This window comes from Eschrichtius robustus, chromosome 4 (genome assembly GCF_028021215.1).
Source record: "Eschrichtius robustus isolate mEscRob2 chromosome 4, mEscRob2.pri, whole genome shotgun sequence".
NCBI classification, from domain to species: Eukaryota; Metazoa; Chordata; class Mammalia; order Artiodactyla; family Eschrichtiidae; genus Eschrichtius; species Eschrichtius robustus.
The window spans coordinates 112,823,531-112,967,709 of record NC_090827.1 but is presented as its reverse complement, the minus strand read 5'-3'; positions in this window follow the sequence as shown (position 1 = coordinate 112,967,709).

The window sequence follows — 144,179 nt, the reverse complement described above, 5'->3', positions numbered from 1 at the left end:
AACAAAAACAAATGGGACCTAATTAAACTCAAAAGCTTTTACACAGCAAAGGAAACCATAAACATAACGAAAAGACAACCCACAGAATGGGAGAAAATATTTGCAAACAACTCGACTGATAAGGGATTAGTCTCAAAAATTTTCAAAAAGCTCATGTGGCTCAATATCAAAAAAACAAACAACCCAATCAAAAAATAGGCAGAAGATCTAAATAAACATTTCTCCAAAGAAGACATACAGATGGCCAAGAGGCACATGAAAAGCTGCTCAACATCACTAATTGTTAGAGAATTGCAAGTCAAAACTACATTGAGATATCACCTCACACCAATCAGAATGGCCATCATAAAAAACTCTGCAAACAATAAATGCTGGAGAGGGTGTGGAGTAAAGGGAAACCTCCTACACTATTGTTGGGAATGTAAATTGGTACAACCACTATGGAGAACATTAAGAAGATTCCTTAAAACATAGGCAGAACACTCTATGACATAAATCACAGCAAGATCCTTTTTGAACCACCTCCTAGAAAAATGGAAATAAAAACAAAAATAAACAAATGGGACCTAATGAAACTTAAAAGCTTTTGCACAGCAAAGGAAACCATAAGATGAAAGGACAACCCTCAGAATGGGAGAAAATATTTGCAAATGAAGCAACTGACAAAGGATTAATCTCCAAAATTTACAAGCAGCTCATGCAGCTCAATATCACAAAAACAAACAACCCAATCCAAAAATTAGCAGACCTAAATAGACATTTCTCCAAAGAAGATATACAGATTGCCAACAAACACATGAAAGGATGCTCAACATCACTAATCATTAGAGAAATGCAAATCAAAACTACAATGAGGTATCACCTCATACCAGTCACAATGGCCATCAGCAAAAAATCTACAAACAATAAATGCTGGAGAGGGTGTGGAGAAGAGGGAACCCTCTTCCACTGTTGGTGGGAATGTAAACTGATACAGTCACTATGGAGAACAGTATGGAGGTTCCTTAAGAAACTAAAAATAGAACTACCCTATGACCCAGCAATCCCACTACTGGGCATATACCCTGAGAAAACCATAATTCAAAAAGTCATGTACCACAATGTTCATTGCAGCTCTATTTACAATAGCCAGGATGTGGAAGCAAACTAAGTGTCCATCGACAGATGAATGGATAAAGAAGATGTGGCACATATATACAATGGAATATTACTCAGCCATAAAAAGAAACGAAATTGAGTTATCTGTACTTCATACAGAGTGAAGTAAGTCAGAAAGAGAAAAACAAATACCATATGGTAACACATATATATGGAATCTAAAAAAAAAACTGGTTCTGAAGAACCTAGGGGCAGGACAGGAATAAAGACGCAGACATAGAGAATGGACTTGAGGACACAGGGAGTGGGAAGGGACAAAGTGAGAGAGTGGCATGGACATATATACACTACCAAATGTAAAATAGATAGCTAGTGGGAAGCAGCTGCATAGTACAGGGAGATCAGCTTGGTGCTTTGTGACCACCTAGAGGGGTGGGATAGGGAGGGTAGGAGGGAGACTACAAGAGGGAGGAGATATGGGGATATATGTGTATGTATAGCTGATTCACTTTGTTATAAAGCAGAAACTAACACACTGTTGTAAAGCAATTATACTCCAATAGAGATGTTAAAAAAAAGATAGAAAAAAAAAAAAATAGAGCTACCATATGAGCCAGTAAGTACAAAGCTTAAAAAACAAACAAACAAAAACTAATTAGCCCCTGTCCTGGTTCCTATCTTTTTTCTCAGTTTGTTTATTTGGCACCTTGACTGGTCAGGGTCCTAGAAGAAAAGAAAAAAGGAATGATGGACTACAGAAAAAAGGATAACGAAGGGACTTTTTATAAATGTGTGGACAGGGTAAAGGAAATCAACAATGGATGATGGATTACCCTCAGGCTTTCCAATAGGAGGAAGCATTTATAGCTGCAGGGGCAAGGGGGTGGGTATTAGAAACCAGGAAGACTGTTGCATGTAGGAAAGGGTCATCCAACAAGAGCCTTTGAAAGAGGAATGCAGTTACCACCAAAGTGATTATCTTGCCCTCAATTGTATGGTTAAAATTCTTTGTAATGGCATCTAGGTCTAGTGTTTTATTTGTGGCAGAGGATTTAACTATTGACTCAGTTTTCTTTTTGGCTATTAAACTAGTCCATTTTTTAAAAATAGAAATAGTTGCAATAAGTTGAGTTTTCTATAAATATTATCTAGGTTTTTAATTGATTGGCATATAATTTTCATATTATCCCATTGATCACTAAAATATCTATAGTTTTATTTTTTTTATTAGTATTTTTATTTTACACCTTTCTATTTTTATTTATTACTCTTGACAGTGATTTACCATTTTTTTTGTTCTTTTTTAAGAACCAAATATTGGCTTTATCACCCTCTTTTGATTATTTACTGTTTTATTTCATTACTTTTAGCTTCTATGTTTGTTATTCTCTTCCTTGTTCTTGATTTAGTTTAATTCACTTTGGTTGTGTTTCACAAATTTTGCTCTCAAATATTTTCTTTATTATTCCATTATACATTTTCTAATTTCTTTTAAAATTGTGGTACACTAGCTGTTTAGAAGAATGTGGTATTGCTATTATTGGTCATCAGAAATCATAATGTGTGACAATCAGTTTTTTGTTGATGATTGCTTTATGACAAAGAAATCTAATCACATTTTGTTATTGTTTTATGGATGATTGAACATAATGTATCCATCAACTCTACCTTTGATAATTAGATCAAAATTATTAAATATCTTTTTAAAAATCTTTTGTTTTATTACTTTTTTCATTTTCTCTCAAATGAAATTGATTTCTCCTAAATTGATCCTTGCCTTTCAAAATAGCCTGAAACATAGTTTGATTAACTACATGGTAAAGAAGAAACACTTGAAATACTCATTTTGCTTGCTAATTTTAAATGAAATAGATTATGTGGAATGGGTCATGAGTTGATTAACTTTTTTAACAATTTTTCATTAAAAATAAATTTACAGATGACGTTGTAGAAAAATAAATTTAAAATCAGTATATCCTTAACCTTGATTTATATAGTGTTAATATTAAACATCTTTTTTTCAGAATAATTTGAAACAAAGTTTCAGACACTGTGATAGTTCACCCCTAAATAGCATTAACAGATCTAAGAAAATAACAATTGTATAATATCATTGAGTATACAGTAAGGTTGCCAGATAAAATACACAGCACTGAGTTAAATTTGAATTTCAGATAAATAACAAATAACTTTTTAGTATAAGTATATCCCAAATATTGAATGGCACACACTTATATTAAAATACAATACTAAACTACATTGTTTTATGTAACTCAGATTTAATTAGATGTCCTATATTTTTATTTGCTAACTCTAGTAACCCTAATATACAATTGATATTCAAATCGCCAGTTAACCATTTCTCTTACAGTTATTTTCATTTTTAAATTTCTGGATCCAATCAAGGTTCACATATTGCATGTGATTGTTATGTCTTTTTGGGTTCTTTTAATGTATAAACTAATTCTATAATTTAATCTAGATGTTTTGTATTGTTTTAATTTTACTGTTTCATAATGACTTTTTAGAAGACTCTAGGCCAGTTGACATGTAGACTATCCCACATTCTGAATTTTTCCAATTGTTTCCTTTTGATTATGTTAAACACTTTTTCAGGAATACTTCATAAGTGATTTTCTAAGAGGCAGAACATTCTGGTTACATGATACGTATAAAATACCTACTATAGATGGAGTCCTTAGCATGTTATCCTACTTAATTCTTAGAACAACTCTTTAAGATCAGATAGATAACTCCCACCATCTCAGATATTTGTGCCTTCATCTGTCTCCTTGGCCATTTAACTACTTGTTTCATCTCAGTTACTACTTAAACATCAAACTCTATGAGCTGAAATGCAGATTCCATGGACCCAACCCAAGAGGCCTCACCCTTTGCTGGTGTCACATGCCTCTTCCATGTTGTCACTGAGGTGTGACAGGCTCTGCTCTGTGCCCACACATGTGCAACCCATGAGTTAATGGCCTGCAGCATGAACTTGACCAGTGGGAAACTGGAGTCTGTGGATATTTCTTCTTCTATGACTAATGTCTTCTAGCTCTCTTCAGATGTACTGTTCTAAGAAAAGGCAGTTCATATGACCTCTTGGAAGGCGGCCCCACATGCAAGCAATTGGTTGATGTCGATAACACTCACTCCTTCCCTACCGCACTCTCTCTTTACTTGACATCTGTTTCCCTGATATTGCATGCCTTTATAAAATAATTGCTATCAACTTTTGCCTCAATTTTGATTTCTGGGTATCCTAAACTAAGATAAATGAGGAGAATTGTGCTCAAAAAATTAAGTAACATTCTAGGAATTAGTTTAAAAAAGTAGTAAAGCAGATTTTATTTACTTTTTTTTTAAATTCTAGGACTAATTTTTTCTAAAATTACAACTCTTTCTCCTGCATCATCGTCTTTGTGACTTTTAGAGAAAATGCAATTTTTCTAAATTCTTTAAGTTTGATTTTGAGATTTTATTTTTTCGTTTGTGTTTCCTTTTAAATATATTTCCTAATAGGAACATGGAACATGGTCAGATTTTGAAGTTCTTTCCATGTGCTTCATGCCGCTGGGTAAGAACAGCAGCTCCTTAAATCTTTGGGAGAGAGAAAACAATTAGGTTATCATCATAACCTCTTGGTGTCAAAGGAAAGTTTGATCCTATTGTTAAGTGCTGATGTCTCTGGTGTTAACTGCTAAACATTAAGGAGTTCTGTCCTCACTGCCAGAGGCTTATCCGTGTTAAATTCTTCTCAGCCTGCTTAATCATAATCAGCTTAAATGAAGGGGGGGGGTGGACCCTAGTGTTTTCAAATCTGAACCAAGTCTACTATTTAAAGTGAGAAGACGCAGTAGTGACACTTATCAAAGAGATGTTCTACCCAGCAGTGATATCATGCCCCAGATAATGAGTTTCAGCAATCACCTGGACCTTGATGAGTCATCTTCAAGAGAAAAAAACCAAAAACTTAAATTGTTGAAAAAAGCTATAGACAAAATGATAGGAGGTACATATTTTGGTTCTTCTACTCCTTAACTGAGCCCTTCTCTGTTCTCAATGAGGTCAGGCCAAGGAGCTACAACGAGTTGACTCCAAAGTCCTCATACAGAGGATGGATAGAAATACAGATGAGGCAAGATTTTTTATGAGATGATTATTACTGAATCTGGATGATAACTACATTTTTTATTACACTATTTTGTCTATTTTGGATATTTTTGAATGGTTTTAATTTAAAATGTTAAATGAAAAAAAAAACCCACAAACTCCTCATATATTCTGTTCTCACTATGCAAAGTAACCACTCTAAAGTCAAGTGGAGCTGTCATCAACAGCACGAATTGCATTCAATTTGATATGTGTGTGTGTGTATATATGTGTGTGTGTGTGTATATGCAATCATACACAATTAATTATAACATGTATAGTACAAATTTTGAAATAGACTAGCTTACTAATTGCTAAAGAGGTGATTGCTCTACCAGCAATTCACATTTTGATTTGGGGCAAGCAACATGCCTGGTTTATTCCTCAATTTTCTTATATGTAAAACAATGGCAGCTGGGACACATGACATCTGTGTTGTTTCTCAGTTCTTAAATTCATTTTATAACATGATTTGCAAAGTAAAGACATATATACTCAACAGGAGAAACACATTGATGCACTCTTCAGTACCCAGTGTGTAATTGATATTCTTTCATTGACATTCAACAAAATTAATCAAAGAATAGGATTTTATTAGCTTTATCACTAAGAAAGATGTGGTGGATCTCACCTCAGGCTTAGGTGGGTATGTAGATTCCAAGCTCTGCCTTCTCATAGCTCTGCCCTTTTTCTCTGTGCTGGGCTCTTACCCACCTGCTGCAGATTGATAATTTTTCACATGTTAGAGAATATGGCCAAATGCTTCCCCAGCTTCTCATCCCATGATCACCAACATAGGAGGCTTTTGGAACTGCTATTAGAACCATCCTAGGGTGAATTTGGATTGACCTGATTTAGGATACGTGTCAATCCCCAAAGCAATCACTTGGGTTGTGTTGACCGTATTCCATTATAGTCTAGATCAGGATGACCCATCCACCCTGTAGAAAAAAAAATGATAATGAAGCCAGACAAATCAGTCATTAACAGAGATTAACATAGATTTATTCTTAAAATAATAAATCTTCAAGTAAGTGAGCCATTATGGTTAATCAAATATAAATTGCACTACATTGCTTACAAATAAGAGCTATGATACAGTGTCTTGAGGTTTTATCTCCTACCACTTATACCTATCCTGTATCCTTCTCCACCCACATCACCAGACTTCCTCCATAAAAAAATTAAAACAACACATTAAAACCAAACAAAATATAATAACTAGCACATCTCTCTGGATATGTTATTTTCCCCAGTGCTGGAGTAGGAATAGAAAATTATCTTCTAAGTGCTCACACTACCCTAGAATTTCCTCTATTATTACACTTACCACACTGTGCAGTACATTTTCTTCCCTGAACCTATTAGACTCTTGAATAAATAAGGGATATTTTGATTGAGAGTGGCAGAAAGTGAACTTGAAGTATTTTATTAAAAAAGGCAAACATATTGGATTCCAAAGATTTTAAGAACTCGGGCTTCCCTGGTGGTGCAGTGGTTAAGAATCCACCTGCCAATGCAGGGGACATGGGTTCGAGCCCTGGTCCGGGAAGATCCCACATGCCACGGAGCAGCTAAGCCCGTGCGCCACAACTACTGAGCCTGCGCTCTAGAGCCCGTGAGCCACAACGACTGAGACCTGTGTGCCTAGAGCCCGTGCTCTGCAATGGGAGAGGCCGCCTCAGTGAGAAGCCCGCGCACCACAACAAAGAGTGGCCCCCACTCGCCACAAGTAGAGGAAGCCCATGCTCAGCACCAAAGACCCAACACAGCCAAAAATAAACTAATTAATTAATTTAAAAAAAAAGAACTACAGAGATCTCTCTGTGTATCTCTTGCATGTCTTTGCATGTCTGTTTCATGTTCTTTTTTTCCTGACACACTGAAACTTATGACTACTACTGACACCCAAGCCACTCGCCATGTAGCTGAAATTACTGAAAAGAGCTTCACTCTCTGTCTTTGGTTCCACTTTGAAAACCCCTGAGATATCTGTTGGGTCAGAAGATCAGATGTCCACCCCTGTGCCAACAAGTATGACCAGTGAAGTTTGGATCATAAAGAAAAGACATGGCTGTTGGGGGTTCTACACCGTGTATTTAAAACAGTAGCTGGCACATAATATATACTCAGTATAGAAAAGAATTCAAAAGAGACATTGTCACATTGATACTTTCTAGAGCATTAAACAGTGAAAAAAGTTCCCATTTCAGACACATAGAATAGTTCCCAGTTGGTGCAAACACTGGGTCCTCTCTCCTTTAAAGGATACTTAAGAACAATTGACTTTTGCAGACTTCAGCTCCTTGAACTTTTCTTCTATATAAAAAGTATTTATATATGTGGGCTAAAGGTCCAATCTCTGATTAATAGCCCAAATCTTTCTGCTGGGTTAATACTGTAACTATTAAACATTTTTTCTGATATTTTTCTCCATAGCCAAAATAAAGTTTAAGAAATTAAAGGCCAGCTTGGATGTGGAAACACAACTGTAACTACAGGGCGAAAACTAATTCTTGCCATAATATTCATGAACGATTATTAATAACAAAGACTTGGCAGTGCTTTGGTTTAAATTTTCAAGGCTATGGAATTAAAATTTACAGATTACTTTCCATTAACATTAAAATACTGTGAATAAAAGGCAAAGTTTGTACTAATTAGAACAGGCTTCTCATTTTTGCCCTGCACTCAACTTGTTACTTTTTCTTTTTCTTGTTGTTGAACCTCTGTGCTTTCACGTTCTTATTCATACTATGAGGGCTTTAATACTTTTCCTACATAAGTCAAAGGAATAATGGGACAGCAACTTATATTTTCTTCTGTTTTAATGTGTATATAAGCATAGTGCCAAGTCTTTTGTGTTAAAAGACATTTTTTTCCACCCTTAAGCAGCGGTGGAACCAAAATTTCTTTATTGGATCTAAGAGGAGGCGTATGGTAAGACCAAGATTTGGGGAACTTGTCTTGACTCTCTATTTGTATATCAAGCATATTGGTGTACCTCAGAGTGTGAGTTACAGATCAAAAACAACAACAACAATAAAAAACACAAAGTATTCAAATTATTTCTCTGTGAACTCCACTCATAATTAATAAATTGTTAGTTCTTCCTATCAGAGTATAAGTACACCACGGGGACTTTCTGGATGGGCTAAAGGACATTTGAGGGGAATGGAATGGCTAAAGCCCCAAAACCTTCCTCAGGACCACCATGAACTGTATATACCCCTGCAGCTACTGCTCCAAATTTCTGGGCTCCATCTAGAAGTTTTTTTTTTTTTTTTAAACTTCTAGAAAGAGTTGTTCTATCTCCGATCCTCATTTCTTTCTCATTTCAGAACAATGATGCTTTTTCCAGCTAAAGCATTGTGTTACCTTATCAGTTTCATTAAACAGATGACCTTTGAAATAGACCTTGAAGAACAGGTAAAATTTATTTTGGAAAAGAAGTGGGAGAGGACCACCAGAGAGTGTTTTTCATGAATCTATAAACAGGGAATCTGGATGTCACTGACAGGGATCAAGAACAAGGTAGATTTGGGTGTGGTATGAATTAATTCACTAACTCAATATACATGTATACAGATACCATGATTAGATACTAGAAATACAGCAAGGGATTTGACATGGTCTGCTCTCATGATATTTAGAGATGGTAATGGTCCTTGGGGTATGAATGCAGCAGACATCAATAGAAGATTAATTCATTATTGTGAAGAGTCTTCAGTGACACACAAAGGAGTTTGAGTTTTATCTTGTCACTACTAATAACAACACGTTTTTGAGACTAATCGCATGCCAGGCACTATTCTGAGAACTTTACATTTATTCACTGTTTGTTAATTATTGGAATAATCTTGCAATATAAAGAGATATTTGTTATCTCCATTTTACTGATGAGGAGACTGAGTCATGGAGTAGTCATTTAACTTGGCAAAGGATTCAGAGCTAATAAGAGGCAGGGTCAGGGTTTGAGCCCAGGCAGTCTGGCTTCAGAGTCTATAGTCTTATCATTTATGGTTACAAATATGTGGCTAACATAAGGCTTTTCATATATGAAAATAATAAAACAAGGTTCAAAGATGCTAGGAAACTCATTGGAAGATACAATAGTATGTATCAGAGCCTAGACTAGACTCCACAAGACTGCAGACCCATTGCTCCTTCTCCACATAGAAGGTGCATCAGTATGGTAATATACAAGAAGGTTTTGGGGACATACTTGGCTGAATTAAGAGAAATATGTTTACACTATAAGAGATGGTAATGCTGTTTCCTTTTGTACTGGTCAGACCAGCAGAGAGAAGTGAGACAGTTAACTGTCATTTGTCTCACTCTCCACATGCATCAGCCTGGGCCTGAAGTTAAGGTATTTAAAGGTAGAAGTAGTTTGTTACTGCTCCAAGTGACTTCAAATTTGGGCGAAAAGACATTGATTGATGAGGATGGCTCAGCTATCTTTATGTTCTTTTACTAAGCATGGTGTATGAGGTTGTACAGTCACAAAATATCTCACCATGAACTGCCTTAGGGAGACTGGCTTTACCTCCGCCAGGACTTGATCTATTGTGAAATTCATTCAGCGCTAAGAAGTATCAGTAAAACGGACTCAGGATTTATTTCTCACTAGAAGTCAGCTTGAGGTGATGTCACACATAGAAATTAGACCAATTCAGTTCCATTCTCAGCATTGTTTCCATTGAGCTTGACACAGAGACAATTAATGCTGACTCAGCGCTATTTCCAAATGGAAAGAGCTTTCTAAATGATCACATCCCACATAATCCTGGCCTAATCCCACTCCAGTCTGTCTCCTCATTGTCCCATCCATGGGGTGTACCCATTCCAGGTGACAAGACTCCACTTATTTTGGACCCTTTTCCTTTCCTGCAAGACCCTGAAATTCCCCCCACCCTCTGTCTATGTAGGCTGGCCCAGAAGAAACAATCCTTGAAAATAAACTAATCATTAGATGAAAGTAAAATATCATCTTTATTAGTGACACATCGTAATTTGGAGGATGTAATTCATTTGTCCTGGCAGGTAGACTCCCCAGGATTGGCCCCCTCCCCAAATTAGAAAGACTTACTGTTCCATGCACAGGTATCACTAGACCCCTACAAACCTCTGCTCCTGGGGAGAGAAAACTATGATACATGACTGAAAGGAACAGAAGAGAACTCAGACTCTTCCCAAAGGAAAAGGAGGAATGGTGCCAAGGATGTACAGCTTATTATTTCCCAAATTAATCCAAGATTAGTCAGTTTCTCCATAATGTAGTGAATAATGGAACAGAGAAAAGCTAGGAGTGTTTCACTAATTCATCTCGCTCCACAAGGAAGGAAATATGAGGAACAGGGGAGAAGTATCTCCCTTTTGCCTTCCTCTACATTTTGCTCTCTTAACACTGTTTTCCCTGACTGGGGAGGAGAGTGAAAGTTTAACAAGCCAGTTCTTTCCAGACCTGCGTGGGCCCCTCCGCCAATGCCGACACTACACCTTGGAGTAACATTCAGGAGGACTGTGATGAGAGCTGACTCCCCCCAACACCTCCTGCCCAGAGACTCTAAACTGGGTCAGAAGAGCACTTTACTTAAATCAACTACAAGGCTGAACATTCAACCTCTAGTTGATTTTCCAGTCTACATTTTTTCCCAACAACATTGCTCAACATAGTCTGTTATGAGATCTGTTTTGAGAGCATGCTTGATGACATAATTATACGCCAATAACAAAATTTCAATAAAGAGATTGCCCAAATTTGAATATAAACACTCTGCTAATATACTCTTACTGGGGAAATATTAAAAGAGGGAGATTAAATTCTTTTGCAAGTAAAAGTCCAAATAAATTAAATTTCCATAGAATTAAGAATTAAATTTCCATAAATTAATTAATTTTCCTTATGCTAGTGATTTAAAGTTCCAAAGATTATAAAGTACTTAATTTTTAGTCCATTCAGTCTCAGTTGGAAGAGTTCTCAGCATGTTGGTAGAAACAGTGTTCTTTTAATTTGAATATTGGCTTCTTTCTCACTAAAATATTATCTCCTCCTTCATGGCCTCAGAATTGTATTTGTTCAACACCGAGTCACTGGTGTTCCTCATTATTTTAAAGATTCCCAGGAGTTATTATGAAAAACAAGATTATCACAGCACTGGCATCATATCCCCAGAATTAGAAAAACAAAGTAACCCCTGCTCTTAAAAGAGTTATCTCAGACAAAATTGTTTTCAAGCCAATCTTTTGTGTTGCTAAAGACCATAGCAGAGACTTATGATTATCCTGAAAGAAGATGTATGTCTTGGTGGGGTCTTGCTGGGATACCAGGCAGTTTATGTCAATTTCCTGCTACCTAAGACTTGGAATTAAAACTCAGTTGAGCAACTCTCTCAGCAAGAGGTTAATTTTGGCACTATTTACTGTATCAATAAAATCCACTTATGAATACTGCCTGGTAGATCAGAAGAGTATTTACCTTGTTTTCCCATGTCTGCATGGAGTCTCCTGATTCAGGCAAATAGTGCTTAATTGAATCGGGGTTCTACAAAGTAATGTGGGATCTACCACCCACTGTTAGGAGAAGGCATTTTCAGTCCTCCAATACTAAGGCTGTTTCTCCTTCATTTATTTTTGGAAGTTTTAAGACTTAAAAAAATGTTACTTCTTAGAGAGGATTTCCTTCCATATAAGTAATTAAGCAATACAGTACTAGCTTGACACCAGATTATGGTGAGAACTGGAAGGGTTAAGTGGCTTGATGCTTGACCCTGTGGAGAAGCCTGAGCTGGTTCCAGCCCTGAAATTTCCCTCCTTGGCATTGAATCCTGATCGAAATTGGGGGAGACCAATGCAGTCTCCTACCTAGGGCTGGTGCTAACGATTTACAGCCAGAACATCCTTTGTGCTCTGTAACAATCCACAGTTCATTCATTTCAGACCCAACACAGCACATATTCTTCAGCTACTGATGCTGGAAAGTTCTATAGTGACAATCTGTTCTCTCCAATCAAATTCTTGCCTCTGCTTCCTTTTTATTACCAAAGCCTATGAGGGCAGCCCCTAGTAACCATGGTCCCCGCTCTTTACACACATAAACTAAGTAAAGGGCAAGGTTGAGGTGCTCTAACCTGCTTGCTGAGGCAGTCTACACATTTGTCGGGGTTTGAGAAGACCCTGCACATGAGTTGGGTCATTCTAGTCACTGCCTCCATTCGCTGCAGTAACCTGCTAAAGTCAAAATACAGCAAAGGTTCAATACCACATACCCAAGACACACATTCATAAAGCCAGTTCTACAACTGAAAAATCAGCTGTTGTGCAATGCTGGCTGCAAATCACTAGGATTTATGAAAAATCAACATGGTCTATGCTTAGGAAATTACTAACAAAGCTTATAGCCATCTGTTCAAACCATGCCCAAAGCCCAAATCATTCCATGCGTAATTTATTCTACAAAATTTTACACCTTGCTCATTTCTCAAGGTCCGTAAGGCACACATTAGACTGACTTGAAAAGAGCTAAATAAACAACATTCCTCTTTGCTATGCCTGGGTCATGAACTAACTGAGAAATAAATAGCAAATAGGAGCCAAAGTATTCCCTTCATTAATAATAAAGAGTCAGTGGGAGGACAAAATTTACATGTGTGAGAAATTGGATTTCCTAACACTAAACATCAGAATTAGCCACACTTACTGGTCACCCTACAAGGAAGCAGACTCTGTACAGTTACAGCATGGAGGAACAAGGAAAAATGTGTTCTTTGTAGGCAGCTCCTTCTCAAGAGGATAAGAAGAGGAACAAAGCCAAGCACGCCAAGTTTCAGTGAGAAAAGTTATTTCCTCAGCCCAAGTATAGAGAGAGTTTAAGGCAGGCATCTGAGTACATCTGTACAAGTTGTGTACTGAATTATTCCACTGGACCTATTTAAATAGAATACAGTGTGAATGGTATCCCTCGATATGTGCAGTGCACAAGATGAGCAACCACACTTAGTGCACTGGTAAAGAGGCTGAAAGAAGCCAGGACATTACATTATTTGAGCTTTCTTCAAAAGGAAGGAAATATCAGGAGTAGGGAAGAAATATTTTTGCCAACATAAAGTGCTTACGAAATTACTGAATACAAAATTCTCATTCTTGTTTCAGTATACAAACTTCCTTTATTCCTTCCCATGTATCTGTTCAAGACAAAAGTAGACTATATGTTGATTCACTTCTACTTAGTTTATTTCCTAATTTATTTGTGACTTTTCTTATTGTATTCTCATTATCATGAAGATGTTGGACTTTAGCCAAAATAACTCAATCGGACTATTTGGTTGAACTTTAGCTCTGTTCTTTGTCACCTCACTCTTATCATGAATGAAATTCAATATTAAGCAATCCCTGGTCATTATTTTTTCTGTTTCTTATAAATGTCTGTTGATCTATGTTCCCTAAGTTTGCAAACTTAACTGATTCTATATTTAACAAATATTACTGGTACATTTTCAGTCTCCAGTAACTCTTCCTGGTTTTCTCTCTCTCTCAACTTACTTTTCTCTTTCTCTCTCTCTTGATGATAGATAGATAGATAGATAGATAGATAGATAGATAGATAGATAGATATAGATATATCACAACAGTATGTCAGGAGAGACCTTCAAGATGGCGGAGGACTAAGACATGGAGATCACTTTCCTTCCCACAGATACATCACAGATATATCTACAAGTGGAACAACTCCTACAGAACACCTACTGAATGCTGGCAGAAGACCTCAGACTTCCCAAAAGGCAAGAAACTCCCCACATACCTGGGTAGGGCAAAAGAAAAAAGAAAAAAAGGAGACAAAAGAGTAGAGATGGGACCTGCACCACTAGGAGGGAGCTGTGAAGGAGGAAAAGTTTCCAAACACTAGGAAGCCCCTTCACTGGCGGAGATGGGGGGTGGCAATGGGGAAGCTTCAGAGCCACGGAGGAGAGCGCAGCAACAGGGGTGCGGAGGGCTAAGCAGAGAGATTCCCTCACAGAGGATCGGTGCCAACCAGCACTCACCAGCCTAAGAGGCTTGTCTGCTCATCCGCCGGGACGGGTGGGGGCTGGGAGCCGAAGCTCCGGCTTCGGAGGTCAGATCCCAGGGAGAGGGCTGGGGTTGGCTGCGTGAACACAGCCTGAGGGGGGACTAGTGCACCACAGCTAGCTGAGAGGGAGTCCGCAAAAAAGTCTGGAACTGCCTAAGAGGCAAGAGACCATTGTTTTGGGATGCGTGAGGAGAGGGGATTCAGGACACCACCTAAACAAGCTCCAGAGATGGGCGTGAGCCACGGCTATCAGCGTGGACACGAGAGACTGGCATGAAACGCTAAGGCTGCTGCTGCAGCCACCAAGAAGCCTGTGTGCAGACACAGGTCACTATCCACACCTCCCTTCCCCAGAGCCTGTGCAGCCTGCCACTGCCAGGGTCCTGTGATCCAGGGACAACTTCCCAGGGAGAACACACAGCACGCCTCAGGCTGGTGCAATGTCATGCCAGCCTCTGCCGCCGCAGGCTCACCCCACATTCCGTACCCCTCCCTTCCCCCGGCCTGAGTGAGCCAGAGCCCCCTAATCAGCTGCTACTTTAACCACGTCCTGACTAGGCGAAGAACAGACACCCTCAGGCAACCTACATGCAGAGGCGGGGCCAAATCCAAAACGGAACCACAGGAGCTGTGAACAAAGAAGAGAAAGGGAAATCTCTCCCAGCAGCCTCAGGAGCAGCAGATTAAATCTCCACAATCAACTTGATGTACTCTGCCTCTCTGGAATACCTGCATAGACAATGACGTGTGGCTGACAGGGTCTTGGTGCTCCAGCCGAGTGTCCGGCCTATGCCTCTGAGGTGGGAGAGCCGAGTTCAGGACATCGGTCCACCAGAGACCTCTTGGCTCCACGTAATATCAAACGGTGAAAGCTCTCCCAGAGATCTCCATCTCAATGCAAACACCCACCTCCACTCAACGACCAGCAAGCTACAGTGCTGGACACCCTACGCCAAACAACTAGCAAGACAGGAACACAACCACACCCATTAGCAGAGAGGCTGCCTAAAATCATAATAAGGTCACAGACACTCCAAAACATACCACCGGATGTGGTCCTGCCCAGCAGAAAGACAAGATCCAGCCTCATCCACAAGAACACAGGCACCAGTCTCCTCCACCAGGAAGGCTACACAACCCACTGAACCAAACTTAGCCACTGGGGGCAAACACCAAAAACAAAAGGAACTACGAACCTGTGAAAAGGAGACCCCAAACACAGTAAGTTAAGCAAAATGAGAAGACAGAGAAACACACAAGAGATGAAGGAGGAAGGTAAAACCCCACCAGACCAAACAAATGAAGAGGAAATAGGCAATCTACCTGAATAAGAATTCAGAGTAATGATAGTAAAGATGATCCAAAATCTTGGAAATAGAATGGAGAAAATACAAGAAACGTTTAACAAGGAATTAGAAGAACTAAAGAGCAAACAAACAATGATGAACAACACAATAAATGAAATTAAAATTCTCTATAAGGAATCAATAACAGCATAACTGAGGCAGAAGAACGGATAAGTGAGCTGGAAGATAAAATAGTGGAAATAACTACCACAGAGCTGAATAAAGAAAAAAGAATGAAAAGAATTGAGGACAGTCTCAGAGAACTCTGGGACAACATTAAATGCCTAAACATTCGAATTGTAGGGGTCCCAGAAGAAGAAGAGAAAAAGAAAGGGACTGAGAAAATATTTGAAGAGATTAAAGTGATGAAGGGGAAAAACCTACAACTAAGATTACTCTACCCAGCAAGGATCTGATTCAGATTTGACGGAGAAATCAAAACCTTTACAGAGAAGCAAAAGCTAAGAGAATTCAGCACCACCAAACCAGCTTTACAACAAACGCTAAAGGAATTTCTCTAGGCAGGAAACACAAGAGAAGGAAAAGACCTACAATAACAAACCCAAAACAATTAAGAAAATGGTAATAGGAACATACATATCGATAACTGCCTTAAATGTAAATGGATTAAATGCTCCAACCAAAAGAGATAGACTGGCTGAATGGATACAAAAACAAGACCCATGTATATGCTCTCTACAAGAGACCCACTTCAGACCTAGGGACACATACAGACTGAAAGTGAGGGGATGGAAAAAGATATTCCATGCAAATGGAAATCAAAAGAAAGCTGGAGTAACAATTCTCACATCAGACATAATACACTTTAAAATAAAGACTATTCCAAGAGACAAAGAAGGACACTACATAATGATCAAGGGATCAATCCAAGAAGAAGATATAACAATTGTAAATATTTATGCACCCAACATAGTAGCACCTCAGTATGTAAGGCAAATGCTAACAGCCATAAAAGGGGAAATCGACAGTAACACAATCATAGTAGGGGACTTTAATACCCTACTTTCACCAATGGACAGATCATCCAAAATGAAAATAAATAAGGAAACACAAGCTTTAAATGATACATTAAACAAGATGGACTTAATTGATATTTACAGGACATTCCATCCAAAAACAACAGAATACACTTTCTTCTCAAGTGCTCACGGAACATTCTCCAGGATAGATCATATCTTGGCTCAGAAATCAAGCCATGGTAAATTTAAGAAAATTGAATTGTATCAAGTATCTTTTCTGAACACAATGCTATGAGACTAGATATCAACTACAGGAAAAGATCTGTAAAAAATAGAAACACATGGAGCCTAAACAATACACTACTTAATAACCAAGAGATCACTGAAGAAATCAAAGAGGAAATCAAAAAATACCTAGAAACAAGTGACAATGAAAACATGACGACCCAAAACCTATGGAATGCAGCAAAAGCAGTTCTAAGAGGGAAGTTTATAGCAATAAAATCTTAACTCAAGAAACAAGAAACATCTCAAATAACCTAACCTTACACCTAAAGCAAATAGAGAAAGAAGAACAAAAAGCCCCAAAGTTAGCAGACAGAAAGAAATCATAAAGATCAAATCAGAAATAAATGAAAAAGAAATGAAGAAAACAATAGCAAAGTTCAGTAAAACTAAAAGCTGGTTCTTTGAGAGGATAAAATTGATAAACCATTAGCCAGACTCATCAAGGAAAAAAGGGAGAAGACTGAAATCAATAGAATTAGAAATGAGAAAGGAGAAGTAACAACTGACACTACGGAAATACAAAGGATCATGAGAGATTACTACAAGCAACTATATGCCAATAAAACTGACAACCTGGAAGAAATGGACAAATTCTTAGAAAAGCACAACCTTCTGAGACTGAAACAAGAAGAAATAGAAAACGTAAGCAGTCCAATCACAAGCACTGAAATTGAGACTGTGATTAAAAATCTTCCAACAAACAAAAGCCCAGGATCAGATGGCTTCACAGGCGAATTTTATCAAACATTTAGAGAAGAGCTAACACCTATCCTTCTCAAACTCTTCCAAAATATAGCAGAGGAAGGAATACTCCCCAACTCATTGTACAAGGCCACCATCACCCTGATACCAAAACCAGACAAAGATGTCACAAAGAACAAAAACTACAGGCCAATATCACTGATGAACAAAGAAGCAAAAATCCTCAAAAAAATACTAGCAAACAGAATCCAGCAGCATATTAAAAGGATCATACACCATGATCAAGTCAGTTTTATCCCAGGGATGCAAGGATTCTTCAATATACGCAAATCAATCATTGTGATACACCATATTAACAAATTGAAGAATAAAAACCATATGATAATCTCAATAGATGCAGAAAAAGCTTTTGACAAAATTCAACACACATTTATGATAAAAACCCTCCAGAAAGTAGGCATAGAGGGAACTTACCTCAACATAATAAAGGCCATATATGAGAAACCCACAGCCAACATTATTCTCAATGGTGAAAAACTGAAACCATTTCCTCTAAGATCAGGAAAAACAAGGTTGTCCACTCTCACCACTATTATTCAACGTAGTTTTGGAAGTTTTAGCCACAGCAATAAGAGAAGAAAAAGAAAGAAATGAATCCAAATTGGAAAAGAAGTAAAGCTGTCACTGTCTGCAGATGACATGATACTATACAGAAAGAATCCTAAAGATGCTACCATAAAACTACTAGAGCTAATCAATGTATTTGGTAAAGTAGCAGGATACAAAATTAATGCACAGAAATCTCTTGCATTCCTATACACTAATGATGAAAAATCTGAAAGAGAAATTAAGGAAACACTCCCATTTACCATTGCAACAAAAAGAATAAAATACCTAGGAATAAACCTACCTAGGGAGACAAAAGACCTGTATGCAGAAAGCTATAAGACACTGATGAAAGAAATTAAAGATGATACCAACAGATGGAGAGATATACCATGTTCTTGGATTGGAAGAATCCACATTGTGAAAATGACTATTCTACCCAAAGCAATCAACAGATTCACTGCAATCCCTATCAAACTACCAATGGCATTTTTCATGAAGCTAGTACAAAATATTGAACAATTTGTTTGGAAACACAAAAGACTCCCAATAGCCAAAGCAATCTTTTTTTTTTTTTTTTTTTCACACACACACGCTGTATTTTATTTTTACAAGAGATAAATAGAGTGACACCAAGCATTGTACATGGATGACCACAACAAAAGCAACAATGATTGCAATTACCAAACATGAAACACACTCATACTATGTCATAATATTGACATTTAGTCCAGTAATCCTCCACTGTAACAGCTCCTTTACTTTGCAGTGAAAATTGATTTGTATATTCTTTGCCTCTGAGTCCTTGTGGGATTTTTTTTTTTTTAATTCAGACAGAAAGTCACAAAAATTATACTCATCCTCATCAGTTCACTCAGTCCCATGTAATTAATTTTCTTTTTCACCTTGATCTTTTGTTAGCACTTTTATGAGTACATCAGTTTTTCATTAGAGTTCTGAAAATGCTTATTCATTCAGTTCAGCAGTACAGTCAGTTACCAGAAACCTGAACTTGTCAGTGTCTTTTCCATGAATTTCTTGAAGATGAAACCCTTTTATAGGAACATATTTGCAGAATCATCAGAGTACACCCAGAACTGTCTGTAAATGACAAAAGACTTAAAAATGACCACGGTTAAAGATTTGATGAAAGTTCATAATAATGCAGTTGACAAGAAAATTAGTTATTTCTGAGATATACATTTTAAAGTAATAACTAGGATTATTACTTATAACATTATACCAGAACATATAAGATTTTTAGAAATTTCATGTAATGTCTGAAACATTTATATTAACATATTTCCATACATATTTCCATACAAATACAAATGTAAGATTTTTAGAAATTTCATGTAATGTCTGAAACATTTATATTAACATATTTCCATACAAATAACCCAATGAAAGTTTAGTATTAGTTGTTTTGTTTGTTTTTTTATACTGCAGGTTCTTATTAGGCATCAATTTTATACACATCAGTGTATACATGTCAATCCCAATCGCCCAATTCAGCACACCACCATCCCCACCCCACCGCAGTTTTCCCCCCTTGGTGTCCATATGTCCATTCTCTACATCTGTGTCTCAACTTCTGCCCTGCAAACTGGCTCATCTGTACCATTTTTCTAGGTTCCAAATACATGCATTAATGTACGATATTTGTTTTTCTCTTTCTGACTTACTTCACTCTGTATGACAGTCTCTAGATCCATATACGTCTCAACAAACGACTTAATTTCATTCCTTTTTATGGCTGAGTAATATTCCATTGTATATATGTACCACAACTTCTTTATCCATTCGTCTGTTGATGGGCATTTAGGTTGCTTCCATGACCTGGCTATTGTAAATAGTGCTGCAATGAACATTCGGGTGCATGTGTCTTTTTGAATTACGGTTTTCTCTGGGTATATGCCCAGTAGTGGGATTGCTGGGTCATATGGTAATTCTATTTTTAGTTTTTTAAGGAACCTTCATATTGTTCTCCATAGTGGCTACACCAATTTACATTCCCACCAACAGTGCAAGAAGTTTCCCTTTTCTCCACACCCTCTCCAGCATTTGTTGTTTGTAGATTTTCTGATGATGCCCATTCTAACAGGAGTGAGGTGATACCTCTTTGTAGTTTTGATTTGCATTTCTCTAATAATTAGTGATGTTGAGCATCTGTTCATGTGCTTCGTGGCCATCTGTATGTCTTCTTTGGAGAAATGTATATTTAGGTCTTCTGCCCATTTTTGGATTGGGGTGTTTGTTTCTTTAATATTGAGCTGAATGAGCTGTTTATATATTTTGGGGATTAATCCTTTGTCCGTTGATTCATTTGCAAATATTTTCTCCCATTCTGAGGGTTGTCTTTTCGTCTTGTTTATGGTTTCCTTTGCTGTGCAAAAGCTTTGAAGTTTCATTAGGTCCCACTTGTTTATTTTTGTTTTTATTTCCATTACTCTAGGAGGTGGATCAAAAAGATCTTGCTGTGATTTATGTCAAAGAGTGTTCTTCCTATGTTTTCCTCTAAGAGTTGTATAGTGTCCAGTCTTACATTTAGGTCTCTAATCCATTTTGAGTTTATTTTTGTGTATGGTGTTAGGGAGTATTCTAATTTCATTCTTTTACATGTAGCTGTCCAGTTTTCCCAGCACCACTTATTGAAGAGACTGTCTTTTCTCCATTGTATATCTTTGGCTCCTTTGTCATAGATTAGTTGACCATAGGCGCGTGGGTAAATCTCTGGGCTTTCTATCTTGTTCCATTGATCTATGTTTCTGTTTTTGTGCCAGTACCATATTGTCTTGATTACTGTAGCTTTGTAGTATAGTCTGAAGTCAGGGAGTCTGATTCCTCCAGCTCCATTTTTTTCCCTCAAGACTGCTTTGGCTATTCGGGGTCTTTTGTGTCTCCATACAAATTTTAAGATGATTTGTTCTAGCTCTGTAAAAAATGCCATTGGTAATTTGATAGGGATTGCATTGAATCTGTAGATTGCTTTGGGTAGTATACTCATTTTCACAATGTTGATTCTTGCAATCCAAGAACATGGTATATCTCTCCATCTGTTGGTATCATCTTTAATTTCTTTCATCAGTGTCTTATAGTTTTCTGCATACAGGTCTTTTGTCTCCCTAGGTAGGTTTATTCCTAGGTATTTTATTCTTTTTGTTGCAATGGTAAATGGGAGTGTTTCCATAATTTCTCTTTCAGATTTTTCATCATTAGTGTATAGGAATGCAAGAGATTTCTGTGCATTAATTTTGTATCCTGCAACTTTACCATATTCATTAATTAGCTCTAGCAGTTTTCTGGTGGCAGTTTTAGGATTCTCTATGTATAGTATCATTTCATCCCCAAACAGTGACAGTTTTACTTCTTCTTTTCCAATTTGTATTCCTTTTATTTCTTTTTCTTCTCTGATTGCCGTGGCTAGGACTTCCAGAACTATGTTGAATAATAGTGGTGAGAGTGGACATCCTTGTCTCGTTCCTGATCTTAGAGGAAATGCTTTCAGTTTTTCACCATTGAGAATGATGTTTGCTGTGGGTTTGTCATATATGGCCTTTATTATGTTGAGGTAGGTTCCCTCTATGCCCACTTTCTGGAGAGTTTTTATCATAAATGAGTGTTGAATTTTGTCAAAAGCTTTTTCTGCATCTATTGAGATGATCATATGGTTTTTATTCTTCAATTTGTTAATATGGTGTATCACATTGATTGATTTGCGTATATTGAAGAATCCTTGCATCCCTGGGATAAATCCCACTTGATCGTGGTGTACGATCCTTTTAATGTGTTGTTGCATTCTGTTTGCTAGTATTTTGTTGAGGATTTTTGCATCTATATTCATCAGTGATATTGGTCTGTAATTTTCTTTTTTTGTAGTGTCTTTGTCTGGTTTTGGTATCAGGGTGATGGTGGCCTCATAGAATGAGTTTGGGAGTGTTCCTTCCTCTGCAATTTTTTGGAAGAGTTTGAGAAGGATGGGTGTTAGCTCTTTTCTAAATGTTTGATAGAATTCACCTGTGAAGCCATCTGGTCCTGGACTTTTGTTTGTTGGAAGATTTTTAATCACAGTTTCATTTTCATTACTTGTGATTGGTCTGTTCATATTTTCTGTTTCTTCCTGGTTCAGTCTTGGAAGGTTATACCTTTCTAAGAATTTGTCCATTTCTTCCAGGTTGTCCATTTTATTGGCATAAAGTTGCTTGTAGTAGTCTCTTAGGATGCTTTGTATTTCTGCGGTGTCTGTTGTAACTTCTCCTTTTTCATTTCTGATTTTATTGATTTGAGTCCTCTCCCTCTTTTTCTTGATGAGTCTGGCTAATGGCTTATCAATTTTGTTTATCTTCTCAACTTTTAGTTTTATTGATCTTTGCTATTGTTTTCTTTGTTTCTATTTCATTTATTTCTGCTCTGATCTTTATGATTTCTTTCCTTCTGCTAACTTTGGGTTTTGTTTGTTCTTCTTTCTCTAGTTTCTTTAGGTGTAAGGTTAGATTGTTTACTTGAGATTTTTCTTGTTTCTTTAGGTAGGCTTGTATAGCTATAAACTTCCCTCTTAGAACTGCTTTTGCTGCATCCCATAGGTTTTGGGTCGTCGTGTTTTCATTGTCCTTTGTCTCTAGGTATTTTTTTATTTCTTCTTTGATTTCTTCAGTGATCTCTTGGTTATTTAGTAACGTTTTGTTTAGCCTCCATGTGTTTGTCTTTTTTACGTTTTTTTCCCTGTAATTCATTTCTAATCTCATAGCGTTGTGGTCAGAAAAGATGCTTGATATGTTTTCAATTTTCTTAAATTTACTGAGGCTTGATTTGTGACCCAAGATGTGATCTATCCTGGAGAATGTTCCGTGCGCACTTGAGAAGAACGTGTAATCTGCTGTTTTTGGATGGAATGTCCTATATATATCAATTAAATCTATCTGGTCTATTGTGTCATTTAAAGCTTCTGTTTCCTTCTTTATTTTCATTTTGGATGATCTGTCCATTGGTGTAAGTGAGGTGTTAAAGTCCCCCACTATTATTGTGTTACTGTCGATTTCCTCTTTTATAGCTGTTAGCAGTTGCCTTATGTATTGAGGTGCTCCTATGTTGGGTGCATATATATTTATAATTGTTATATCTTCTTCTTGGATTGATCCCTGGATCATTATGTAGTGTCCTTCCTTGTCTCTTGTAACATTCTTTATTTTAAAGTCTATTTTATCTGATATGAGTATCACTACTCCAGCTTTCTTTTGATTTCCATTTGCATGGAATATCTTTTTCCATCCCCTCACTTTCAGTCTGTATGTGTCCCTAGGTTTAAAGTGGGTCTCTTGTAGACAGCATATATATGGGTCTTGTTTTTGTATCCATTCAGCCAGTGTATGTCTTTTGGTTGGGGCATTTAATCCATTCATGTTAAAGGTAATTATCGATATGTATGTTCCTATGACCATTTTCTTAATTGTTTTGGGTTTGTTGTTGTAGGTCCTTTTCTTCTCTTGTGTTTCCCACTTAGAGAAATTCCTTTAGCATTTGTTGTAGAGCTGGTTTGGTGGTGCTGAATTCTGTTAGCTTTTGCTTCTCTGTAAAGCTTTTGATTTCTCCATCAAATCTAAATGAGATCCTTGCCGGGTAGAGTAATCTTGGTTTTAGGTTCTTCCCTTTCATCACTTTAAGTATATCATACCACTCCCTTCTGGCTTGCAGAGTTTCTGCTGAGAAATCAGCTGTTAACCTTATGGGAGTTCCCTTGTATGTTATTTGTCGTTTTTCCCTTGCTGCTTTCAATAATTTTTCTTTGTCTTTAATTTTTGCCTCTTTGATTACTATGTGTCTTGGCGTGTTTCTCCTTGGGTTTATTCTGTATGGGATTCTCTGCGCTTCCTGGACTTGGGTGGCTATTTCCTTTCCCATGTTAGGGAAGTTTTCGACTATAATCTCTTCAAATATTTTCTCGGGTCCTTTCTCTCTCTCTTCTCCTTCTGGGACCCCTATAATGCGAATGTTGTTGTGTTTAATGTTGTCCCAGAGGTCTCTTAGGCTGTCTTCATTTCTTTTCATTCCTTTTTCTTTAGTCTGTTCTGCAGCAGTGAATTCCACCATTCTGTCTTCCAGGTCACTTATCCGTTCTTCTGCCTCAGTTATTCTGCTATTGATTCCTTCTAGTGTAGTTTTCATTTCAGTTATTGTATTGGTCATCTCTGTTTGTTTGTTCTTTAATTCTTCTAGGTCTTTGTTAATCATTTCTTGCATCTTCTCAATCTTTGCCTCCATTCTTATTCCAAGGTCCTGGATCATCTTCACTATCATTATTCTGAATTCTTTTTCTGGAAGGTTGCCTATCTCCACTTCAGTTAGTTGTTTTTCTGGGGTTTTTTCTTGTTCCTTCATCTGGTACATAGCCCTCTGCCTTTTCATCTTCTCTATCTTTCTGTAACTGTGGTTTTTGGTCCACAGGCTGCAGGATTGTAGTTTTTCTTGCTTCTGCTGTCTGCCCTCTGGTGGTTGAGGCTATCTAAGAGGCTTGATGGGAGGCTCTGGTGGTGGGTAGAGCTGACTGTTGCTGTGGCGGTCAGAGCTCAGTAAAACCTTAATCCACTTGACTGTTGATGGGTGGGGCTGGGTTCCCTCCCTGTTGGTTGTTTTGCCTGAGGCAACCCAACACTGGAGCCTACCCGTGCTCTTTGATGGGGTTAATGGCAGACTCTGGGAGGGCTCACACCAAGGAGAACTTCCCAGAACCTCTGCTGCCAGTGTCCTTATCCCCACGGTGAAACAGAGCCACCACCCACCTCTGCAGGAGACCCCCCAACACCAGCAGGTAGGTCTGGTTCAGTCTCCCCCAGGGTCACTGCTCCTTCCCCTGGGTCCCGATGCACACATTACTTTGTGTGTGCCCTCCAAGAGTGGGGTCTCTGTTTCCCCCAGTCCTGTCAAAGTCCTGCAATCAATTCCCACTAGGCTTCAAAGTCTGATTCTCTAGGAATTCCTCCTCCCGTTGCCGGACCCCCAAGTTGGGAAGCCTGACGTGGGGCTCAGAACCTTCACTCCAGTGGGTGGACTTCTGTGGTATAAGTGTTCGCCAGTCTGTGAGTCACCCACCCAGCAGTTATGGGATTTGATTTTACTCTGATTGCGCCCCTCCTACCGTCTCACTGTGGCTTCTCCTCTGTCCTTGGACGTGGGGTATCCTCCTTGGTGAAGTCCAGGGTCTTCCTGTCAATGATTGTCCAGCAGCCAGTTGCGATTCTGGTGCTCTCGCAAGAGGGAGTGAGAGCATGTCCTTCTACTCTGCCATCTTGGTTAATCCCCAGAATCTATCCAAAGCAATCTTGAGAAAGAAAAATGGAGCTGGAGGAATTAGGTTCCCAGACTTGACAGTAGTCAAGACAGTATGGAACTGGGACAATAACAGAAATATATATCAATGGAACAGGATAGAAAGCCCAGAGATAAACCCACGCACATATGGTCACCTTATCTTTGATAAAGAAGGCAAGAATATACAATGGAGAAAAGACAGCCTCTTCAGTAATTGATGCTGGGAGAACTGGACAGCTGCATGTTAAAGAATGAAATTAGAACACTCCCTAACAGCACCATATGCAAAAATAAACTCAAAATGAATTAAAGACCTAAATATAAGGCCAGACACTATTAAACTCTTAGAGGAAAACAGGCAGAACACTCTATGACATAAATCACAGCAAGATCCTTTTTGACCCACCTCCTATAGAAATGGAAATAAAAACAAAAATAAACAAATGGGACCTAAGGAAACCTAAAAGCTTTTGCACAGCAAAGGAATCCATAAACAAGACGAAAATACAACCCTCAGAATAGGAGAAAATATTTGCAAATGAAGCAACTGACAAAGGATTAATCTCCAAAATATACAAGCACCTCATGCAGCTCAATATAAAAACAAACAACCCAATCCAAAAATGGGCAGAAGACCCAAATAGACCTTTCTCCAAAGAAGATATACAAATTGCCAACAAACACATGAAAGAATGCTCAACATCATTAATCATTAGAGAAATGCAAATCAAAACTACAATGAGATATCATCTCACACCGGTCAGAATGGCCATCATCAAAAAATCTACAAACAATAAATGCTGGAGATGGTGTGGAGAAAAGGGAACCCTCTTGCACTGTTGGTTGGAATGTAAATTGATACAGTCACTATGGAGAACAGTATGGAGGTTCCTTAAAAAACTAAAAATAGAACTACCATACGACCCAGCAATCCCACTACTGGACATATACCCTGAGAAAACCATACTTCAAAAAGAGTCATTTACCACAATGTTCATTGCAGCTCTATTTACAATAGCCAGGACATGGAAGCAACGTTTAGTGTCCATCCACAGATGAATGGATAAAGATGTGGCACATATATACAATGGAATATTACTCAGCCATAAAAAGAAACAAAATTGAGTTATTTGTAGTGAGGTGGATGGACCTAGAGCCTGTCATACAGAGTGAAGTAAGTCAGAAAGAGAAAGACAAATACTGTATGCTAACACATATATATGGAATCTAAAAAACAAACAAAACAATGGTCATGAAGAACCTAGTGGCAAGACAGGAATAAAGATGCAGACCTACTAGAGAATGGACTTGAGGATACGGGGAGGGGGAAAGGTAAGCTGGGACAAAGTGAGAGAGTGGCATGGACATATATACACTACCAAATGTAAAATATATACCTAGTGGGAAGCAGCCACATAGCACAGGGAGATCAGCTCGGTGCTTTGTGACCACCTAGAGGGGTGGGATAGGGAGGGAGGGAGGGAGACGCCAGAGGGAGGAGATATGGGGATATATGTATATGCATTTATGATTCACTTTGTTATAAAGCAGAAACTAACACACCACTGTAAAGCAATTATACTCCAATAAAGATGTTAAAAATGAAATAGTATGTCAATAGTAATCAATAATTAATAGTAGTGATATTTTCTATTCATTTAGTGCTTTTTAAATCCTGCACATTAATGTATAATATTAATGATTTTTAATTTTTAACAAAGCCTTGCAAATTGGGATTATAAACCCTCTTTAAAGATGGAGAAAAACTGCCTCAGCAAAACTAAGTAGCTAGAGTCCATCCAGCTAATAAGCAGTGTGGATCTAAAGCACATATTCCTTCTACTCCACAGTGCTGCCTCAACATGGGTATAGTGTTAGGAAAAAAAACCCGGAGTATTATTTATGCCAATTGTCACAATTTATAGAGGGAAATTGAAGCCAATTATGTAAAGATCAAACATATGCTTAATATGTAATATATATCAACCTGCAAACTAGATAACACAGAAACTTTACATCAAATTCTTGAAAATTTAAAGAGAAACGCCTCTATCTGTGATCTCTGGTTGCAGCTGCTGGAACTTGTCAGAAAGTGCCTTAGAAGTAGTCTAATTTACTGCTATTCATTAAAGTTCTCATGCGTTGATTCATTCATTCAAAACTTGGACTCCTGGTAAGTATCAGGAATCTTTACTAAGTCTTGAGGACATACCAGTGATGGGATAAAGAACTCAGAATCTAGGTGAGACCTAGAATGATAGGGCTATCACTAAAAATGTATACATTTATCAGAACGAGCATGCTACTGGATGCACTTTCAAGGCCCACGGGCTGCACAGAGAGGAACACTTGTTCAGCTTCAGTTGGAGATTGTGAACCTGGATTCTCAGAGAGGGTAGAAGAGGGATCTTTACTTGAGTTGGATTCATAAGGTTTAGTAAGACCTTTCCAGGTTGGGAAATGAATGAATGGAGATCCTTAGTATTAAGGAACACACTCTGTAAATGCAAAGACATATGGTGTTTTTTGAGGAAGAATATAATTTGTTGTTATTGGAATATAAAGCATGGCAGGATAGATGGCTATGAGGTAAAAGAGATAAGCAGATATCAACTTAGGAAACTCATTTAGGAGGTAATTAGAAGATTTTGCAGGTTTTAAGCAGGAAAAATTTATTATCCCATGTGCCTTGCCATTTGTTGCTTGTGTATCTAATAGTTCTGGCAATGTAAATTACATTACCTTAAGCAAAATTAAAAATAATAAACATATCACTTTACTGAGGACTTACTGAGTACTGCGACCTGCACCCAGGCATTTGCACATGTTGCCTCTTTTAATCCTTAAGGCAACTCTCTGAGGGTGGGGCTGATGTCACCCACATGGTACGAAAAGTTACCTGGGTTCAGGGACATCAAGAACTTCATCTGAGGTCACACAATTAACAAATGATAGGGTCAAGTTCAAATTGAAGGTTTCCTTCTCCAAAGCCCAGGCTCTCACAAACTACATTCCACCTGAATTTATACATTCTGGACTCCCTTATTGTGCTGGAAAACATGAAGTTTTACATCAAGGGAGGAGGAGGAAGAAAGTCATTTGTAGTTGGAGAAGTCAGTTGGTGCCAGTGAGCAAGAAGCAGGCCCAGAGTTGAGGGTGAAATGGGTCCGATGTGAAGGAGCTTTAAGGAAGAAAATGAATAAGTTGAAGATGTCCTGGAACCAAAACCAAAGAACTGAGCAAGGAAGCATTGATCCGACAGCGAAATCCAGGTACAAGTGAGCATACAACTGAAGGCAGTTCTGGAGAACAGAGACCCTTCGGGAGGAAGGTGCCAGCCAGAGTGCTGGATAGGAAGACGGGAACCGAGGTCTAGTTCGAGACAATCTGCTTAAGGCTCAGGATAAGGTGAGATCAGATATGTGCAAAAACACCTAGGTATGGAGTAAGTTAATTGAATGGAGAGTGTGTGCCTATAATAAGTATTTATAATAATAACAATAATAGTGCTAATAATCTTATGGAACTAGTAGATTATAAACAAAGAATAGACCCTGGAGAGAGATCGTCTGGGTTCACATCTCAGCTTTGTCACTACTAGCTGTGTGACTTTGGGCTGGTTAATTAACCACTCTCTGTCCCAGTTTCTTGATGAATAAAATGGGGTTAATGATAATACTTATATTTACAGGTTCTGAGGATCAAAGAAGATAATACATATATGTATATATAAAACATTTATTACAGCAGCTGGCACATCCCATAATGCTTGCTGTCATCATTCTTGAAATGACTTTAATGTGAGAAAAATGAAGCACAGAGAGGCTGTGTTACTTTCCTGAGATTAAACAGCTAATACGTGGTAGAGGTAGGATTTGAACTGAGAGCCTGTGGTTCCGTAATCCATGCATTTAACCATTATTCAAGCCTTCTTCTTTCAATATAGTATGACTTGGGCTTCTTCCTTAATATGATGAAATCTTGCTTTATAAAACATAACAGTCTCAATTGTATTATCAAATAATATTAGCCAGCGGCTGAATTCTATTCACTTATCCAGTCATCCATCTCATAGTTTAAAGAACATTTCTTGTTTTAACTAATGACTGTGTTTAGATATATAGTAAAACATTTCATGCCTCTGGTTACTCATTGCTTTTAAAATGCTGTCAATCTCTGGTGATAAGTTGTATTAATTTTGTTATAAATTTGAAATCATGAAAAAGAAACACAGACATGAAGCTGTTCACTTTCTCAAGTGACCTGTCTCCATCTGTTGTGATCAGTCCATTCTAGCACCCCTCAGAATCTCTGCCAATAAATTAATGTCCTTTTGTAAAGGTGGCTTTTTTGTGGGTTCTGTCATGTGGCTTTCCCCATTACAGGTGAGGTTAGCAAATAGTCACAAAGCAGAGAATGTTCAAAATGTCCAAAGATGAAGCAGAGGGTGAAATTCAACTTTGCCAGTGTATCATCCTCAACACTGTAGGACTCTTTTTATTTTCTTGCTAGGAAGTCAGTGGCTCCTGTTAACCAACCACTTGCTACCCTCTGAGATCTGAACCCTGCTGAGAGCCCAGATTCATCTTGCCATGCGTATTCCCATTCTGTCCTCCAGTCAGATACACTTAGGGTTTTGTTTTGCTTTGTTTTATTGAAGTATAGTTGATTTACAATGTTGTCTTAGTTTCGGGTGTACAGTAAAGTAATTCAGTATATATATATTATATATATATATATATAATTCAATATATATATATATTCAATATATATATATATAATTCAATATATATATTCTTTTTCAGAATCTTTTCCATTATAGGTTATTACAAGATATTGAATATAGTTCCCTGTGCTATACAGTAGGTCCTTGTTGTTTATTTTATATATAGTAGTGTGTATCTGTTAATCCCAGACTCCTAATTTACCCCTCCCTCTCTGCCCTTCTCCCTTTGGTAACCATAAATTTGATTTCTATGTCTGTGAGCGTATTTCTTATTTTTTGTAATTAAGTTCATTTGTATCATTTTTTAGATTCCACATATAAGTGATATCATGTGATATTTGCCTTTCTCTGTCTTACTTCCCTTAGTATGATAATCTCTAGGTCCATCCATGTTGCTGTAAATGGAATTATTTCATTTTTTATGGCTGAGTAATATTCCATTATAGGTATCTATCTATCTATCTATCTATCTATCTATCTATCTATCTATCTATCTATATCTCACATCTTTTTTATCCATTCATCTGTCAATGGATATTTGGGTTGCTTTCATATATTGGCTATTGTAAATAGTGCTGCTGTGAACACTGGGGTGCATGTATCTTTTCAAGTAGAGTTTTTGTCTTTTCTGGATGTATGCCCAGGAGTGGGATTGCTGAGTCATATGGCAGTTCTATTTTTAATTTTTTAAGGAAACTCCACACTGTTCTCCATAGTGACTTCACCAGTTTATATTCCCACCGACAGTATAGGAGGGTTTCCTTTTCTCCATACCCTTGCCAGCATTTATTACTTGTAGACTTTTTGATGACAACCATTCTGACTCGTGTGAAGTGATACCTCATTGTGGTTTTGATTTGCATTTCACACTTTGAGTTTTTTAGTGTTCCCTGCTCTCTCTCATTGCCTGAATTTTGCATGTACTGTTCTCTCTGTTTGGAGACAGACACTATCATTTCCCCTAAATCTGCCTCCACTGATAATGTCAGAACCTGATAAAGTTAGGATACCCTTCACAGACACTTGCCCTCTGTATTGGTTTGCTAGGGCTGCTGTAACAAATTAACACAGACTGGGTGGCTTAAGCAACAGAAACTTATTGTCTCACAGTCCTATAAGCTAAAGGTAAAAAATCAGGGTATCAGTAGGTTTGGTCCCTTCTGAGGCTTCTTTCCTTGGGCTCTAGATGGCCTCTTCTCCCTGTGTCCTTACCTGGTCTTCCCTCTGTGTCCTAATCTCCTCTAAATTGTGCTGGATTAGAGCCACCCTAATAACCCCGTTTTACCTTAATTACCTCTTAAAAGACCCTATCTCAAACAGTCACATTCTGAGGCCCTGAGAATTAGGATTTCAACATATGGATTTGGGGAGGTTGACACAATTCAGTCCATAACACCCTCCAACCCTGGCGACCCTTCTGCTGAGATTCCCGGAAAGCAGAGTGCCTCCATCGGAGCTCAGTTTACCTGTCTTATGATTCTCTGTTCACTTGTTGTCTCTTAAAGACTGTGATCCCTCAAGTCATGGTTACCTCCTACTCATCTTCTCTCCTTAATTATGTAGCACACTTCCTAACAATATAGGTGGCTAATAAATATATGTTAAACTGGTCAATGATCCAGGAGAAAGGAATAAAATTAATTTAAATACATTCATTAAAGTATAAGTATAACTTTATATATCTATCTATGTATCTATCTATTGATCTTCCATGCACTAGTTACCTACTGTTATTTCATTAGGAGATTTGATATCTGTTGGTTCTTCTATACTTGAAAAATTATTAACTGACTTTGAGTTTTTTAATCAGCTTTCAAGATAACACTCAGCTTCTATTCTTGCTTAAGTATCACTTTCCCTTTCCTTCTATATTGCCACATATTTTAAAGAAGCTCCTATATTATGCAATTAGCAACAGTTAATATATGGCTATGAGACAGGGTGCCTGTGAGTGATTTTCCACATGAGGCATGATTTACTCTGGACTTTAAAGAGGGGGGAGTGTGGAAGTCAAACTAGAAAAACAGTAAATATCTGGTTTATGGAAAGCACAGTTTGATTTCTTAGTCAAGATTTGCTCTGGTCAAATACAGCTTTAGGAAAAAGGACCATCAGGTTACATGATTTCTAAACCTCTGTGTTGAACATTCTTATATTTATCTGACTTCATTAATCACAGGAGACCTTCTAAGAAGGTCAACACATCAACAGAAAAGAGATCTGGGATGAGAGTGGGGGTGGACAAGGAGAGACAAAGAAGATACTGATGGATCGCATCCCTGCTCCGTCTCTGTAAATCTCTTGTGCTCCCACCCATTGCCCTTCCGGCTCAGGGCAATGTTTGCTTCAGGTGTTTAATGAACTGCTGAGAGATCAATAGCCTATGGCAGATAACTTTGAAAAATTTCCCTTGATTCAGTCAAGTGTTCTAATTCCTCATTAATTCCGATGATGTAAACCTTTTGTGATTAGCTTGGTAGTTAAATATCCACTCATGAGTGATGATAAAGTATAAGAAATTCATCCTCTTAGACCTCTGAACCCTACTGGGTTTAGCACTTCATCGGTGCCTATAGCTGTGAAAAATTACCTTCCCAACTTCCCAACTGGTAAGGTCATGTCTTTAGCCAGTTCCAAAGTCAGACAGGATACTTCTTTTCAGTACCTCTCTCCCCCAAACACTACATTACATAACACACACACACACACACACACACACACACACAGCATTTATTTATTAAAAATGTATTCTGTGACCAGTATATATCCAACATTGAACTAATTTTTCAATACACAAAGATGAAAAATTAAGATCTGAATGAACTCAAATATGTGTAACTTGTTTTATTGTCCAACTGGGCTTGAGAAGGTATATAATAACTAGCTTTATTCTTTCTTCCGCTGTCCCCTCAATTCCCCTCTCTGGGATGGCACTTTCTCTATTTCTGTTTGAAATTTTAGAACTATTCCACAACTTTGCTGATGCTTCCCACCCTTCTACGCTTTTCTGACGTTAAAAATCTGCTCTGGTTGAATCATCAAATAACTCTGGTTTAGGCTAATGCAATAATAAACATTCAAAACTCTTAGCCAATTTAAAGCCCTAGATCTGATCTGATTTAGCCTTGGGAGTTTGCAGTGGGCAGTGGGTGAAAGTTGGCTTTTTTCTTTTTCTTCCACCTCATATTATTCAACTGCTATCCCTGACAGTTTCAGCAGAAAAGGTAATTTGAGGGAAATGGCTGTCAGTGTTGTGAGCCAGCATTAGTGCCCCTAAGGTATCAGATGTCATTTTGATGGTTCTTTCATTGAGTACTTTTGTGGATTTCTCAGAGATTCTCTGCTTAGGACCTCAACTTCAGTGTCCTTGATTTGGTCAATACTTCTTTTCTAACTAGCTCTTTATGCTGACAGCACATAGGGGAAGTATATCTTGATTGCATCATTCTACTTTTTGCTCTGATATCAGAAAAGGACAACTCCTGAGCTTTTGCTCACAGTTAGACTTTCTTAGCCAGAACCAAAGGGCAACTCTATGTTCTGCCAACTCCTGAGAACCTGTGTCAAGCTCTCTGGGAGTTCTCCTTATAACCTCCATTTCCCTTAGGTGAGATCCTTGCTGGACACATGTAACACCCATGATGTTCTCCAGAACAGTCCTCTCTTCTGAACCATTTCCACTTCAAGTATATCCTTGACAGGAGAGACCTTCTGTTTTGAGTAGGTGTTGATGAGAACTGATTCTTCTGTTTACAATTCAGTACATCTAATGATTAGAATAATTTTATAGAGATTAGATGTTTGTTCCTTACATGCTAAACTTTATTGCTCCTCCATTATTCACATGCTTCTGGCACTAGGCTTCAAAGGACATGTTTATGTTATTGTATGACCCCTGGTGCTGCACTTTTGTGTCATAATGTACACCAGACTTATTCCTGAAAGACCTTCCCATGCTGGAATAGCTAACAGTAACTAGTCTTGAAAGAGAGTCTAAATTTTAAAAATATAACTTTCTAAGATTATGTTTATGAAACGTCATGAATCCCTACTTTATCTTCCCCATGGCCAGATCCCTAAATACCTGTGACCTTGCCAGTGAATTCAGATGAAAGTTAGAGATATAGAGGGAAGAAATAGTGGTTAAAATATTCTACTTTTGCAAACTTACAAACATATAGGATCCTACCAACTCACTGCCAGTGTCCTTCCCAGAGCCTTATTAGTAGGGACCCCTGCCAGAGAAAGCTCCTGAAGCCTGAGATTCATTAGTTTACAGTTAATCTACTTCTGGATCCAATAAGCAGCCACAGTTGGACATTTTGGAGCAACTCAAACCTAACAAATTCTGTAGTGAACACTGTGTTGTGCTGCTCAGATTCTCCCTTTAGGACCAGGACACTCATCCCTCAGCACCTGATGGCTCTTGGCAGAATTCCTCTCTAGGAATGGCCCTAAATGAAGAGTTTCCTTACCGAAGATCCCTCTTTACTTAGCTAATATATATTGATCATTCAGGTATCAGGTTTAAAAATATTAAATCAGAGAGTCCATTTCAAAACTCTCCAGGTTAGTTATGGTTATTCATCAATGGTTATTGGTTATTTACGAGTAGCACCACTTAAAATCCTTTTTATGATATTCCCCATGCTTGTAGTTACAGGTGTGATGCCTGATACCCACTTACTCTGCAAAAAGGAGAGGAAAAGAAAAAAACCTGCATTGTTTATCACTGTAACCCCAGGATATAGTACCATGCTCAGTGTATATTTGAAATTTAGTAAATATTTGTTAAACAAAAGGAAACACAGAATTACTGTTGTGCTTTAATCTAGGATCTATTTACTTTGTTAGTCTGCAATCAGATGGAGGGCTTCATTCATTATTATCCCATACCAAGTTAAGTCAAAATTCTTTCCATAATTTTTACAGCTAGCCCTCTTAGAAATCATACTGAAAAACCAAATGAACAAAATAAAAAAAAATTTTTAAAAACCCCAATAAAAAAATCTCTTATTATCTATAATAGTGCCAACCAATGTAAATATAATGTGTGTTGCAAATACAAGCTACATGTGCATAGTTAAAGTCACATTAAAAAAAAAAAAAGCCAGGTAAAATTAATTTTACTAATATATATAATTTTATCCAATTAGTATTTCTACATGTAATCAATGCAAATATTATTAGATATTTTGCATTCTGTTTTTAAATAGAGTATTAAAAATCAGATGTGTATTTTACCCTTACAGCAAATCTCAATTGAACAAGTAACATTTCAAATCCTCAATAGCCACTGTTCCCAATAGCTAACCTATAAGACGGTACAGATCTATAGTACACTCCAACAGGGAATTCTAAGATATGTATATTTACTCAGATCACAAATAAATATTTGATTTGATTTGTTTGTTTTTATTTCATGTAATTCTAGCCTCCTGGCTGCCTGTACTATTTAGGTCTCAAATTTGTATTTGGCTGCTTTGAAGCAACCAAAATATTTTACCATGTGTATTAAAGAAAACTTCAGACAGCTTGGTTGTAAGTATGAGTCAAAGTTTTATTACAGTCTTGCGTGAGATACTTTTATAAAAGGCCGAATGGGCTAATTCAAGGATTTACTCTTAGTAGGTATTTTGTAGAACAAGAGAAAGAATAAGTAAACTTGTTGGATTATCTATTAATTACAGATAATCATGTTAGATACAGAAAGAAAAGAAAATCTCCTTAAAGGCCATTGGATTCTTGACTGACAATTAGCTGACCTTCAACTGGGAGGGTGAAGTTCCCAGAATAAGAATTAATCCTGTTTGAGTTCAGCAGAATATCACTTAGCATTTTGCCAGGAATACAAATTGCTCCTGAGAAGGAGGGTTCTATGAACTCTACCACTCTAGAAGATAATTTCTCTTCTCCAGCATGTGTTCTTTCTCTTCTAGAGAGATGGTGTCATGACCCACTCCTGTAAATCATTTCTATTCCAGGTTAAATTTGGGAAAATTTTTCTTCTGCAAACAGGTTTGTTGAAAAGTCTTAAAGGGAAAGGCAAGAAATGTGGGTGAGAAGTAGTTCGGGCCCACAAGTCACATATACAATCCTTAGGATTTTAGATTTTATGTGTAGACACTGAAGATCCACGCCTACATGCAAAGAAATTACTTACAGCTAATTAAACAAAATATCTCTAAAAATCCAGAGGGAAAATATTGAGATTGCTATCCAAGCAATCCCCAAGCCTTTAAGACTTTGGGTTTATGCTGAATGATGACATCTAAACAAAAATGAATTAAATGTTCATATACAAATTATGGACAACCTGGGTTATTCATCCACTTCCCAGTGTTTTGGGACATTCTTCCAGGAGCTTGTATTTCTCATAATCCCTTATTAATCTAATATTCTGTTTCCACTCAAATCTCCTATCTTGTTTCTTTTAGTTGTTCCCTTTTCTGTACCAAATAATAATGAGAACAAAACAAACACATAAACAGAAACCCTTGGCCTTTATTTCCTCAAAGCACTGCTCTGACACGGTCATTTTTCCAAGCAGAAATTAACTGAATTTGGAGGTTCATGCCAACAAAGAAATAGTAAAGAGCCAATCAACAAGTAATTTGTAATATTTTTTTTAACATCTTTATTGGAGTATAATTGCTTTACAATGTTGTGTTAGCTTCTGCTGTATAACAAAGTGAATCAGCTATACATATACATATATCCCCATATCCCCTCCCTCTTGTGTCTCCCTCCTACCCTCCCTATCTCACCCCTATAGATGGTCACAAAGCACCGAGGTGATCTCCCTGTGCTATGCAACTGCTTCCCACTAGCTATTTACATTTGGTAGTGTATATATGTCAGTGCTACTCTCTCACTTCATCCCAGCTTACCCTTCCCCCTCCCTGCATCCTCAAGTCCATTCTCTACATCTGTGTCTTTATTCCTGTCCTGCCCCTAGGTTCATCAGAACCTTTTTTTTTTTTTTTTTTAGATTCCATATATATGTGTTAGCATATAGTATTTATTTTTCTCTTTCTGACTTACTCACTCTGTATGACAGTCTCTAGGTCCATCCACCTCACTACAAATAACTCAATTTCGTTTCTTTTTATGGCTGAGTAATATTCCATTGTATATATGTGCCACATCTTCTTTATCCATTCATCTGTTGATGGACACTTAAGTTGCTTCCTTGTCCTGGCTATTGTAAATAGTGCTTCAATGAAAATTGTTGTAATTATTATTAAGTAGCTTTAAAGAAGTCAGCCCAAAGATCTATCTCTTGGATGCCTTATCTTCCAGAGCCCCTGCCTCTTATCTTAAACGTGGTCATTTCTTTCTATCACAAATTTTTGCATCTCTTTATTTCTGAGAATCTTTACCCTCTTCCTTCCTGTTCTGCCTATAGAAAACCTATGTTTTTATGCAAAGCAATTAAGTTTTCCTTACCTTAAGCCCAGACCATCGGGGTCTTAGCCTGAAGACACTCTTTCCACACCAAATGTTCATCAGGAGTTTTGCTGAGGCACCACTGTATTATCTCTGAGGTATTGTGCTGCAGTTGGCTCTTAACCCATCTCTCCCTCCCACATTTCACCCCCAGCAAACTTTTCAACTGTCTCAGAAATAATTCTAGGAACCATAATGTACAATGTCAACTAAGATAATGGGATAGACTTTTGCACCAAAATGGTAGGAGAGATGTGGCAGCTGGACACAGCAGGCACTCCTATCACACCTAAGAACAAGGATACAAAATTAAAAATAAACGGGAGAGGTCTTCTTTGCAGGAGCCTAATGAGGCCATTCTAAGCTCTCCCTGGAAATTCAAATCATAGTGTAAAACCATTGCATTTGCCGAGGAATTCTCGGAATGTTTTCTAGTTAATGACAGGTTCAAGTCCACTTTCTTCAAAAGACACCTCAAAACCACACCTCCCACTTAAAAAAAAGAAAAGAAAAGAAGAAAAGAACACTATATAATTAAATGATTCATTCAAGAGAGCTGCATCTCCAGAGGAGGGGTGTCATCTGTTATCTGTAGAATGGTCTGATTGGAGAATTTTTCCACGGCTATTATGGGTCCTGTGTGAGAAAATGCAGATTAGACTAGCAGGTTCATCCAAATGCTGTCATTCCACTTTTGTGTTCACAGTGTGTAGCCACTTCACAGTGTGGAGTGAACCCACGTTGCCTCTAAGTAGGGGACTGCTGAAGCAGGGGGCTCCTCAGGGCTGTAACCTTGGCTCAGGCACATGTTCATTTCAAACTCGGCATCATCAACATTTCAGCACCTTCCTTCACAGCTAAGCTTTCTGGGAGCCAAAAATAAATACTATTTGAAAAGCTTTTGCATATATTTCCATTCCAGTGTTTTTTGTTTTTTCCAAAATTAGAAAAGAAAAAAGAAAATAGATACTATCTCCTTGCAACCAATCAATCCAAAATATGTCTGTGTAAATGTGTGTTTGTCTAAAATGCCCCATCCTCTTCAGTGTTTTATCATCACCTACAGGAATTGCAAAATGATGAAAATGTGACAAAAATCGTTTGCCGCATAAAGTGAAATCATGCTGTGTTTGTCTTTCTCTGTCTCACTTACATGTGCAATCTAAAAAACAAAATGAACAAAGCAAGACAAAACCCAGACTCACAGATACAGAGAACAGATTGGTAGTTTCCAGAGAGGAGTGAGGTTGTTGGGGGAGGGAATGGGTGAAAGGGATCAAGAAGTACAAACTTGCAGTTATAAAATAAAAAAGTCATGGAAATGTCAAGTACAGCATGGAAATTTAGTCAATAATATTGTACTAACCGTGTATGGTGACAGGTGGCAGCTAGACTTACGCGGTGGTCATTTGGAAATGTACACCAATGTCGAATCACTACATTGTACATCTGAAACTAATATAATGTTTTATGTCAATTGTACTTCAATAAAAAGATGTTTTGCTTCAAGTTGAGATGTTTTGTTAGAATTCATCACACAAGACCAAAGAGTTTCCTGTACTGGAACAAAAGAGTGACATGTGTGGTATATGAATATCCCTAAAACTCATGGCATTTCTGCTTTGCTGGGTTGAAATTGGCTGCAATTATTTTGGGGGGGTGGGGTGGATTTTATAGCATTTATGATTTGCTGGATTAACGCATAATTTAACAAATTAGAATATCCCGAATATTTTATTAGTTGGGAAGAGAAGCGAAGAGTGAGAAAAAGATAATTAACATTTCTTGTACACCTATTTTGCCCAGATACCGTAATAGACTTTACATGCATTATTGTTTAGTCCTCACAAAACACTCATGACCTAAGAGTTGTGTGCCCACTTCACAGATAAGTTGAAGTCTTAAACCTGCAATTCTATGAAAGTATCATAGGAAGTTTAGACTACATTTTTCCAAGATGAGGGAATTATCATGTTCCATTGGTGTCAAATAGGGACTTCCCAGGAGAGGAATAAAAATAAGAAGAATGAATGTGCTGCCAATATTTATATATTATTTTGTGTAGCTCAAGTAAGCAATTAAGAATAGATTTCATATGCATTTGTTCAAAGCATGTTGTGAACTCTGCATTTGAGTCTGGTCTAGCTTAAGACACAGGTTAGAAGATACAGAGAAAATTACAGCCTCATTATGTCATGGTCACACTGAGTTATTGATTCCAAGCTGTGTCCTCACCTTCTCCACCAGCCATCTTCATTAGTCTTGGTTCCATATGCCTTTGGCAGTTTCGAGATATTAAGTCAATGACCAAGACTTTGCCAAGAGTCAACACTGGTTAGTACAGGGAAGAGTTAGCACCAGAGGCAATTTTCAAGAAGAACAGCTTCAGAAATGTTTTCAGCGATGGCTCCCCTGCTGGTAGGAATGCATAGCCCCTTATAGGGCAATTAAGAAACTAGTCACATCCTTTTGCATGTAGATGCTGAAAATATCACCTATATTACTTTCTTAAATCACATGTGCCTGTGTATGAATAAATGTGTCTATTATGTGTTTATTTCTGGAGCTTACATTTATGTCATTAAAATATAATTTAATATCAGGTGATAATATTCAGTGATAGGTCTATATCAATATTTTAAATTATATAAAAGTATCTTATAACATACCATGTGTTAGGCTGAAAACCTGAAGTGTGTGAGTGTGTGTATGTGTCTGTGTGTGTATTTAGAAGCCAAATGCATATAATTTCTATAATTTGAGCAATGGAGATATATTATACCTGATATCTATTAGTTTCGCACTGTAGCCCAAGGGAAAAAGATAAACAGAAGCCATAACTCTGGGGAAAAGTATTTTAAAACTCATATTTAAAATAGAAAAGTGAGATGATCAATTAAAGTGCCAGAAGTTCAAGAAGTTAATTGATATCCAGTCCACTAAGAGCACTCAATGTCAAGGTAGTATCTTAATTATAAGCCTAATGCAACTTTCATCTGTTTAACATTTGCTGCTAAGGACAAGATGCGTATAATTTTGTCCCATTAAAACATACCAGTTCTTCAGGCCCACCGGACCTACTGAATCACAATCTGCACTTTTACAATCTCCCCAGTGTACTTGTGTACCCATGAATAGTTGAAAGGTACATTTCTACCTCGACATGTTTTTTCTCTATGAGAAATACACACATTTTATCCAGTTTGATATAAATAAAACACTCAAAAATGCAAAAAAAAAAAAAAAATACCAGTTCAGGAATCAGAGGAGTAGGTTATAGCTCAAAGAAGATTGCTGCTTATGGACAGGACAAAATCTGGCTGTTTGGTTTATGTTTTGATAGCAATTTTATGGCAGTGTACTATGATTTTTTTCATTTATTTTCTTTATTTTACATTTAAATAGGTACTTGACATCAGTGAAGGAACAGCAAGTCACAGAGCAAAAATATGGAATTAGCAAGGGTGAAGATTTGTAAGTAAAACAATTCACTACTATCATCTCATCGGTTTTCTGTGTCTGATATAAACTACTACCAATATTTTTATTATGTTTGTTACAAGTGAATAAGTTGACTTTTTAAAAATTAACTTTATTGAGGTAAAATTTACATAAAATCAAATTCACTTATTTTAAATTTTCCATAAGTTTTGATAATGTATATACCTGTACAAACACTACTATAACCCTCACACTACATAAATACATATATACATATAAATATGCTCAGTACACACAAATTTATATACATATATATATATATATAAATTGTGCGTGTATTTGGTTATGTAATGAGTAGTGAAACTCTAGTTTACAAATGACATGGTGATGTAGTAAGAAACACATTCAACTGGAAATCAGGAAACCTGAAAATTGGTGTTTGAGGATGGTTGTTAAATAGATGCTTCTTGTATAACCAGGGTCTGAACCCACTGAGAAATAAGGTAAAATGATAAAGTTAATAGTAGAGAGTTCTGAGCAGAATCCATCTTGTGCAGGTTTACGAGTCGATTATATCCATGTCTTCCCAATTCCTCATTCAACTATGTTTAGTGTAGTAGCTTGAAATAAGCCCAGGTGTGGTTATGTATAGCACAGAACTTTGCAGATGCGACAGATCTGGGTTTGTTGTTTGTTTGTTTTTTTCCCTTGTATAGTTAGTTGTAGGACATTTACCAGCACACCCCTGTTCAGAGATCAAAATATTACTGTTATTACTAATAAAGACAGCATTGGTGAAATGGGCTACCTGATGCTTAACTTTGGATACAGACTTCCCATTCCCATCCAGACAACAATGGAGCTGTGAAGTCCATTTCCGCAGTGGCTGGGGTCTCTAAAGAACTCACTGCACAGACAAGGGCTGTCAACACTCATGCTCTACACAGGCAGGCCAGCTCCAGGGAAAAAGAAGAACATCTTTTCTATATATGCCTTGTTCTCGCTTCTGCATGCACCAAGCAGACAAGCAATCCATCTCCCAAGGAAGGAAGGTGAGGAGTCAAAGAGGGGACAGATGTTTTATGCTAATGGAGCCCTTCCACTTGAAAGAAAATAGCAAATGTGGGGGAGAATACTCTCATCCCTGCCATGCACCCCAAGACTGGATCTAAGCCTATTCTGTTTCACCAGTTCTTGAGCCCATTATCAGTGCTGTTATGAGTAGTTTCCACTTCTTTAAAATAATTTTTAAAAATTGCCTCAGATAATCTGAAAAAGCTCTCTGAGTGCCACATTTCTACTCTTTACAATTCTAAGTTTCTATATCTGTAGTTTGATACAACAAAAGCTTGAAGTTTATTTCAATACATTTATAAATTCTAAACAACTGAGCCGTTCCATTCAATAGCCCACCTTTCGGCAGGTCACTTTTGAAAACTTTTAATAGAGGGTAAATGGGAAGAGTGCCCTGACCTTCTTTTATATGGGACCAAATTCAGAATGAAGAAGTAAGTTGTTACATTAATATAAATATATATGTATATTCATAATATATTAATACATGTAATGTATCTGTTCTATCTTACCATTTAGCAACTGACGTAAATCTTTCTTTTCCCTCCTGAATTAATGGTCAGAAAGAATTGCCTTTCACGTGAAGAAATCTCTAGGTGCAGATTTCTGTTGATTTGATATTATTCAGTAATTTTTAAGAAGGTCAGAGGTCCTCAGGTACATGATTGTCCATCTTCTGTGCTTCTTCCACAGTTCCTATCATTCACTAATGTAACTTGTTTCTCATCAGCCCATTAGTTCCTTAAGGGCAGGGCTGTGTCTTTCATCTGTATCCTGAATGTCCAGTGGAGTACTTGGCATGGCACGGGTTTGCAGTGTTTACTAGGTGTCTCAGGGAGGGCATAGTGAGTAGAGACACTCTGAAGTCCTTGCTTACCATATGGTCTAAAGTACATATGCTTATCAGGACATCTAGCTTCCATGCCTTGATATCTAGGGGTTTCAGGAAAAAAATCCAACAACAGGAAAAAACAAAAAATCAATTATTGTGTGTTTTAACCCCTGATCCCAACTCAATTCCATATTCTACACCACCTTGTATATTATTAATGGAATTCCTCAAACCTTGAGAGAAAATGAGAACTCAAATGAGCATGATTGCAAGGACTGATGTGGAAATGTTTGATCTTCTAAAGTATGGGAAAACCTCTCTGCAGGAGGCAGGACATCTTTGCAGTGTGAAGACTGCTGATGTTTATAACTGCTATCAAGTGAGAGCAACCAGAGGCAGTGATTTTCAAAATCAAATTTTAATTATAAAGAGAAAGCCAAATAGAAAGACAAAGCAAATTTTCCAATTTAGCTCTTACTTAACTAGAAGTGGTACTAAGTAAAAAAATAAATTATTTGTAAAATTACTCAATGAATATTTGTGATTTCTCTGAAGTCCTTGGTTTTATTTGCACACACTTGGGGATACATTTGGTTTTAATAATCATCATTGGGCTTCCCTGGTGGCACAGTGGTTAAGAATCTGCCTGCTAATGCAGGGGACACGGGTTCGAGCCCTGGTCTGGGAAGATCCCACATGCCACGGAGCAGCTGGGCCCGTGAGCCACAACTACTGAGCCTGCGCGTCTGGAGCCTGTGCCCCGCAACGGGAGGGGCCGCGATAGTGAGAGGCCCACGCACCGCGATGAAGAGCGGTCCCCGCACCGCGATGAAGAGTGGCCCCCGCTTGCCGCAACTAGAGAAAGCCCTCGCACGAACCGAAGACCCAACACAGCCAAAAAAAAATAAAAATAATAAATAAATAAATAAAGTAGCTATAATAATCATCATTTTTTTTAACTGAGGTATAGTTGATTTACAGATTATATTAGTTTCAGGTATACAACATAATGATTCAAAATGTTTTAGCTTATACTCCATTTAAAGTTATGAAATAGTGTCTATATTCCCTGGGGTGTATAATATATTCTTGTAGTTTATATATTTTATACATAGTAGTTTGTACCTCTTGATCCCCTACCCCTATCTTGCCCCTCCTCCCTTCCCTTTCCCCATTGATAACCACTAGTTTGCTCTCTCTATCTGTGAGTCAGTTTCTGTTTTGTTATATTCATTCCTTCATCTATTTTTTAGATTCCATATATGTGTTAACATACAGTATTTGTCTTTCGCTGTCTGACTTGTTTCACTAAGCATAATTCTGTCCATCCATGTTCTTGCAAATGGCAAAATTTCATTTTTTTATGGCTGAGTAGTAGTACAGTGTGTATATATATACACATGTCACATCTTTATCCATTCATCTGTTGATGGACACTTAGGTTGCTTCCATATCTAGGCTACTGTAAATAATGCTGCTATGAACATTGGGGTGCATGTGTCTTTTCCAATTAATGTGTTCATTGTATTCCAATATATACCCAGAAGTGGAATTTCTGAATCATATGGTAGTTCTATTTTTAGTTTTTTAGGAACCTCCACACTGTTTTCCACAGTGGCTGCACAAATTTACATTCCCACCAACAGGGTTCCTTTGTCTCCATATCCACATGTGTTATTTTTGGTCTTATTGATAATAGTAATTCTGACAGGTGAGAGGTGATATCTCATTGTTGTTTCAATTTGTGTTTTCTCTGAAGATTAATGATGAGCATCTTTTCCTATGCCTTTTAGTCAGCTGTATGTCTTCTTTAGAAAAATGTCTATTCAGGTCTTCTACCCATTTTTTAATCAGGTTGTTTGTTTTTTTTGATATTGAATTATATGAGCGGTTTATGTTACATATATGAATATATTTTAAAATATATTTAGATATTAACCTCTTATCGGTCATATCATTCACAAATATTTTCTCCCATTCTGTAGGTTTTCTTTTTGTTTTGTCAATGGTTTCCTTTGCTGTGCCAAAGCTTTTAAGTTTACTTAGGTTCCATTTGTTTATTTTTGTTTTTATTTCCTTTGCCTTAGGAGACAAATCCAAAATAATTGTTATGATTTATGTCAAAAAGTGTTCTGCCTATGTTTTCTTCTAGGAGTTTTATGGTTTCTGGTCTTACATTTAGGTCTTCAGTCCACTTTGAGTTTATTTTGTATATGGTGTGGGAGAATGTTCTAATTTAATTCTTTTACATGTAGCTGCTCAGTTTTCCAGTACCACTTACTGAAGAGACTATGTTTTCCTCATTGTATATTTTTGCCTCCTTTGTTGTAGATTAATTGACCATAAGTGTGTGATTTATTTCTGGGCTTTCTATTCTATACCATTGATCTATGTGTCTGTTTCTGTGCCAGCACCATACCATTTTGATTACTGTAGCTTTGTAGTATAGTTAGAAATCAGTATATATCTGCTTCAGACACAGACCTCCTGCTAATTTTATCCTTTGAAAATAGCACTCTGGACTGTGTGTGATTCCACCATTCTCCTTCCCCTCAATAAAAGACAATCCTCGTGGTTTGGCCTGTGACATACTTCTTGGGTTTAGTACCTTGTTCCCATACTCACTCCCAGGCCTTCCTCTTGTCTTGTCTTGTCTTTTCCTATTGTGCTTGTCTTTTCCTGTTATTCAGGAACTAGTGTGATCTTCGCAGGATCCAGAGCTTTAATTAAACTCTCTACTGGGTTGCATTACATAAAAATATAGTAGATTCATTTACAAATTATTTATTAACCACCTGTTACATGCCAGGTACTGTACACTGCTCCAAAAAACAAACTTTCAGAGCATATTTTTTCAATTATATTTCTTGACAGTCTCAGATATATATTGATCATATTGTCTATTTACACAGGAATATTGACTGGTCCCTGTGTGCACTGAACTCTATCTTACCTCAATGTCTTTGCACATTCTAATTCATATGCTGAGAATATCATAACCTAGTTTCCATTTGGTGAACTCTTATTCATCTTTAAGGCCCAATTCATATATCAACTTTTCTTTATAACTGTATCTCACTACCTGTAAGCTTACTTAATGGTTATCTCTTCTGGGTTCCCTCAATCGTTATGCTAATCTCTATGATAGTACATGCCTGATTACATGAGAATTGCAGCAATAGACTAGTGTTTCTTTACAGTAGAGATTCTTATTTAATCGTATTTATAATTTCAGTATACTGTAGCATCCTGAAATTCACTTCTTTCATGTGTTTCTTCATGAAAGAAATATTTACCAAGTATGCCTGAGCAGACACTCAATCCATCTAATATTCCTTGAATATAGCACAAGAACAAAAAATTATAATACCCAGAACTCAATAAGGATAAACTTTGGGGTTAAAAGGATGAGTACAATTTTGACTACCATGTTCTAGCATCCTTTACTTTGGAGAACTTTCCTATGATTACATTATGTTTATTTGTTTGTTTGCTAAACAGTATAACCAATGTAAAACACATACCCTGTGACTGACACAGAATAAATACTTCAAAATTACTGATTATTGAATGAAAGATTTCATGAACTCTGGCTTACCAATTGCATGACTTATCATGATATCTTGATAAGCTCAGTCCGATGAGCCACATCCTCTTGTGTTAATCTCACATATTTACAAGGAAAGCAAAGTTGTATTACTGCATTGTTTTAGTTCCTTTCAGAAAAAAAAAAAGAAAAATAATAGAGACTAAATAAAAATTTAATGTAAATAAGTGCTGTTTTCCACTTAGAACAGGCAATGCCTTGAGTGAATGCAGATCAGTTATCTACTCCCAAATGTGGATGTTATCAATAATTCACTTAATCTTCTTTTTCTGTTCAGGTAGGAGACTGCTAATTAAAAACAAAACAAAAACAAAAACAAAAACAAAAATAACAGGTTATGCTGGCTTCCAAAGCCACTGATTTTGTGTGTGGCCCAATTTTCCCTTTGCTGAGTTTTTTGCTTTTTGTTTTGTTTTGTTCTGTTTGTCTCTTTTATCCTCAAAGGAAACAGATGTGAACTTTGAATCCACCTTCACTCCAGATAACCAAGTGTGGGTCTTACCTTGGGAGAAGAAACATAACAACCTCCTGGTTACACATCAAAATAATTATTGCTCTCTGACTGGGGTAAATGAGTGGTGGCTTTATCACCCTATTAGAGGTTTCCTATGACTCTGACCAAACAGGCTACTTCCAGTTTGAAAAGATCACTGTTTGATTTACTATACATTGAGGTCACCACAGTACATAACCCAGAATCACTGATTAAATATTTATTGAGTATCTTCTGTATTTTAAACACAATGTTGGGTGTGGCTGAAACAGCAACTGTTGGTACCAAATTTCTTATAGTCAAGAAATGATCAATCTTGTAGAAGAGACGCTACACATTTTCAGAAAACTGCAATCAAATTTAATATGTAATCTATGTACAATAAAAAATAGATAACATATTCTTTAGAAATTTAAAGAGGTTTTGATCACTTGGGTTGTGGTCCTCACTGATTACAGGACAGAGTATTTTAGTTGAGTACTAAACATTGACTTGCAATCTAATCAAGTCTGAGGATGCCACATATCATTTCTCCACAATTGAAATTTAAAAACAAAATCATACACTGCTGGGGCAAGATGGTGGAGTAGAAGGATGTGCTCTCACTCCCTCTTGCGAGAGTACCGGAATCACAACTAACTGCAAAACAATCATCAACAGGAAGACACTGGAACTCACCAAAACAGATACCCCACATCCAAAGACAAAGGAGAAGCCACAATGAGACGGTAGGAGGGGTGCAATCACAATAAAATCAAATCCCGTAACTGCTGGGTGGGTGACTCACAAACTAGAGAACACTTATACCACAGAAGTCCACCCACTGGAGTGAAGATTCTGAGACCCAAGTCAAGCTTCCCAACCTGGGGGTCTGGCAACGGTAGGAGGAATTCCTAGAGAATCAGACTTTGAAGGCTAGCAGGATTTGATTATAGGACTTCGACAAGACTGGGGGAAGCAGAGACTGTACTCTTGCCGAGCACACACAAAGTAGTGTGTGCATCGGGACCCGGGGAAGGAGAAGAGACACGATAGGAGACTGAACCAGACCTACCTACTAGTGTTAGAAGGTTTCCTGCAGAGGCAGGGCGTGGCTGTGTCTCACCATGAGGACAATGACACTGGCAGCAGAAGTTCTGGGAAGTACTCCTTGGCATGAGCCCTCTCAGAGTCAGCCATTAGCCCCACCAAAGAGCCCAGGTAGGCTCCAGTGTTGGGTCACCTCAGGCCAAACAACCAACAGGGAGGGAACCCAGCCCCACCCATCAGCAGACAAGTGGATTAAAGTTTTACTGAGCTCTGCCCACCAGAGCAACAGCCAGCTCTACCCATCATCAGTCCCTCCCATCAGGAAACTTGCACAGGCCTCTTAGATAGCCTCATCCACCAGAGGGCAGACAGCAGAGGCAAGAAGAACTACAATCCTGCAGCCTGTGGAACAAAAACCACATTCACAGAAAGATAGACAAGATGAAAAGGCAGGGTGCTATGTACCAGTTGAAGGAACAAGATAAAACCCCAGAAAAACAACTAAATAAAGTGGAGATAGGCAACCTTCCAGTAAAAGAATTCAGAATAATGATAGCGAAGGTGATACAGGACCTCGGAAAAAGAACGGAGGCAAAGATCGAAAAGATGCAAGAAATGTTTAACAAAGACCTTGAAGAATTAAAGAAGAAACAGAGATGAACAATACAATAACAGAAATGAAAACTACATTAGAAGGAATCAATAGCAGAATAACTGAGGCAAAAGAACGGATAAGTGACCTGGAAGACAGAATGGTGGAATTCACTGCTGCGGAACAGAATAAAGAAAAATGAATGAAAAGAAATGAAGACAGCCTAAGAGACCTCTGGGACAATATTAAATGCAACAACATTCGCATTATAGGGGTCCCAGAAGGAGAAGAGAGAGAAAAGGGACCTGAGAAAACACTTGAAGAGATTACAGTCATAAACTTCCCTAACATGGGAAAGGAAATAGCCACCCAAGTACAGGAAGTGCAGAGAGTTCATACAGGATAAACCCAAGGAGAAACACACCGAGACACATAGTAATCAAATTGACAAAAATTAAAGACAAAGAAAACTTATTGAAAGCAGCAAGGGAAAAATGACAAATAACACACAAGGGAACTCCCATAAGGTTAGCAGCTGATTCTCAGCAGAAACTCTAAGAGCCAGAAGGGAGTGGCATGACATATTTAAAGTGATGAAAGGGAAGAACCTACAACCAAGGTTACTCTACACAGCAAGGATCTCACTCAGATTTGATAGAGAAATCAAAAACTTTACAGACAAGCAAAAGCTAAGAGAATTCAGCACCACCAAACCAGCTCGATGATGAATGCTAAAGGAACTTCTCTAAGTGGGAAACACAAGAGAAGAAAAGGACCTGCAAAAACAAACCTGAAACAATTCAGAAAATGGTCATAGAAACATACATATCGATAATTACCTTAAACGTGAATGGATTAAATGCTCCAACCAAAAGACACAGGCTCGCTGAATGGATACAAAAACAAGACCCATATATATGCTGTTGATAAGACACCCCATCAGACCTAGGGACACAGACAAACTGAAAGTGAGGGGATGGAAAAAGATATTCCATGCAAATGGAAATCAAAAGAAAGCTGGAGTAGCAATACTCATATCAGATAAAATAGACTTTAAAATAAAGAATGTTACAAGAGATAAGCAAGGACACTACATAATGATCAAGGGATCAACCCAAGAAGAAGATATAACAATTATAAATATATATGCACCCAGCAGAGGAGTACCTCAATTCATAAGGCATTTGCTAACAGCTATAAAAGAGGACATCGACAGTAACACAGTAATAGTGGGGAAATTTAACACCTCACTTACACCAATGGACAGATCATCCAGACAGAAAATTAATAAGGAAGCACAAGCTTTAAATGACACAATAGACCAGATAGATTTAATTGATATTTGTAGGACATTCCATCCTAAAACAGCAGATTACACTTTCTTCTCAAGTGTGCACAGAACATTCTCCAGGGTAGATCACATCTTGGGTCACAAATCAAACCTCAGTAAATTTTTAAGAAAATTGAAATCACATCAAGCATCTTTTCTGACCACAATGCTATGAGATTAGAAATCAATTACAGGAAAAACAACGTACAAACAAAAACACATGGAGGCTAAACAATACGTTACTAAATAACCAGGAGATCACTGAAGAAATCAAAGAGGAAATCAAAAAATACCTAGAGACAAATGACACTGAAAACACAATGATCCAAAACCTATGGAATGCAGCAAAAGCAATTCTAAGAGGGAAGTTTATAGCAATGCAAGCCTACCTCAAGAAACAAGAAAAATCTCAAATAAACAATCTAACTTTACACCTAAAGGAACTAGAGAAAGAAGAACATACAAAACCCAAAGTTAGCAGAAGGAAAGAAATCATAAAGATCAGAGCAGAAATAAATGACATAGAAACAAAGAAAACAGTAGCAAAGAACAATAAAACTAAAGCTGGTTCTTTGAGAAGATAAACCAAGTTGATAAACCATTAACCAGACTCATCAAGAAAAAGAGGGAGAGGACTCAAATCAATAAGTTCAGAAATGAAAAAGGAGAAGTTACAACAGACACCACAGAAATACAAAGCATCCTAAGAGGCTACTACAAGCAACTCTATGCCAATAAAATGGACAACCTGGAAGAAATGGACAAATTCTTAGAAAGGTATAACCTTCCAAGACCGAACCAAGAAGTAATAGAAAATATGAAGAGACCAATCACAAGCAATGAAATTGAATCTGTGATTAAAAATCTTCCAACAAACAGAAGTCCAGCACCGGTTGGCTTCACATTTGAATTCTATCAAACATTTAGAGAAGAGCTAACACCCATCCTTCTCAAATACTTCCAAAAAATTTCAGAGGAAGGCACACTCCCAAACTCATTCTATGAGGCTACCATCACCCTGATACCAAAACCAGACAAAGATACTACAACAAAAGAAAATTACAGACCAATATCACTGTGGAATATAGATGCAAAAATCCTCAGCAAGATACTAGCAAACAGAATCCAACAACACATTTAAAGGATCATACACCATGATCAAGTGGGATTTATCCCAGGGATGCAAGGATTCTTCAATATACGCAAATCAATGTGATACAGCATATTAAAAAATTGAAGAATAAAAACCATATTATCATCTCAATAGATGCAGAAAAAGCTTTTGACAAAATTCAGGTCCCATTTATGATAGAAACTCTCCAGAAAGTGTGCATAGAGGGAACCTACCTCAACATAATAAAGGCCATATACGACAAACCCACAGACAACATCGTTCTCAATGGTGAAAAACTGAAACCATTTCCTCTAAGATCAGGAACAAGACAAGGATGTCCACTCTCACCACTATTATTCAACATAGTTTTGGAAGTCCTAGCCAAAGCAATCAGAGAATGAAAAGAAATAAAAGGAATACAAGTTGGAAAAGAAGAAGTAAAACTGTTACTGTTTGCAGATGACATGATACTATACATAGAGAATCCTAAAGATGCCACCAGAAAATTACTAGAGCTAATCAATGAATTTGGTAAAGTTGCAGGATACAAAATTAATGTGCAGATATCTCTTGCATTCCTGTACACTAATGATGAAAAACCTGAAAGAGAAATTAAGGAAGCACTCCCATTTACCACTGCAACAAAAAGAATAAAATGCCTAAGTATAAACCTACCTAGGGAGACGAAATACCTGTATGCAGAGAACTGTAATACACTGATGAAAGAAATTAAAGATGATACAAACAGATGGAGAGATATACCATGTTCTTGGATTGAAAGAATCAATATTGTGAAAATGACTATACTACCCAAAGCAATCTACAGATTCAATGCAATCCCTATCAAGTTAACAATGACATTTTTTACAGAACTAGAACAAAAAGTCTTAAAATTTGTATGGAGACACAGAAGACCCTGAATAGCCAAAGCAGTCTTGAGGGAAAAAAACGGAGCTGGAGGAATTATGTTCCCTGACTTCAGACTATACTGCAAAGCTACAGTAATCAAGACAATGTGGTACTGGAACAAAAACAGAAATATAGATCAATGGAACAGGATAGAAAGCCCAGAGATAAACCCATGCACATATGGTCAACTAATCTATGACAAAGGAGGCAAGGATATACAATGGAGAAAAGACAGTCTCTTCAATAAATGGTGCTGGGAAAACTGGACAGCTACATATATAAGAATGAAATTAGAACACTCCCTAACACCATACATAAAAATAAAGTCAAAATGGATTAGAGACTGGGCACTGTAAACTCTTCGAGGAAAACATAGGAAGAACACTCTTTGACATAAATCACAGCAAGATCTTTTTTGATCCACCTCCTAGAGTAATGGAAATAAAAACAAAAATAAAGAAATGGGGCCTAATGAAACTTAAAAGCTTTTGCACAGCAAAGGAAACCATAAACAAAATGAAAGGACAACCCTCAGAATAGGAGAAAATATTTGCAAACAAGTCAAAGGACAAAGGATTAATCTCCAAAATATATAAACAACTCATGAAGCTCAATATTAAAAAAAAAAAAAAAAAACCCAATTCAAAAATGGGCAGAAGACCTAAATAGACATTTCTCCAAAGAAGACATACAGATGGCCAAGAAGCACATGAAGAGCTGCTCAACATCACTAATTATTAGAGAAATGCAAATCAAAACTACAATGAGGTATCACCTCACACCAGTTAGAATGGGCATCATCAGAAAATCTACAAAGAACAAATGATGGAGGGGTGTGGAGAAAAGGGAACCCTCTTGCACTGTTGGTGGGAATGTAAATTGATACAGCCACTATGGAGAACAGTATGGAGGTTCCTTAAAAAACTAAAAATAGAATTAACGTATGACCCAGCAATCCCACTACTGGGCATATACCCAGAGAAAACCCTAATCCAAAAAGACACATGCACCCCAATGTTCATTGCAGCACTATTTACAATAGCCAGGTCATGGAAGCAACCTAAATGCCCATCGACAGATGAATAGATAAAGAATATATGGTACATATAAACAATGGAATATTACTCAGCCATAAAAAGGAATGAAATTGGGTTATTTGCAGAGATGTGGATGAATCTAGAGACTGTCATACAGAGTGAAGTAAGTCAGAAAGAGAATAACAAATATCGTATATTAACGCATATATGTGGAACCTAGAAAAATGGTACTGATGAACCAATTTGCAGGGCAGAAATTGAGACACAGATGTGGAGAACAGACATATGGACACCAAAGGGGGAAAGTGGCAGGGGGTGGTGGTGGTGGTGTGATGAATTGGGAGATTGGGATTGACATATATATACTAATGTGTACAAAGTGGATAACTAATAAGAACCTGCTGTATAAAAAAAATTAAAAATTAAAAATTAAAAAATAAAAATAAGTTAATAAATAAAATAAAATTCAAGAGCAAAGCTTAAAAAAAATCATACAAAAAGCAATTTAAGTTTAAAGGAAATATAAGAAATTGGAAAATTGAGCATAAACCAATAAAAGTGAAAGTAGGAAAACAATAGAGAAAATCAACATAATCAAAGCTCTTTCTTTGAAAAGATCAATAAAATTTATAAATTCTACTAAGGGTAACTGGGGGGAGAAAAAAAGAGGAGACACTAATTGCCTATATCAGAAGCAAAATAGGGGCTCATCACTACTCATCTAATAGACATTAAAAGAAAAGAATACTACAAACAACTCTATGTCCACAAGTGTGATAACTTACATGATATGGACCAATTCCTTAAGACACAAACTACCAAAATTCATACAATGGGATAGAGACTATCTGGAAAAGCCTACATATATTAATGAAATTAAGTCAGTAATAATAACCTTCAACAAAAAAAGCATCAGACTCCTATGATTTCATTAGTAAATTATACACAATATTTAAGGAAAATATTCTCCATTCTTTATTCCAGAGAATTAAGGGGGAACACTTTTGAATTCTTTGTATGAGACCCCTATTATATTCATATAAAGACAAGATAAAGATATTACAAGAAAGGAAAACTACGGAGCAGGCCAATATCTCTCATGAACAGATGCAAAAGTCCCCACACAATGTTAGCAAGTAGAATCCAAGAAAATAGAAAAGATAATTATATGCTATGACCAAGTCAGCTTTATTCCAGGTATGTGAAGTTGTTTCAACATTTGGAAATCAGTAAATTCAATTAACTACATCAACAGGCTAAAGAAGAACAATCAAATGGTCCTATCAATTGACATGGACACATCAAAAGCATTGACAAAATCCAGCACTCATTCATGGTTAAACAAAAAAACAAAACAAAACAAATTCCAGTAAACTAAGAATAGAGGGGAACTTCCTCAACTTGACTAAGAACATATACAAAAGTTCTACAGCTAATACCTTATTTAATGTTTGTAAATTAGATCCTTTCAAAGATTGGAAACCAGGTAAGGATAGCCTCTTTCATCACTTCTATTCTATGCTGGAAGTCCTTGCTAGTGAAATAAGATGAGAAAATAAAATATATAGACTTAAAAGGAAGAAGCAAAAAAATAAATTATTCACAGGTGACATGATTATCTATGTAGGAAATTCCAAGAAATGGACAAAACACTCCTAGAACTAGTAGGGGAATACAACAAGATTCAAAAATACACAATTAAAACCAGTTGATTGCCCATATACCAGCAAAGAGTGATTTTGAAATTAAATTAAATTTGAATTTGATTTTAAAAGAAATCAAGACTAATGCCCAAATGTGGAATAAATTGAGCAACAAAATAAAGTAACATTAAATTACTTCCCAAAGTATAAAATAAATATCTGCGAGTCCACACTGATGTAAATAAATGAACAATTATGTAAGGGAGATGAGACAAATCTCAATGCAGAAGAATTTCAGATAATTTATGGAGATATTCCACACTTTGGAGGTGGAGCATAACCCCCAACTCCTTAAGTGTGAGCTGCTCTAAGTGACTTCTTACTAAAGAGTACAGCGTGGAAAAGGGGGATAAATAAGTTTATACTGGATGAATCTCACAAATACTACTTCAGTTAGGTGGTCAAGGTCAACAGCAATAGTAGTAAGTCATGCTGAATTCTGAGAAAGTGTCACAACCAAAAGGAGCCTCAAGAGTCTAAATATAATATGGCATTATGGAACAGAAAAAGACATTAAGTGAAAAGTAAGAAAATCTGAATAAAATATGGATTTCAGCTAATAATAATGTATCAATATTGGCTCATTAATTATAACAAATTCCCATACTAATGTAAATATTAATAATAGGAAAACTATTTGGGGGGATATATGGATGTGCAGGAACCATTTGTATTATTGTCCCAATTTTTCTGTAAATTTTAAGCTGGTATAAATAGAAAGTCAAAAATTATCACATTTTCTAAGACATAATCAAGGCTTAATGCTGCAAATGAATCTCTGAAAGAATTTTGCACTTTGCAGTGAAAATATTAAGCTTCTTTTTTCCTTTTCTGTTCCTTAGAAACCTGATGATCTTGGAAAAGTCATTAAATATTTTTTTTTAACATCTTTATTGGAGTATAATTGCTTTACATTGTTGCGTTAGTTTCTGCTGTATAACAGAGTGAATCAGCTATACGTATACATATATCCCCATATCCCCTTCCTCTTGAATGTCCCTCCCACCCTCCCTATCCCACCCCTCTAGGTGGTCACAAAGCGCAGAGCTGATCTGGCTTTACTATGCCGCTGCTTCCCACTAGCTATCTATTTTAAATTTGGTAGTGCATATATGTCAATGCTAGTCTCTCACTTCGTCCCAGCTTACATTTCCCCCTCCCTGTGTCCTCAAGTCCATTCTCTACATCTGCATCTTTATTCCTGTCCTGCCCCTAGGTTCATCAGAACCATTTTTTTTTGTTTTTAGATTCCATATATATGTGTTGGCATACAGTATTTGTTTTTCCCTAACTGACTTACTTAACTCTGTATGACAGACTCTAGGTCCATCCACCTCACTACAAATAACTCAATTTCATTTCTTTTTATGGCTGAGTAATATTCCATTGTATATATGTGCCACATCTTCTTATCCATTCATCTATCACTGGACACTTAGGTTGCTTCCATGTCCTGGCTACTGTAAATAGAGCTGCAATGAACATTGTGGTACATGACTCTTTTTGAATTAGGCAGGTTCTGAATCTGTAAGTCGTAAGATTCAGTCCAATTCCCTTTCAAATTTTAGACTTCACATTCGAACCAGAGGGAAAAAACTGAGGAATAGACCCGTGGGTACAATGTGCAGAAAGATCATTAATTATTTCCTATGTCTCAAGTGAATTACCAAGCACAGTTTTTAACTATTATGGAAGAATTTATTTATTGCCAGGCAAGTTTGAAATGAAGTATTTTTGTGAGAACTTAAATATTATAGCTACTTTTCTTCTTTAGTGATAGTTTTACCTTCCAAAAAAGTCTTTTAGTGCCATAAGAATGCAAGGACAATATAAAACTAAGAGGAAAAATACAAATGATTTTTTTCCATGGGGCCCAGTGTAAGTAACAAATCAGTTTCAGAATGAGAACAGCATGTCATAATTTGTCTATTGTTATATGTGCTGCTGTGAAATCCTGCTTGTATAATTCAGGACATGTGCCACATAGTTGACAGAGAGATATAAAACAGTCTAATAACACGGGGAATCACTAACTATAGCAGGAAATATGGAAATCTCTCTCTCAACCCTGTCAAGGCCCTTCTTTACTTAGTGTTAAGAGAATCCCTCAGAGATAACACCAGCGACTTTTGAGGAAAACAAGCTTCAAATCATAAAGTAGTAAGTGGTATGTGATCTAATAAAGTGTGTGGAGTTATAAAAGAGAGAGGGAAAAAAGAGATTAAGCAAATTGTGGAAATTAGTTTTCTGGACATATCACATCTTCTCATTTTAAATGAAAAATAATTATTTGGGAAAATGTGTTTTTTTTAATATGAGATTTTGTTATTTTTCTTGTGTTTTTTATTTGTTTTGGCCGCACTGTGCAGCACGTGGGATCTTCGTTCCCAGACCAGGGATCGAACCCGCACCCCGCTGCAATGGGAGTGCAGAGTCTTAACCACTGGACTGCCAGAGAAGTCCCAGGGAGAATGTTATTGACTGTTATATTAGCTGCACAAGACAGAAAAATAAAGCAAGTCATATTTATTCCAAGAATATTTGACAGACCACCTGCTATGTGTCCGTATCTCTCTAGATCCTGATAATGCAGGGTCGAAAACAGTAAATAAAAATACAAGTGAATTAGAGATCATATGAAAGTACACTCAAGCAAAACACTCTAGTTACCTCTAGTTACCTCTTCCCCAATCCCTTTTTTTAAACCCTATGGGACATTCCAGGGAATTGAAAACAAACACTCAAACAAATAATTGTACACAAATTCTCACAGTAGCTCTATTCAAGATATTCAAAATGTAGAAACAAATCAAAGTCCATTGACAAATGAATGGATAAATAAAATGTATATCTATACAATGAAATATTTTTCATCTGTGATTAAGAATGAAGTACTAACATGTGCTACAACGTGGATGAAGTCTGACAACATTACAAGTGAAAGAAGCCAGGTACAAAAGACCGTGTATTGCATGATTTCATTCATATGAAACATCTAGAATAGGTAAATTCCTAAAAACAGAAAGCATAGTGATGATTGTCAGGACCTTGAGGTGGGAATGAGGACTGGAGAGGGTGGATAGGTTGTTTGTAATCAAGAAAAGATTCTGCAAATTGATAGAGGTAGTGGTTATACTACATGGTGAACATACTAAATGTAGCTGATTTGTACACTTTAAAATAGTTACTGTTGTGTTATGTGAATTTTACCTCAATAAAAGCATCTATTAAAACAATAATGTTATCCTAACGTCTGGATGAGCTGAGAATACAAATTGCTTTGCCAACTAAAGTAGATCATTGCACAATTGATTTGACTGAGACGACCATTAAGATGGCAGAAATCATTTAAATAGCTAAGGCTGGTTGTGTACCCATGTCTAGACATAGTCCCAGCCGGGGCTTTCTTTACTTCAAAATCATTACCAAGTAGGTTGTTTTAGGATTTGGGACCTGGCCCTTTGTTGACTAAATTTGCATGATGCGGAGAATGTTGTACAAGAGCCAGGAGATAGCAATTCAATTCTAATTTACTTGAAGACTTCAGCTGCTCTTACAGCTTGGAAGAAAAGTAGTGATTTCCAAGAAAGAAATAAGTTATAACATAATTCAGGAGGCCTTCAAATTTCTAGGTTGAAGTCAATAAACTATTCATCCTACACGCTAAAAATATGCATAAGAAATAAACAATCTTTAATTAGAAATTTAAAAGTCTCTGCTAAATCTGTCTTTAACCACATAAATCAGATCATCAACTGTTATTTCTTCTTAATGTGTAAACTCATAATGTCTGTAAAGTTGAGATAGTCACTTCCCCCACAGGCATCAGATGTACTGCATATTGGAAATGACTAAGTTCTTGGAAAGGACATATTTATTAAATCCATAAAATGATACATAAAATCTAGGTTTCTAGAGATTAAAAAAGAAGAAAGGGGAGAAACCATGGAAGTCAGACACAATTTGGGAAATAAAAGAGAAATAAGCCCCACCCTATTGATTTCTACATCTTATTTATATTTGTTTTATCATAATTAGATAAAAACTGTATCCAAAATCCATTTTTCCAAGAACCTAGGATCAAAATTTGAGCATCCTTCTTAATCTACTGTTTTGAATACCCTGTCCCACCATCCCATCAAATTAATTATTCCAAGGTCTGTATTTTTTAAATTGTTCTAAATGAATCTGCTATCTGCTCCTATCTCTTTAGTTTTATTATCATATTGGTAGGCATGTTAGTATTCTCCAGAGAAACAGATACAGATATGAGATATGATATATGGGTATAGATTATACCTCTATCTCTATCTCTATTTATCTATCTATCTATCTATCTATCTATCTATCTATCTATCTATCTATTTACCTGTCTATCTATCTATATCTATTGAGAAAGAGAAAGAGAAAGAGAAAAAGAGAGAAAGAAGATGAGAGAGAAGATTGATTATAAAAATTGGTTCATGTGATTATGGAAGCCAAGAAGTCCCATCTGTAAGCTGGAGAGCTCTGAGAGTCAGTGGTTTAATTCAGTTTGAGTCCAAGAGCTCAAGACCCAGGAGAGCTGGTGTCTGAGGGCAAGAGAAAATGGATGCCCCCTCTCAAGCAGAGAGAGTGAATTCATCCTTCCTTCACCTTTTTGTTCTATTTGGGCCCTCAGTGGATTGGATGATTCCCACCCACATTGGTGCAGGCATCAAACTTTACCCAGTCTACCAATTCAAATGCCAATGTCTTCCTGAAACACCCTCACAAACACATCCAAAAATAAAGTTTTACCAGCTATCAGGGCATTTCTTAGCCTAGTCAGGTTGACACGTAAAATTAACCATCAGAGTTGGTAAACAACCTTTATTTGAAAATTTAAAAAGTCAGTGCTAAAATATGTCATAATTCACATACATCACATTACTGCTATGTTTTATAACATGTTAATTTATTTTGTCTATAAACTGGTCTATAAACAAGGATTTTTTGTACATTACAATGATAAGTTCTTGGAAAATGACACATTATTAATTTTACTGCAATGCTACCAAAAAACTAGTTTGGTTTCTACAGTGGTATTGAATATTGTATAAGTTATCTATTTCTGTGTCATGAACTACCCCCAAACTCAACCACTGAAAACCATAAGTATTTATTTTTTCACAGTTCCTAAGGATCAGAAATTTGGGAGTGGCTTAGCTGGATGGTTTTGGCTCAGAATCTCTCATGAGTCGCCAATCAAGACAGCAGACTTGGCTATAGTCATCTCAAGCCTTGACTGGAGGAGGTTCTGTTTCTGTAACTACTGGCAGGCCTTGGAAGATCCTTACAGCTCACCCAGCTGGTAGAAAGCCTCAGAAGATCTTCTGAGTTGACTCATGTAAGCCTCTCTGCAGAGCTCTCTCATGACAGGGAAGCTGGCTTCCCCCAGAGCAAATGATCTAAAAGAGGGCATCCAATATAGAAGCCATCATCTTTCACAACATAACCTTTGGGGTGGGAATCCATCACTTTTGCCATTCTTTTCTTGAGGGATGAGTCACTAAGTCCAGCCCACACTTACTTACATGGGGGGATTACACAAGGGAGAGAATATCAGGAGACAAGCATCACTGGGACTTTCTTGAAGGCTTCCTACCACAAAGAGCAAATACATGCTATCAATCCTTATAGCTATTCATGAAAAATGTCTGGACTTTGAATCCAGATCTGGCCACAAAGTATCTTCTGAGAACTTGAGTCATTTTTTTAAACTCTTAGAATTTTGGTTTTCTTGTCTTGTAAAACAGTATAATCATACAAATCTCACAAGGTTTTTGGGAAAATCAAACAATGATCTTCAAGGTAGATGCTATGAAGTGATGGCAGAGGGCTGTCACAGGCAGTCACCAAGCAAAAGAGGGTCCTCTTCTTATTGAAATCTCTTAAGTGCTTCCAAAATGTACACACCAGCATCCTCAGGGGAAGGAGGACAAAAAGCTGTTTTGGCCATATGATATTGGTTTCTGAGTTATATAAGTCTTAAAATGCTTTATTCCTCATCATCTTCCTCAATCTTGTCTCAATGGCTACCCTCGATCTCCATACCCTTATCTCTATTAGCTGCTGAGGCATTTAAGATGGGTCACTGCTTGGTGGAAAGACACACCATACATACCCAAGTACTAATAAATTCCCCAATTTTAAAGCAAGTATACTGAAAACATAGGTGCTAATGGATTTTCTAATCATCCCTAAAGTTTGGAAAAACAACTGAATTTGTACTATACCATGTGTTTTTAAACTCAAAACTTGTACCACCATACCAGGAGACCTTACAATCTCATTATTTCTGTTAAGGAAATGTTTACTAGCTCTAAGTCTGTAAAGACATGTCATCCTCTAGGAGAAGACATGTTAGGGAAATGTGTGGAAGAAATCCAGTTTTTATGTAGCAATGAGGTAGATTTAACAATAGGTGTAATTTTCCTTGAAGAATATCTCTGCCTCTAACTAACTTTCCTCTATCATTGAAAGCACGGTGCTTTGCAGGCTTGAGGGAAAAAAGCAGAGCTGGAGGAATCAGGCTCCCTGACTTCAGACTATACTGCAAAGCTACAGTCATCAAGACAATATGGTTCTGGCACAAAAACAGAAATATATATCAATGGAACAAGATAGAAAGCCCAGAGATAAACCCATGCACCTATGGTCAACTAGTCTATGACAAAGGAGGCAAGGATATACAATGGAGAAAAGACAGTCTCTTCAATAAGTGGTGTTGGGAAAACTGGACAGCTACAAGTAAAAGAATGAAATTAGAACACTCCCTAACACCATACATAAAAATAAACTCAAAATGGATTAGAGACCTAAATGTAAGACTGGCCACTGTAAAACTCTTCGAGGAAAACATAGGAAGAACACTCTTTGACATAAATCACAGCAAGATCTTTTTTGATCCACCTCCTAGAGTAATGGAAATAAAAACAAAAATAAACAAATGGGACCTAATGAAACATAAAAGCTTTTGCACAGCAAAGGAAACCATAAACAAAATGAAAAGACAACCCTCAGAATGGGAGAAAATACTTGCAAACAAATCAACGGACAAAGGATTGATCTCCAAAATATATAAACAGCTCATGCAGCTCATTATTAAAAAAACAAACAACCCAATCCAAAAATGGGCAGAAGACCTAAATAGACATTTCTCCAAAGAAGACATACAGATGGCCAAGAAGCACATGAAGAGCTGCTCAACATCACTAATTATTAGAGAATAGCAAATCAAAACTACAGTGAGGTATCACCTCACACCAGTTAGAATGGGCATCATCAGAAAATCTACAAACAATAAATGCTGGAGAGGGTGTGGAGAAAAGGGAACCCTCTTGCACTGTTGGTGGGAATGTAAATTGTTACAGCCACTATGGAGAACAGTATGGAGGTTCCTTAAAAAACTAAAAATAGAACTACTGTATGACCAGCAATCCCACTACTGGGCATATATGCAGAGAAAACCCTAATCCAAAAAGACACATGCACCCCAATGTTCATTGCAGCACTATTTATAATAGCCAGGTCATGGAAGCAACCTAAATGCCCATCGACAGATGACTGGATAAAGAAGATGTGGTACATATATACAATGGAATATTACTCAGCCATAAAAAGGGATGAAATCGAGACATTTGTAGAGATGTGGATGGATCTAGAGACTGTCATACAGAGTGAAGTAAGTAAGAAAGAGAAAAACAAATATCGTATATTAACGCATATATGTGAAACCTAGAAAAATGGTACAGATGACTGGGCAGGGCAGAAATTGAGACACAGATGTAGAGAACAAACGTATGGACACCAAAGGGGGAAAGCGGCGGGTGGTGGGGATGGTGGTGTGATGAATTGGGTGACTGGGATTGACATGTATACACTGGTGTGTATAAAATGGATGACTAATAAGAACCTGCTGTATAAAAAAATAAAATTCAAAAGTTCAAAAATAAAATAAAAGCCATAAAGAAAAGGACAAATTACCACCAAAAGAATAGCTAAACCAACAGGTAACATTGACGCCAAAGGATGGGAAAAAAAGACAAGAAAAGAAAGCACAGTGCTTTGAATTCCTTTTTATTCCTATATTCTTATCCTGATTTGGTGTGATGAACTTATTTCCAAATAGCAGCCTTGCACTTTACTTAGATGCTGCTTTCAGGAACTATCTTTCTTTTCCATGAACTTCAAGGATTGTCATGAGGTGCCCAATCTATGTCTTGCCCAGACTTTTTCAAAAACACCTTACCCAGGTACACAGCAACTATTATCCTGGGGCTAAGAATCTCTGGGCCTGCATTTCCAGTGAATCTGCAGATGGGGCTTGAGTTAGGGAGATTTTTCTGCTCTTACTATTATATTGATCCAACTATACCCACAGGCAGAGGCAGTCTAAAGAATCATGGGTTATATTGTTTGTGTAGCTGTCTTTCCAGAATCCAAGTCTTCCTGCTTTAAAGTTTGTGCTAATTCATCTTTATATTCCCCATGCTGGGAATTTAAGAAACACTCAGTTGATGTTTCATTGAATGTAAATATGTATTGACTAAAAAATGGCAGATGAAGAAAAAATGTACATAGAGCATTATGAAATAAGGAAGACCACCTTAAAAACCATATGTAAAGCACATAAAGACTTCTGTGGGGTCCAAACAGAAAATAATGACCCCTGTCTGTCTACCACCAAATTTATTGATTTGTAAAAATCAATACAACAATGTGGGAATGAGTGATTCTAAGACTTAAAAATCAGCGTCATTACTTTTTATGAACATCAAAAATTCCCAGAGCTTCTCAACTTTAATTTCCCAGTGTACACACTGATAATAGCTAATATTAAGCCATGTTAAAAAGCTACATTGATTTTATTATTTGTTTCCCATTAATCAACACACAAATGTTTGTAAGCATATGCTTCTATATTCTCCTGGTAGAGTATTAGACAAAGTGTATACATATAATATAGTCTCTGTCTTCAAGAAACACTGACTTCATGGTGAGAAAGGGCCACAATTTTATCTCTACTTGATGAAACAATGACTACTACTTTTACTACTACTACTAATAATAATAATAAAAATAATGTAAAGAAGAAGGAGGAGGAGGAGGAGTGACAACAAAATTAGCAGTAACAAGCAATTACTTGCATATATTGAGCCCTGGGTTAAGTAATTTATGTGGATAAACTCACGGTTACCTTATAATGAAGATATTCTTTTTATCTCCGATTTACATTGGTGGTTAGCAAATTGAATTATCAGGTTAGCAAGTTTAAATAACTTGACCAAGGTCAGGGATGGAATCGGGATATCAGAATTTGATTCCATGCTTTCTGAATCTCAGAGCCTGGTTCAAGATTATGATCACTTTACAGATTACTCTTATTTTCATTGGATGGCTGAGGAAATTGAAGCTCAACAAAATTACCCCAGTTCAAAAGGACTGGGAAATAGAAGAGGCAACAATGGACATGGTTCCCTGGGACTCCCAAGATCTAGCCTCTTCCCTCCCTAGTGACACCTAGTCTTCTGCCAGGGTTGTTTTCATTTATTTTGCCAATGATCTGGTCATGGGTTTAGTGCTGACTACTACTTACTATCCCCTGGTGCCTCTATAGTTGATATGACTGCAGAACAAAAAAGTGAGTTCAATTTGGAGCTGTAGATGTATAGGCTTTGGAATAAAAATTTGCTTCAAATTTTGTCTAAACCTTTTAGTAGTTTTGCAACCTTGCGCACATTATTTATGTTTTCTGTGTTTCCACTTGCTCAGTTCATTCCTTCAACCATACTTATCTGGTAACAATTCTGTTCCAGCATCTTTCTAGACACCAGAGAGCTGACAGTATACATAACCATGCCCTACCCTCAGGGAACACAACTTAAAAAATACATTGAAAATATAAAGAACATATAATAATAAAGCAGGGCAGAGAGTAAGTGAGGGGAGGAATGCAACTTAAAAACAAGGTGATCATAAACAGCGGTAATTCAAGTATTATTATTTCAACTTGTGTTGAAATGTAATGTCAATAAACCATAGATTATGCATTTTAGAGATCTGTTTCCAGATTTGGAGGTCACCCTGTAGAGTGGTCAGCTAAAGTCTTTCTGGAAAGATGACAGCTGAGAGCCTTGAAGAAGAGAGACTGTGAACCATGTGATTATAGTAGGGGGAAGAGAAGAGCAGGACATGCAGAGGAAACAGTAAATGCATAGACACTAGAGTTTTTGCAAAAAGACATGAGATCCCATTGCTGGAATGGGTTGGGGGGTGCTGGGGAGTGGGGAGAGGAGTGGGGCAGGAAGTCAGGCAGGTGTGCAGGCCCCAGTTGGCCATGGTTAAGGCTTGGGGTTTTAGTCTGTGCATGAGGGGAAGCCACCTAACAGTTTTGAACAGGAGAATGTCATGCTCTTATTTTCTTTTTAAAATGGGACATTTTATATGGAGATGATTGTTACTTAATTTGTGAGCTGTGTGCAACCGTTATTTGAGATAAACAATAAAAAATGCACCCGACCCCATTCCTGACACAAAGATATTAGTTCTGGCCTGGCTCCTTCTCTTAATTAATACTTAGGCTTAGATTTCCGCAGACACGAAGAGGCATTCTTAGAAGGGGGACTGTCAGTGGTGCTGTTTCCTTGGAAAGTAGTTCACTCTCCTTTGTTCTTTGGCTGCCAGTTGGACCTGGGACTGAAAGAGTGGTCTTTAAACGCTGGCTCTTGCAAGGTCCCTTTGGAGGTTGGCAAATGCAGGGCCAGAATAAGAACGAAAGTTGAAGGGGGATTTGATCCAAGTGGGAGGCAGATAATGAGAGGATTAACTCAGGTCAGGCGAAGAAAAAAGTGAGAGAGAAAAATAGATGAAGTGGATGCATATTGGAATAACAGGTGACTGAATGTAACCTTTTCTGCCACAGATGGCACAGCCCGCTAGCAGGACATGCTGCAGCAGGCGAGAGATCTTCCTGGAACTGCAACTCTCTCAGGGGGAGGTGGGAGGGAGTGCCAATGCAGAGCACAGAGAGGTCAGCTCAGTCCTCCTGCAAACAGCTGATGAATGGCAAGACTTGCTTTCAGAGCTGATAAAAGCACCCTCGGGGGAGCTGGTGGCTTCTACAGTTGCTTCCAAAAGGAAATTCTTTCACTCCTATGATTGCAAACTGGGTCAAACTGAACTCCACAAGCATATTCTAAATATAAAGTATGTCAGATGGTTATAAATGCTGGGGAAAGCATAAAGGAGGTTAAGAGAATTAAAGGGTTCAAAGGGTAAGTGGAGAGGGTATGAAGGTAACAACTGAGACAGGCAGGGAGAGGGTTAACTGGTGCTTCTGGGGGAAAACATTTCCTGGACGAGGAAAGGACAGGAAAGGCCAGCATATCTGACCTGGGTGAACAAAGAAGGGAAGCCTAGCTGAGGTCAGAAAAGGGAAGCCAGGACTTCCCTGGTAGTCCAGTGGTTAAGACTCGTGCTTCCCCTGCAGGGGGCACGGATTCAATCCCTGGTCAGGGAAGTTCCAAATGCCGCATGGTGTGGCCAAAAAGGAAAAAAAAAGAGGGGGTTGGGTGGGCACAAGTCATGCCGGCCAGGTAGGCCATCGGACGGTGGTTGGTTTTTATATAAGTGGTGAGATGAGAATCCACGGGAAGACTGTGAGCAGAGAAGTGACCTGGTGTGATCTGAACCTGCTGTAAAGGATCCTTCTGGCTTCTGTGCTGAGAACAGTCTCCAGAGACTTTAGAACAGGTATAGGGAGGCCTCTACAGTGATCTGGTCTCCTGGTGGTGAGATGTGGACCCAGGATTGGTGGTGGTAGAGGCAGTAAAAAGGGGGAAGACTATGGGTCCATTTTAAATTTAGAGCCAAAGGGTAGGTTGATCTATTAGATTTTGTATAGGAAAAAGCAAGGAGTCATTAGAAGGACTTTGAAAATGTGGACGAAGAATGTTTCCCCGCCATATCGGTAAACAAAGGGTGTTGTGGCTATCAAAGCAGCAGCCCCTGCAGCCATCCTGACTGTGCACCCTGAGGGGATTCAGGCTGGAGAAAAACAGGATGCTGGCCCTAGATAGTTAAGATGCATATCAAAAGAATGATTTCAGTGAGCCCAGACTCTTGCATCTTCTAATATGTAGAAAAGCGCTTAATTCATTTAACTTGAGATGTCTGTTTTTTCTTAAAACAGTAGTCTTTTGATGTTCTGACTACCTGTTTTGGGGTTTTTTTTCCTGCAAAAATACCTATATATCCTGGCTTCTCTCACTTTTTCAAAGCAGTCCCTCAGAGCTGAGATGCTGTTTACCGGGTTTAAGTCCTCAGCAAGTCCACCAAATAAAACCTAATTCTCAACTTTTTTGGTTGTGAATTTTTTTTCAGTTGGCCAAAGCAAGTTGGGGTGCTAGGGTTGAGGGGAGATCAGGGGTTCATTTGGGGGTTTATTGCATTTAACACGTCTGTTAGCAGAATAGAGATCTTCTGAAGGCCGAGTGTCACTTGGGGAAGGTTTCTTCTCTCATGTTGACTCTGATAGGTAAGCAGGGGCTGATCAGAGTGCCATGGGGTACTGGGTTCCAGGAGACCCATCTGTAATAGAAAGACTTGATTGATTAGCAATGCTGACCATGGCTGCAACAATAGAGAATACTTGAAATCCACATCCCTATTTTAGATACTGGTAAGCCTTTTTTTACACTTTTTTCCATAGATTAGATGACTCTCATAAGGTAAATTTTATGTTTAAATTTGATCTCCAGAGGCTCCAGTTTAGACCACTTTTCCCAATCAGCTTCGATACCTCCCATAGCTGGATTTAAAGGAAGCCCACTGAGCTCAGGCTGGATCCAGGATGGATGATGAATGCAGGGAGCTCCTCTGAATCTTATCCAGCTGTGCCTCCCTCCCCTTCACGACACTGGGGACCTCACCATCCCACAGCACCTAGTAGCCCTTGCTGTGAAGGAAGCTATAATTAGAACTGATTACCTGCTTTTTCTTGGTAGAGAATTAGCACTAATCCCAACAAACGTATATCTTTACCTCCTAGTCTGCTAGTCACCTCTCATTGCTCACTGTCTCTCCTAAGGCTATGTACAGCTCCTGAGCAGATTCAACTCTTCCTAAATTCTTCATCATCTGATGAATTCTGAAAGTCATTACGTCTCACTAACAAACCTGAAACGAACTTTCTAATCTGCACATCCCCAAATTTACCCATCTGTCTGTATCTCCACCTTTATTGCCTTCTTCCTGCCTATTCTTACTTCCTTTCCTACTACAATAGATGAACCGTCCTCCCTCCTATAGAAGTCCAAATCCTGGATTTATGCATCAAATCCTACAAACAATTATTTACTCAAGTAAGCAATTACTTACTCTTCTGTGATTATCCCTTTCCCTCCTGACTTGAGGTTTTCTTTGTTGAATCATGTCTAATATTCCCTGTAGTGTAGTACAAAATATTCTGCAATAGCTCCCTTCATCTTCCGTCACTCTAGCTACTTCCCAGCTTCTCTAGTTCACTTAAAGAAAACACTTGGCTCCACTCACTGACTGCCCATCCTCACTTATCACATTTTCTTGAACTCATTCTTCTCTCTTTCCACCATATCACTGAAACTGCCTTGGTCCAAGTTACTAGTGACCTTAACACAGCTGACCCAGTGGTCAGTTCCAGTCCTCAATGTATTCGACTTGTTTGCAGTGTTGAGGAGAACTGAACCCTCCCCCAGATCCAAAATGTTTTATTCATTTAATATGTCCTAATTTCCCCTATATTTCACCAGCTGGACTTCCTCAGTCATCTTTGTTGGGTTTTCTATTTCTCATAGACACCTTGTTCTTATGAAAATTAAATAAGATGATGTCTCTAAACTACCTAAATGTACAACACTGTCAGTAGTTCTCTTCTTCCACCCCCCCTTCCCCTGTTTGTGTTTGTGAGACAGTGCGAGTGTGTGTGAACATGTGTGAGAGTGTGTGCAATATGTGTGTGAGCTGGTGTGTATGTGTGTGTGTTGGCTTTGTTTTGTTTTTTACTTTTCAGTGTGAGTTGATTTATTTAAAAGTACTCTAGTGAGCACTTTTGCAGTAGCTTGGAGCTCATGTTTTAAAATTGTTGTCTCTCCTGCTCCATTTCCTAGTTGATCTAACTGAGTTTCATGGCTTTCCAAAGCATCTGTATGCCAAACATTCACAAATTAAATTTCAACCCATCCTCTTTTACCTGAGTTCAACATCTAATGCATCACTAGCATGTTCAAGAAATATCTCACAATTAATATGTCCAAAAGAGAAGTCTCAATTAAAAACCTTCACACAACATCTTTTCCATCTCAGTAAATGGCATCATCATTGAATCAGCTTCTCAGGTCCAAAACCTAGTGGTCATCTTCAAATTCCTTCTTTCCTTCAAAATCTTTATGCAGTATACCACCATGTCCTGTTAGCTACACCTTCCTAAAGTAGACTGCATCCAACCATTTCTTATCATTTCCACTGTTGCCAGCATTATTTCAGCTGTGGGCTCTCACAACATTCTCCCTAGTGATCTTTCTACTTCCATTTTTGCCCTCTTGAAAATGTATACTATAACTCTTTTTTCCCTTTTTTTTTTTGGTCCTTTAAAAAAAAAACAAACAAACTAGAATGTAAGCTCCATTGATGAAAAGGACTTAACTGTTTTGTTTACCAGTATGTCCTCTGTACCTTGAACTATAGCCTGACACATAGTAATTACACAAAATATAATGCCGAATAGAATCACGGTAAGTGAATGAAAGCACATATTATGAAAACTTATCTGAAGAATAAAAACAGACAAAGTACCAAGGTAAATGTTATCGTTCTAACATTACTCACTTAATTTTACTCACCTTAGCTGTCGATACAGTAAACAAAGCCACCCAGGTATCTAGAAATTATAGTTTAGATACAAACTTGCTATAAAGTTGCAATTTGCTTACAGGCAAAGGTACTCATCTATCTGATACTCAATATGCCTTTCTATAAAATGAAGATGTTAGAATTAATTACTAAGTTCTTTCCCATGAATCCTAATTTCATATCTAATTTAAAGCACCAAAGCGTTGATTCTAAATAGTTCATATGTTTACAATTGTGCTTTAGTCTTAGGCCAAATAAATAATACAAATATCCTCTTATAGCATAGAAGAATCCTCACCATGCCCTTTTGTATAAGGAGGTGCAATTTTTCCTGCAAAAGTATCCCTATTGTTGGAGGTGATTTACTTAATAGATTTAATCAAATAACATATATATATTTAATATATTTATTAGAATATATATCCCCCCCCCTCCAAAGTTGCAGTGGTATACTGCAGCCAGCTTGTCCTAGGTCATGAGAGTTAATTGATAGCTATTCAGAAATTTTGGGAGGTGATTGTCAAATATAATAGCTTGAAACTTGCCAAGAAGGAAGCCACAGACATCAGCAAGTACTACAAATCAACTTTTTGTTTGTTTTGACATTTTTTTTTTTAAGGGTGCCTTAACTAGGTGCTTTGTAGACTCTACTTTTCTTGATTTTCATAAAAATATGGTCCATGTCATATTGTGTCCACTATATAAATGTCGAAACTAAAAGCAAGCGGCCTGCATCACTCCTCCATTGGGTATTCTCTATTTTTTTATTTTGCCTTTTCTTTCCTTTCCTTTGTTTTTTATTCTCTCTTCTCTTTCTTTTTTTCTTTCTTTCTTCTTTCCTTCTTTCTTTCTTTCTTACTCTCTTTTTTTCCCTGTTTCTCTCTTTCTTTCAAAGAAAAAACATTTTTTAAAGAGGAGATCCACTGTATTTTTGTGAGTATGATTTTCTATTAGTTTATAGAATTATAAATATAAAATTTTAAATATATGGAGCTACAGGTAGAGGTGATAAATGAGGCAAGGAGAAAGGAAGAGGAACTGTTAGAAATAAAGTATGTGGAACACAAAAATTAAGGTCCATGAGGGGAGAGGTGGAAAAGGAGGGAGGATAACCTCATTGATAAGCTGTGAATTAGGAAGAGGAGGAATGGGATAGTAAGGTGGGAACTTACTTACTTCATTCATTCATTCATTTATTTATTCAACAATGAAATATTGCATGTCAACAATTTATTCAACAATGAAATATTGCATGTCTCCATGTGATGAACAACATGGAGACCCTATGGGACATTTTGAGGCAAATTAGAATTACAACTTTTTAAAAATATTCATTTATATATCTAGATAATATATTCTAAATAAGCCAGGAAATATAAAGTTTAGAAATTCTGCATTGATCAAGGATAGTATAGTAATCAGTGTTCTCCCAAGAATAGAACCAATAGATTTATTATAAGATACTGGCTCACATGATTATGGAGACTGAAAAGTCCTACAGTCTACCCTCTGCAAGCTGGATACCCAGGAAAACCAATGGTAGAGATTCTAGTTCAGGTCTGAAGGCCTGAGAACCAGGACCACCAAGGGGAAAAGTTCTATGCCCCAGCTCAAAACAGTCAAGCAGAGTTAATTCAACCTTCCCCTGCCTTTTTTGTTCTATTCAGACCCTCAATAGAATTGGATGAAGCCCACCCACACTTACAGGGAGAAGGGGTCCATCTGATTTACTTCAGATTTACTCAGTCTACCAATTCAAATGCTAATCTCTTCCAGAAATAAACTTGTAGACACATCAAAAAATAATGTTTAACTAGCTTTCTGGGCAACACATGGCACAGTCAGATTGACACGTTAGAATTAACCATCACAGATGGGTAAGATTCTGGCATGAGAAAATAATATTAACCATGGTTTGCTTGGAAAGTATAGAATTTCCTAGAACTGGAAACTAGAGATCAAATCTCAGAACAAGGGAAATCCATTCTAGATTCAGAGAAGTACCTGCTATAAATCCAGCCAATCATATACAACTTCCCAAAAAGTACCATTTTAGAAGAATCAATTCCAGCCTCTATTCCAGGCTGTAGGAAATTCAAGTCAGCCTTCACTGGAAAAAAAAAAAAAAAGAGAGAGAAAGAGAGCTCAGATTTATTAGCCTTGACTGAGAAATTAAAGCTGCCTATATTTCTATTACAGAGTTTAGTCTCCTCAATTAAACTATTTAAAATAGGAAAGGAAGTAAGGGAAACAATAGATGACAAATGTGCATGAATAAGAGTAGAGTAATAGGATATTAGAAAGTCAGATTGGAACCAGTTCATAGAGGATCCAGCTTCTCCAGTTTAAGGAGTGTGATTTTGATCCTGACAGCTACAGAATTCCAGGTGTAAATAATTGTAGAGCTACTTTAGAAATAAGCAAACTGCCAGGAGATCTGCACTTTTCTTTAGAGTTCTACGATTATGTAACTAAGAAACTGAGGGCAAATAACTTTGTGATGTTTACATTGTCTCAATTGTAAAAGAAGGGATATTGTTATTATTTTAAAAAGGCATTATTAATACAGTCTCAATGTAAGTTGTTGAATGAATGAAAAAGTAAAGGATGAATGCCAAACAGTGTGAGGGATTGAAGGGGTAGGTGATGGAGGCAAGAGATAAATTAGGGATCTGTGTGTTATGGTGTAATTTGGAGGAAATAAGCCCCTACACCAGAAGGAGTGATAGCAAGGAAAGGGAAGGGTACTCGTAAAAGACTTTTCATGACAGTAGATGGGAATGTACACCATGACTTTGAGGTCTAAGTTTCGGGTACTTTTTTACATGACAATAGAAATTAAACAACTATGCTTGCCCATTGAAAGCATCTTGACTCTTACTCCTCCAGCCAGATTGCCTGTTGTTAGAGAGACCACTGAATTATATGGGGAAAAACACTTTACACGTTCTCAAACAGCCTAGTTTTAGGGAGCATGAATAACCACTCCAGATGGCTGTTTAAATCTGTTGGAATTGTTTCTACTGTACATTCATTGTTTAGAGACCCATTTTGTTAGATTTCTAAGATAAGTACAAAGTTGCAATAGTCGTCCTATTTAGCATTGATCTCTTTTGTAAGTTTTTAAAAAAACTTCCACCCATAGAAGATTAACAGAGATGCTGATGTGAAGATTTTTAATAAATCATGTTGGCAGTGGAGTCAGAGAGCTCCTTCCATAAGAAGACAGTTTGAACTTCCAATGGTTGCTCTGCGTGCCTCTGTGTGTGTGTGTGTGTGTGTGTGCGCGCGCGCGCATGCACACGCAGATATGTATCGTAACTCCTTGTTCATAACGTCTTAGTTCAACTCTTTATGAATGCAAAATGATTCAGGATAATTTTTTTAAATAAATTTATTTATTTTATTTATTTATTTTTGTCTGTGTTAGGTCTTAGTTGCTGTGCAGGCTTTCTGTAGTTGGGGTGAGCGGGTGCTACTCTTCGTTGCAGTGCACAGGCTTCTCTCATTGTGGAGCAGGGGCTCTAGGCGCGCGGGCTTCAGTAGTTGTGGCTCACAGGCTCTAGAGCGCCGGCTCAGCAGTTGTGGCTCACAGGCTCTAGAGCACCGGCTCAGCAGTTGTGGTGCACAGGCTTAGCTGCTCCGCGACATGTGGGATCTTCCTGGACCAGGGATCTAACCCGTGCCCCCTGCAATGGCAGGCAGATTCTCAACCACTGAGCCACCAGAGAAGCCCCTGATTTAGGATAATTTTATCAGCGTGATTCAATAGAGAGGCACTGACTTTTTTATTTTCTACAGCACATGAAAATATGATGTGTTTTTCTCTCTCTTTTTTCCTCCCTCCCTCCTTCCCTCCCTCCCTTCCTTCCTTCCTTCCTTCCTTTCTCTCTCTTTCTTTTGTTCATTGGTTCATGCATTTGTCCATTGATTTCTTCATTTTTTTAAACTTCTCTTTCCCATACACTCTGATTGGTAAGCTATAAATGAAAGCTCATTTGTGGTAAATTATCAAGTATAAAATAAGAAGCAGAGCAGGAAGAATAAGCAGTTATTTCCTCTAGCAGAGCAGATGCAGAGCCCGGTTATTATATTATAGGATGAATCTTGATACTAGACCTTCCTTTAAAGCATTGTTTCTCAAGCATGATCTACATGGATCCTCTAAGTTATCTCCACTCATATAATCACCTGCCCATTTGCCTGATGGTCAGACATCTGAGAAACATATTCACCAAGAGCACAGTAGCAAATAGCTTTCAAATGTTCATGCACTTGGTTCTACATCAAGGGGAAACGATCTTTACCTAGAGAAGTGTCTGAAAGTGTTTAGAAGCAACATAAAGAGGTCAAAATAGGATTGTGACAGATAATATTAGATGGATGAAAGAGAAAAAACTCTTAAAAGCAGGGAAGAAAAAAAAAAAACACAAGATTAGCAACTGGGAGACATTTAGTGAAAAAACAAAGAGCTCTACAGTCCTCAAAAAAACTGCAGATTTTAACAAATAGTGTTTATAATCAGAAACTTGAATCAGTAATAAAGTGTTTCCACATAATTCTGATCAGAAACAACTCTTTTAAAATTAGACAAAATAAGACTAAAATAACAAGATAAAGGAAGCCATCTATTACCTCTTTATTCAGAATTTTTTTACAAGAAATTTTAGGCAAATATGAAGAAAAATTAACATGCCATAATTATTGTAGGTAAAATATATAGTCTTTACCTTTTGGAAATAATCATATAAACACTTACCAGGAAAATACACTAGATTCCACTTAAAAAAACATTTGAGCTAATAAGTAATAATAGTGAAATGGTTAATTTTCAAGGCAAAAATTAATATTTTCTTTATTACATTATAACTACTTCAAAATAAAAGATTCTAGACATAGTGAAAACAAAAATGTAAATAACTAAGAATAAATTGATCAAGAAATCTTCAGCGACTATAAGATTATAGTTTTTAAAAATATGAAGAGACATTATATTAGGGACATTAAAGTTACGCTGAGATGTAGGTAGAATTCAGATTATGAACTTAAATGAGAAGAATTAAATTATGAAGTTTTCAATTCTATCCAAACTGATAACACTTTTTAAGAAACAGAATCTTAAATGTCAATGGGGTTTTGGGACGTGTTTGACAAAAATATTTTTTCAACTTTCTCCAGAAGACTAAACAGAACAGAAATGCACAGAAAAATTATAGAATGCCTTGTCTTACTATTATTAAAACACAAAACTAAAATAATTAAAATGCTATGATAACGATTCATAAATAAACAAGCAAAATGATTCAACAGAAAAGAAAACTCAGAGATTGAACCATGTTTGTAAATTAAGAATATGGTAAAGGTTAAAATTTAAATGATTGTGGAAGAATAGATTATTTAAAAAGCATATTGGAAGGTTCCTCTGGAAAAATAAGATTTGATCAGTATCTTACTATTTATACCAAGATAATTTACACATGTAATAATATGTTAATGAAAGATATAAGTATAACAATTCTAGACATGTATGGATATTTATTTGTAGGGAAGAACTTCACAAGTCGTCTCCAAAGTCAGAAAGAAAATAAATGAACATACTATTACATTTGACAATTAAAACTGTAAAAAAAAAAATTGTATCATAGAAATCATAATTAAAGTTATACAGCACATAATTATTTGGGGAATATTTTTTTAAATGTCAGGAAATGAGTTGCTCATATGCCAGAGAGTTCTTATAAGCAGGGGAAAGATGAACATTCAATAGAAAAATGGGCTACAGTTATTAAAAGGCAACTTATTCCAGAAGGAACAAAAATGGAACATTCAACTCTTTCAATCATTTAACACATGTGTTTTTATTAATTGCCTATGATGTGGTAGGAACAAACAAGATGCTAGGGATAATCAGAATGGAGAACACAGGCAAGGTCCCAGGCAACTGTTTACAAAAGAGAAACAAAAATACAAGATACTTTCAGATAATAGTAGATGCTATTAATGCAGCAAAAGAGGGTAATCTGACAGAGAGCCACGGGATTAGAGCAAGGGCCTCCTTGGTTAGAGTCCTCAGGGAAGACCTCTCTGGGTTGGTGATATGTGAGCTGAGTCCTGAATCAGGAGAAGGGGACAGTTATACAGCTGTTCCAGAGTGTTCCAAGCAAGGGAAGAGCAAGGTAATTCCTTAAGGAACAGAAGAGCAGTGTGGATAAAGCATAAGAAGGTGGGAATGGATTGGGGTGGGGAAAGCTGTGGGAAGGAGTTAATAAGCAGAGTATGAAATTAGATCAGGCAGGTAGGAAGGAACCCTATCTAATAGGATCAGTTAGATTTTACTCTAATAGTAAGAAGACCTTGAAGGATTTTAATTGGAGAAGGTGATAGGATGGGTTCACTTTATTAAGAAATCCATTAGCTGCTCTGTGGAGAAGAGATTGTCAATGATAAGAGCTGAAGCAAGAAAAAGAGGTAGGAGATAGAACCTTGGACCAGGCAAGTGATGACTGTGACAAAATAAAGCAACACTGACATATTTTCTATCTAGAATATTGACAAAGATTAAAATAATATTGTTAGTGTGAAAATGAACATTCATATATGTGTGTATATTTATATATGTATATATGTATTTATATGTATACATACACTATTGTCATATTTTTAGACTTATTTAATTACTTAGCAATATTTATCATAGCCCTACTAACTAGGTGCATATACTTTGACCAGAAATTTAACCTCATAAAGAATTATCCTAGTAAAATAATTGAATCAATTCCCAAAGGTTTCATACCATAATTTCATCTCAGAACTATTTATAATATGGAAAAGTAGAAGTGCCTGAACTAACCTTCAAGAGAGAATTGGTAAATAAATCATGCTTTGTTCATTTCATAGATTGATTACTCAGAAGTCATTAAAAATGACATTGCAAACCTCCACTTAATGAAGTGAAATAGCATGCAGTGATCAATTTTGTTAATACACATGTCTATACATACATATAAAAGCATGAAATATTGCAAACCAGAATATTAATTGTTATAATTTATGAGTGTGAGATTATTACCTAATTTTTGATATATTTGTATTTTGTTATGCTTCCATCATGTAATGAAATTTTTAAACTTATATTAACAAGTAAAAACACAAGCTGTATTTGTTATATTATTAAAACCATATGGCATTGCCATTAAAAGTATTTGTATTTTATAGATATTATAAACTTTTGTAATGGCCAGGCTTAATAAATAAACTTTTATTATTGAAAAACTGACTTCTATAGGGATATTGCTTTCATAGCTGAATAACCGTCAATGGTTTTCATATATCCCTCAGGTCTCCTTAATATTGGCCTATGTCAACCACTCCAACCTTATCTCTCAGTGCATAAGACATGACAACACCTCTGGGCTTAACTTGTAGTTTCCCTCAGAGACCAGGCTGAACCACTCAAGACTCCAATCTACTACCATCAACTGGTAAACTCTTCTGCTGTATTTTAGCTCAGTTCTAGGATTTCTTACTTCAGAAGGTTCTCTGATCCCACTAAGGAAGAGATAGGTGTTTCTCCTGAGTTCTCATAGTTCCAGTATTCCCGTCTATGTTCGTCCTCTCTCTATTAGACCGTGAACTCCTAGAAGGCAGTAAGGTGCCGACTGAATCACCTGTTTCCTTAGTGCTTGGTTCAGGCTCCAGGACACAATAGGTACTAAATATATTCTGGGGGAACTGAAGTATGGAGCATCCCCATAGTTCAACACACACACACACACACACACACACACACACACACACACACACACACACATACACACATATATGTATACATGTGACATTATTACGAGTAATTTATACATTACTGTGTAGAAACATCAAAAAATACTGATTTCATAGGTCACTAGGAAGTTGCAGATTAAAATAATGAGATGCCACTATACATATACTGGAATAGCTAATTAAAAAAAAACCCAAAAACTGACAATACGAAATGTTGGTGAGAATGTGGAGCAACAGGAATTCTCATCCACTGCTGGTGGGAATGCAAAATGGAACAGACGCTGTAGAAGACAGTTTGGCAGGCCCTTACAAAGCTAAGCATACTCTTACCATACAATCCGGGAATCATGCTCCTTGGCATTTATCCATATGTGTTAAAAATTGTGTGTCCGCGTAAACACTGCACGCAAATATTTATATCACCTTTATTGCTAATTGCAAAATCTGTAAGCAACTAAGATTAACTTCAAAAGAGGAATAGATAAACTGTGATACATCCATACACTGAAATAATTTCTCAGCGATAAAAAAGAAATGAGCCGTCAAGCCATGAAAAGGCATGGAGGGACTTTTAATGCATATTACTTAGTTAGAGAAGCCAGTCTGAAAAGGCTCTATACTGTATGATTCCATTTACATGGCATTCTGAAAAAGGCAAACTATATAAGCAGTAGCAAGATTAGAGGTTGCCAGGAATTCAGAGCAGGGGAGGAAGGGTATATAGATGGAGCACAATTTTAGGGCAGTGAACTATTCTGTATGATACTGTAATGCTGAATACATGACATTGTACATTTGTCCAGACCCATAGAACAGAACAAAGTTTGAACCTTAATGTAAACGATGAACTTTAATGAATAATAATGTATCAATATTGATTTATTAATTCTAACAAATGTACCACACTAATGCAAGATGTTAATAACAGGGAAAACATGTATGGGAGGGGAGGGAGTATATGAGAATTTTTTATACCACCTGCTCAATTCTGTAAATCTAAAACTGCTCAAAAACTAAAGTTTATTAATTAAAAGAAAATAAGTGGGTTCATTGTTTAGCTGAGGTTTGTTCTAAAGCTTTCTCGACCTTACCATTGATTCAAATAGAAACCTGAGTGATATTTTAATTGAATACAGGATTAGGTCTGAGGTGTTCTCTACAGTGCCCACACTAGAGTGCTCTGTAGCCTGAAATATTACGTGTCCTGGGATAGACTGTGTGCAATTAGGTGCTTAACAATCACAGTCTATTGCTCCTTTGTGTATATCCCTCCGATGGTTTCCAATTGCACTTAGAATAAAATCCAACTCCGGGGTCTGGCAGGAGCCGGCCACCTCTACCCTGCATTTGCTCAGTGCAACTACATCAGCCTCTTCCTGTCTTCCACTCCAAGCTCACGTGAACCTCACACTTGTAATTTCTACTTCTTAAAAACATCTTTCATCACTCCACTGGCTCCTTTTCAGAGTTATTATGAACGTGAACAGGAATGGCACATCCTTCCTTTTCTAGGCTACCAAAAACTACTGCTTCACCCCAGTCACTATCTCCAATGCTTGCATTTTCTTCATCGTGCTTATTTTTGGTCAAATGTATTTTGTTTCTGTCGGATGTTCACCACTAGAAGGTAAGCACCTTCAAAAGCAGGGATCTTGCTTAGCTTTTCACCACTGCTTCCCCACTGCCTTCCCCTATTGTCTGTCCTATAGTGGGTACTCCATACTTAATCATAGGGTAAAATGGAGGAATATGTGAAAATGAGATTAAGGTCATAGAGCACAAGAAGTCTGGTTAGGTGGTCCTGGGATCCAGTTTTGCCACACTTCACTTAAGAAGCTCATGCAACATAATTTACGTCACTGAGCCTTAGCTTCCTTTTGTATAAAATGAAACTTTCAGACTACGTGAGATCTCAAGTCTTTTTTTACCCTGAAATCCTGCATTCTTTATGGTTCAAAATGATTGAACTCCTACTAGGGAGCTGCTAATTCGACATATTCTATTAGCAGTGCAGTTCTGTGATGATCTATGTCAGTTCAGCATACTGGAACCACCTTTCAGAGTGACATTGTCACACATCTGGTCAAATCAATGAATGTTCCCATCTGGATTGACTCTTTTGGCAGGAACACCAAGTACGAATGCCACATGACCCCTCCTTAATAAAACAGAATATGCGTTATGATTTGCATCATCAGGCAATGAAACTGTTGGCTTTCCATTTTCCTGTTTTTTCATGGGGATTCATTCATTGACCTACACCTGGCACACCAGCCCATCATATAAAGGGACCCAAAGTCTCACATGTCTTCACGGGGCTGTGTGTGCCCTTTGTTCTATCCTGTTTCTGTGGAAAACATCAGCATATACTACATCAGTCATTATTTTAGGTAAACTATAGCGTCTGTGATTTGAAATATCAGTGGATATTCTTATTGGGGAGGACCCAGATCCTGAGAAGACCCCACATAATTCCAAGTTGATGCTCCAGGAGAAGGCAGCTTTCCTGCAGTGCTGTTTTCTGGTGTACACGCAGACTTTTCACCAGGAGGATTAGGGACTCCTTTTTCTTTCCCTCACAAAGGCACCTTCAGTTGGTAATGACAAGACAACTGATGTATCTGTCAATCTCCTGACTTGTATGTAACTGCTTCTTTCTTCAAAATTCAGCTTAGTTGGTCATGTTGGATTTGAGCCAGCGCTTATAACACTGTCACATCTCAAGGATTTTACCCTTTCCTCTCTTGCAGGAGGTAAAACAGATGAGTCACTGGTAACAAAGTAATGGGAGCTTTATGAAGAGAGTGCTGTCTGCCAAAAAGCGCTAGAAAGCCCACACACCAGAGTGATAAATGACATTTAGGGACACTTCTAACAATGCTGTGAGATCGTACTGTTCTTTCTCAACCAGATCCTAGCAAGGAAAACGTTAATGGTGAAAAAATGAGAAGACAAAATTGAAGAAAAAGGATTAGCTATTAACCCAACTCAACTTAAATGCCAAAAGAATCATTTATATTTTCCAAATATATATGAGGAATAGAAACTCCTGCTGGGAGGTAAATAATGTATTTTAAAATGCCTGACACATATATTTGTTTGGTAAACATTAGTTTTCTTTTCATTATAAAAAGAACTTCATATTCTATTTGCTTAACTCCTAGAGCAGCAGTGCTTTCGAGAACTTTCTATGTGCATAACACCTGGGAGAAACAGGGGTGAACGAGGCACCATCTCTCACTTCATCAAGCTTTCCCTCTACTGGGGGAGACAAAAATGCAAACATGCTTGAGGATGAAATAAGTTCCAAGGAGGGGCATGGCAGGACAGGGCTAGAAGCCTAGGTGTGTGTGATTAATTTGAGTCAGAAAATTGGAAAGGGACCATAGAAGAGATATACCAGCTGAGGTTTGCAGAATGCTTAGATTGTGAGGAGCAGAAAGATGGAGAGAAAACTATGATTTAAGACTTGATGGTGGAAAAAATCAGATTATTACATTTAAGGTACCTGGAGTAGAGAAGATGAGAAGCTGGTTGTAATACCTGACAAAAAAAAAGGAAGGAGAATATAGTATTAGATAAGCCCGGGAGGGTAGGGGAGAGGTAGGTCATGAAGGGCAATTAATGCTGAGCTATGAAGTTCCAGTTTTATTCTAAAACTAAGGGAGAATTAATGTAAAAAGTTTTTCTGTTTATTTGTTTTTGCTTACTGGCTTAATGAGGGAAGTGACTTCAGTCTGAGCGAGAAAACTTTGTATTCCAAAACTGATGGCCAAAAAACACATGCACACAGGTACACACACACACACACACACACATACACACACTACATCACAAACAGACACAGGAGCAAATTAGCCAGGTGTGTCTATTAAACTCATTCATGTGCTACTATATACTGCTAGTATAATGTGTGTTTACTGTCATAACCTGAGCTGCCCTAGCTACATATTTCCAAATTGAGACTTCTAATCAGTGGCACTGAGCTGTCATTGATTGAAGTTTGCTTTGTGAATTGAAGGATACAGCATGTGGTAGACACTACCTCTGTGGTGGGGAGAGCAAGTATAATGGAATGAATTGACAGAGCAAGCTCCAGTATTACCAGGAAGCCACCATGGGAAGTAGAAAGGAGGGCAAGGCCAGGGTTGGGTCATGGTGAGTGATCCCTGTGATGGGGCTAAGACAGAAAGGCGGCAGCCCAAAGGACACTTGGCGCCTAGAATCTTCTGCATGCTTCTCTTACTGGCCTGGGCGTGGACAACCCTAGTCTTCTCAGGCCATTCAGTAGGAGGAATGGGACTCCTCTGATTTTGCAAGGTGAGATTTTGGTGGCTCCAGGGACTGAATGGGGCTGAGAAATCTCATGAGAGCCATCTGTAGTCTATACAGGTGAGACAACACTGGAGGTGAGGGTAGAAATTTGGGTAACAAAGGAATACAGAGTATAGTACGTACCCTGTGAGCTCTTACCATCCAAATGAAGTATCAAGATATACTTGACAGTTGACATAAACTCTCTCTCTTACAAGCTCAAGACAACTTTTGTGTATACACAATTCAAAAATTTTCCCCTTCATTACCCTTTACTTGTTTCACATTCCCCATTCCCCCAACCGCTGTTCCACAGGATCCTACCATGTATTTACCATATACTCCATTTTCACATAATTAAAAAATAATAACGTAAGTGCAGGAAGATGGTGGTCCTATTTCTAGGGAACTTGTGGATGGTGTATGCAGTTTTGATAAAGTTACTTTGCTGATATTTTCTGATATATTTTGGTTTATCTCACTCATCGATTAAAAACCTTATTCTTTCTATGACTCCTTGTTCTGGTAGATAGATATAATTCTCCTGAATAAACCAATGTAATTCTTTTTATTTCCACTTGATAAATTTTGTTTTAACCTTTCCTTGGCCTCTCATTTTCATCGTGGAGAGTCATTTCTATTTATCTGTAAAATGATGTATACACGGGAACTAGTTATTTCATATGCATGTGTAGATTTCAAAGGTTAATGTATATGACATTAGTCTCAAAATTGAAAATCATTAAAATTGTTTATTTGAGACCAATGTGGTGTGACCTCTGTGTATTAGAAAGGGCATTTTTATTGGTTTTGTTATTTATGTCTAAAAAATTGACCACTATGTTAAAAATGCCATCATATTTAGTATACTAGATGCCAGTAAGGGTGCATTACAATAAAAATTAAATTTAATCGCTGGAAAATTGGTGCAAACTTTTGTTAGAAAAGTGGCAATGTGAAAACTTAATATCTTTGGATTTGTTAATTTGATTTCTATCAATTAATCCCTAAAATATTTATCCTCAAGAATAATAATCACATTACTTATTAACTCAACAAGTATTTATTGAGCAGCTATTATGAGCTGGACATCATTTTAGGATATGGAGACAAGCATCCATTCTTTCATAGACCTTGCATTCTCGCTAGGGAGCCTAACAGTGATTAGTGCTAACATACAGTCTTATGGAGAGAGTTATTTTAGGTATCTGGGGAGACTTTTCCAATGAGATGTCACTTGAGCAGAGATTGAATTAAATGAGGAAGTAAGCCTTGAGATATCTGGGGGCAAACATTTACAATTGCAAAATCTGTAAACTACTCTAATACAGAGCAATAGCGAGTGGTAAAATACTTAATATGGTCACATCATCTTGGGCTGCCCAGGAAAGTTGTGGTTTACACCTGTTGATCTAGAATAAATATAATAACATCCTACTTTCCTTTTATAAATGGCCTGGAATGAGCACTACATTTTATAAACATCCCTCATAGAATGAATTCATATGTAATAAGTCGAGAAGATCTCTTTTTTTTGTGACAAACCTTATTTTCTTAGCCAGGCGTCTTAGACTTCCACCTCCTTGGTATAAATGTAGGGTTTTATGAAAGGTCAAACTACATTTGATTTTGTTTTTCTATACTCTCTCCATGTATGACTTCATTTACTACTTTAGCTTGAAAACTAACACGTTATTCATAATCAAGCCACAGCAATTTTACTGAACACTCACTCACTCTGACAAGTGCTGAGGATACATAGGAGAAAACGTTAATGACCTCTGTTCTCACAAACCATACTGCGTAAAGGAGGAGATGGATGAAAAAATCAGATACTCATAATACAGTTTGGAAAAGATCTGTGATATGCAGAGGACTCCATGGAACCACAAGGCAAGCATTTCTAAATTGGTGTGGGAGCTCTGAAAGAAAGTCACTTCAAATATGGTAATATTTGCATTCGTTTTGGAGGACAAGTGCTGTTAACTAGGTGAAGAAGGAAGAGGGTAAACTATTCCAAGAAGCATGAGTTGAGGAGGTGTAAAGTGCAGAAGAGCTCATGGTGTAGAAAAGCAAAGACAAGTATTTTTTGTGATTCAGAAAGTGGTAAACAGAAATGACTGGAGATGAGCCTGGGGACTTAGGAAAAAGCCAGTTAATAAAGAACATATGTGTTGACCACATGTGTTTGAATTTTATCCTGTAGGTCCAAGGAGCTGTTACTTTAAACTGGTAAGTGACATAAAGGGAATTTGGTTTTGAAAAGATTATTTTTTAGCAGGCAGACACATAAATCATTAAGTTCTCTTTTATTGAGATATACGTCATATATCTTAAAATTTATCCCTTTAAAATCTATAATTCAGTGGGTTCTAGTATATCCATATACTAGATGTGCAACCATAACCACTATCACTAATTTCAGAATGTTTTCATCACAACAAAAAGAAATACCACACTCGTTTGCAGTCATTCTACATTACCCTTCCTCTCAGCCTGTGGCAACCTCTAATCTAATTTCTATCTCTATGGATTTGCCTATTCTTGATATTTAATATAAATGGAGTCATGCAATATGTGACATTTTGTGTCTATATTCTTTCACTCAGCATAATATTTTCAGTGTTCATCCCTGTTGTAGCATGTATCAGTAGTTCATTCATTTTTTATGGCCGCATAATATTCCATTGTGTGAATATACCATATGGTGTTTATCAGTTATCAGTCAATTGGTTGATGAAACTTTGACTTGTTTCCACTTTTTTGACTATGAATGTTGGTGCTGTGAACATTTGTGTGCACATTTTTGTGTGAATAAATGTTTTCAATTATTTTGAGTGTATACCTAAGAGTGGAATTGCTAAGTTATATGATGAGTTTATGTTTAATTTTTATATGACCTGCGTCTGAGTTGGGTCTCACTTACTCTTTAATTTTTCTATTGAGCATTTATTTGCACTTCAAGATAGAACAATACATCTATCCCAGTATTAAAGAAATTCCCTAATCATAACACTCTCTATCCCACTATTCTGTTTTAGCACTTGTAATTATCTAAAATTTTCATACTTACTTGTTTATGTTTGCACTTGTTTTCCTCGACTAGAATGTAAGATTCTGAAGGGAATTATTATTTATTATTTTTATTACTAGTCAACACTATGTTAAGAGTATCTATTTTAGTGCTTGACACATAACTACGTGTTGAATGAAAAACTTAAACATTATTATTGTTCATTTCATTAGTTTTACTCTGTCATTTTATCCATTACATGTATTTAAAAATTGTGACTTGTTATCCAAAATACTAGCACTTTTTCTAACAGATCTCCTATTAAGGGACATGGATAAGCCATCTCTTTAATCTTGACTCCCTTTCTTTGTCTACCTCACTGATGACTTGAAAAAGGGCAAAAGTCAGACATCAAGAGGGAGACGAGGCAGTGTAGGACTGAATAATTCACGGCATGGATATTCACTGCCTGAATAATGTAGAGTAACTGTGTGTAAACTCAAAGGAAAGGAGAAGGAGTTATTTATAATAGCCGTTTCTTTGAATGGATTTATTTTAAGCATCTCTGGTGTTGTTCTCTGGAGACCAGCTGATAGTATGGAGTTCTTGGAGATTAGGGGACATAATTCTTAGTAGGGTCAAGAGGCATGGTAGCCAACTGCAGATTTCTGTATCTCACCGGGCTCCGATATGGCTGAAATACAAATCATGACACAGGCATCTACTCTGCAACCAGACACACTGTTCAAAGTCCCAGAATCTTGTTGTTTCCGTAAAAGAAAGTTACCACTTTAAAAGTCTGAAAGAACTCAAAAATGAAGATAATACCTGAGTCCCTAAGTCTGGTTATCTTCTTTGTTTTTCCTACAAATTCTCTGTCATTTGTAGGAAAAACTCAGTGTTGTAAACGTCTGCTGGGCTACAACTCACCACCAATACACTGCTAGTCTGTATTACTTTAAAAACAAACAAACTTTTGGCTAATACCCTCATTTGGTTTGAGGGAAAAGGAAAACATATTAATTAGATCAAAAAGGAAACTAGGTCGTGCATCTCTCTATCCAGACGTATCTAAGTACACAGCTTAGGGTTCATGTTCAACCAGTGTTTGCTGCAGTGGGGGTAAGAAGTTGAGTTAAGTAGAAAATATAACTACTGGGAAAAGAAGGGGAGAGAATTTTTTTTTTTTTTTAATTTATTTATTTTTGGCTGTGTTGGGTCTTCGTTTCTGTGCGAGGGCTTCCTCTAGTTGCGGCAAGTGGGGGGCCACTCTTCATCACGGTGCGCGGGCCTCTCACTGTCGCGTTCTCTCTTGTTGCGGAGCACAGGCTCCAGACGCGCAGGCTCAGTGATTGTGGCTCACGGGCCCAGTTGCTCCGCGGCATGTGGGATCTTCCCAGACCAGGGCTTGAACCCGTGTCCCCTGCATTGGCAGGCGGATTCCCAACCACTGCGCCACCAGGGAAGCCCGAGAATTTTTTTTTTTTAAAAGAAAGAAAAACAGTAGCATTAGAGGGATTCGGAATAAAAGGAAAGTCCTCTCATTCGACCTTCATTTGGTAAATATGGACTGTGTCTATTATATATATGATGGTGTACAATGATGATACCTGCCCAAGGGAATGAAAGGGTTAAACAGCAAAATTTCAGCAAGGTAGAAAAGAAGGAGCTTTAATTCCTGCTGCTGAAATGGCAGTGAGAAACTGAAGGTTGTAGCATAAATAGCTGTAATTTGACTATAAGTAGTGGGGGAATTCCTTTTAGGGGGCATCACTGTGAAAAGGAGATGTCACCCCAAAATAGCTTAGTAAGAAAGAAGACCTTGGGGCAATTGTATTTGATTTTTTTTTTTTTTTTTTTGGTGAGGGGATGAGAGCAAAACTTGGAGAAATCCCTGTATTTCAGCAAAAACATTAAATCATGCATGAGAAAACAAATAACAAAAGCTGTGGGAATACAAGTAATGACAACTTTCCTTCCAAGCACAAGACTTGGGAAGAGGGGGAAATGGTTTCTTAATAAATGAAAGCAGAGGCAGTTTCACTACATGAACTTGGGTATGTTTCTCAGGTGCCTTAATAGGAACATTGATATTGTAGCAAAGCTACACTGCACTTCTATGTATGGAGTATTTGTTTGCAGTGTTTACCTCTAAAAGGAAAGGAGGGATGGATAAATGCATTGGGCTCAGAGAAGAGAGAAGGGGGCTTCTGAGACAGAGCTCCAAGTCTGAGATCTTGAGACAGGGTCTCTGTTGAGGACAATCTGACTGGCTAAAGTGTTTCTAGATTTGAGGAGAAAAAGGAATTGAGAAGTCAAATGTCAATATCTCAGAGGTCATAACATTTAGCTTTTGTGGAAAAATACTATGTTTGTTCAAGATTTTCATATTTTTTTATATGGCAGCTCAGATATTGACACCCTGAGGTGTCATGCCTTCTGGATGTTTACTTATCCAGAAAACATTTGCCCAGTATATACTATGCCTTTGGAACTTTTCTAAGGCATGGCAAATACAGTGAAGAAAGCCAAGTCCCTGCCATCATGGACTGACACCCCCATTATGAAGAGAGAACAATAAACAAAGAGGCAAATGCATTTAAATCAAATACTCAGTTACAGGTTCAGAAAAAGAAAAGAGTGAGTCAAGAGATGAATTAATGGACTCACTATTTTATGTAGGAACTGGCAAGATACTTTTCTGCTCCACCATCACCAAAGAGATGCTTTAAAAAAATTATTTAAGAGCCAGTTCAGAAATGATGTTCTGAGCAGAGAAACCCTGGCTAAAATTGATAATAAGTTGGATTGATCAGGCAGCCTTCTCATTCTGGAGGATGTAATAATTCATACATGTAATAATTCATGCATTTCTGTAATATTTTAAAGTCTGCCTTCCATATTCAACTGTAAGCTTTGTGGGAGCAGTGACTATGACTGTCCGTTAGCTGGAGGGATAAATGAATGAATGAATGAATGAATGTAGCAATCAGTATTACCAGCATTGGTCATTCTATGGTAGTCATGGTGCAACAGTGCCACATTTTTGAAAATTAAAAAAAAATTATAGAATTCAATTTGCTTGTCCCCAGTACCCAAGGATGAAAAGAAGTCTAAGATAAGACATGTTTAGGGCCTTCTCCCCATCCCTAGATTTACATGGTCCAGGAAAAGAAGAAGGACCACAGCTTGTACTGTGCTAATAGATTCCTTAGGGCTCAGGGGCTGGTATTTCCAAATCCATTTTCTATAGCTTGACCACAGGGGACTCTACTCAGGTTCTCATGGCCTCAGTGCTGGAGCCCAGTGTCCAGAATCATCCAGTGGTCACATCAGCCCCATCTGGATCTACTGCGTTTGACTGCAGTTAGCTCACTGTCATTCCTCAGGAACTCCCCAGGTATTCCCATATTTGAGCCAGTCCACTTTTAAAACTGCATGCATCTTCTCCTTTCTGAGACAACACAGTCTAATGCTATCAACAGCTCTACATGTTCAGAACATAAGACTACCCCACCAAATACATATTCTTACTCTGAAACAAACAAACAAAATTTTAAAATTAAGGAGAGGGACTAAACACAAAAAGTAGTGTTTTTCCCTTTGATGGTGAGTCCAGGCAGTGGATGGAGAAAAGGCATCACCACTGGCCGATTTGCAGCAGCCCTGCAACAGCTAACTGTAAGTTAATTTATACTCTGATAGCTAAACTTATTACAGAAAGGATGTATTACTTTTGTAATTCAAAGTAAATTTAATTAAAGTTGAGAGAAACAAGATAGTGCTAAAAAATCAATCTAATGTTATGGTAAATTATCACTCATTTTAAAAAGCATGGCATAAAGAAAAATTCAAATATGACTCTTACTTTGTCTAAATAAACAATTATAGTAAATTAGAAAATAATAGAATGATATGTTCAAGGTGAAGTAGGAAGGGATTTAGCTTGGTTCCCTTTTTTTGACAGGGAACAAACATATCACTTCAGCAAATGATGAGCACGTAATTTCAAATAGAAGAGGAAAATAAATCATTTGAAATGTGGTGTCCATTGCTTTGGCAAAGCTATTGCACTTTTAGAAACTTTTCCTAAGGCAATAATTTAGCAGTACTACAAAGATGAATGTACAAGGATATTCATCTCCATTTTGTTAATCAAAGCAATGGAAACAAGCTAAATGTACATCAATATTGGATAAGTTATATAAATGATGGTTATTCAAGTAATGGAATACTCTGCAGCCTGTACAAAATCTGATGCATATTTGTTTTTTACATTGACTTGGAAAAACCCCCATAACATATTTTTGAGTGGAAGAGCAATGGGATAATCTTTTTTATATAAAATTATCTGTGTATGTAAGAGAAAAAAAAAAAGTCAGAGGAACAAGAGCCAGTTCCAGAAGGAGAAATCAAGCAGATTCTGGAAGAGAACACTGGTGTTTGATGTCCCAGGTAGCTTGAAATATGTCATCTATGATTCTGTGGCTTTGAAGGAGTTTCTGCAATTAATAGTTACTGCTTATATATCCACCAAAATGTTAATATTTTTCTCATATTGTTATGGGCTGAATTGTGCTGCCCCTCCCCTCAAATGCATATGTTGAATCCCTAACCCTCCAATGTGATGGCATTTGGAAGTGGGGCCTTTGCGAGACAATTAGGTTCCGATGAGCTTATTGAGGGTGAAGCTCTAATGATGGAATTATTGTCTTTATAAGAAGAGCCACCAGAGAATATCTTGTCTCTTACTCTCTCTGCCATGTGAAGACACAGAAATGAGGTGGTTGTCTGCAAGCCAGGAAGAGAGCCCTCAATGGGGACCCAGATGCATTGGCACCTTGATCTTGGACTTATCCTCCAGAACTGTGAGAAATCAATTCTTATTGCTAAAGCCATCCAGCCTATGGTGTTTTGTGTGGCAGCCTGAGCTACGACACATTAAAAAATGTATTAGTCACATTTTTTAGTTGTTTATTGCCATATAATGAATTAATCCAAAACATTAGTGGCTTAAACAACAAACTGTTATTTTCTCAGTTTTTGCGGCTCAGGGATTCAGAGGCAGTTTAGCTGGGTGATTCTGGCTCAGATTGAATCTAGACATCAATTGGGCTGCAGTCATGTGAAGCCTTGACTGAGGCTGAAGGATTAATTTCTAAGGTCATTTTTGTAGCTGTTTGCCAGAATTCTCCATCCTTTCTGGCTGATTGCTGGGGGCCTCAGTTACTCACCAAATCATTTCCTCACACATGACAGTTTGCACCCTTCAGACGAAGTGATCCAAAAGAGAGAAACCTATGATATCATCACTTCTGCCCTATTCTATTTCTAATTAGACTGATATAACATGGGAGGGGACTACCCAAGGTCATAAATATCCGAAGTCAGGGATCATTGGGAGCCATCTTGGGACCCACCTCCTACAAAAAGTCACTGCTATATTTCACTTGTTTTCTGTATTGCATCTGTGTTATATTAGTGTTTACTATAAGAGAGTATATTATCTATACAAACAAGACATACCTTTTAGAATGATTTCAAAAAGAGTTAAGTATGTTAAAAATAAACCCAGAATTCCAAAGAATAATTTTAGTGTATCTGGTTACAATATAAGTTTAAAGTCTATTTTGTCTGATACGTGTTGCTTCCCCAGCTGTCTCTTCATTTCCCTTTGCATAGAACACCTTTTTCCATCCTCGCACTTTCAGTCTGTGTGTCTTTAGATCTGAAGTGTGTCTCTTGTAGGCAGTATATTTATGGCTCTTTGTTTTTGCATCCATCAGCTACTCTAGGTCTTTTGATTGGAACATTTAGTCCATTTACTTTTAAAGTAATTTTTGATAAGTAGACACTTCTTGTTAATTCTTTTCAGGTTGTTTTTGTAGTTCTTTTTTGTTCCCTTCTTGTTCTTTAGTTCTCTTCTCTTGTGATTTGATGACTACCTTTATTGTTATGTTTAGATTCCTTTTCTTTTTTCCTGTTGTGTACCTATTATATATTTTTTTAGTTTTTGATTACCCTGAGGTTTATATGTAGTGATTCATATATCTATGTGATTATTTTAACTTGCTGATCTCTTACATTCAAATGCATTTTAACAACCCTGCATAATTACTTACTCCCAACCTGTTTACTGTTTCTGATATCATAATGTACATCTTTTTGCTTTGTGTATCCCTTAACTCCTTATTGTAGATATTGCTGATTTTAATACTTTTGTCTTTTATCTATTCTACTAGCTTTATACATGGTTGATCTACTACCTTTACTGTATATATGCCTTTATTGTTGAGAGTTCTTCTTTCATAACTTTCATGTTTGTAGTTGTGGCCTTTTCTTTTTTCCTTAGAGAAGCCCTGTTAACATTTCTTGTAAAGCTGGTTTGGTAGTACTGAACTTTTTTAGCTTTTGCTTGTCTGTAAATTTTTTATCTCTCTATTAAATCTGAATGAATGTTTTCTGGGTAGGGTAGTCTTGGTTATAGGTTTTTGCTTTTCATCACTTTAAATATATTGTGCCACTCCCTGCAGAGTTTCTGCTGAAAAGTCGGCTTATAACCTTATGGGAGTTCCCTTGCACATAACTTGCTGCTTCTCCTTGCTGTTTTTAATATTCTATCTTTATCTTTATTTTTTTTTTCCATTTTAATTACAGTATGTCTTGGTGTGGTCCTCTTTGTGTTGATCCTTTTGGGGGCTCTGTGTGCTTCCTGGACCTGGATGTCTTTTTCCTTTGCCAAGATAGGGAAGTTTTCATCTATTATGTCTTCTAATATGTTCTCTACCTCTTTCTCTCTCTCTTCTCCTTCTGGGACCTCTATAATGTGAGTGCTAGTATGCATGATGTTGTCCTAGATGTCTCTTAACTGTCCTCATTTCTTTTTGTTCTTTTTTTCTTTTTTCCATTCAGCTTCAGTGATTTCCACTATTCTGTCTTCCCTCTGGCTGATCTGTTCTTCTCTAACATCTCTTGATTCCCTCTAGTGTATTTTTTTAATTTCTATTATTGTATTCTTCATCTCTCTTTGGTTCTTCTTTATATTTTCTAACTCTATGTTAAAATTTTCTAACTTCTCACTCTATTTATTTAATCTTCTCCTGAGTTCTTTAAACATCTTTATAATCATTACCTTGCATTCTTATCAGGTAGAGTGCCTATTGCCAGATCACTTCTTCTAGAGTTTTATCTTGTTCTTTCAACTTACTCTTCTGTTGCCTCATTTTGCCTAACTTGCTGTTTTTTATTTCTAGGTATGTAGTAGGGTGGTTATATTTCCCAATCTTAGAGAACTGGCCTTTTGTAGGAGATAGCCTATGCATTCCAGCAGCTCACTCCTCTCTGATATCCAGGCTATATGCTCTAGGATTGCACCCAATGTGGGCTGCATGGGTCCTTCTGTTGCTGCAGGCTGACTACTGTGCGCAGTGTGGTAGATGTGGCTGCCCTCACTCGGATTGGTTGCCAGGCCCTGCATTGTGTGGAGGCTGCTGGGCACTGGTGGGTGGGTCTGGTTCAGGAGGCTGATGGCTGTGAAGCCCTGTGGGGTCCTGGGGTTAATGCTGGCCCACTGGTACGTAGAGCTGGTTCTGGTGTGGGTGGCTGCAGGGCTGGTGGCACTGGATCTAGTGTCCACCTCTTGGTTGGCAGGTCTAGTTCCTGAAATACCTGGCTATGGAGTTTGTGAGTGGTCCCAAACCGGGTGTTTGCCCATTGGTGTTCATGACTAGATCCTGGGCTAGCTAGCTGAGGGGTCCAAGGTGTCTCAGGGCTAGTGTAGGCCCCCTGCTGGATGGGGCTGCTGCCCTGGGGGATCCTAGGTCTAGTGTTAGCTCACTGGTGGATGGAGCTGGGTCCCTGGGGTGTCTGGCTGCAGAGCCCTGGGGGTATTAGAGCTGGTGTTGGCCTACTAGTGGGCATGCTGGTTCTTGTCACAGCTGGCTGCAGGGTTCATGGTGTCCTGAAGCTGGTGTTAGCCTACTGGCGATTAGGGCTGGTACCTGGGGCAGCTGGCTGATGGTCCCAAAGTGTTCCAGAGCTTGTGCTGGACTCCTGGTGGCCTGGGCTGGGACCCAAGAGTTCCCAGGGCTGGTGCTGACATGCTGATGGATCGTCTGTGTCCTGTCATGGCAAGCTATGGGGCTGTGGTGGCCTCACACCTAATGTCAGCCCACTGGTGGTTGGTGTCAGGGCCCAGGGGTTTCTGAGGCTGGTGACCACCCACTGGTAGGTAAGACTGGTTGCAGGGTCACTGGCTGCAGGGTCCTGGTGGTCCTGGGGCTAGTGCAAGTGCACTGTTATGCAGGGCAAGGTCTTGGGCTCTCTGGTGGACAGGACTGGGTCAGGATAGGCTATGGGGTCAGGGGATCTTAAGGCAGCAGGCCTGCAGGTGAGTGGGGCTGTTATCTCCCCCCAGCTAGTTGCTTGACCTGAGGCATCCCAATAATGGTGCCAACAGGCTGGTAGGCAGAGCCAGGTCCTGATGCTAATAAGCTAGAGGGAAGATTCCAAAATGGTGCTTGTCAGAACCAGTGTCCTCATCATAGAAAGTGCTCCTAAAAATGGCTGCCACCAGTGTCTGCGTCCCCAGGGTGAGCTCCAGTTTCCTCTCACTTCTCTGGGAGGTCCTCTAAGATCAGCAAGTGGGTCTGACTCAGGCTCCTTTCAAATGACTGCTTCTGCTCCGTGTCTTGGAGTGTTTGAGATTTTATGTGCACCTTTTAAGAGTAGAGTCTTTATTTCCCCCCGCCCTCTGGCTCCCCCAAAAGTAAGCTCTTCTGGCCTTCAAATCGAAATATTCTAGAGGCTCATTTTTCCAGTGGAGGACCCCCAGGCTGGGTAACCTAAGGTGGGACTCAGACCCCTGGCTCCTGGGGTAGAACCTCTGCAATTGTAATTATCCTCCTTTTTGGGTCATCTGCCCAGGAGTATAATTCTTGACTATATTGCATCTCTGCCCCTCTTTCCCATCTTGTGTGGTTCCTTCTTTATATCTTTAGTGGTAGAGGATCTTTTCTGCTAGTCTTCTAGGTTTTATTATCAACAGTTGCTCTTTAAATACTTGTAATTTTGGTATGCCTGTGGAAGGAGGTGAGTCAGGGTCTTCCTACTTCACCGTCTCAGCCCCTCCCCCTTCTTTACTTTAACCTTTTACCGCAGCAACTGTTCCATATTTTGTATCTGTTAATTCCAGTTTCTGAATTCCTCAGGGAGGCTTAAATACTTTCCTTACTTCTTTTTTCTTATTGTCATTCATTATGAACACTTTCTTTACCTATTTGGCAATTATTAATTTTGATCTCTTATTTTGTGGAATGTATTCAGTAGGAAACAAATACAAATGTCTTAAGAATAGGAATTTAAGGTACGATACAAAATAGAAATTTAAGGATATCATATATAAATTGTGATTATTAATGTAACCAACATAAAAACCTTCCAAAATATCAGATAAACAATAAATGAAAAAGAAAAGATAAAAGAAAGGCCTCATAATGAAGTATTTTTTAAAGGTTATAAAAACAGAATAAACTGACAGATCTAAACCTTAGCATATATGTATATCCATAAATATAAATTAATTAAACTCAATTTTAAGAAAAAATAATATTTTATAATGAAGCAAACCCCAAATTTATGGTGATTATAATAGATACAAATTAATTATTTCTAAATTTTTGAAAATAAATGCATTAGTACTTTGATTTCTAAAAATATATTATGCTCTGTTCTCTGAAAAACTCTCCTTCTAAATATACCTAGTTCATGAAAAAATTATAAAATTGTAATTTCTAGGGTACTTCTGGCTCATTAGAAATTAAAGAAAATCTCTAAGGGTTAAAACAAAACAAACAAAAAAAACAAATAAATAACAAAGATGACAACAATCCAGGAAGCAAAACAGGGATGAGGAGAGATAAGTAAACATATAAGACAGGATCTTCTTGAATGCAAACACTGCTATGATCATCTGCTTTACCTTGGGCAGAGTAGGGAGATGAACTCGAGATTCCTCCCTTAAAGTAGGGACTCTCAAGAGGGATTAAATAGCCTCAGGTTGATGTCAGCATCTAAGACCCAACAGAAACAAGTCAAATCTTCTGGTCAAAGAAAAATAAAGACTAAATTAATCCTTTGGTGAGATTCAATAGAACGTCAGGCACAAATGAGCAACATTAGGAATAAAAAGGAAACCATAAGTAGAAATCAAATTAAACAAGAAAATATCTAAAATAATTTATGAATTACCATATACAATATGTTTAAAACTCGGAGGAAATTCTAGAAATTATAAATTACTGAAACTGACATAAGAAAAAAATAGAAAGCCTGAAAAACACTATAACCATTAAAGCAATCAAATTAATAGTTAACTAAAATTGCACAGGAAAGACAAATGGGCAATAAACATACACAGTAAAAAAAAAAAAAAAAAAAGCATATTAAATATGCTCCACTTCATTAGTAAGTAGGGAAATCTATATTAAGACCACAATTAGATATCATTTTACGCCATGAGATTGGCAAAAAAAATTAATGTCTAATCATATCAAATGTTAGTTGTAAATATTTATTAATGAACCCTGGCACAATGCTGGTGGGATTCTAAATTAATCCAAGCATTTTGACAAATAATTGGGAGTTATATTATAAACTTGAATGGGTGCATAGTACCAACCAGCAGTCCCATTTATAGAACTTTCTTGTAGAGAAACTCTTAAGTACCAGAAAACAAAGGCAAAAATATTTACCACAGTGCAGCTCATACTATCAAGAAACTGCTAAAAACCCAATGTGTGAAATATTGTACTACAATGAAAATGAGTCAATCACAAAAATATACAGCAACAAGAGTGAATTTATATTGAGCTAAAATACCATAGATGACCACAAACAGTATGATTCCATTCTCAGAGATTACAAAGCAAGAAAACAAAATGTTATAATGTTTAATGAGACATAAGTGTGATTCTTTGTTCTTGTTCTTAAATTATCTGTGGATTTCTTCTAGATCATCTAAATAGATAGATAGATAATTGATCAATAGATATACAAATAAGCTTCAGTACTATATAGGGACAAAAAAACATTTATTAAATAGCAAATAACCTGTGTTAAGATAAAAATTTCTTTTTAAGTGTTAAATGAAACTAAATGTCTCCTAACCCAACCATACAAAATTTTCTACTTGAGGCATAACTGTATTTAGAATTCCAAGGTAAGTGTTCCTACTGATTAAAACTAGCTATATCTTTAAAGCAGTGATAATTCCAAAGCTATTTGAATTGTTTTCAAGATTTGTGTGAGGTATATATAAATTGACACTGAAATTCAACAAAAGAGGTGAAACAGAAAAATCTCAGTTCATTGAATTAATAAATGTCAATATATTCTTGAGAAATCACTTAAATGACAGGCAGTTTTAGATGCTGAGGTTTTAATGAAAAAAAAAAAAAGATAAATTTTGTCCTTAAAGACCTTTATCGTAATGGGAGAAGATAACAAAAAAATAATGAAACAAAAATTTGATGCAAAAGTCATAAATTCAGTTTCAGCAAGTAGGTTTTAGAAGCATATTTGAAAAATTAGTAGACCATCATTATGTAAAACTCAGGAAGATAATGATTCAAAACTAAGAATGTTTTAATATAATTAATCATATTACTTGATCTCAGGGGAAAAAAGATTACATCTGTAGACATTAAAGTGGTCTTTGATAAAATTAAATATCTATTATTGATTTCAGAAAAAACAAATATAAGAATTTATAACATTAGTAAATATACTTTCACCTCAGTCTCAAAACCAACAGACATGAAAGGAAAACAAGAAAGGATTCTTAGCAAAGCCTAGGGCAAGGATACTGACTATTAATTATCATATTTCTAAATATAAGCAAACATAAATATATAAGAGAAATACATTATAAGTATAAAAATGGTAAAGTAGGAATTAAAATTATCACTACTGGCAGGTAAAATGATTATCTGGAAAATTAAAGATAATCAACTGAGAAATCATTGCATCCAATGCAAGCAGTAAGGTAGTGGGATACAGCATAGAAATACATAAATGAGTAAAACCAATAAGCAAGAACATGGAATAAAGTAGAATTACATGGGATAAAGGAGATCCTTTTATGTTCTGAAATACAAGAGATAAAGTACGTATAAATAAACTTTAAGACTTCAAACGTCTTTGAAGGAATACAAAAGAAAGCTTGAACAAATGGAATGTACATTATAATTTTGGATGGGGACTTTAAAACAGTAAATAAGTCAATTTGTCCACGTTAAACTATACATTTAATAATTTACCATTATACTCATAAAAATAACAATGCATTTTGTTTTTATTTGTCTTTTTTATTTCAATAGAAAAGATGATTCCAAACTTTTTTAGTGAAAAACAAATTAATCAAGAATAGAATGGAAAAATATGAATCAAAAATAGTAATGACTATTAAGGTGCAGAAAAAATACTGTCTGATTCCACTTATATGAGGTACCTAGAATAGCCAAATTCATAGAGTCAGAAAGTACATTGGTAGCTGCCAGGGGCCAGGGTGGGGGTCTGGGGAGGGGGAATGGGGAGTTAGTGTTTAATGGGGATAGAGTTACAGCTTAGGAAGGCGAAAAATTCAAGAGATAGATGATGTTGAGAGTTGCACAACAATGTGAAAATACTTAGTGCCACTGAACTCTACAGTTAAATATGGCTAAAATTGTATGTTTTATATTATGTGACTTTTACCACAATAAAAAAACATTTAAAGAAAAGAAAAAAATTGTTATGACTAGAGTCTACACCTACTGGATATTTAAGTAATTACAAAATTGTTAAATGGTATTGATATGTTACATGAACTGAAGACATTAAATTATTAGAATACACATCCTAGAAATAAACCCATATCCACACAGAAATTTAGTTATGACAGAAGTAAAGTCTAAAACACTTGGGAGAAATATTGGCTCTTTAAAAAACATCTTGGCATGAATACGTAGACATATGAAAAGAAATAAAAATGATTGTGCCTATACTTCAAATGTTAACCAGGAAAATTTCCAAATAATAAAAAAGGTTTAAATGTACAAAATACATCTAAAATGTAATGAAAGAAACAATGGAAGAATTACTGTATAACTTCTGAAATGGCAAGGTCCTTCATGATGTGTAAATAAATGCCATAAAGCATTCAACTTCTAAAATTACATCAAATTTTAAAAAATATATTATGGTAGTTTTGACATATTAAACATTGGCAATTCATATCACAGACACAAAGCCAATTTCCTTAATTTATAAAAGGCCCAACACATTGATGAGGAAAAGAATAACAACCCCCCAGGGCTTCTCTGATGGCGCCGTGGTTAAGAATCTGCTTGCCAATGCAGGGGACACGGGTTCAAGCCCTGGTCCGGGAAGATCCCACATGCCACAGAGCAACTAAGCCCGTGTGCCACAACTACTGAAGCCCGTGTGCCTAGAGCCCGTACTCTGCAACAAGGGAAGCCACTGAGTGAGAAGCCTGCACACGGCAAAAAGAGTAGCCCCCATTCGCCGCAACTAGAGAAAGCCCACGCACAGCAACGGAGACCCAGTGCAGCCAAAAATAAACAAATAAAAATAAATAAATTTATTAAAAAAAAAAACTCCCCAAAATTGTGCAAAGGATATGACTGGACTGTTCATTAATCAAAAACTACTAATAGATATTCAACGTATTAACAAAATTCTCAATTTCAGTCAAAAATAATCTAAATGCAAATTCGAACTAGACTGGCATGACAATCTAGTTTGACAAAAGTCAGACAAAACATTTGATACAACTCTGTTCACCCGCTACTGTGGGAGGAGATGAGGAATGGGAATTGGAATAGTCACTATGCGGAGCATATTGGAAGTTGCATCAAAGCAATGAATGAAGATGCATTTTAACCTAATAATTCTGCAGATATACTTGCATATTTGTGAATCTTTGTATGTATAAGTTTATTCATTGAAGCATTATTTAAGTTAAAAAAAAAAAGACTGGAAAGCACCTAAAGGTCTATATGTAAGATTTAATGTAAAAAACTATTCTGTATCCATACTATGTAGTATAAAGAAAAATAAGCTCTTATGTACTTAATGGAAAAATCTCCAACATAGGTAAGGAAACTAAAGTGCAGAGCAATGTCTATAGTAAGGTTACATTGATTAATTTATTATATTTTATATATATTTATTTCCTTATTTATAACTCGGACTTTTTGAAACTTGTAAATATATTACCTAAAATAATAAAATGAAATAAAGTAAAACTCCAGTGATTTTCCCAAGAAGCATAATAATAATAAATATAACCTTCGAAGAACATGAGAAAATTCAGGCTTAGCTAAGGGCCTGAATTGCCCATTATGTGTGCCCATCAAGATCCAACCAAGGTCTGTCTGATTTACAGAATATAAAGGTGTGCCTTTTATGACACTGCTGTTCCAGTGAGCATACCAAGGGCCCCTCAGACAGTGGGGATCCTGGGGCACTTCCCTATTCTCCCTTTCTATTAATTATGCTTTTGAAAGGGATTCTTAACTGAGCAGTAAGCTTCTTATTTAATAACTTATTTTTCTAGCAATACACTAAAATGACTTTTTAATAAGATAGTCTCCGTTGCCAGAAAATTAGTTATTTAAGGGATTTCTCAGAACATGCATTAGCTATAACTGATAAGAGTGGAGCAGCTCTTATAATATGTATTCTCTGTGCGGAAAAATGAGTGTTTACAAGCCCAGGATTGAAAATGGGTCTCAGGTACATATTATTCATGATAAAGTTCCCTCCCCACTCCCAAATCTGTCTGCAAAGTGGGGGGAACAGCTTTAACTGGGTCCACATTTAATTTGAGATCTGTGACATAAAAGTTTTTCCTCCTATAAAACATGTTTTACTTGCCAAATGTAGTGTGAAAAGTTAAAGCAGAAAGGTTTTTTTTTTTTTCTTTACTTTTTACAGAAAGACATTTCAATAATTGCTGTTAAGGATTTCCATGAATCAGGATCAAAAAACACATGAATCACCTTTTGTTTTATGAGAATTAAACAGCAAAGGAAACTGTACAGTAACTCCACTTGGAGGTGCAGGGGGTTTTAGACAGATGAGGGAAAGGAATATAGGGTGGTGAAACTATACAATTGGAAGAAAAGTATAACAATTTCTCCCTTTAGCCTTTTCCCATTTCAGGGGATACAAACAATCATTAATGCCAGGAAAGTCTCCAGGCTCAGGTGGATCAAAGTTCATATATCTGGTTTGAAATTAGTTTCTGCAGAAGTTTGATGTTCTTGGAAATTTGCAATCCATCAAATCAGGTTAAGAAGAAATATCCAAAGGTAATCTACACAACAGTGAGGCATACCTATATACAGGGTAATATTTTGATTCAGTCTTGGGACATGATCTAAAGACATATTTTGAATTTGAAAAGGATCCTAGAATTCACCTTATCAACCCTTCATGGACCACGATACTTAGATAGAGTGGTTGTGAAGACTGGCATATGCAAGAGACTCGAAACAGGATCGTCTCTGTCTTTCTCTTGTTATGTGTCAAAGATAAACAAAGCTGGACACTGATTAAAGCTGTAAGGATAGATTTTATTCACAATAACTATTGCAATGGGGAAGAAGAGGGTCCAGCATGAACTGAGCTCAACTTCACTGAAACAAAAGGCTGAAGACTTTTTCAAGATTGGGGGTGCTAAGGGAAAGGCCCCCACCCTATTCCAGATCCCTAGTGGGCACTGTGAGAGCTTAGGTAGAGGAGTGAACCCTGAAAGCACTATCCACTGGGTATCCCCAAGGCCTGTACCAGCTCATGAGAACACTTTACCACCATTGGTCCTATATTGATACACAGAGTTTTAAACATATGTAAAGTCTCATCAGCAAAACATGATTCAAGCTAAATGTCACTGTCCTCTTTTGTGGAACAGAAAAGCAGTGCTATTCCTAAACATTCTTTTTCAGGATTATAATTTGTGGGTCTTGTCTTTGTTCCAAGTGTGCAGGCAGCACCTGAGGCGGCAGGAAAGAAAGCTGGCTTGGGGTCACACAAACCTAGTTGCAAAATCTCAGCTTTATCAATTTCTTATTACTTGTGTGATTTTGGTTAAAACATTTAAACTTTGTGAACTTGTCTTTTTGTCTGTATTTATTGTATTTAATTCTCAAATACAAACAACAGTAGCTATTTCAAAGGGTCATTGTGAGAATTAAGAGATATGAGGTATGAATTTAGTGAGGATTTGGCAAATAATACATATTTGGTTTTTATTATTAATGTGCTGTTTAATTTATTAAGTAATTATTTAATGTTTTAATGAATTATATATTGTTATAAAATACATAATTATATAGTTCACCCACTTAAAGTGTACTATTCAATGTTTTTTATCCTTTAGCCAGATTTCGCCCTTCTAGCTCAAGGAGGTAAAAGAACTTTCATGACTATTCTTTTCATCCCCAACCATTGCCAAGCTCATTTTGCCAAAGGATCAGAAGAAAAGTTGTACAGTTACTTGTACAGCAGGATACCACTGAGAAGTAATAACCACCTTTTGTCCCTACTCCCTACTTCCTTTTACTGTATCCATTGTCTCAAGAATTGGTTCTCTAAGTACAAAATAGTTCAATTATTGGCTTTTGCATTCCTAAAGCAGGCATTCTGGCTTATACAATATAATTGGAATATTTCCTGAGCCAGTGTTTCTTTTCTTGCCCAAGAAAAAATAAAGCCTTTCCAGAAAAAAAGAGTATGGATACAGTCAGATCTAAGAGCTACAGGGTCAGATTTTCACGGGGAGGTTGCAGGTGGGTCCCGCGCTCCCTCCCATTCTACCCCCACCCCCAGTGCAGCTCCAAGGCTGGGAAAGGGTAATGGGTTGGGGATCTGGAAGCGGAAAGCACCAATACTAACTTGTCACCTGAGGTTCTTACAGAGGTCACCTTCCCATCATGGCCTCAGAGCAGACCAGGCTGAGGCAAAGAGGCAGCTCTACTCGGCATCCTGCCTCCCCAGCAAGTGCAAGACCACAGCTGGCCTTTCCAGGTCTTTGGGGAGGGTGCAGAGAGAGGAAGTCTGTGGACTTTCAGGGGCTTTGTGATCAGAACAAGGTGATCCCTGCTGAAGATATCAGCGTGCATCCTGGGACAGGAAAGCAGATGGGAGTACAGAAGTCTCAGGAGGTGCCTGAATGAACAGCTGAAGGAGAAAGAGCACCAGGCAGCCTGCTCACCTCTGCAGATGCCAGGTGCGGAAGAAGGACAGCCTCCAACCAGATGCATGCTCCTCCCCCATGCCATGGTGCTCCTTAGGAATTTAGATGCAATTCTAAGTAATCTCCTCCCTCTCATCACCTCGGTAATCGAGATGAAATCCTGGGTGCAACAGGGAAGCGAGAATACCCAGTATTGAATTTTTCTTGAAGTAAGTCTCTGAAAAAGAGAAGAAGCTGAAATTTTAAATATCAAAATTTTGACTCCACTAAGTTTGACAATTTTCGAACTTTTTACCTACTCTTTTATTTGGGATTTGGTGATGTGTTGGTTGTAACTGAGTCTGGAAGACCAGTTTAGCTTTTACCTGTACAGTCATTTGGAAGCCATGTCCTGCCAGTGTTTTTTTTCCAGTAATGACTTAGGGCTTTGAAATGTCAAAAAGCAGAGGCTGGTCTTTCACCTGTGTGCACCTGTATATAGGAACTGCACATCTGTTGTTTCAGTGATTCTCAGAGAGCATTTCCAGTCTCTCTTTTGGTGAGAATTTCCACTTGGCTCTAAAATTCAGATAATAGCTGGGATTGCCAAATAAATCAATTTTGTATGAAGACCTCTGGAAAGTACACCTAAAAAACAAACAAAAAACAAGGAAACAACACATAGACGCAAACCTGAAATCTAAGATTCTTAGAGCCAAACACAAACTTAGAGATCAATTCCAGTTTCCTCATTTTACAAAGAATGAAATCTTGATTCAATGAGGCATTTGAATTACTGAAGATACCAAGCAGATCTGTCCCAGGGCCTGACTCAAGTGTCGATCACTTGACCTGTTTGTGCACTTTCCCCTACAATGCGGGTGGCACTCAAAGGAGGCTCTAATTCAGGATCTTGGCAAAGAAGAGTGATTTTCCCTGTGACAGCAAGACAGACATGTGGGAGATAGCAGCCTCCTCAATATACTAGATACATTTAAAACACATTTGCATAAGCGTCAAAATGCTGTGGGTGTCTTGTGCTCTATATAAATTACAAACAGTAAATGAAGACTTCGGAAGAATGCCAGTGCATCAAAATCAGCACTCAGCCCATTAGAATCTATGCTCCGCCATACCTTTGCTTTTTTAAAAAACAAACTATAAACATTGCACGGTTCGTTTGTGGGTAACAATGAGCACGTCCATACACGGTCTCTTCCTTCCTGAGGATAAAGGAGCAATTACCATTCTCATTTTATACATGTAGAAACTGAGACTCAGTGAAATTGGCACAAGCTAAAAAGTGACCCAGCCAGGACTTGAATCTAAGTGTAAAGATTTTAACGGGATCATGGATCTTGACCCCCACAGCAGTTTTTTTCTGTCAGACAAGAATTATGCAGGATCTCGGGGAATCACCTGAATGTTACTAATTAGTTTGCTCTGGTAGAATTGCATAGGGTTTGGTTTCTGAAATCTTGGTTCTATCACTTACTGTCTTTGTGACCATGGCAAGATCCTTAACCTCCCAGAACTTAATTCACAGATTCATTAATTCACTGAGCTTTTATTATGTGCTTATTCTGTGCTAGACACCACCAGGTCCCAAATACATAGCCCCAGAAAGGAAAATAACAATACTGCCCGGGCTTCATAAAGTTCCTTGTTTTCTAATGGGTAGAATGTGACTTAGAATTGCTGTCATGCTTACCTCAGAGGTCTGTCTCATGAACTGAATGAGATATTATGAATGCTTCATAGAACATAACATAATATATAAATCTAAAGGGTTGTGATGAGTATACTTTACCCAAGGGCAGAAAGTAACAACCTGTATATTTTTCTTTATTTTCTAACCCTTGATTTTTTAATACTCCTGAGAAGGCCTTAGATTCTCCAGGCAAGTTAATAGGAACTGAATTGATTTTAAGAAAATGCAAAGTAGGTTGTTCCTTCTCAGTGTACTTAGGTATTAGCTTTCCTTTTGTTTGAAGGAAGCAAACAAAAAGGTATTGCATTTCCTTTTGTTTGAAATGCAATAAAGCATTGCTTTCCTTTTGTTTGAAGGAAACAAACAAAAAGGTATTTCATTTCCTTTTGTTTGAAATGCAATAAAGCATTGCCTCCAGAAGTTCTGGCAAAAATTTGATCTCTTACCTGGGAACGTATATGATTTCAGTGCAGGAAACAGAAAATACTAAAGTGTTTACCAGGAAAGGATTCTATATAGGGAATTAGGTGCTTACAAAACTGGGAAGGCTAAGTAAGCAAGTTTGGAGTGAGTTACAGAGCAATACCAGTCTCTTCCACTAGGGGAGCACCTGCCTCCGTGAGCTCCACCATCTATTCTGGAAGGAGGCTCACACGTGTAAATATGGTTGTTGGAACTGAATTCCTGGGATCAGGAAACTCCTATGGCTTCAGCTTCTCAACATTGAGAAATCTGGAGAATAAACACTGAAAAGCTGCTTTGAGAAGACCTCATGCATCCACTGTCTTGTTAGCACTAACAACCTGGGCCTTAGGACATGGCCTCTGACCCACTCCTATCTCCCAAATATCTCCTGTATTCACCTAGAATCCTAGCAGCAAAGGAAGCTGTCCAAATGAAGTTTATAGCTTTCCAACCTTTCCAGCTTGAAAGAAGATAAAATGAACGATGAATGAGCCAATCTTCAATTTTTCCTTTGCCAATTCCAGTTTCACCACTGAGAATGAATATATGAGGTTTTGGATAGAAACACAACCTCTATTTCTCTCCCTGTAAAAAGGAAAATATACACCTTTGTCATTTTACCAGATTGTTATATACAGTCTAAGAAATTAACAAATGTGAATACGCTTTGTAAAGGGCTACAGAAAAGAAAAGTTGCCAGAAAAGTGGCCTTTTCTTTATTTTGTGTATATGTTATTTTTTTCTACTTACATGTATGTGAGTGCATGTATCTTTCTTTCTTTTTCTCTTTATTCTATGCAAATTGGAAAAGAGCTCAAAGATCAAAAGCTACCTGAGGAGAATTGGTAAGGAGGAATGGGGAATCTCACATTAATGAATAGAAAAACTTCTTAAACTTTATAAAGGAAGACTGCCTGCCCAGCTTTGTGTGTACTGTGACACCTAGCACAGTCCCTGGAAGGCAAAGACGATTGTAGAGCCATTTTGGTATAGTGGCTGCTGTTCGAAATCAGGATGAGAAAATTCAAACCCCGGTATCACCTCTCCTTAGTGGTTGGTTATGCAATTAACTTCCACAATAAGAGTCAGGTTTCTTATTTACATACAGGGTAGCAATGTTTTCCTTCACAGGATTTCTGGGAGGCTGGAATAAAATGGCATTACAAAATGGATTTGTAAGTTCAATACTAATCACGTGCAAGAAAATATTGAAAAAAAATGGCATAAGAACACTGAATCACTAGAATAAACGAAGGGGAAGTTATGTTAGAGGCAGACTTTTTTTCTCAGGTGCAGTCCTCGAATAACAAACAGCTACTGGCTTGCATAGGTCCATTTGAGACCCCTCAGATAATAGTGAGGAGAGAGCTGGAAAGGAAAGAGCACTTAGGAGAACTCTTAAGTACCTGGGACTGTGATTTTATAAGTAAGCTTTTATTTTCAAAATAGATGTATGAGGTAGATATAAGTATTTTCATTTTTTTTTTTTTTTTGGTAGCAGAAACTGAAACTTTGAAATGCTAAATGGCGCAAGGTCACTTAAGCACTGAGTGGTGGAGTCAGATTCAGTCAAGATTTATCTGACCTCCAAGCCTGTGTTCTTTAAACTATACAATTCTGCCTCTGAGTAACAAAGCGATCTCATTTAAAAGAGTCAAAATGGTTTAACAAATGCTCAAAAAGCATTTTCTGAAGAAAGTTGCGGAATTTTCCAGAGCTGGCTCTAGGGCAGACCACCTGGTTCTGAATTCTGGATCTTTCACTTGTCAGCAGTGTGGCCTTGGGCAGCTAGGCAGTGACTCTGTGTCTCAGCCTCTTTATTTCTAAAAATGGGTTTAAATTAGTGACAACCCCATAGGAATAGTTTGAAGGTTAAGTGAATTAATACCTAAAAAGAGCTGAGAACAGGGCTTGTCATAGTGCGAACCCTCAATAAATGTTTGATATGATTAGGGTAATAACAGTGAAAAGACTGAGTGACATGATGAGCCCTGATATGAGCCCCCAGCACCCTCTCTTTAGCTCTCACTAAGAAAACCACTTGAAAGAGAACCCCTGGGCTTTAAAATCAGCCAAACTGCTCAAACAGAAATCCAGCCACACTGAGAAATGCCAGATAACCCATGACTAGAGCAAGAATGGATTCACTCACTGCACTTTTACGAAGTACACGTTAAGAGACTTCATATTCACTTGTTGTCCACGAAAAGAGTAGTAACCACAAATAAAGGTAAAATTCGCTAAGTCCGGTATGAATAGTCTTTGAAAGAAGATAAGTAACCATCAGGAGGGGATTCGTGTTTATCAAGGCACTGCATGCCATAAGCTTGATATATACATTTTCTTTCAACCTTTGCATCAACTGTATAAAGTATAGATGGTGATTCCTACTTCACAAATTGTTCCACTGTGTATGAAAAAAATTGATATTTCAGAAGTCCTAGAGTTATCAAGTGGAAGCACTAAGACTTCGGCGTATGTCACTTAGATCCTAAAGCCTACTCTTCCCATTACGCCACTGTATCCCAATGGGTATTGTTTAACACAATAGTTTTGCAATATGATTCTTAAACAAAAGAAACCAAAGATTTCATGGTAAGAAGGGGTTAAATCACAATAGCTTTTTCCTGTTAGAGATTCATTCCCCCTAGCCCAGGTCTTGGCAAACTGTCACCTTTTTTTACTGCATAAAGTTTTATTAGACCATGGCCATGCCCCTTCTTTTGAATGTCATCTATGGCTGCTTTAGTACTGCAATGGCAGAGTTCAGTGAGTTGAGTTGCTACAGAGAATAGATGGCCTGTCAAGTCTAAAATACTTTCTATTTGACCCTTTACTTAGAAAAGTTTGTTGATCTCTGCTCTAGACTCTTCAAGGATCGAACACAGGGCCAAAATATTTTTAGAAAAATAAGTTCAACACATCATTTCTACATCTGTGCATGTACTTCTCCTTTATTTTTGTAACATCCCCACTGAGGTCTACACTTTGAGAAATGCCACTCTGAGCTGAGGGGCTTACATTAAAAAATCAGCCTTCTTCCCCACCATGTAGATATAACTCATAGCTGAGTTGTTTCTCACATTCCAGAATAAAATTTTAAAATTCAGTGAAAAAGATCAACTGTTACTGAATATGAACTATAGATATGCTTGAGAAAGTGGAAAATTCCATTAAGACAACAACTTTCCAGGACAGTTTAGAGAATCTTTCGAGATTCAGAAAGTTCTAGTATGTCTACAGTTTCTTTTATTAATTGAATATTCTGGAAATTGAAATTCCTGAGTCTCCAGGAAAATCTTAACAACTGGAAAACTTCCTCAAAACAATTTAAAACTTTCTAAAGCCAAATTAGAAATTTAAGAAAAAAAATTAAGATGTTTAGAATGTATTGGTCACTTCAACTTGGGGCAAAATTTCCCCTAGTTGTTAAATTTGAAATGAATGGATTAAAAATACAATAAAATAAAGCAAGAGTAAAACAGTACATAGCTAGGTAAGAGTAGCTCTGGAATTAACAATATGAAATAAGATTAAAGTCCTGATTTATTACAATTATGAAAGGATCATTACAACTGTGACCCATACCTTTATCAAAATGTTATCGGTATCTCTGGGAGTACAGGACTCTACCCAGAAGGAGGAAATTGGAGTTCAGTCAATGTTATTTATCTCACTTTCATTTGCAAATTTGCTAACTAGAGATAAACCAAACTGATGGGTTAAGATGACTTTGTTCTGATTAATTTTACGGTAATTCTCAGGGCTTCAGTTTTAAATGAATTGTTTGAATACTAAATTATGCAGCTTTATGATCCAGGAGATAAGCAGCAGCTCTAAAGATGCCTCTGAGACTTAAAAGAGACAGCATTAGAAGCTCATTATTGCCGGCACATTTAACATGGTTAAAGTAGGGGAAAATAGCCATTACGTTAATGTAATAGTTAAACTGCATTAATTTGAAAAACTGCCCTATGAAACGCTTACAGCAGAAGATCTATTTTTTTTTTTTTTCCCTTACATGGAGACATTTTTAAAAAATAAAATAAAAGGAATTTTAAGATTTTTTCCTCCCCTCCTCAAGGCACTCTGCAATTTGAAATTCTAGGCTTTTTCTGTTGTGGATATACTAAGGACTATTCTCTGTTCTGTCATACGATAAAGAACAGAGGATGGTCTGGTCCCATTTGTGATCCATGATCCGTGAGGTCCCATGTTGAGATGGGTGGTCAATTCAAAGAACAGAAAGCATCACCAGAGTTCTAACCGGAAAGCCACTGGGCACATAAGAATTTGTATCTTGGGGAATGGAAGAGGCTTTTTAACCACTTGCAATCTGGCTATTTTCTTGAGAAATCAATAAAAATTGAGTTAGAAAATGCTCAATGATAATTCCCAAATGACCATTTCATCAGTTCTCTTTCTCCTTGAAAAAATTCAAGCTTTGGCTGCTTGAAATCTTTCCCTCCATTAGCCTTCATGTCAGTGCATTGTCCTGTCTCTGTGGCCTTTCCTGCTGTTCTTTTCTTTTATTACTCATTTTTTTGTTTTTTTTGTCTCAAAGAAAGTCCACTGTTTTATTTTAGTTACTTGAAAAAATAAAATGGTGTACCAGGCTTCTTACGATCACTGTTATGTTTGATGATCAGGATGAGGGGTGATTTTGATCACATGACTTCATCCCTGTCTTCCAAGTGGAAGACTCTTATCTCTGTCTTTGGATTTCTTAAGATCAGGGTGTCTATTATTAACTACTTCATGGACATATAAACCTGAACACATTACCAAAAATAGAATGGTCTAAAAGCTTAATGAATAAAATTAAAATAAAATAATAAAATCTCATTAATACCCCAGTATACTCATTCTCAATTCTCCATTTCAGGAAATAGCACTCATATGTTTTCAGTCAAATATATATATATATATATATATATATATAGATATAGATATAGATATAGATATAGATATAGATATAGATATATCTATATATATATATCTCATGTCTGATTCTTTTCTCCTTTCTTTTTATCCTCTCTCAGTCACAGAGAGCAGCTCATAGAACACTGTTTAAGCGAGAAGCATGATCACATCATTTGAAACTCTTTGAACCAAGGCCAAGGCAATATGTATTTTAAACTAAGAGTTTTTGTATAAAAGTTCTACTCATGGTAACCAAGGATCATAAACCAGAGCCCAGGGACATTTCTGCAGAATACAAGTAGCATGGGGTTGGTTGATGAAATATGACTCTGAAGACGTAGGTCTATACTTCATTCCGGCTTGAAACAGCAACACTACTCAGGACAGAGGCATCAAAATGCTATATTTTGACTTTACTCTCTGGCCCTAGTTTAGAGACATAGGAACTGTGCTGACTATGTAATGAGGAAACACCTTTTTGTATAGGTGGGAATGAGGAATGATTCTCTAACCTAATACATCAATAGATGTACTCTCTTCCCCTCTACTCCTCTCTCTCTTCATTGTGTTCTATAATTTGACACCCAATCATAAAACCAATCCTCAAGCCATATAATATCTGGGCTAAAAGGATGGACTCCATATCCTAGAGAAAGTTCAGCTTTTTGATGTAGAGGGTAAAAGTACTGGGGCTGTGCATGCAGTAGGCTGTTGCATTTAATATGCTACACATGAATAAAGGACAAGAATTAGAGTTTGCTTCAGATTCTCGGCAGTATCTCAAATTTTAGATACCCCTCGGAAGAGTGTTAAAAATGCTAATTCTCTGCCCTCCCCCCTAATTTTGATTTTGTATGTCTGGAGTGGTGCCTCTGAATCTAGAATCATAATGATTCTCACATAATTCAGATGTTGGACAGCATGTGTTTACTTGAGTGATGCCTTAAGATATACTAATTTGCAAAAGATAAGTTTTACTTCAATACAGAGAGGAATAGGATGAATTCATAATAGGCAGTGGAGAATCACCACCCTACTCTCTAGTTTTTCATCAATACAAGACCACTTACCAATGTGTAAGTGGACAATGAAGGAATTAAGTGTATGTAACTAACAATTGTTCAAAATTAGTCACTTTTAAGATTGAAAGTGAATGCAAAATGTTTTATATATTTTTAATTGATTGACTAACAAGTTTTATTATATTGGTGGACTTCTAAAATAGTTATATATGTTCAAAATTGTATTTTTATGGTTAATAAATTTGAAATAGTTGACACTTCCAATTAATTCTTCTCTGTAGGACAGACTATTCTTAGTTAAGTAAACTTCTGAGATACCTAGTAAACTGAAAATAACTTCATTAAATTGAATATATTTTCAATTTAAAATTTTCATTTAAATATTTTATTCTAAATATGTTCATGTTCAGAGGTACCATCTTTTTTTCCCCCTGCCTCAGGCAGAATTCATTTATTTGACAGGTGTTTTTATAAGAAACTTGTCAACTAAGTTGCCCCTATAGCCTTTTGTTTCACCAAATTTAGCTACAGCAAAATCATAGGTGTTCTCAATTTCATTCCTCTTGATAGAACATAAATTCACCGAATAAAATATAGGGGCCCTAGCAAGACATTCTTCCCTTGAGTTTAAATATCCAGGATGCAATTATTTCATATCAAAATTAAATATTGGACTCACAGTTTATTTTGTTCAGTCCTTCACTTGCTGTTGTAAAAATAAATCCAAGGTTTTCTTGTTTGCAAGGTAAAAATTAGCCAACAGCTTCAAAAGCTGAGGTTTTTTTATTTTTAAGTTCCAATCACTAAATACTGCGATAAAAATTTCTAATTGATTTCAAAAAACATGTGAAGAGTGTTTAAATAATTTATTTTAAACATCTCCACTCTCACCTTAGGATACTTAAAAAGATTTATAAACTGGATTCAAACATTTTTAAAATGAGAAGGAAGATGAGCAGCAGAGAGAAACTGCGTATATTATACTTAAGCATTCATAACAAAAATTTTGTAGTACTACTATAAATGTGTATACATAAAGCTATTTGTATTTTTGGCAAACACAGCTTTTATTTCAATCAGTAGTATGTTGTTGGTTTGGATGCAATTATAATTTATAAGTGGACCACAAATAATTCCACTACATTTCTGCTTCACAGGTGTATGGATTAAGCAACCACATTGTTCTATGATGTGGTGTCCTACCGAAATTTATATTATATTTATATTATTATAAATATATATATTTATATTATTATAAATATATATATTATTACATGAAAATAAATACTGCCACTTTCAGCACTGAATTTTTAATTGAATTTACAATGGCATTTACAAAATTGTCAAATGCTTGATATTAAACAAAGGTATTTCAAAAACTTCACTGGATTCTGTGATATAGACAAAACCCATCAAAATAGAGTTAACTGAGTTTTTTATTTGAAGCCTTTGAATGAAGTTTTCATAAAAGAAAAACTATTCTTTGAAGTTGATGCTGACATACCTTCCAGCTTTTATGTGAACAGAAATGCACCATGGCTGTATGGTGGTCATTTTTGATAAGCATGTTGAACAAATTATTGGTTCAGTGTCAACTTTTTGGAGAAATGGTAATTAAGAAATTAATTTTTTATTACAAGTGGACTTTAATTTTTCTACTCAGTGCTGCCAAAGCAGCTTATTGAAAATGCAAAAGAAGTACTACCAATTAATTCATTAATGGACTAACATTGTTAGATTTATATCATATAATAAAGGAACAAACCACTATAGCAAGAACATTCAAAACATGGTCTATATACTCTAGGACAGGAATTCTCAACCTTTATTTTCTATACTTATTTCACATACAGGTAAATTATAACTGTACCCATTTGCTATAGGATCAATGGGATGGTGGCCTGACAACTTTATGCTTAGACCACAGTGAAGGTCAAGGCAGTCAACATTTCCTGATACTCCAAGTGGTAGCAAAAGTAGTTATCTTGAATACTACTCCTACCTGCTTAAACAAGGAGTGAGAACTGTCACTAGCCAAGTCACCAAGCAGCCCACAAACTTTCCTTGAAAGGGGGGTGTTAATTTTGCCTCATCTGGAAAGGTTAAGAAAAGGAGAATGAGTTGTCATTTGTTTAACTGAGTCAGAACTGCCTTCATTCTACATGCATCTCACATGCATTTGGAGGAGACTGTGACATAAGTTAAAAATACAAAGTGAGTATTTATAAAACAAACTCGGGTTTATTTCCATGCAAATATTAATACTAATACCTCATTAAAACTAAAAATCTAAGACAAATTCTGCACAGGACAGGATGCAGTGAAACAGGAGTAAATTGACCTGAGTTGGCAGAACAGGATTTATGGTCACTGGGGTTACAAGCAATTGTACTGTTGGCCCTGGCATGTTTGCAAACATGGGTCCAGGGTGCACGGAAGAGCAAGAGAAAATCAAGCAAATACAAGAATGGGATGGGCACTATAAAAAAGAAACAAATGATTCAAAAGAGGACAGAAAAGATTTATTACAGGAAACTGATAAAAGTGTTTTTTTTGAATACAGTATGCCTGTGATCATTAATAAAATGTGTCAAGGCAGGTTGCTTCTTAAAAACCAAACAAACCTACATATTTATCCTCAAAAAAACAAAATAAAAAAAAAATTCTCCTCCTCCTCCTTCTTTTTCCTCTTCCCATGCCCCTCCCCCTCCCATTCCTCCTCCCCCTCCCCCTCCCCTTCCTCCTCCCCCTCCCCCTCCCCTTCCCCTCCTCCCCTCCTCCCCCTCCTCCCCCCTTCTTCCCCTCCTCCCCCTCCTCCTCCCCCTTCTCCCCCTCCTCCCCCCTTTCTTTTTCTTCTTCTTTTCTCTCTCTCTCTCTCGTTTGCTTTTGTGACAGATGTTTCTCTGAATATGTACTCTGCAGGAACAGGGCTTCATGTGACTTTGGTTATACTTGAGTTTCATAAATACTGGTGTACTCCTGCAAGATTGGTTTCTGTGCAACCCATTTGTGTAGGTATATTATTTTCGCTCAGACTGACATAACAAAATATCACATAATGGGGGACAAACTACAGAAATTCACCTTTTCCCAGTTTTATAGACATCCATGATCAAGATGTCAGCACGTTCAATTTCTTCTGAGGTCTCTTTCCTTTCCTAGCAGATGGCCTCCTTCTCCTTGTGTCTTCACATGATCTATCCTCTGTACATATCTGTGTGCCAATCTTCTCCTTTTATAAGGGCACCAGTCACATTGGATTAGGGTCTATCCTATGAACTCATTTTGTTTTAATTACCTCTTTAAAGGTTCTATTCCAAACACAGGCACATTTTGAGATACTGGCGATTAGGACCTCAACATTTGAATTTGTGAGGACACAATTCAGCTCATACAGCAGGGAAAAGGGTTGATAGTGGACTGATAATACAAATTCTGAAAAAAAGTTCCTAAGTAGATCTGTAAATATGCTATGCAATATTATGTAAATAGTGAAACATATGTAAAAAAGTGCTTATACACGTGTCCTGTGTCTAAGCTACATGGCAAGGCTCAATTTGTATAAAATGTTAAAATAAAGTGTCAAAAATTAATCAGATAAACTAAATGATTGGAATAAATGTTACATAAAAGAGTTTTGGGTCATCTACAGAAACTAGATTAGCCTATTCTTGTTCCATGCTGCAAGTACTTCAGTGGAGAAGCTCACACATCCAGTTTTGCACCAAATCAAAAGACTCTGTAAGGTGACCTTGTCCTGAAGAGAGTAGGTAGGAAATATGCAGTGGCAACTAGCCCCTAACGTTGGACTTGAAGACCTTGACATATCACCTCTTTAAATATACATCCTATTAATAAGTCAATTTGTGTTTAGGTATATCACTATAGATATATTAATCCAGCTGAGGGTTACATACTTAGAATAAGGAAAGTAGCACAAGTAAATCAATATAGCGGGAGACATTGGTCAAATAGCCTGGTTCTAGAAAATCTATGATCATTCACATGAACGATATAACTAATCAGTCAACAAAACAACCAACCAAACAGAAATTAAACAAAAACATGTCTTCATTATGAATCAGCTATGAATAAAGTCCATGGTCTAGGGTCATCACAAGCCAGTTGTTTTAGTCACAACCATGGTGTTGCCTGCTTCATAGAGAGGAGTCTATGTGGTTCTAACTTATACATCCAGGGGCCTTGGGGGTTGTTTCTGTGCCTCCCCACCCTCATAAGGCTTACACATTAAGAACAAATATTCCATTTACTCTTCACTACAATGGACCTCAGGGTATTAGACATAAAATAGACCATTTATCTCAAGTGAGTTTGAATCCAAGTCTTTTATTTTAGGTTTAATGAGATTTCAGTCCAGAAGAAGAAAATTACTTTCCCAAGATCACACAGCAAATTAGTGGCAGATCTGAACTAAGCTGGGTAGAAAAATTAGCTTCAAACTTTTCCCATGAAAGCCCAGAGATAAACCCACGCACATATGGTCACCTTATCTTCGATAAAGGAGGCAAGCATATACAGTGGAGAAAAGACAGCCTCTTCAATAAGTGGTGCTGGGAAAATTGGACAGGTACATGTAAAAGTATGAAATTAGAACACTCCCTGACACCATACACAAAAATAAACTCAAAATGGATTAAAGACCTAAGTGTAAGGCCAGACACTATAAAACTCTTAGAGGAAAACATAGGCAGAACACTCTATGACATAAATCACAGCAAGATCCTTTTTGACCCATCTCCTAGAGAAATGGAAATAAAAACACAAATAAACAAATGGGACCTAATGAAACTTAAAAGCTTTTGCACAGCAAAGGAAACCATAAACAAGACCAAAAGACAACCCTCAGAATGGGAGAAAATATTTGCAAATGAAGCAACTGACAAAGGATTAATCTCCAAGATTTACAAGCAGCTCATGCAGCTCAATAACAAAAAAACAAACAACCCAATCCAAAAATGGGCAGAAGACCGAAATAGACATTTCTCCAAAGAAGATATACAGATGGCCAACAGACACATGAAAGAATGCTCAACATCTTTAATCATTAGAGAAATGCAAATCAATACTACCATGAGATATCATCTCACACCGGTCAGAATGGCCATCATCAAAAAATCTAGAAACAATAAATGCTGGAGAGGATGTGGAGAAAAGGGAACCCTCTTGCACTGTTGGTGGGAATGTAAATTGATACAGCCACTATGGAGAACAGTATGGAGGTTCCTTAAAAAACTACAAATAGAACTACCATACGACCCAGCAATCCCAATACTGGGCATATACCCTGAGAAAACCATAACTCAAAAAGAGTCATGTACCACCATGTTCATTGCAGCTCTATTTACAATAGCCAGGACATGGAAGCAACCAAAGTGTCCATCATCGGATGAATGGATAAAGAAGATGTGGCACGTATATACAATGGAATATTACTCAGCCATAAAAAGAAATGAAATGGAGGTATTTGTAATGAGGTGGATGGAGTTAGAGTCTGTCATACAGAGTGAAGTAAGTCAGAAAGAGAAAAACAAATACAGTATGCTAACACATACATATGGAATCTAAGAAAAAAAAAAAAAAAAAAAAGGTCATGAAGAACCTAGTGGCAAGACGGGAATAAAGACACAGACCTACTATAGAATGGACTTGAGGATATGGGGAGGGGGTGGGGTGAGATGTGACAGGGTGAGAGAGTGTCATGGACATATATACACTACCAAATGTAAAATAGATAGCTAGTGGGAAGCAGCCGCATAGCACAGGGAGATCAGCTCGGTGCTTTGTGACCACCTAGGGGGGTGGGATGGGGAGGGTGGGAGGGAGGGAGATGCAAGAGGGAAGAGATATGGGAACATATGTATATGTATAACTGATTCACTTTGTTATAAAGCAGAAACTAACACACCATTGTAAAGCAATTATACTCCAATAAGGATGTTTAAAAAAAAAAAAAAAGTGACAGATTTCCTCTAGCAGGTCTCATGTAGACTCCAAGTTAGAAAAAGATTTCCACAGTTCACTTTGATGAATGTCTAAAACACTTTTTATTAAGCAAATGATTAAAAGAAAAGCTGTCCAAGTAGATTTAATGACCCAGCTCTATTTCTTACCAGGTAGAAAGTGAGAGTTTTGACCTAGGGTGCAGCACAATTTTTATTTGATGTGGATAAGCACTGAGTTAAACTTGAGAAGGAATGAGAAAGAAAAAAAAAAAATACATATATATATAATTAACTCTAATGTCTTTTCACTTTTCTCAAGAACATAGTACATCTCTCTTAATAAGTTTCCCATGTACCCTCACATCCTGGCCTCAATTGGCATTTTGTCATCACTCATCACATCCTTTCTCATGTGCTTTACCCTAATTACACCAAAAGTACTTGTCATTCCCCAGACACACCATATTACTTTCTACTTCTGAAACTTTATGTGTGATAATCCTTTAATTTCTCCTTTGTTTATCTCTACAGGAAAAATCATTACTATTTATTGAGTGCCTATTCTGTATAGGTACTTTACCTTATCTTGAACATTTTAGTTCTGAAAAATATTGGCTCTGAGTCCCTAGTAATTCAACAACTTTTAAAAATGCAATTTCTTGCTATATTTTAATGCCCAATTTCTCACTTTGTTTCCCAGTTTCAATGATTAGGTATCTGCCAAAATCCTTCAGTGCAAATCCATCACTGGGACCATCATGTTTTCTGTAGGATTACACCTGTAAGGTTTGGAGTATCTCTATATGCCTTCAGACTCACAGTCTGTTATAAAGAATATGGCATCAATACGTAGCAAAAAGATGTGGGCTAGACTCCTGCATGTACTATTTCCTAGTTGCATTATCTAAGGAAAAAGCCTAGCCTCTCTGAGTATTGACTACAGAGTTTGGCTGCTGATAGCTATCTCAGTGGTAGATAGGATCTTGTATGTGATATATGCAAGAGTGCATATAAATACTAAAGCACTATGCTAGAGGATGGGGAGAATCAACATTACATCTCTCTGCTGGCTCCCTCGCTGAAGCTCTCCCTTATCCATCTGATCTGCTGGTCCTTTCCCATATACCTGCTGCCAGGCTTGGCACATAATCCACCTGCTTGCCCTGACTCTCCTAGCATCAGCTTCTGAGACCTTGTTGGAGAGATCCCAGACACAGGATGAGACCTCACTCACATTTGAAAGTGTCTGAAAACTAGTTCAAAGTAGTGTAGGAAAAAATGGGAAATTATAGATCACATACATGAAAATTCCTGTCAGACATCACCATATACAGTGGATTTAAAAAACTTAGTTCTTCTTCAACTATCAGCTCTGATGGACTAATATGGTGGCAGAAAAGAAGCCATGTGCACTGTTAAAAGTGTATCCTTCTAGGTTCAAGATCAACGGAAAAGATGATTCTTTATCCCAAGAATTCCAGAAAAAGCTATGGAATTGAATCTTTTTGTAATGGTTTGTGCTAAGCATTCTTTCTTTCTTGGCCGGGGGTAGACATACCTATTGCCCAGACTGGAATCCCATACCCCTCCTGGGGTTTAGTTCTATGGAAAATGAGCCCATTTAAACTACTTGGTCTTAGAGAGATGGAGGAGAAGTCTACATAAGGAAATAGAGAGTGATGAAAAGCAGAATAAGGATGAATATGACCCAGGGAGGCAAAAATAGCAGATGTCCGTGAGACCAGGTTCGCTTTGTCCTGCTCTCAGTCATTTCCTACTATGGCAACTTCATTCAAATGTCCCAAATATCCCAGTCATGTCATAAACCTTCTCTGACAGCAGGTTTTTCTTCACTCCTTCTTTTGAGCTTATTTCAGATGTGTCCTTCTGCTGAATGCTTTTCGGTAGAGCTAAAGACCAAGAAGAAGAAAACCAAGTTAATGACTTGAAAAGGAGAGAGGTGACTCTAAAAGTATCATGGTCTTAAATTATTAAGGAAATGATATTAAAATCAAGTCCTTGCAAGTCAATTGATTTTCTAAGAGCTAATCTGAACGTCTTTGTGAGCTGGCCATTAAAATGACTTAAACAGATGCAAATTGCTGAGGACTGGTGACCTGCAGTTTACATCTGTTGCTGCTTCTGAATGAAAAGTATTTTGAAGGGGACTTCATGCTGTGTGACTTAGAATAAGTCACCTTTACTTTCTGGGCCTCAGTTTAATTCAATGTAGATGGATAGACTGAGATGTGATTATTTATTCAATAACAAGAAAACATATTAGCAACTTACTGACTTCCAAACACTAGAAACATGCTAAGAAAACAGTCCCTTGATCTGAATCTTGAAAGAAGAGAATGTATTTGTCAAAATGGCAAAGTGGGGGGCAAGGATTGCATTCCAGGAAAAGGCACATTATAAGCAAAGGTATGGATTGTGAAACAACCTGGTAATTTTGAGTGCCTAAAAGAAATTCAGGATGTGAGGAAATGAAGGATGAGATTAATGGATCTGAGATGCAATGCCAATTCTTTATCTTTTTGCATTTTGGATTTCCAAAGATGGATTTTGTAAGTTGCCTCTGAAATTCAAATTTAGAAAACTTGGGTCCAGGTGAGCATGAGGACTAAGGCGCGTTACCTGCAAGAGGAAATGATACTGATATGATTGACATCCATGGTTGCTTTGAAGTTAAAAGGTCCACATATGGAATTACCTAATTTAGCCCAGATGAGAATTTGGGTTATTGTTCAGCAAATACTAATTTCCTATCTATTTCACTGTGAGCAAAGCAATCTTTTCTACCCATTGATGTTGGAATCTTAAGCTCAGGTAATCGTCCATGACAAGAATGTTCCTTGTTCTTCCCGCTGATCAAAAGAAAATAAGAAAATATTGGAGTGGACCTGAACAAAGCCCATGGCCTGGAATTAAGCCCAGATGAACCACAATCTAAAAAGGAATCACTCAGTCTAGAACAGACAAACCACAGTTGACATAAATATCCATGGATATGAGAACAAAAGTTTGTTATTGAAAGCTGCAGAATTTTGGGATGGCTGGTTATGCAGCATTATTGCGGGAATAACTTATAGAGTCTTTTATAAATTAATTAGGATATCTGCTGTACTCCTCCCTCCAATCTTTGTCCCAGTCATTCTTCCTTTTCCAATCCACAAAGTCCAGGGTATTTTGGTGTAAAACTATGTATAGTTATACAAAACTTAGTGAAATGACAGTTCCTAAGAAGAACTCTAGTTAATTCTTTGTTGATTCACACATGTCCAGATACATCCATTGGTCCTGTGTTGTGTGGAACTAGGGACAAAGCAGCTTCCTAGAAAATAATTCATATTAATGACAATGCCATGAGCACAAGCAAGTTGCTCAATGACAATGGTCAGATAAAGAGTAAAAGTGGGTCAGGTTATGCTCTGCCCCACTCTCATTTCAGTTGAGTGGAGGCTGTAACAAAAGGAACCCTATTATTAGAACTCTGGAAGACATTTTCAGTTCCTGGAAGCAATGCTTTGTTGTCTATGTAATTGGATATAAAACAGATGATGGTAAATTATATTTTAGCCACTTCATTTTATTCTGTTACAAAGTCTAGTCTTCAGAGTTCTGCTTCAAGATCTTGATTTTACTGCGCACACACACACACACACACACACACACACACACACACACACAGAGTTATAAATAAAACATCTAGGCTGTTTGCTGAAGCTCTAACATTGTGTAAAAGAGCTTTTATAATCTGGTCTTTGCCTTTACTTGTCTTCATCTGATACCATTTTACCCCTAATCTTGAATCTGTCAAGTTCCCTTCTGCCTGAGGCCTTTACACCTGCTGCTCCTGTTGCTTCGAGCTCTTTCCATCCTCTCTGTTATCTAGTTAATGCCTATTCACATTGTTGCTCTTATTACAAAACTCCTAAGAAAAAATTTCCCTGAATCTCCAGCCTGTATTGGATTTCTCTGGTAAACATTCTCATTGCTACTGGTCCCTATCCTTCACAGTCCTCATCAGAGTTTGTAATTATGTTTTTATATAATTACTTGATTAACATATTCTCCTCCACTCTGCTATAAGATATATATGAACTTACCCTAATGGCAAATTACTATTTTATAAGTAAGGCTTAGTATGAGACCTGCTATGTAAGTGGGATGAATACACATTCTGGTTCACCCAGAAGAGTTATACTTTGTGCATATTGTCTGGCATGATTACTAATAGTGCTCTTTTTTATGTTTAAAATTGTCCTGTACTAAGACAACTATAAGATACTGATTAAAGAAATCAAAGATGACACAAACAGATGAAGAGATATACCAAGTTCTTGGATAGGAAGAATCAATATTGTGAAAATGACCGTACTACCCAAAGTGATCTACAGGTTCACTGCATTCTTTATCAAATTAACAATGGCATTTTTCACAGAATTAGAACAAAAAATTTTACAATTTATATGGAAACATAAAAGACCCAGAATAGCCAAAGCAATCGTGAGAAAGAAAAATGGAGCTGGTGGAATCAGACTCGCTGACTTCAGACTATACTACAAAGCTACAGTAATCAAGACAGTATGGTACTGGCACAAAAATAGAAATATAGATAAATGGAACAGGATAGAAAGCCCAGAGATAAACCCACGCACATATGGTCACCTTATCTTTGATAACGGAGGCAAGAATATACAATGGAGAGAAGACAGCCTCTTCAATAAGTGGTGCTGGGAAAACTGGACAGCTACATGTAAAAGAAAGAAATTAGAACACTCCCTAACACCATACACAAAAATAAACTCAAAATGGATTAAAGACTTAAATGTAAGGTCAGACACTATAAAACTCTTAGAGGAAAACATAGGCAGAACATTCTATGACATAAATCACAGCAAGATCCGTTTTGACCCACCTCCTAGAGAAATGGAAATAAAAACAAAAATAAACAGATGGAACCTAATGAAACTTAAGAGCTTTTGCACAGCAAAGGAAACCGTAAAAAAAGATGAAAAGGCAACCCTCAGAATGGGAGAAAATATTTGCAAACAAAGTAACTGACGAAGGATTAATCTCCAAAATATACAAGCAGCTCCTGCAGCTCAATATCAAAAAACAAACAACCCAATCGAAAAATGGGCAGAAGACCTAAATAGACATTTCTTCAAGGAAGATATACAGATTGCCAACAAACACATGAAAGGATGCTCAACATCACTAATCATTAGAGAAATACAGATCAAAACTACAATGAGGTATCACCTCACACAGGTCAGAATGGCCATCATCAAAAAATCTACAAACAAAAAAAAAAAAAAAAAAATCTACAAACAATAAATGCTGGAGAGGGTGTGGAGAAAAGTAAACCCTCTTGCACTGTTGGTGGGAATGTAAGTTGATACAGCCACTATGAAGAACAGTATGGAGATTCTTTAAAAAACTAAAAATAGAACTACCATATGACCCAGCAATCCCACAACTGGACATATACCCTCAGAAAACCATCATTCAAAAAGACACATGCACCCCAATGTTCACTGCAGCACTATTTACAATATCCAGGACATGGAAGAAACCTAAATGTCCATCAACAGATGAATGGATAAAGAAGATGTTGTACATATATACAGTGGAATCTTACTCAGCCATAAAAAGGAACAAAATTGGGTCATTTGTAGAGAAGTGGATGGACCTAGAGACTGTCATACAAAGTGAAGTAAGTCAAAGAGAAAAACAAATATCGTATATTAACACAGATATGTGGAATTTAGAAAAAAGGTACAGATGAACCTATTTACAAAGCAGAAATAGAGACATAGATGTAGAGAACAAGTGTATGGACACCAAGCGGGGAAAGGGAGGGTGGGATGAATTGGGAGATTGGGATTTACATATATACATTGCTACGTATAAAATAGATAACTAATGAGAACCTGCTGTATAGCATAGGGAACAATACTCAGTGCTCTGTGGTGACCTAAATGGGAAGGAAATCCAAAAAAGAGGGGATATATGTATACATATAGCTGATTCACCTCGCTGTATGGCAGAAACTAACACAACACTGTAAAGCAACTATACCCCAATTATTAAAAGAAAGAAAGAAAGAAAAATATACTGCAAAAAAAACCCAGATTAGATAGGATGCAACTTCTCAACCCATCTTGGAAAATGTGAGGTACTGTGTGAAGCAAAGTGTACTCAAATATTTCCAGAAACTAGCCCTACCCGGATGTTCTCAATATGGTAGGGTCAGTGAGTATAGCTAGATTTCTATTTGTGTCCATTTAATTTAGCCTGACTTCATTTTTGAAACAAAACACTAATCAGAAAATCAATCATATGGAGGACACAAAAAAATAGAAATGGTACAAAATAGTCAAGAGAAGAAACATATTTGAGAGCCTACAATGTTCACTGTGTTAGATACTTTACATGGGTCATTAATAAGCTTCTTGTCTTGGGAAGATGAAATGTGAGTACTGAAAAGAACTTTAACTGTGCAAAGCAGTTAGTGCAGGGTGATAGAGTGAGGAACCCAGGAGGGTTAAGGGGAGTGGGAAGTTACGGATTATCACCATCTTTGGGAAGTCTTCCCTGGTCTCAGTCTTGAGTAATGATTCCCCCACAGGACAGTTCTCATCAATTCTGCAATCTTGAGCAAGTTATATCCCTTGTTTGAGCCTCCATTTTTTCATCTTTAAAATGAGATTATTGGAATTAGTGCTTTCTGACACCTATTTTATTTCTAACATTCTAAAAATTGGCAGTAAATAATGAAACATTTTATTCCAAAAAAAAGTTGTCCTGGTGTGGACAATACATCACAAAGTCATGGCCCATGGAAAGGATCCCAGTAATATTTGTTGAATTACCCTTTCCCTTTAGTAAAAATTTGTTCATGTAAGCCTCTTTGTTCCTTCATGTAAAATGGTTCTACTCTAGACATACTTGGATGTGTCTGAATTTTCAACAAACATTCAGCTTTGATTGTCACCAGTGAAACATAGCTCCTCAAAAATAATTGAGATCAGTTAATTCTATATTTTAAAAAATGTCCAACTCTCTACTGCCATAATGGCTAAAAATACTTTTAATGTGCACTATTGGTCTGAGACTCCCTAACAGCAGTTAGTCACTTATGTCTGAAGTTAGCAATCATGCATCCAGAGAAAACTGGGCTATATAGCATATTGGTTCAGGAACATAGGCTCCAATACCTTATTCCCATGGACTTCTGGCATAAGGATCTCACCATTGAAAAGAACATAACTAGTAAAAATTATATATATGGAAAAAAACTATTTAAATATCTGGAAATTATCCTAAGATCACACAAATTTTTTTTTTAAATTCAAGAAATCTACTAAATCTCAGTAAGAACAGCAGAAGACAAAAACATAATTAAAAAGAAAACTATAGAACAATATCTTTTATGAATATAGACACAAAGATCTTTAACAAAATACTAGCAAACTTAATCTAGAAGCATATTGCAAAAAATATTCACCATAACCAAGTGAAATTTATCCCACGAATGCAAAGTTGGTTTAACATCAGAAAAGCAATTCATGTAGTACACCATATCATTAGAATAAGAGAAAAAAAAATACATGTTCATCTCTAGTGATATAGGGAAACCTTTTGGCAAAATCCAGCATGCTTTCATAATAAAAACACTCAAGAAACTAGGAATAGTAGGAAAAGTTCTCATCCTGAGAAATGACTTTTTTTTTTTAAACCCACAGATAACATCATACTAACTGCCAAAAGAGTGGATAGTTTTGTCTTAAGATCAGAGACTATTAAGAATGTCCATTCTTACTCTTTCTATTCAACATCATACCTAAGAGTATAGCCAAGACAATTACATAAAAATAAAAATTAAAAGTATAAAAATTGGATAATGAGAAATAAAGCTATTTGTATGTGACAATGTCTTAAACTAAATGAAAAAAAAATCAAAATTTGTGGGTTGCAACATTATTATCTTAGTGATGTCATTGGCTAGGAATGGCTGAGGCACTTGCATGGGCCCATATGCCTTGCGGTGAGCCCCACAGACATTTCCCAGGTTGGAGTCAATGTTGTATCTTGACCATCTCTTGTGGTTCTTATTATGATTGCAGGAGAACACCCTTCAGCAAGAAACCATCAGGGAACTTTGAACAAGACAATTTATTACTCACAGGTTGTGGAGGGTATACAATATGCATGAAGGCCACACAGTGATGTCACAGAGAAAGAGGGAGGGAGTACAGACGTGAGGCTCTGCCTTTATTAGGGTCTGAGAGTGGGTTACCTAGGATTTTGCATGTTCACTCTTTATTGGAAAATTTAAAACAGAAGAACAGAAATTAGAGCATGGTAAAGGAGAAGCAAATCCATTCAAGTTGTCAGGTATCTAGGCTACCCAGGGCTTTCTAAAAGGGAAAACTCATGGGTGGGGGGGTCCCCTTTTTCCTTCTCTAGTTGCTTTGCTAGTAGATGTGTCATTCAGCTGTCAATATGTTTGTTCAAGATGGATGTCTGAAATGAATGCCTCAGCAATCAATAGCTTAATGTCAGGCACTTACATTATAATAAAAAAGCTTAATGCCTGGCTTTACACTATAAGAGAAAACAGCACTTAGAAGGAAACTTAAAGCATTGAATGTGTATATTAAAAAAGAGAAGAGATCTAATCAATAATCTAAGTTTCCACATGAGGAAACTAGAAAAATAATAGCAAATTAAATCCAAAGTAAGTATATAAAATAAAAAGAATTAGAGCAGAAATCAATGAATTTGAAATCAGGAAATCAAGAGAGAGAGATCAATGAAACCAAAAGCTGGTTCTTTGAAAAGATCAATAAAATTGATAAGCCTCTAGCCAGGCTAACTAAGAAAAAAATTCTAACATCAGAATTGAAAGAGAGGACAGCACTACAGATCCAATGGAAATTAAGTGGGTAAGAGAGAAATACTATGAATAAATAACTCTTGGCCTGCAAATTTGATAATGTAGATGAAATGGGCCACTTCCTTGAAATATATGGTGTGCCAAAACTCACACAAGGAGAACAGACAATCTGAATATGGCTATATCTATTAAAGGAATTGAATCAATAACTAATGACCTTACAAAAGAGAAACTGCAAGGCCCAGATGGGTTCACTCATGAATTCTACCAAATATTTAAGGAAGAAATTATACCTATCCTCTACAATCTCTTTCAGAGGAGAGAAACAGAGGGAATACTTCCTAACTCATTTTATGAAGCTAGCATTACCTTAATACTAAAACCAGACAAAGATATTACAAGAAAAGAAAACTACTGATCAATGTCTCCCAGGAAAATAGATGCAAAAATCCGCAATAAAATATTAGCAAATCAAATCTAAAAAAGTATGAAAAAAATCATATACCACAATCAAGTGGAATTTATCCCAGGTATGTAAGGCTGGCTCAACATCTGAAAATCAATTTAATCCATCACATCAATTGACTAAAAAAATTTGCATGATCATATCATTAGATGCAGAGAAAGTATTTGAAAGAATCCAACACCCATTCATGATAAAAGTTCTCAGTAAATTATCAACAGAAAATTTTTCAACATGTAAAAGACTATCTACAAAAAGCCTACAGCTAACATTCTACTCAATGGTGAGAAACTTGAAGCTTTCATTTAGATTAGGTGCAAGGCAAGGATGTCTCCTCTCACCACATTTTTTCAACATCATACTGGAAGCTTTTGCTAATGCAGTAAAGAAAGAAAAGGAAATAAATGGTATATAGATTGGGAGGAAAGACTTAAAACTATTTTTGTTTGGAGATGACATAAGTATCTATATAGAAAATTGGAAAGAATCAACAACAACAACAAAAAATCTCGGGACTAATAAGTGATTATAGCAAAGTTGCTGAATATAAGGTTAATACACAAAAGTCAGTTGCTTTAACCTAAGTGTCCATCAACAGATGAATGGATAAAGAAGATGTGGCACATATATACAATGGAATATTACTCAGCCATAAAAAGAAATGAAATTGAATTATTTGTAGTGAGATGGATGGACCTAGAGTCTGTCATACAGAGTGAAGTAAGTCAGAAAGAGGAAAACAAATACTGTATGCTAACACATATATATGGAATCTAAAAAAAAAAAAAATGGTCATGAAGAACCTAGGGGCAAGATGGGAATAAAGATGCAGACTTACTAGAGAATGGACTTCAGGAAACGGGGAGGGGGAAAGGTAAGCTGGGACAAAGTGAAAGAGTGGCATGGACATATATACACTACCTAATGTAAAAGACATAACTAGTGGGAAGCAGCCACATAGCACAGGGAGATCAGCTCGGTGCTTTGTGACCACCTAAAGGGGTGGGATAGGGATGGTGGGAGGGAGGGAGATGCAAGAGGGAAGAGATATGGGGATATATGTATATGTATAACTGATTCACTTTGTTATAAAGCAGAAACTAACACACCATTGTAAAGCAATTATACTCCAATAAAGATGTTAAAAAAAAAAAAAGTTGCTTTCCTGAATACCAACAATAAACAAGTGGAATTTGAAATTAAAAACACAATGCCATTTATATTAGCACCCACAAAAGAAAACAGATCATACACAGAATGACAGACAATATTTGAAAATCATATGCCTGATAAATAACATATCTAGAATATATAAAAATTCTTACAGGTCAATAATAAAAAAATCATAATGAGGAAAAAAAAAAAACTGAATAAACATTCCTTCAAAGAAGATGTACAAATGGCCAGTGAGCACATGAAAAGAGGCTCAAAGTCAGTAACCATTAGGGAAAACAAAACAAAACAAAACCACAATGACATACCACTGTACACCCAACTAGAATGGCAATAATTAAAATGAAAATGAAGACAATAACAAGTGTTGGGGAGGAGGTAGAGAAGATATAGATCCTGATAATGAGTTTGTTTTATTTTGGGGATGATGAAAATGTTCTAAAATTGTTATAATGCTTGCACAACTCTGTGAATGTATGAAACACCAATAAACAGTACAGTTTAATTAGGTAAATTGTATGGTATGTGAATTTTAGCTCAATAAAGCCAGTTTATACAAACACACATATAAATATGTATTTATAATTACTGTTATTTTTAAGTGCATAGACTCCAGAGAAGATGGGTTGAGTTTGAATTCCAGGTCTGTTGATTCCTAGCTATATACTCTTTAGCTTTGGCACAGGCTTTTATCTTTTTTTTGGCACACACCTTTTACCTCTTATGTAAAATGCTACATCATGAAGTTTTTGTGAATATTAAGAAGGTTACACTGCTTGTTGAGGGTCACATAGGTAGTAATTTGTAATAAAGCATTTAGAACAAGGATCAACAGACATTTTCTATACAGAGCCAGAAATTAAATATTGTAGGCTCTACAGGCAATATGGTCTTTGTCACAACTACTCAACTCTGATGTTGTATAGCAAAGACAGCCCTAGGAAATATGTAAACAAATGGGCAATAGTGTATTCCAATAAAACTTTATTTACAAAAATCAATGGAGGGCTGGATTTAGCCTGAGAGCAGTGGCTTGTCTCTGACTTAAAACATAGTCTAGCATTTGGTCAGCACTTCATATTTGTCTGTTGCTATCTCCTATGTGCTAGGAGATCCAGACCTAATCCCTTCTGTCTTTCTCTCTGACAGTCAAACTATAAAACCTCCCTTTATGATTTTGATAATATATTAAGCAGTAATACGAGCCTAGATAGACACTCAATTACTGAACTAGATACATGAAAGGGAGACTTGGTGACAGGAATGAGTCCTAAGTTAAATGGCTGGAGCAGATGCCAAAGGCCAGAACAGGAAAATGCACTGCTTTGTCACCAAATCTCCTTAGTTACTAAACTACTGCTCCTTAAATACCCTTTGATTCATGGGTTGGCTCTCAGAGCGCAAAACAAAGCTGAAATGATGGAATCAGATCTGTGGAGAAGCAAGACAATGGGTCCTGCCCTCTGTGAGGAAGCTCAGAAACTGTTATGCATCAGTGGATAGTATATTTCTATATACTTTTTTTGGGGGACAAAAAGTACAAAACTTTTAACCCAGAATTCTAATGTCTTTAGAATACTGCCTCTAACCACATTAATTCTTTAGTCTAAACTCTTTTTCCTTAGGAAGTTAAAATTGCATATCACCAATTGCTTACAAAACTTTCTACTCCTCCTTAACTGTAAAATATTATCATAGAATACATATTTTTTAATCCTGGCCTGAAGCCTTTTCTGGCTTATCATTCTCTCAGAAGCATGTAGAGAATTTCAGGCCTTGAAACAACAGGGAGGTACCTCCAGTTCAAATTTCCAGATGCTTTTCATCACTATTCTGCTACTATCCCTCTCTTCCAATCTTGGCTCTGGGATATTTACTGGCATATTTTCTTAGAGACAGTGGCTCTTGTAGCATTGAGCACATACTTTGGGTATGATGGGCTTTATACATACATATGTACTTGTTGAAAGATTTAATGACTGTGACCTGGACTGGGTGATAGGGGCTCTGGTTCTAATTCCAGTGTCCCAAAAAGTACACTTTAGGTATTCAGAAAAGCAAAAATAAACACACATTTTCTTACCCTCAATTTTTTAATTTGTAAAATAAAATTATTACTGTAGGATCCATCTACGTTTTTTTGGTTCAAAATGCAATGATTTGAATAAAAAATATCATTTTATTCATACATATACATGCTTATGGTTGACCACATAACTTACATTCTCATACATTTCTGTAAGAATGGACTATTAGCAAAAAATGAAAAAAAAAAAAATGTAGAGCAGGGAGATGATACAAGTTGGCAAAAATCAAATGCTGCTTGTCAAAGTTGGTCATCAGGATCATAGGATTTTAGTTCCAGTAGGATCTTTGTGTTTCTCAGGATTATTTGCAAGTTTGGTACTGTAATCTTGGCCCCGTGCTACCTAGAGTGTAAAAATGACCATCTAATTCACATCTGATGTTATGGGCTGACCATTAATGTCCTTGCAAAATTCATACCTTGAAGCTCTAATTCACAATGTGAAGATATTTGGAGGTGGAGCCTTTGGGAGGTATTTAGGATTAGGTTAGGTCATGAGGGTGGGACCCTAATAATGGGATTAATGCCCTTATAAGGACCTGAAGAGAAGGTGACATCTCTCTCTCCATGCACAGGCTTGGAGGAAAGGCCATGTGAGCATATAGGAAGAGGGAGGGCCCTCACCCAAACCTTGCTGACACCCTGATCTCAGACTCCCAGCCCCCAGAACTGTGAGAAATAAATGTCTGTTGTTTAAGGTACCCAGTCAATGGTATTTTGTTGTAGCAGCGTAAGCTAACTAAGACAGATGCATTTTGAGAAAATAAAACTGGGCCATTCTGAGGTGTATATGGTTAATTTACCAAATACATTAATCCTGGGTCTATCAGCAAAGAACACAGGACTTGGATCATAGTTATATGTGGAATTTTGACTATATTATAGGAAAGTAATCAGGAAGTGATTGTATATGTACCCTTATGGAGAAGCTACATGTATAAGTCAGCTTGGATTGCCTAATATAACAAAATACTACAGACTGGGTCATTTAAACAACAAATTTATTTCCTCAAAGTTCTGGAAGAATTGTCCTACAGACAGCCAACTTCTTGCTGTGTCCTTACATGGCTGAGAGAGAGGTCTGGTGTCTCTTCCTCTTCTTATAAGGCACCAGCCCTACAGGATTAGGGCCCCAAATTTAGAACCTAATTTGACCTTTATCACTTCCTTGCAGTCTCTATCGCCAAATACAGTAACATTGGATTACAGCTTCAACATGTGAATTTGGGGAACACCACTCAGTCCATAATACTTCAGTACTCACTTTTTGGTGATTATAAGGGAATTATTCCTCTCAAAAATCAAAACTTTTGGGGAATCTATCTTCTCTCTAAAAGTCCACCATTGTTCCCTTTTAATCTATTATTTCCTTTGTATTGTGAGTCAACACTGATGCTTCATAATATATAAAAGAAGAAGTACAGTGCTATATATTCTGACAGCACATCCTTATTTCCCATTTCTCTAGTGTGGTCTGGAGATACTGATATAGGCAGGATCACCAGGTTCCCATAGAACGTCTTATGCAAATGAGAAGAAAATAAAATATTCTTTTCCTCTGAGGAGGCAGCTCCATGGGGGGTCCATGACTTGACAAGCAGGCTGTAGGCTGAAGTTTATCCCCCATTCATCCCCATCTAGGTATGTATGCAGCTGGCAAAATATGTGAAAAGCGTATGCACCATCACTGGATGTAGGTATTTCATTCCAGCTTCATCTGAGCTTGTCCAAGAAACCTCCCTCAACTTCAAGAGGTGTATGGGGGTGAGAACTATGCTGTCTTAACATACCACGACTGTATTTTTATTCCTCTCCTCTTATGGTGCTAGTTACGCTGTGTAACTACTGTTCAACTGCAGTTGCTTACTCTCGTGTTATTTCTGCTCTCAGAGGCCGTTATCTCTCCTCCCCTTCCCCAAACACACATAGAAACACTCACATAAACAACCACAAACACACACACATCCACATCCACTCACATCCTCACTCCTACACACACACACATATAAACTCATACCCAATCTCATCCTGTTTTTCCAGTCCTCTATGCTGCCTTCAGTGTCAAATATTAGCTCTAACTCAGAGGGTTGAAGTTTATTGTTTTCCTAATAAGGGACGAATTTGGTTGTTTTGTTCTTTGTTTACCTGACTTCAATTCCAAGACACAAACTCACGTGCAAAAACTCACTCCAGACATAATTCTCTAAAGCTATTCATCCCTAATATATCTGACACCTCAGTGAGGGTGCCTTCTCTCATCCCATCCCATTCTAACAAAAACGAGGTGATTTTTTTTTTTAATTATTATTTATTTTATTTATTTATTTTTGGCAGTGTTGGGTCTTCGTTTCTGTGCGAGGGCTCTCTCCAGTTGCGGCAAGCGGGAGCCACTCTTCATCGCGGTGCTCAGGCCTCTCACTATCGTGGCCTCTCTTGTTGCGGAGCACAGGCTCCAGACGCGCAGGCTCAGTAGTTGTGGCTCACGGGCCTAGTTGCTCCGCGGCATGTGGGATCCTCCCAGACCAGGGCTTGAACCCGTGTCCCCTGCATCGGCAGGCAGATTCTCAACCCCCGCGCCACCAGGGAAGCCCCAGGAGGTGATTTTTATTGATTGATGACAATTGATTGATCATCATTGTTTACATTTATTATCTCACTTGATCCTTAAATGATCAAACAAGACTGCTTTATTGTCCCCAGTTTACAAATCAAGATCTGAGTCTCAAGAAGGCTCAAGAGGCTGTCTGATGAGGACAATACAGCTAAGGATTTGTAAATATGGGAGCTCAACAAATTAAATATTTTTCCTTCAGAGCTCCTGCCCATTTTCCAATATTAATCTCACATCTGAGAAGCTCTTAACAGAGCTTTATGTGGTCAAGTAAAATCTACAATCAAGTTAGCCTAGCTTATAAATACTTTTTTTAAAATTTTGTAGCCTAACAAAATAGGCATGAGTAAACAATTCATAGCAATGATTGTAATTAATATCACATCTACATCTACCACAGTCCTGATCCAACATTAAAAATAGATAACTATAGTTTACTGATTGCATATCAAATCTATTATAATTATAGTAAACTTAAATCTTCATCATTTTTCTTTTTCTTGATCTTACACTGTCTTTACCTTTCTGCCCAATTTCTTTCCTGATTCTTGTGAAGCTACATACTTTATACTTATTCTCTCTTAGCAAGTCTTTATCTACGAAGTCATGAATACAACACCGAAGTAAAGATGAAAATTTATTTTATTCTATTCACATATGTCAGAAATTGGTATAAATATAGAGCTGGATAAGGAATGGGGAATAACAAATGCTTCCAAAAAGAACTTGTACAAGAAGAAACAGCTTGAACATTTTGGATTAAAGCTGGTTGTTATGGACTTTATGTATGTGTCCCTACGCCAAATTCATATGTTGAAATCCTAACCCTGAGGTGACGGTATTAGGAGGTGGGGCCTTTGGGATATGATTAGGTCATGAGAGTGGAGCCCCAATAAATAGGATTAGTGTCCTTAAAAAGGGACCCAAGAGAAGTCTCTTGACACTTCTACCATGTGAGGACACAGTGAGAAGGCTGCTGTCTGTGAACCAGAAAGTGGGCCCTCACTGGACTGAATGGGCCAGTGCTTTGATCTTGGACTTCCCAGTCTTCAGAACTGTGAAAAACAAATGTTTGTTGTTAAAGCCACCCAGTCTGTATTATTCTTGTTATAGCAGCCCAAACACACTAAGACATGGGTTATGTACTGGAAAGTTGAAAGGGAAAAATAAATAAGTGACAAATAAGAACCATTCTTACTGAATGCTGAATCTAATGTGTATTTGAACACTTGTGATAATTGAGAACTTCTTGAAACAATGTTCTTTATAGAGGTCAGACAATTTTGGGACTATTTTATTAATTGAGTGTAAACCTGACTCTGAAAAATGTCTCTTCTTAATTCTATCTTTGGAAGTCACAGAGAATAACTGCTAAGCCCCTTCCACATAGTAATTCATATATAATAATGATAAATCATCCAGCTATATGATCTATTTTCAGAATCAGCATATTAGAACATCATCTCCATTCACGAATCCCCAGTCACTGTAGAAAAACAGACAACTAGCTGTTTCTTTCTTTCGCCCTACGTATTAGTTGGATTCATTTCTTGATACATTTCTCCCCAGGCCTTATACTGAAATCACACTGAACAACAAAACCACCCACTGTACACTCTCTGTCCTCTTCCACTTTTATGCCATAAATATTAGTGTCCTCAGCCTGTAGTGCCCTTCTCAGCATTCTTGGATATCAAAAGTCTATTCATTTTTAAAAGCTAACTTAAAATATCATCTAATAGGTGATAAAACATAAAAGTATGGACTTTGGAGTCATACAGGATTTAAGTTTGCCACTTACTAGCCCTGAAATGTAGAGCAAATTATGTATCTTCTCTAAGAGAATAAGCCCCTGGCTTAGGTTTATGCTCTCTATTTTTCTCTGCATAAACTCTCACTTTAGGTGATCTCACACTAGCCCATGCCTTTAAATAGCAATTGTAAGTTGAAAACCCAAATTTGTATCTGCAAGAAAACATTTTGAGCTTTAAATATATATGCCCAACTGTCTACTGGATATCTTCAGTTTTATATCCCAAACAACACCCCCAAATAGAACAATTAATATCTTCTGTACTGTATTTTTTTTAAGAAAAAAGCAAAACAAACACAAAATTGCTATGTTCACAGTTTTTCCTATCAGTAAATGAAATTCTCATGAATCTAATTGCTTCTTCATAAAATTTACTATTTATCCCTTTTTTTCATCCTCCCATATCCAATCTAACACCAATCCTGTTTCTGGAAACTACTGAGTCCCATATCCATGTCTGATATCACTATCCTAGTACAAGTTCACATCTTTCTGGGACACCTAATAGCATCTTAACTTGTTTCCCTGCTTCTACTCTTGCCCTCTGTTGTCCATTTTCCAGAGAATGATAGACAAATAAAATTTTAAATAATTACATAACCATTCTGCTTCAAAACTTTCAATGCCACCCCGTTATTCTTGGAATGAAATATGAGTTCTTTGCCATTATACACAAAGTTGTACAGGATCTGGCTCTGCACACCACCTGTCTCAACTCTCCCCCACCACACTCTCCTTGTTCACTCGCTTGTCAGCTTTGTTGCTTCTCTCCCTTTTCTAGGTCTTTGCTCTTGCTTTTCCATGTAGAATGCTCTTCTACAGAATTTTCCCATAGCTGGCTTATTTCCAACCTTCAGTGTTTGACACAGTTAACAGATTTCTGACTGTTTTTTAAATTTTTTTATGATCTGTTTGTACCTCTAAAATAATAGTAGAGTGAGAATAGAGGTCTTGTATATTCTGTTCACAGACATATCTCAAGTGCCCAGTATAATGCCTGCCAAACAGTAGATCCCAATATCTAATATCCCAGATCTCAAATAAGTATTTGTACTTGAATGAATGTGTGTTTCAGTTTTGTTCCTGCCAATAAGGATAATGACAGTCTCTTCCTCAAGATGCCTTGTAAGTTAAATGAGATAATGTTGTATATTGAACTATTTTAGGGTTAATATTATCTTCTATTTCACTCCTGAGTGTTTGACAGTTTCTGCAACAATGTGAGTGCTCGATATAATATGGACACATTTTTCAAAATTTATAAAAAAATTGTGCTTTGTTTCTAAAATTATACCACATGTCTGAACCTAAAAATTTTTAAATCCTAGTCTCTGCAGAATTTTTATCATATTTAAAAGACTTCTAATTTTAGCCATATTTCTAAATGGCGTCATTTTTGTTGGCTTTAATTTCAAAACCCAAAGCTTGCAATAAGCAGAGAAGGAACTCAATTAAGCATAGCCCCTAGTGCAAATATTTAATTCTATTCTCATCTCTGTCATTAATAGGGCAATCACCCAGAAATGGGGGGGATTGATCATCAGCACATGGAATAATAATTGTGAAATGATGAAGAAAAGATACCACAAAAATATTAGAGTTTTTGAGTCAGTGTTCGTATCCACTAGCTACAGCTCATTTTTAAAAATGTCTTCTCTCTGCTAGGATCAACAGTTCTTAGAAACACACTAGACAAGAGGCACACAGTTCTCTTATTTGTAAAAAAAAAAAAAAAAAAAAAATTAATAGATTATAAAATTAGGGGCCCTGAAATAATGAATAAGTAAAATTGAAAAGCACTAGGCAATTTAATGCATGGCATTAATTGTTCATTCTTTATAATTATTCATAGAATTAAAATCATTAAGTAGTGATAGTAAGCTTTAGCTTTTATGTAGTATTCTTATGCTTTTTTCCAGTACAAGTTAATTATATCAAAAGGATAACCTCATTTGATACAGAAAGGAAGATAAAGCACTTACTACTTAAACATTTTAAACAGAAAGAACAGTAAGGCTTAGCCAAGGAGAGGAAAATAAACATCTGTTATGTGTGGGTTGCTCTGTATCATATTTTTCCTATTTAATCTTCTTTATAAAAATTATAGGTAAATCAGATTTTGTCCCACTCCGTACATGTGTGACTCAAAGGTTTTCAAAGACATTTAAAGTTACACAGCTTGTTAGGAGGCAAGGCTGGAGTCAGTTTATATGGAATGTCAGAAGTACTGAGCAGGGAACCATGTAGAGCTGGTTAGGCGTTTTCTATACATAATCTCTTAAAATTCTCCCCGGTGCCCTGCATCTTGTAGAATTATTATTATTATTATTATTATTATTATTGTTATTATTATTATTTCACAGACAAGGCAGATTAAGGTTCAGAGAGGCCAGGCTGTTTGTCTGGCATCACACAGTTAACAAAACAGATAAGTTGTCATCAGACTAAGATCCCAGTATGGGCTCCCAACCTCATGTTCTTGGTAGCTCAGGTTGTGGGAGTTATAGTAAGAGCAAAGGCTTCAAACAGGATGGTCCAAGTTCAAATCCTTTCCCATGATTTGTCAGCTGTGTGGTTTCCTGCCAGTCCCTTAATCTCTCTGAGCTTATTTTCCTACCTGCAAAAATGAAGAAAATAAGCAGTCTTCTTCCTGAGGGTGGTTGAGAGGATGAAATGAGATAGTTTGTATAAAGCTTAGCCTGGTACCTGTCTCCTACTAATGTTCAGTACCTGTGAGTAACTATTACACCACAAGTCAAGGTCTTTTCTTCGTCATTTCCAGGGTCACAGAATAAGGACATGAACTTAATAAAACACCTTCTGACTTCAAGCTTAACACCTTCTGACTTTCACCAACCTTGAAATCGTAGTATTTATTAGTTGGTACCATTCAGTCCTACTTTTCTTCTCTGTTGTAGAACTGTTCTTGTGACAAAAGGAACATTGCAAGAAGCAGTAGAAGTAGTTCCCAAAATGCTTACTAAAGACACAGGAATAGTCTTAGAGCCCCTGGAAATACCCCAAGAGACACAGACGTGAGCAAAGCTGAGGAACCGAGTCAGCACATGGGGAAGATGGAGCTTGCCCAGAATTAGAACAATCAAGTGTGGAGTGTTCTGGAGAAGTTTGCCACCACATGAGAAAGAGGAGAGGTTGTGACAGTTTCTCACTAACAGCCTCGTGTTAGTTTGAACCTTTGCTCCAGCTGGTCTGTGGGGAGGAGATGAGGGAAGCAAAGCCTTTATTCACCTGACTGCCTTTCTCATCATCTTCAGAGGCTACTCTCTCTGAGGTGAGTCTTTCTGGCACTGACCTAAACAGAAAGCTGATGGGGCCAACATCTCCCCTGCCCACAGGGACACAGGAGACACTCAGCAGTCTGGGGAGGGGAAGGAGAGTGACGGGAGGAGCCCAGGACTCTCCGCTTCCTGTCTATATCTCAGTCGTCATCTGGGTTCAAACCACCATGACCTCATGCCTGCACTACAGCAGCTGCCCACTTGGCCTCCTAGCTCCCAGATTTGTAGTCTCCATTGCAACTGATCACCTTTACAAATCACAAATCAGATGAGGCCACTGCCTTGACCTTCTCTGTTTAAAGGCCTTCCCTGGAAGAGCCCCATGAATTGTAGGGTGAACACCTAAACATGGCCAATATGACCCAGAATGACTGACCAAATCTTCCTGCCTCATTTGGGTGCTCCTTCTATATTCTCCAGATCTGGTGCTATTTGTTCTGTTATTGAAATTTTTCCACTCCCTCCTGGAACAGGGCTTTCACGTATATGCCATTTCCTTTGAGAAACACACCACCCTTGCTTTCCTTGTTGACTCCTCTTCATGCTCCCTTCTCAAAGAATAATATGCCACCACTTCAGGTAGCATCTCCCTGGATAGCTCCATTGGACTGGGAGGGGTCCTGTTATGTGCTGTCCCATGCACTGTGCCTTCCTCTAAAAGAATTTCAGATGATGGTGTACCAATCAGAGTCTAAGTAAAAAAGCAAAGATCCAAAGAAACAGCCAGAAATGCCTTCAGGTTTCAAAGGAGAAAATAGAATGAAGGTAATTAGTTCCATGATTAATGGAGGAACTTAGAAACAAAACAGCAGAAAGTGAGGCAATACAGATATTGTCACCAGTAAGGAACTACTAGGAACCCTAGATGGGACAGACAAGGAGAAGAGGTGCTTTTACTTCACAGAGGAGATGCAGCCACTGCCTGAGGTAGAGAAGGAAGATAAATGCCCCATTCCTCCCTTCTCCTAGCCTTCTAAACTCATGCTAATTGGCTCCTATCAGTCAAACTGAACCAGAAGCCTACAGGGCCAGACACCCTCTAACATACAGCAGACCAGGAGAGGGACAAAGCCTGGATGTGAGGGGACCAAGTCCCTTTACCAGCAGAGGTTGTTATAATGTGTATTTTAGTAATTGTTTTATTTAATATCAGTCTCTTCAACTATGGAGCTTGCCATGGACTATGCCTATTGGTGTTCACCATGGTATTCACACTTGTACAAAGCAGTCATTGAGTGAACAGTTTGAATGTATCAGTCTGTTCATTCACTAGTTGTTGAGGAACTGCTACATGCCCGCCACAGTAAAGGAAGCAGACCTAGTCCCTGCTTTCATGGGCCTTATAGGTTAGAGGAGGGGGAAAGATAACAGACAAATAATTACATCAGATTAGTAGGTCAAATGGTAAAATATACCAGGGAGAAAAGTAAGAAAGAAAAAAGGCAAAGGACATTCTAGATGTAGGTAGGGTATGGGAATCCCTGGGTAGGGAGGGAATTCCAGGCAGAAGTGGGAGAAGCCTGGAGGGTAAGGAGGCAAGATGGCTGCAACAGAGCAAATGAGGGGGGCATTTGATGAGTGCAGGGATGTGGATTTGGGAGAGGAGGTGGAGGCAGATTGCTTAGGGTCTTGCAACCACTTTTACTTTAAATGAGAAGGGGAGGCACTGAATGCATGAATATTGCCAATGAATGAATAAACACTAATTGGTGCCCAATTCTAAGGGAATCCTGAATGTTTTAGGAAATCTCAACCCAGCCCAGCTCACCTCCTCCATTAACTCTTGAATTTGTTGATTTCTCTCCAGATTATGCATTTAATCTCCAAAACATTTAGAAATATCTGCTGAGAGCACTAAAGAGAAATAGTGTCTCCTGATAATCTAGAGGCAGAAGAAGAGTCAAGAGAAAGGAGAGGATATTAAAAACTTGTATTATGTACCAGACAGTTTTCTATCCACTGATTTTTAAACTTTGCTACATCACTGCAAGTTATCCTCAGTTTTCAGGTTAGAATATTGAGGTCCAGCAATTTTACGTGACCTGTCTGTTGGAAACCAGAACTACTGGTTAATGATCATTAGGTTAGATGCTATACACTATGCTTGATACAGCTATATCTTACTGAATTTTGGCAACACCCTTTGGAACAGGTGGATGAGGCAACCAGGGAGAAAAGTGAAAGACAGAAATTTATAAAAGAATAGAAAATCAGTAAACTCTGGGAAGGGGGAAAAAAGAAAATAGCATAACTGTATTAACAGTGTGTCAAGATAATCCATCCACTTAACCAAAAATTAATAATACTTGTTTTGAACAAAGCATTTGGAACTCCTGTATGTACCCACCAATGCTATCTGCTAGTATCCTTGTAGTCATTATTAAATGCTGACTGTACACCATGCATTTATATGGTAAATTGTTAATTCAAAGATGCTTCAAAGTTAAGCATCATTATATTCATTTTATATATGAAGAAATGCAGATGCAGAGAGGTTAAGTAGATTTTTTAAGCTCACAGGGCTGGGAAAGAAATACTGGAATTTTGATCTGGTGTCCAGAAGTACTCTTGAACCTTTCCCAGATCAGATCAAATGGGCAGTAGGAGGTGCAGGAGATCAGAAGAGGTGGATATTATGATTAGACAATGGGAAATATTTTTCCAAGGAGCAGGGCTTTAACTGGGCTTGACCATCAAATTCTCAGTGAATTCATTGTTGCTAGGTTATTGGCACCCTCTTCTTCATCATGCATCGTCCTACCTTTTTCTCAGTGAAGGAGAAACATGACTTTCTCACATTTTCATGTTTGATGACTTAATTATTGCCAATTTTCCATATCTGTGATAAGGTACAAATTCTCCGGAAAGAGTGATCATGTATTTATTACTCTTGACAAGGGCTTTCCTGTTCCCTGGCATTCTTTCCCCTGGGGTATAGTGTCCTTAGACTGGACTTCAGTCTCCTTGTGTATTAAAAGGAAATGGCAGCATCCACAGAAGTGTTATGAGGATCACACATGACAAAATATTTAAGAGAGTTTATTTAATACTAGGCATTGGTCTAAGCACTTTATACTTTTTAGTTCATTTGATTTACAGAACGCTTTGCAGCTAAGACAAAGCAAAGTTAAATAAATTCTCTAGAGACAAATAGCTAGCAAAGCCAGAGTTGATATTCAAAGTCAGGAGTTTGACTCTGATGTCCTTGCTCTTCAGTTCTTGGCAATGTTGCCTCTTTGTAAATAAAAACAACACATGTAAGGAGTCCTCACACTGGAGCCACTTCATGAGATGTAACAATTGTGACAACTGTGCTTCTCTCTGTGGATGAACATCCTAGACTTACCTAAAGGCTTTTTGAAAATCTCTATAGTTTTAGGCATGTTTGCCATTTGATCTTGGACATTCTAAGTCACTTGCCCTTTCTGAGCATCATTATTATTTTTACTTTAATTTCATTTAATTTTTATTTATTTAATTTTTTTTGCCATGTAGTGTGTCATGGCACGTGAGATCTTAGTTGCCTGACCAGGGATCGAATCTGCACCCCCTGCGGTGGGAACACAGAGTCTTAACTACTGGACTGCCAGGGAAGTCCCTGAACAACATTACTTTTAATTTAACTTAATTATTCTTATTTGTAAAATGGAATTAATAATACTGATAACACAGTAATTGTTGATAATCAAATAGGATATTTTTGAGTCAAAATACTTTGGGAAATATTTTATTAATATTTAATAAATAATATTTATTTATTAATAATAAATGTTATTAATTAAATGTTATTAATTAAGTAATAAATGCTTATTAATAATAAATGTTTGTGTATAATAAACATCAATTACTTCTTGTTAGAACTTATAATTCCTAATTGTTTCTAATTGTTCTCCCCATCACCATAAAGCCAAGATCAAGTCATGCAAATCCCTCCTCCAAAGGTTTTCAGGTTTTTTTCAAATAAATCACTGCAGCATTCCCAACGTGCCATTCACACCTCTCCATGACCTGATTTCAAACTGCTTTTCAACTTCATGTTTAACGCTTTTGCTCATCCACTGGGTTCTAGCCTAACATGACTTCCAATATATTATTTGCTTGTTCCCTCTTCCTTATCTTTGATCACACTTTTCCCTCAAACTGGATGGCATTTCCTTTGTTTTTCATTTGTCCAAGTTCAATACAGTGTTACAACTGAATGCATGGGTTCTATGGTCTGTCTAGGTTCAAATTTCTGCTCAGCTGCTCACTAGCTGTGTAATCATGTATATGTTATTAATAACTTAGCTTCAGTCTTGTGGTCTGATGTTTGTGTCCCTCCAAAATTCATATGTTAAAATCCTAATGCTCTTTGTGGTGGTGTTAGGAGGTGGGGCCTGTGGGATGTGATTAGATCATGAGGGTGGAGTCCTCATAAATAGGATTAGTGCCCTTACAAAAGGGGCCCTGTAGGGCTCCCTTGTCCCTTCCACCATGGGAAGATACAACCAGATGTCTGTGACCCAGGAGGGTGCTCTCTCTTGACCATCCTGGCACCCTGATCTCAGACTTCCACTCTCCAGAACTGTGAGAAATAAAATTTGTTGGTTATAAGCCACCCAGTCTCTGGTATTTTATTACATCAGCCCAAATGAACTAAGTCAAGTGCCCTCACTTACAAAGTGAGTATCTATTCACTAGGTTTTTATGAAAATTAAATAACATTATCTATAGAACAGACTTAGACTATTGTTTTACACATAGTAGACACTAAATAATTATTTATAACAACAATAACAATTATAAATAATAATTATTTGAGAGCTAACTCTTGCTCAATGATAACCATTCTAGCATGATTGCTTCCTTTCATAACATCTCACAGAACTTTCTGGATGACTTTTTTTTTTTTTTTTTGGCACTGATGATCCCTTGCCTGGGATTGCAGATACATTCATAGTCAGTAAATTATTCAGTCAGCCAGTCTGCAATTGTCATTTAGGGGGCACCTACTATGTGGTTGATACTTTGGACAATGAGGATGAAATAGAGATTAAGATGAACAAAATCCCAGCCTATTACTTAAAACGTGCACTATGGGACAACCTCAAAAAGAAGGGACCATAGCTGACTTCTAAATAATGAGAAGCAGTTAGTTAGCTGTATAGAGATCTGTGAGAAGATCAGACAATGTAGAGAGGCAGCAAGTGCAAATGTTCTGAGTCAAAGACTAACTTGGAATGTTTTAGAAATAGAAAAAATGTCTAGTGTGGTGGCATGGGGTGAAGAGAAGGGTGGATACTAGTGAGAAGTGTGCTAGGAGAGACAGAAAGGGGCAAGATCATACATAGCAGTCCTTGTCATGCTGATGATTTTAGATTTTACTTCAATAGGAAGCCATTAAAGGGCTTTGTGTGGGAGAGAAAAATGGTTAGATTTACAGTGAGATCAAGTCACCCTGGCTAGTGGGTAAGGAATGGCTTAGAGAATCTGGGAGTCTATCACAATACTTCAGATGCGGATTGACTATGGCTTGTCCTAGGTTTAAATACTATATTTGACAAATACATGATTTGCCATTTCTTCTACTAAATTGTAATGCAATGTTTGTTACTTTTTTATTTGCCCCCGAGACAACAAGCTCTCACACTTGCACATAGTAGCTATGACTTCTTTCTTATAATGAAGTAATACAGGATGAGGAAGTTAAAGCTGGAAAATACAGGTGAAAACAAGCAAGACACCTGCTCTATATTAAGATCAAAATATTCAAGAGACAGAAGGAAAAACAAGCCACTCAGTAACTCTTAACTGCTTCTATTTTTATCACTGCAAAAAAAAATTTATGCACATCAAACATAAAATGCGCTTGTCAGCAAATCTATCACATTCTCAACTTTTTACAGAGCAGCTGATGTACAAAGCAGTTGGTCGTGTGCCACAAAGACTTTTAAATGACTGACTTTTGGCAAAGGCTAGGAAAATAATCACATGAACCCTGCTGTCTTCCAAAGATCAAGTCTGCTTCATGCCAGCTTGGAGAGAAAATTAAATATATAGCCAGAGACTGATATTCTCTAGGAAGTCTAAATTTAGGTAGAAAATATCCTGGGGTGAAGATACAGAAATCCACATTTTAACTCATTTTATTTTCCCCCTAAGTGTTCCTCCTTTTGTGTTCCTTGCTGTGTGGTGGTTAAAAACACAGTTTGGGAGTCAGTGACCTGAATGCCACTTACTACCTACTTGATCTTGGCCAAGTTAATTGGCTTCTCTGAGCCCCAGGTTCACAATGTATATGTAAAAATTGATAAAATATTTATTGTAATGATAATAGCTAACATTTGTTTAGTGTATACTCTGTTCCAGATGCCATTCTGATACTTTTTCATGTATTAACTCTTTTATAGGTGTAACAATATCATGAGGCAGTACTAAACGTATGTCCCATTTCAAAAATGAGAAAATCTTGGTACTGAGGCAGGGGGAGAGGGAGGCTCACTTCACTTATACAAGGCATCACACCCAGTAAGTGGCAGGGTCTAGACTCAAAGCCATGATTTATGGTTTAAGATCCTGAGATATTCTCTACTAATGACTGCCTTTATCTTCTATGCTGTACTGCTATAGAAAGATGCAGACTACAAGGTTCTTGTAAAGCTTTAATAAGATGGTACATGTAAGGTAATCAGACCTGTTTCCGGTATAGAACAAGCATTTAATAGCTATTAGTTTTTAATACATAAAAAGCAAGAATAAATGACATCTATGTAGGCAGACAAATCAAAACCTTCATATATATTTTTAACATATATTTATTGAATACCTAATACATGTCAGACATTGTTTTGGGTGCTTTGCTATATCAGGAAACAAAAGACATAAAGATGCCAGCTGTTGCATGGCTAAAATTCTAGTGAAGGAGGAAGGATCCCACAGTAAATAATAATTATAATAAATAAATTATATTGTATGTTAGGATGCAATAAGAGCTACAGAAAAAACAAATAGAAGAAGAATGGATATAGACAATCTTGAATGCCAGGGTGGTGGTTGGTGAGTGTTAGTTTTAAATTATATAGAGAGTAATTGAGGTAGGCTTCATTGCCTGGGTCTGATTTGAGCAGAGGTTCATGAAGATAAGAAAATTTGGGATTTAGATATCTGTAGGAAGAGTGTTCCAAGCAGAAGGATTAGCCAGGACTAAGGATCTAAGCATGGGTGTTAGAAGAAAGAAAGCTAAGGTATGTGAAGTGAAGGGAGCCAGAGTAGTAGCTGGTAAATAGGTGATGTCATTGGGAGCCAGTCATGTAGAGTTTAAGCACTTTGGCTGTTATTTTTAGTAAAATTGAATCCAAGCAGAACCACCCTAATGTGCCCTCCAGGGTACAAAAGTCTTCTGGTGTTCTTAGTTTCTTGTTTGTGAGGAAAAGATTTCAGCCTCTCAGACCTTCCTTCCTTGAGTTCCAAAGGACAGATTCAAACATTTACTAATTAGAGGAGAGAGGGAACACAGAAACAAAGGAAAGGCAGTCAAGAAACAGTAGTGCAGGAGGAGCTTCAAGATGGCGGAAGAGTAAGACGTGGAGATCACCTTCCTCCCCACAAATACATCAGAA